The sequence below is a fragment of the Cricetulus griseus genome (genome assembly GCF_003668045.3).
Source record: "Cricetulus griseus strain 17A/GY chromosome 1 unlocalized genomic scaffold, alternate assembly CriGri-PICRH-1.0 chr1_1, whole genome shotgun sequence".
NCBI lineage: Eukaryota > Metazoa > Chordata > Mammalia > Rodentia > Cricetidae > Cricetulus > Cricetulus griseus.
The window spans coordinates 104,528,019-104,670,095 of record NW_023276807.1 but is presented as its reverse complement, the minus strand read 5'-3'; the positions used below and the strand labels follow the sequence as shown (position 1 = coordinate 104,670,095).

General features: G+C 48.8%; 3 protein-coding genes across 10 annotated transcripts in view; 2 read left to right on the top strand and 1 right to left on the bottom strand.

The window, feature by feature from the left end:
• Positions 1-37,332: 37,332 nt before the first annotated feature.
• Positions 37,333-71,461, bottom strand: Acox3 (acyl-CoA oxidase 3, pristanoyl). 6 transcript variants are annotated; one of them, XM_027387117.1, is made up of 19 exons: positions 71,222-71,414; positions 70,391-70,529; positions 63,929-64,061; positions 63,314-63,547; positions 62,932-63,006; positions 62,428-62,517; positions 60,633-60,776; positions 58,174-58,262; positions 54,255-54,351; positions 52,295-52,477; positions 50,559-50,681; positions 49,259-49,379; positions 47,293-47,415; positions 46,575-46,688; positions 44,431-44,546; positions 42,998-43,172; positions 42,329-42,396; positions 41,581-41,667; positions 37,333-39,190 (listed from the first exon to the last, which is right to left on the bottom strand). In XM_027387117.1, the coding sequence occupies exons 1-19, from the start codon at positions 71,397-71,399 to the stop codon at positions 39,071-39,073; spliced, it is 2,409 nt and encodes an 802-aa protein (XP_027242918.1). In that variant the 5' UTR covers positions 71,400-71,414; the 3' UTR covers positions 37,333-39,070. The 6 variants fall into 6 exon arrangements, with proteins under 6 accessions (XP_027242918.1, XP_027242920.1, XP_027242921.1 ...); XM_027387119.2 differs by lacking the exon at positions 71,222-71,414 and adding an exon at positions 70,653-71,206 and having other exon boundaries at positions 63,906-64,061; XM_027387120.2 differs by lacking the exon at positions 71,222-71,414 and adding an exon at positions 70,672-71,206 and having other exon boundaries at positions 63,906-64,061.
• On the top strand, positions 71,449-103,750 carry Trmt44 (tRNA methyltransferase 44 homolog). 3 transcript variants are annotated; one of them, XM_027387116.2, is made up of 11 exons: positions 71,449-71,583; positions 82,513-82,627; positions 83,284-83,474; positions 85,092-85,160; positions 86,190-86,297; positions 86,994-87,065; positions 90,238-90,344; positions 95,355-95,538; positions 96,432-96,861; positions 98,777-98,893; positions 103,020-103,750. In XM_027387116.2, the coding sequence occupies exons 2-11, from the start codon at positions 82,588-82,590 to the stop codon at positions 103,247-103,249; spliced, it is 1,548 nt and encodes a 515-aa protein (XP_027242917.1). In that variant the 5' UTR covers positions 71,449-71,583; positions 82,513-82,587; the 3' UTR covers positions 103,250-103,750. The 3 variants fall into 3 exon arrangements, with proteins under 3 accessions (XP_027242917.1, XP_027242915.1, XP_027242916.1); XM_027387114.2 differs by lacking the exon at positions 71,449-71,583 and adding an exon at positions 77,866-78,400 and having other exon boundaries at positions 83,255-83,474; XM_027387115.1 differs by lacking the exon at positions 71,449-71,583 and adding an exon at positions 78,264-78,400.
• Positions 103,751-126,689: 22,939 nt separating this feature from the next.
• Positions 126,690-142,077, top strand: part of Cpz (carboxypeptidase Z) — a 19,706-nt gene continuing 4,318 nt past the window's right edge. Inside the window, exons 1-9 of the mRNA XM_027387122.2 lie at positions 126,690-126,777; positions 130,291-130,323; positions 131,893-132,267; positions 133,311-133,523; positions 135,608-135,804; positions 136,387-136,548; positions 137,112-137,270; positions 140,233-140,368; positions 141,722-141,861. Coding sequence (XP_027242923.1) covers positions 126,690-126,777; positions 130,291-130,323; positions 131,893-132,267; positions 133,311-133,523; positions 135,608-135,804; positions 136,387-136,548; positions 137,112-137,270; positions 140,233-140,368; positions 141,722-141,861 — 1,503 coding nt within the window. The remainder of the gene's footprint in view (positions 126,778-130,290; positions 130,324-131,892; positions 132,268-133,310; positions 133,524-135,607; positions 135,805-136,386; positions 136,549-137,111; positions 137,271-140,232; positions 140,369-141,721; positions 141,862-142,077) is intronic.

Sequence of the window (142,077 nt, the reverse complement as noted above, 5' to 3'; positions counted from 1 at the left end):
CCTTTGAGGAACATTTAAGGTGCAAATCATAACATGTTTGAATTTGAATTCTGAGCGAATTGCCTTCACAGCTATAAAATGGGCAATGATGCTGAGGGAAGGGGGAGGTAGACAAATCTCTCACACAGGGGACAGGTGTTAAGTCATTGGAGGCTATTAGAACTGTCATGCTAAGGTGGTCCAGAGATCCCGAAAGACCCTCATTCAACAGTTGATGGCTACTAACTTAGTGATGATGCAGATCCAAGTTTCTGAAGCAAACTCACTTCAGCAAGTAGAACCTACCCATCCCCACCCCTGGCTTCCCTGCCCACTCCCCTGGCACTATGATCACACTAGTGGGAAGTGGCCATTTCACAAGCTGAATGGTCACACTGTTTCTGTGCATTTTTATACTGGATGTAGACGAGGCCTTGATGCTTCCAATTCACCCAAGGGCTGGGCTGGGATCTGGCCTCCAACCACTGGAAGCCAAGGCTTTTGCCAGAAGTCCTTGTCACCACAACACAGACCCACAGAGAGGCTTGTTCGTGGGTGGGATCTAAGATGGTCATGATCTTGACAATGTGTTTGCTTTCATTGCTGAACTTGACCTATAAATAGGCTTGTTTGAGGCAGCTGCCAAGGCCACAGTCCTGCCTGGCCAGTGGTGTGTCTGGGAGCTTGAAGAGCCTGGGTGAGGGCTTGAGAGCAGCAGGTGTGTACATAGCCCCACCCATTGGCTACTTAAAGCATACAGCCATGCTTTAAATGTGGATCTTTTCTCCTCAGGACTATGCATTACCTTTGAACCCTTGGCTGGATGACTTCCCTGTCTCTCCCTGGTCATGCAATGAGTTCATCTCCCCAGCAGGCCAGTCATACATACACACTGATGGACCAACTCCACCAGACTCAGTTTTGCATCCTCCACACTTGGCCTGTGTGTTCATGAATGCTCTGAGTTTGAACCTACCCGAGTCCTGCCTGGTCTCTGCTGATCTCAGGCAAGCTGTTCAATCTCTCTAGATCTGGGCTTAGGCCAGGAAAGCAGATAGCACCCCTCCCCATGGGAGTGAGGGTGAGATTATATAGGTGCCCTCTCCTTTCTGCCCCTGAACCCCAACTCCCACATGATCTGCTCTCTACCTGGAATCACTTGGACATGATGAGCTCATGTAGGGAGCCATAAAAGTGCACAACTTAGAGGTTTTTCTAAGGATTAAATGGGTTAATTCAGGTGAAATTAAACTAAGCTGCCTGGTTCTTGGTGTTCCCAAATGTTAGCAATTATCATTACTACCATAACTATTACCATCACCATTGTTACTATCACCATCAACACCGGTATCATCAGTACCATCAGGAGCAGCAACACTATCATCATCACCACCAAATGCCAGGAACAGATGCACCTTTCAAAGTCGTGTTCCCATTGACCTATTTCATTCAACTAGCCTCCATCTCTTCATGGCCTAGTTCATTAGTGCCTCCATCAACGATCAGCATTCTCATTATCCAGCTGCCATTCAGTAGCACCACAAGGTAGGGTCTAAGCCTTCAGCACATGACCCTAGTGGGGATATTCATAACTAAACTACTACGGCAGCATTGCAGCAAATGGCCTAAAAGACCCCAGAGCTCCAAAGCAGGGTACAGTCCCCACAGGAACCTCACTGGAAGACCATCTTATCCACCAATTACCTCACCTTTTGACTCCCACTGTTTCAAGTCACAATGTGTCCCTAATCCTGTCTTGCAGCAAATTTCTCTTCTGAGTAGCGTAGGGTCCATCGCAGATAGCCACAGATGCCTTTCCTGGCCCCCATGTGTCAAGGTGTCTCCAAGAAAACAGGACCACTTATGGCACCCTGTTAACTTACACCTTGATGAACTCTGGGTGTATAATATCTCACTCTATGTTTCTGGAAGGAGCTAAGGCTTGGAGATGTCACACTCATCCTGTGACTGGGTCCTTAAGTGGTAGCCATGGGAAACGAGACACCCCAACTTCTCATTCTGATCTTCTAGTAAGTGGCCTGGACCTGACTATGCGACCCTGGATGGTCTCCTACTGAGCCCTTAGGGTGGCAGTTGTGATGGCTGTCCTGAAGCTTTAAAGACTGTATACCAGGCAGGTCCATAACATTCCTCTGAGGAAAGCAGCCTGCAGGGTCTTCTGTGAAAGTCCTGTGTTTGTCAGAGAATGGTGAGGTAGGTGTAGACCCAGATAGCTCAGTGGATGTCACACATGAGAGGGACTCCCGCTCAACCTAAGCCACCTTTTGTGTACAGTTTACTGCCCCAGAGAAGCTACACTTGATGTAAAGTACTCATGCTGTCCCAGCTGGTTGTCTTCAGTGTCTCACTATGTAGCCCTACCTGGGTCTGGACCTTGCTATGTAGACTATGCTGTTCTAGAACTCCCAGAGACCCACCAGCCTGTTTCCCAGGTTCTAGGATTAAAAGTGTGTGACACCACTCCTGGCCCCTCTTATTGTCTTTAAAACAGAAACAGTCAAATTCAAGTGGAGCTGTTTTAAGAAAGAACATTCAGGGTGATGCCCACCAGACACAGGTTGTATGTATCTTTCCAGTGCCAGGTTCTTCAACATTCAGTGGGCAGCTTAGAATTGACAGTAGCAGGAACATTTACACCATAGAAATGGGCAGAGGTGGTTGTTAAATTGCACTCTGCACCTTCTCCCATTCTGTTGCCTCTAGCTTCCATTAACCTAAGGTGGGAACATCTTCCCTCCACCAGGTGCAGATACCCTGAGTAGCCAGACAATCAGATTGGGCCAGCAGGGACTCCAAAGAAGGAGTACCTACTACTGTGTTCCCATTCCTGGGCCTCAGTTTCCCCATCTACAAGGCAAAAGGCGTGAGGTCTCAGTTTCAGAGCTTGGAAACTAAAATGTTCCAACACTTTAGTGGGTCTGTGGGCCCATGGGACACTCTCCCCTCCCTATTTGGAGTACCCCATTTGCCTTGTAGGTTTCTGCACCTGTTCCTTTGGATTTAGTGGTCCTGTTTCTTGAATCTGTCCTAGACACATTCATGGAAGCACAGAGAACCATGCCAGTGGGAGCCCCATGTCCCCAGTTGCTAACCAGGCCCTTGCCCAGATAGACTCAGTTCTGTGGAGGGAAGGGTGACTTTAAGTAAGTTGGTTGTTCACTCTGGCTCCTGCTTGGGGAACCACACCCTACACATGCTTTCTCCACAGCCACCTTGCTAGAGCAGGCTGTATCCACTGTGGAGATCTGGACAGGTACCTGGTCCCACTGTGCTCTGCAAGGACCACCTCATGCCTGCAGCCTCAACTAGGCAGAGGGTGATTATGGCTGAGACTGCACCTGGTGTTGCAGCTGCCTTATCCTCTCCTCCCAACTGGGAAGGAAACAGTCAGCTGCCAGCCAGCTGTGCCCAAGCATCCCCACTCAAGCATAACAGCTATGTTTACCTCAGCAGTAGGTAGAAGCCAAGGCTGACACATACAGGACACACTAGACACTTTTAATGACGCCTCTGAGGCATTCTGGCTGCTTCCTTCAGCATGGTGATCTACCACTCTTTGCTTTGGTACACCAATTCTGGGCACAAGGAGCCCATCTAACCACCATTACCATGGCAATGCCTGTGTTGACCACTCACATGTGGAAGGCATTGTACTGAACACTGATGTCCATGATATCATCAAATCCTCAAGTGACCCTGGAACCGTATTTGTCTCCTAGTTTTACAAGGCAGAAGACATGCTTAGGCAAAGGTACTTCCTAAGTGTGTAGCACGAAGATGGCAGAGCTGAAATATGAGCCTCATTCTATAGGATTCCAAAGCTGGAGTTGTGTTGGCCACACATGTCCTCAGCCCTGGCCTTCTGTCCCATGAGAGCTGGGGCTTCTGTACCGTTGCCAGCTTCAGGCTGACTTTGCTTGGGGACGATCACAGTGTGCAGATGACAATAAATATGTGTTGAATAAATGAATTCATGCTTTTGCCATCTCCAGGACTGGGAGGAGCTGACACAGATATCCTGACTCCACACTGTTTTTCAAACTTCCCCAAGTACCTTCTCTGGGCCCAAAGAGATTAGCTGGGTGACCTCACATACCTAGCTGGGCTTCTCTGCACAGGCCATTCATCAAATATTGCTTTTTGATAAGATGTTGGGTACATACAGCTTAGTGTTCCTGAGGGGGTCAGAGGACACAGGAGCAAGACTTAGCCTGGAGTACGTTTTGTGATAAGGAAGCAGTACCCTTAGTGGCTTTCTGTTACAGGTGGACAATGGTGTATGGGTGACACCAACTTCCTTCTGTCTCCTGTGGTCACTAGAGGCCGGTCCCACACTGTCCAGAGAGACCCAGGTGCATTATTTATGACTGGGCCTTCCACATTTCCCTGAGTCACTTCTCTCCCCAATCAGGACTTCCTGAGATCATCTTGTCCCTGGTCAACTTTTGGAGTTTTAGAGTCTACTCTAAGCCTTTCCCAGATCCAGAAAGCAAAAGAAAAGCCACTTGGTCTAATGTTCAGCTCACTCCCCTTCCTTTACAGGACCCCTGCTGGGGAAAAAGAGCCCAGGGACCCAAGTAGAGATAGGTGGAAGGTTTGTGAGGGAGCAAGCTTTGTGGGTTCAGTAATGCAGAGGCAGTTTCCCAGGGGATGTGGCACTTGACAGCCAGGCATTGAGGGCTGAGCAGTGTGAGAGGAGCTCCAGCACTCCCTGGGCCTCCTCAGGGCCTTCCTACTGCGGGCTCTGCAGACAGAGGGCCACGACTCTGAGACACTGCAGTTGAATTTCTTAATCTCTGTTCCATCATTCATCTTACGAGCATTTAAAAATAAAGGACCCCAGCTGGAGAAATAATCCCCCCAACCCATCTAGGCCATGGAAAATGGGAAGCTGCCAAGGCCTTCCATCTCCACAGATGAGAATCACAGAGGGGCCTGGACCCCAGGATACCTCCCTGTCAGAACTCTGGACAGGAGGGGCTGCCAGACTCCAGAAAGGAGATGTGTGGCAGCCGCCTTAGTGACACTCCTGGGCCCCATCCAGGCCACTCTGAAAAGATTCGGCTGCTAAACTCATCTGCCTGGCCCCTCCTGGGCCTGCTTTCTGCTATTTCTGCATATTTTTTCCTTAAAAAAATTTACTGCTCTTCTCAAATGTTAAAAGTAACACATGTTCATGGCATAAAAGTCATATAAGCACAGAGGAAAAACTTAGGATTGTTCATAACAGCACAAGTGACAGGATGTGCTGTCACACAGTGCGCACAGCCATCTGAGTGCAGGCCTGCTTTGGCTGTTCTTGTGATACAGGTACATAATAACTTGTGGGGGGTTGGCTGGGTTGGCCTTGAGTCTATAGGTACAGGTGACCAGGTTGATGTTCTGATGACACTGAGACTCTCTGTCCATGAACATGGGATGCCTGGCCTCTTCCTTTACCTAGCATCTTGATTTCTCAGCGTGTGGTCTACATACACATCTTGTTGCACTGAGAATACTATCCAAGCAAACATCACCTGTTTTCTGTCACAACACTATGTGACATATGATTTTTCCTTAAACATTGTTAGCTATGCCCAGATTTCCATTACATGCAGACATTACAGCAACACAGATAAATGTCCTCCAGTGTCATATCACCCAGGCTTATCCTGAATAATGGGAACAGTGAAAGCATTCCCATCTGTTTCCTTAAACTTCAAAAGCTGTGCAGTTAATATGGAAACAGTAAGATGTCTCATGGAGTAAAGGTGCTTGCTGTCAAGCCTGACCACCTGGGTTTGATTCCCCAGGTCCATTGTGAAAGGAGAGAACTGATTCTTGCAAGTTGTCCTGTGACCTCCATACATGTGCTGTTGGAGGTTATGTACACATGTGTGCAAACACTCAAACACACACAATAGGTTTTTTTTAAAGCTCAGATAATGGCTAGTGAATGCTCAACAAGCCACCATCTCACATGTGCTTGGCACTTACTCAGTGTCATGGCTCAGCCCTTATGGGTGCCAGGAACTAAGAGACTTGAGTCCCAAGAGTCATCTGAATGTATGAGATCATAGGTGCTGCCCCTTGTACCTATGCAACACCAGCCTAAGGACACAGAGCCATCTTCCTCCTGGGGCAGGTCTGTTTTATCATCATGGTCCACAGAGGTTTCCTTGGGGCTTTTTTGTATTGTTTTCCCTGCTGGCACCCTCAGAGCTCTGTTGGTAGATGCCCTGACACCTTAGTGATAGCTATTTCATCTTTGTTTGTTGTTGTGATGGCTGTTCTTGGTTGTCAACTTGACTACATCTGGCATTAACTAAAACCCAAATGACCAGGAATACCTGTGAAGGATATTTTTCTTCTCTTCTTTTTGAGACAGTGTTTCTCTGTGTAACCTTGGCTGTCCCAGAACTTACTCTGTAGACAAGGCTGGCCTTGAACTCCTAGAGAACCACCTGCCTCTGCCTCCACACTGCTGGGATTAAAGGCATGCACCAGCACTGCCAAGCGAGGGATTTTTTTCTCAAGTCATTTTCGGTGAGAGGATCCACTTCTAATCTGGATCTTTTGTGCTAGGAAGATCCACCTCTAATTCAGATCTTAAGTCTGGACCACCCCTTCTGCTGGCAGCCTATATATAGAACATGGAAGAAGGAAGCTGCCTCTCTGCCTGCTTGCTCTCATCCTCAGTAGCAAGTCTGTTCCTTCACTGGCCTATTTCTTTGGGATCCCAGCATATATTGAAGAGTATCTGAGACATCCAACCTTGAGGATTAAACAACTTCTGGACTCTTGGACTTTCTGTACACAGCCAGCCATTGTTGGATTAGCTGGACTGCAGCCCGTAAGTCATTCTAATAAATCCCCTTACTATATACAATAGAGATTCATTCTATAAATTCTGTAACTCTAGAGAAGCCTAACTAATACAGCTATGATTCTTTTAATAAGACATTGCTGTCTGCAACACACCCAGACACCCAGAGATGAGCACCAATCCCCGAGTGCTGCTTGGCAAATTCTTGACATGTGTGTGATCCAGAACAGATCACAAACAAGAAAAAGCAGCCAGTGCCCAAGAACCTCATGAAGATTCCTCAGTAGCAGCAATGTCCCCCAGGGAAAGCTTGGAGACATCCAGAATCGAATCTGGTTGTCACACAATGATGCTGTTGGCAGCCTGTGAGAAGAGTCAAGTTCAACATCCTGCAGCCCACAGAGTGGTCCTTCCCCAGGTTGGGAAGCCAGCAGCTCAGACACCTGGGTCTGGTTGAACCTTGGAGTCTCAGGACACTTCTGGAGGTGGAAAGCCCTGAGGTGGCGATCTCCTGGTCCTAACCGGCCCACACTTCTTTTCTTTTTTGTTGGGGTCCAGTTGAATGGGATGGTGGGGTGGGAGGGATGATCTGGGAAATGGGGCCTGCCTAGCCATTGAGGCCTCCCACCTCCGAGGCCAAAGCCCTGCAGGGTACTACTCTGCACTGAATTGATGTTCCTGTGAGCCAGAAAACCTCATGACAGAACCACCTAGGCCAGTGAGGTCCAGTCCCTTTGTAGCCAGAAGGTAGCAGATGGCCTAGCAACCTGGGTGGGAGCAGAGTAGAGGGCAGGGTAGATTTCCTGGAATCCTTAGAATCCAGGGTCATGAGGTCTTAGAATTTTAAAAAGAATTTCCAACTGGGACCCTCTTCCTGCAGCCTAGCAGTAGTCTCTCCTCAGGGGACACTTAAAGGACCAGGCCACAGGTCACATGGTGACTGCCTCAGTAGAATAGCCTCTCACTGTCTTTATTTTTTAAATTCTCTCTGGTAACATGGAGCAATCTCTCAAATACACGTGTTATATGACATGGGCTTTACATGCATCGGCGTCCACTTGTTCAGCTGTATAAGATGAAAAGGGTTAGCACAAAAAGACCAACCTGCCAATGAAACTTAGAAGCACAGGTCAGCATAGGTCTGACTCTGGAATGTGGATGCTAGAGTAACCCTTGGAGTGATGGCTCACTCCTCCATCTTAAAAAGGGCCTTGGTCTTCCATACCTCAGCCCACTCAGACACATAGTCATCCTCCATCTTCAAAATAGAGTCAAAAGCTGCCTGTAAAATGGAGTTTCTTGGGGCAGGGCATAGTCTGAGAAACTCCTGTTTTACACAATATGGGGTAACTCGGGGCATAGCCTGATCCAAGCAGTCTCCAAAGCCACCTGGAGCAGGTGCCACACATGTCTGCACACAGCAAGGCAGGGCTGCATTGTCCTTTAAGTGTCCCCTGAGGAGAGACTACTGCTAGGCTGCAGGAGGAGGGTCCCAGTTGGAAATTCTTTTTAAAATTCTAAGACCTCATGACCCTGGATTCTAAGGATTCCAGGAAATCCACCCTGCCCTCTACTCTGCTCCCACCCAGGTTGCTGGCCATCTGCTACCTACTTTCCCCTCTGCTCTGTCCATGGTGAACTCCACAGGTAAATCACAAAAAAGGCTGCCCACAGCCCTGCACTCTCCTGGTGTTCTGGAATATGGCCATCAGATAGGAGCTCTGCATAGACCAGTCAGCTGGACATTGCCAAGGTCCCTAGAGTAAATGAGGTAGTGGCTGGTGCTCTGTGTCAAGGTACAGGTGCAGAACCTGGCAATGCACAGGCAGCCTTAGGGGGAGAACCAGCACCCCAGACAGGAACATAGATAAGGCCCTACGAGACTCTATCTAGTTCCTTCCTCTTGGCTGTGCTGTGAGAGAGTATGTAGGTAGAAGATCCCAAGACCCCATCGGCACACCTGGTATCCTGTCAGCTAGATAGTCCAAGGAAGCTACAGTACGTAAAAATCATGTCATGGGCACAGTAAAAGTCACTTGGTCACAGCAAAATACTCCTAGCCTGAGGTGTTATGATGAGTGTCAGGCAGTGTCATGGACACTCAGACTCAAAACAAGGCTAGACATGCCTATGGGGAGAGGATGGCCCAATGAAGTATGGGTCTAGGATCAGAGAGGGAGAAAGCCTAATGGCCAGCCAGAGTATTTACCCAAGGCTTCGGGCAGCAATGGCTGTGGCACAGACTCACTCCTGCAAGGAGACACAAGCAGTTCAAGGCTTGTGTCTCATGGCCTCAGACTCCGTGTGGCCAGTTGAGGTCAAAGCCTGTGAGTAAGGGACACAGTAGTGTCAGCTCTGCAGCTGAACACTGCCTGAGACACCCCAGACCACAGGCAAGTAGACTTCAGAGCTGCAGCAGCAGAACCAGACACCATGGGCTGCCACATCCCTGTGGATACCAGAAGACACAAAACCAAGAAGGCTGTAGAATGAAGGCCCATAGAAAGAACCACCAACCCATATGGGGCATGAAGGTATCTGCAGGGGCACCCTATGGCCTGGGTTCATCTTGCAGTCCTGGCAGAGGCCATGAAAGAAGGCTGTCCCATATCGTGGTACACATGTTCACATACACATGCTGCTCTCCCATGTGCATAGCCACATTGTTCACCTCTCCAGTAGCTGCACAGGCCCTGTCCAGCTGCCAACTGACATGTTTCCTCCTCCCTGTCTCTGAGCCTCTGATGTCCAGAATAAGGAATGAGAACTCTGTGTCCCTTTCGGCAGAACACTGGAACCCATCCTGGTGGTTCAGGACTTTCAAACCCACCTTCTATCAAAAAACCACAGAAGCTTTCTGCAGAGGTCTCCAAGACCTGAGCCATGGCCAGCAAAATGTTGTCAGGACACAGTGGGCCAGCTCACGCATGGAAAGGTCAAGGACTGCATTCTCCAGGGTGTTGTCCCAGTGATGGCCACTGTGAGGGCCCTGGGAACCAAATCTCTTCCCCACTGCCAACTAGATGTGTCGAGAGACAGGGAGGGCTGGTGTCTGCCACTCTTGCAGCTGGGCTGATGCTGATGGGGTAACTGAAAAGGGTGGATCCAGCCATGCCTGGGTTAGGATCAACGTGCCCCCAGACACTCGCTTACAAAATCAATTCATTGTCCTTCTGGCCTAAGCTCCTTTGAGTTGAGTTTCTGCACCATGGGATCAAGAGTCCAGATAAACCCAGTAGATGTCACAGTGTTCTTATCTGAGAGCCACCATGGGAGGACTTGCATCAAAGGACCACCATGGTATGGCAGAAGTTTCTGCATTGTGGAAATAGTTGTGGGTTAATGAACCTTGTGGCCTGGAATCCCCTGTAGCCCACTCTCCTCCCTTTCCTGCTAGCCCAGGGCCATGGATGACCTCACAGGCACAGGTGCTTTAGTTTCAATGGGCCTCTTCCTGCTTGTATTGAAACAAATTTAATTGTAGTTTTCAGGTGTATTGGCACAAAGATGAGCATGGTCCTCTATTGCACAGACACTATTATTTATTTTTTAAAATATAATTTCTTTATTGATTCTTTGGAAATTTCACATCATGCACCTCAGTTCCATTCACCTTCTGGTCCCCCCACATCCTCCTCACACTCCTTCAGTGCCCCCTAAAAGAAAATTGAAAAGCAAAATAAAACAAAACAAAACAAGCAAACAAAAAACAAGAATGAAACAAACCTCAAAAAAACAAGAACAAAAACAAAACAAAAACCTTTCACTTCACCTTCTTTACTGCCTCTCCAACACCTCTTCACTAGTCCCAGTAGTACTGGGAACAGTGTGTCACACAGTACACTATTCTGTCCAATCAGCTTTACTAGCAAATGTTCATTGCAAAGAGTCACTGGTCTGGTCCAAGGCCCCTGGTTTCTGGCACACCATCATCAATGGATCTTCTCCAATACTTCTCTGGGTTATCTCTAGGCCACCCTGAGTCATGGAGACCCTAAGGGTATCTTTCCACAGGACCAGTCCCTTCTTAAGCTCCAGTAGGTCCTAGATGGGATAGATGTTAGGGTGGGCCAACCCAAGGTCTGGCTGTGGGCCTGGGTGGTAGCTGAGCTGGTCAGTCTGGGCCACTGGGACCATCCACCTCAGGCAATGGGGTAGAGCCAGCTCTGCAATGCTCATGTCATCAGGATTGGTTTTCCCTTTCCTGTGCTGAAGGGTGGAATAAGCTCTCCCAAGTGCAGGGGCCAGCTCTCCAGTGAGGGTTGGGGCTAGCTCTTTTGTTGCAGTGCCCAGATAGAGGCAGGGCCAGCTTCCCATGGGCTAGTGAAAGGCAGGGTGGGCTCAGCATGGCCCTCTGATTTCATCAAACATGGTTCTTACAGTCCCCTGAGGTGACACAGGCCACAGACATCAACACAGACCCCAGCTGCAACTGGACCACGTACCTAGACATGGCCCTTAGCAACAGCCTGGGCCTGGATAACACCATGGCCTCAGATGGCAGCACAGACCACCCAGATCTGTATGGTCCCAGCTGCAGCATAGCTCCCAAACACCAAAGAGGCCACAGGTTGTGGCCCAGACTTCAGGCTTCCATGTGGCCTTTGGTGGCAACATGGGCCATGAACTTCAACACAGACCCTGGCGGTGGTAGGACCAGGGACTCAGACATGGCTCTTGGCAGCAGCCCAGCCCCGACATCACTATGGTTCCAGGTGGCAAGCCGGCCTCCAATATCAGCCTTTTGTTTATTCTTCCCCTGACTCAACCTTTCTGCTCCTTCATGACCTCTGCATCCCTCCTCTTCTTCCCTTCTCATTCTCGTAGCTCCCTCCCCGCCTCTTCCCATGCTCTCAATTTGCTCAGGGGATCTTGACCCTTTCCCCTTCTCCAGAGTACCATGTATGTCTCTCTTAGGGCCCTCCTTGTTTACTAGCTTCTCTGGCAGTGTGGATTGTAGGCTAGCAATCCTTTACTCTATGTCTAAAATCCACATATGAGTGAGTACATACCATGTTTGTCTTTTTGTGATTGGGTTACCTCACTCAGAAAGGTTTCTTCTAGTTCCATCCATTTTCCTGCAAATTTCAAGATTCCATTGTTTTTTTCTGCTGAGTAGTACTCCATTGTGTAAATGTACCACAATTTCTCTATCCATTCTTCAGCTGACCAACATCTAGGCTGCTTCCAGTTTCTGGTTATTACAAATAGTGCTGCTATGAACATTGCTGAACAACATTGCTGTTGTATGAATGTGCTTCTTTTGGGTATATGCCTAGGAGTGGAATTGCTGGATCTTGTGGTAGACTGATTCCCACTTTCCTGAGGAGTTGCCACACTGATTTCCAGAGTCAGCCTACTCTTTACTGCCTTCATTTCTTCCTTTCTGCCTCTTTCCACAGCATACAATCCATCTTTGCTCATCATAATGGGGCACACCTGCTCAGCACCAAACAGTGCCAAGTGGGCCCATGGATGTCTTCTCTTCCTGGCCTGTGGCTGACCCACATGAGCAGAACTGCATGGGGGAGTGTGGATTTCTTTGACACTATTATTATAGATGATTTTTTCTTTTCTTTTGTTTTTGTGGGGGGCGGGGGAGAGAGGCTAACATTCCCATGGGCATCTTTTGCATGATGTGCCTTCTAGTTGCATCTCTTATGCCTGAGGGCATTTCTCTGGGACAGACAGTGTCCCCCGAGTTCAAATGCCACTATAGATAAAGAATCTATGTTCCTCTAGAGTTTTACGTTGCATCATTTCTGAATTGGATGGTGCTAGGAGGTGGGGCATCTAGAGGGGATGCCCTAGTTTGCTTTTAGTTGCAATGATTAAAAAACAAAAACAAAAAAAAGAAACATTGTTTCCATCAGTTACTAGATGAAGGTTCTATGATGACAATTAGGGTAGTCTGTAATCTGATACAGGGGAAGGCTAGTTCAGGTATCCTCTCCAGTATTGCTCGGAGTCTTAGCTGGGGTCATCCTTGTGGATTCCTGGGAGTTTCCCTAGCACCAGATTTCTCCCCAACCCTCTATCAAGATTTCTCTTTCCTTGCTCTCCCTCTCTGTCCCTCCCCCAACTCAACCATCTGGTTTCCTCGTATTCTCCTCCCCTTCTTCTCACCCCTCCCTCCGCCTCCCAGTTTACCCAGGAGATCTTAACTACTTCCCCTTTTTGGTGTCCTACATGTATATCACTCTTAGGGTCCTCCTTGTTTCCTAGCTTCTCTGGGCTTGTGGATTGTAGCCTGGTTATCCTTTGCTTTACATCTAATATCTACTTATGAGTGACTACATACTGTGTTTGCCTTTCTGGGTCTGGGTTACCTCACTCAGGATGTTTTTTTCTAGTTCCATCCATTTGCCTGCAAATTTCAAGATGTCATTGTTTTTTTACCACTGAGTAAGACTCCATTTTGTAAATGTACCACTTTTCCTTTATCCATTCTTCAGGTGAGGGGCATCTAGGTTGTTTCCAAATTCTGGCTATTACAAATTTTACTGCTATGAACAGAGTTGAGCAAATGTCCTTGTGGTATAAATGTGCATCCTTTGGGTATATGCCCAAGAGTGGTATTGCTGGATGTTGAGGTAGATTGATTTGCAACTTTCTAAGAAACTGCCATACTGATTGGCAAAGCAGCTGTACAAGTTGGCACTCCCACCAGCAGTGGAGGCATGTTCCCCTTATTCCACATCCTCTCCAGCATAAGCTGTCACCAGTGGTTTTGATCTTAGCCATTCTGACAGGTGTAAGATGCACTTGGCTGAGCTCCCAGAGTCAAAGAAAAGGAGGAAGGATTATATGAGCAAAGGGGTCAAGATCATGATGGGGAAATCCACAAAGACAGTTGATCGGAGGTGGTGGGAGCTCACTGACACTGGACTGACAGCTGGGGAACCTGCATAGGACCATACTAGGCCCTCTGAAGGAGAGTGACAGTTCTGGGGCTTGAGCAGTCTGTGGGGCCACTACCTGTGGTACCAGGATTTATCCCTTAGTGCATGAAGAGACTTTTTGGAGCCCATTTCCTGTGGAGGGATACCTCCTTGCTTAGCCTCAATACAGGCAGGAGGTGGGGCTTGGGCCTGCCTTAACTTGATCTTTGTTGACTCCCCATGGGAGGCCTTACCCTTACTGAGGAGTAGATAGGGGGTTGGTGCGGGGGAGGGGGAACTGTGGCTGGTATTAAAATAAAAAGAAACATTCTTTTCTTTTCTTTTCATTCATTTAAAAGCAACTTGGGGAGGAAAGGGTTTGTTTGGCGTATTCTTCTGGTCACAATCCATCACTGAGGAAAGAAGAAAGGCAAGGCAGGAAATCAAGACTGGGGCCTGGAAGCAGGAACCATGGAAGAATGATGCTTAAAGGATTGTTCACTGGCTCATGCTTAGCCAGTTTTTGTATACAATCCAAGGACCATCTGCCTAGGGATGGTCCTGCCGAGGCGGGCTGGGCCCTCCTGTATCAATCATGAGTCTCTCATAAATATGGTCACAGGCCAATCTTCAATTGAAGCTCTCTTCACACCTGACTCTAGATGATGTCAAATTGACAATAAAAACAGGAGGTGATGAAGTCATGAGGGTGGATCCATATGATGCGAAAAACATCTGTGTTGGTGGCCTGTTTTCCCTCATTATAGTGAAATACCCAAGGCTGAAGACTTATTTACAAAAGAGATTTATTTGGTTTTTTGGTTTTCAGTCCTGGCTCAAGGTCAAAGGCAACATCTGGTGATGGCCTTCTTGTTGGGAAAGTCTAGAAGTAGCTTACGATATTATGGCAGTGTGTGTGTGTGTGTGTGTGTGTGTGTGTGTGTGTGTGTGTGTGTGATCTTCTTACAAAGCCACCAAAATGAAATCATGAAGCTCCACTCTAGTGTCCTATCCAATCCCTATCGAATTATTATTATTATTATTATTATTATTATTATTATTATTATTATTAATTGAATTGTGTGTGTGTGTGTGTGTGTGTGTGTGTGTGTGTGTGTGTGTGTAGGCACATACATGATACACAACATGTATGGAGGCCAAATATGGGAGTCAGTTTTTCTCCCACCTTGTAGAAGCAGTAGGATCTCTCTTGTATCTGCTACACTGTGTTCTCCTCCTAGCTGGCTTGACAGTTTCCAGGTGATTCTCTTGTCTCCATTTGACAGCGGGAGTGCTGGGACTGCTTATGCAAACCACCACACTCAGCTTTTTGTGTGGGTTCAGGGAATCAAATTCAGGTGATCAGGCTTCTGTGACATACTTTTACCCACTAAGCCATCTCGCTAGCCCCGCTGTGCACTATGGAAGAAGACCCCAGTGTATTTTTGCCCTGGTTCCACCCATGAGGAAAAGACTAGAATGCAGCCAGCCACCTGCCAGCCAGGAAGAAAGGCCCCTGCAGCTGCTTGCAGCTGCCTCCTTTTTTCTCCAGGCCTGTGAGGATGAACAGCTGTAGAATCACCTGGTCTCTGGCTCTCAGCACAGCTCATACAGATCCAGCATGCACCTAGAAGCACCCAAAAAATGCAGGACCAGGCTGGTCATTGGCACATGGTGCAGGGGCCCTGCATGTGGTGAGGCGAAGCTAGAACATACTCAGGAAGGGACATTCAGGGCAAAGCCTAAGAGGAGAGGTGAAGGGAGCAATCTTGGTGTCCCAGGCAGCCTTTGGGAGCACAGATGGGACCCATCTAAGACCTCACTAGGTACCAAATGACCTGCTAGCATTCTTCATCCATTAACCCCCTTCAAGCCAGCCAGAAATCATCAGGATTCTTCCTTGGCTCCCCCAGCCACACATCTAGTAAATCAGTACCATCCAGCACTGACTCTGGGAAAAGGGCTGCCTCCTTCCCCAGGAATCCTGGCACACCAGCTGCACCCCTCATCCCTACCCATGAACAGGGGCCCACAGGAGAGGGCATTTCCCCATTGATTCTACCTGTGTGTGCATGGTCCAGGCTACCTAGTATGTTCACATGGTCCAGGCTACCTAGCTCCATTGCTGAAAGCATCCAAGTTCATGTCTGTTCTGAAAGCCAGAATACACAAGCTGGGCTTCTCACCACCCCCTCTCTGGAAGGCATGGACTCCTTTGCTTGACTCTGGCAAGCACACTGGTCTTGGCTATGAGGTCCCCAGGGGACAGTGAGAAGTGAGACACTTCCCGACAGGGTCATGGCAAGGGAGGTGATGCATCCTAATGAGAAACAGAGTTGGCTGGCAGGCTCTCTCCGACATCCCATAGTGTGTTGGTGCCAGACTAGAGTCACAGGACCTGCAGCCTGCAGAAGGCTCTGGCTTCTTAGAGAAAAGGCTGGAGCCTGTCCCAAGCAGAGGTTCAAGGGATTTGTGTGTTGTGTCCAGGTCACCATGGGCCTAGATTCTTTTGCAGACAACTTGACAACTAGTGATACAAGTGACAACAAATATGAGGATTCCAGGAACCACTAAGTGTTCATCAAGCCATATTTCATTTCAATTCTCACAGTCACTTCTTCCTCTACAGATGAGGTGACCAAGGCCCTAGGTGACAAAGCCCCCGAGGGTAGTCTCCAGTGTGCTTCTGTTAACATTATAACCTGAGCCCTTAACCTAGACCATCCCACTTAAAACCCAAAGTAGATGGGAGGGAAGGTGTCTATGTCCCCTTAGGGGTGACCTGCAGCATTGAGGCCTCTGAGGCTCCAGGTCCCCTGGCAGCTTCCTCCTGTGCTCCTGGTCTCTAAGAGAAAGGCACAGGATCTGGGGTGAATTTAGCCTCAAGATTCAACTGGGATGAGGCCATTCCTCTCTTTTGCTTTGGACTTCCCCTCATCCACAGTCCAATACAAGAGGAGACTGTGCTTAGGACAACTCTCTCCAGTCACTGGAGATTGTAAGGAGCGAAGAGACTCAACTCCTGCCCTAAAGGAGCCCAGCTTCTTCTTCACCATATTTTAACACTGAGGTTCATAGCAGGTGGTCCCAGATCCCAGAAGAACCTACTAATGAGCTGGGTACTCAAGTAGGTGCTCTTTAGTAAGAGGATCTCCCCACCCCACAGTGAGGTGCTGCTCCATAGCAGCTCAACCTGCCAAGGAAGGGAAGTACTTTCCCCAACTCCCAGCTCTCAGCTTACAGAAGCCCTTGGGTACTGCAGGGTGGGCTCTCCCTCTCCCTGTCCCTCTGATGCCTGTACTGAAAGACCAGGAATCCTGTCTTGGATGTACCACAGCCCATAATCCCCTACAGCCTCCAGCTACCAGCACCTGCACAGTCCTGGTTTCTGTTCTCTGTTGTTTCAGAAGTCGTGTTCTATGCTTCAGTGTGCTATGCAGGGGAATGCTTAGTGAATAGCTCTGGGTGGGGACAGCAAAGGCCTGGGAAGAGATGCTCCCAGCTGGCTCTTCCTGTGTGGTTCAGGAGCTGGTTCAGCATACCATTAGCCAGAGGATTGGGTACTGAGGGTGCTGGTGCAGAGAGGGCTAGGGGTTGGTGTACTTAGAAGATCACCAGCTCTAGGTGGGTGGGCAGAATAAGGGGCTGTGCTGTAGAAGTCAACCAGCTGGGCTCCCACTGACTGCCAGACATGTGGCTTAGCACCCATAGCTCACCCAAGTCTCACAGCAAACACAGGTGTAATGTGACAGTAAGAAATGGTGTAATCACCCCCCCCTCCACAGTGACACACCATCAACCTTTCACTAAGGTAAACTACTTAGTCCTTGGATCATTCCAGGACTCTGTAGTCCTGTTGGTGACCACATGTAAAACCATGACTGCTCTTTTCTCATGCAGAGAATGAAGAAATGAGCATGAAATAAGACCTTTCAAGACACTGTTTACTTTAATTAAAAAAATTATTGGGTTGGAGAGAAGAGACAGTACATAAGAACACATGGCTGCTGCAGAGGACCAGAATCCAGTTTCCAGCTCCCATGATAGGCAGCTCATAACCATCTACGTAACTTCAGCTCTAGGGAGATCTAATGCCCTCTTCTGATCTTTTCAGGAATCTGCACTCATGCACACACACACACACACACACACACACACACATACACACACACACACACACACACACACACACACACGTGCATGCACACACACAATTTAAAAATAAAATACTAAAAATTTTCTATTCATTACGTGTGTGTGTGTGTGTGTGTGTGTGTGTGTGTGTGTGTGTGTGTGCGCTACAGCACACATGTAGAAGTCAACAGATAACTTTCAGGAGTCTATTGTGTGTTCTAGGGATTAAATTTAGGTTGTCAGGCTTGCATGGTAAGAACTTTTACTAACCGAGCCAACTTGCTAGTCCAAGAATAGTAACAGGAGAGGGAGGGGCCATGCATGTATAAAGATTTGAGTGGCTTTTGAGTTGCTACACTAGTTATGGTCATTAGAAGGTGATGGATAAAACCTTGCACAACGGGCCTTTCCTACCCTTTCCTGCACACAATGATTTCTAAATGAGAGTTTTGTACCCAACCCAACTGTTCATTGAGCCTGAAACTAGGATGTGCATATTGTCAGGTTGCAGCTATTTCACCTCCCCTGACTTTACTAGAGTAGGTACAGTCTAAGGTCCTTCAAAACAGGAGAGTCATCAAAGCCAAGGAAGATCTAGAGCACACCCTGTGTCCACAGGGGGTTCAGGCAACAGACAAGTCAGGAGTAGAATTGGCATTAAACATGCACATATAATAAAGTAATAAAGATCATTGATATCTGTAGAGGGATTGGAATATAGCTCACTGGTAGAGTACTTGGCTAGCATGCACAAAGCCCTAAGCTAAGTCCCCAGTAGCAGCACCATAAAATAATTATAAGCATTAAACTAATTAATAATTAAGTAAAAGTAAAAATCTTCATGCAGTTTTAAAGAAAGGAGAAGGATCCACAGTGCATTGTGTTGGTTTGCTGCAGATGACAGCATCAGCCTGTCCTTGTATGTGTGGGTGAAGTGGTAGGGAACAGTGTGGAAGGACCGGATGCTATGGTTGCCATGGTCACCATATGGAAATAACTGACATGCTAAGCTACAAACTTGATGAACAGCAATGCAGGGATGTTATTAGGATATGAAAGTAAATTCCTAAATAATTCAATTTTAAAGGGGAGGGTTGTCCCCAAGATGGAGAATAAGAGGGTGGGTGGGGGACAGTCTAGCCAGGGGATTGCATAAGAGATCACATATAAAGAATTAGGACTCGGGCTAGATGGCTTTAATGCACTCTTCTGGCCCCCATGAGCACTGAGCACACAATTGGTACACATATGCATGCAGTCAAACACGCATACGTATAAAACAAAATTAAAAATCTAAAAGACAAAAGAATTAGGGCTCAGAATGGCTGCACAGCAACTAGGAGTTTAAAACAAGCTAAAAGAAAACATGTGTGTGTGTGTGTGTGTTGGGGTGGGGGTAATGCCGGAGCCAAGGGACAGGCCCCAGTGTGTAGGGGTGTCCTGGGTAAGGGATGGGGCCTCTTCTCTACACAGAGTGCACGACCTGTTTCTGGCCTCTTGGACTGGCCTCCACCGACAGATCCTAAGGGAGCCCCCAGGATGGGGCCATGTGTTTCTGACTTTGCACAGCTGCACTGGCTGGATATACTGGCCATCCTGCCTTCTGCAGGGGACTTGGTCCTGCTTTCAACCAGATGTGAAGCCAGTGCTGATGTTTTTCTGCTTGAAGCTTGCAAGAATTAGGGCCAAGACCCATTTGTACTCCGAGAACAAGATAACATTTTGGTGCCCCCTGTCCCTGGGTGGGAACAAACATCTCTGAGTGTGGGGGAGGGGCAGAGTTCTGTCTCAGCCCAGCATCCTTTGACTTTATCACTCGCTCCATATTTCTGGCAGATTCTCCTGTTCAGACAACAGCTGACAGCTTGCTTTCTCCTTGAGTCCCAGCAGACCCAATTTCTTTGCTAAGCTCCACATCTGCCCAGATACTTCTTCATGCAAGCACCAGCTCTGCTCCCTAACACACTGGTGGTAGGAGTAGATGATCCCTTCAATACAGAGCTTTATGACAGGCCGCAGGCTCAAGCAGGCTGAAGGAAGCAGCAGGTGAAGGAAGGGGGCATGGCAGGTTGTCTGCAGGGACTAACAAAACGGATATCAACATTTTCACAAGTATCTGCGGACACAGACCCAAGACCTGATTGTGAACTAACTTTTAGCAAATTTTGGTGATCTCAGGGCTCTTTCCTGGCTGGTCCTATTCTTCATCCTATTTGTGTCCCCTCACTCAGTCAATCAGGGTCCAGCTAGCACTCTATAAATCTGGCCTTTGGAGCACAGTGCCCATTAGAATTCAATGATAACCCCAGCTAAGACTCCTAGCAACAGTGAAGAGGGTGCCTGAACTGGCCTTCCCCTTTAATCAGATTGGTGACTACCCTAATTGTCATCATAGAGCCTTCACCCAGCAACTGATGGAAGCAGATGCAGAGATCCACAGCCAAGCACTGGGCTGAGCCCGGGGAGTCCTGTTGAAGAGAGAGGGGAGGGATTATATGAGTAGGGGGGTGTCAAGATCATGATGGGGAACCCACAGAGACACAGAGAACCTGAGCTTGTGGGAGCTCACGGACTCTGGATGGACAGTAAGAGAGCCAGTATGGGATTGACCTAGGCCCTCTGTACCTGGGTGACAATTGTGTAGCTTGGTCTTTTGTGGGGCCACTAGCAGTGGGACTGTCCCTGATGCATGAGCTGGCTCTTTGGAACATATTTCCTGTAGTAGGAGGCCTTGTTCAGCCTTGATGCAGGGGGAAAAGCTTGGCCCTGCCTCAAATTGATGTGCCATGCTTTGTTGATTTCCATGGGAGGAGTTACCCCATCTGAATGGAGAAAGAGGAGGAGGTGAGGGGGTAGACGGGAGGTGGGGGGAAGGAACAGGAGGAGAGGAGGGAGGGGAAACTGTAGTTGGTATGTAACATAAAAAAAAGTGATTTAAAAAGAATTCAATGGAGGAGGAAGAGATGAGGGTCACCAGGGACGACCCCCAACCTCCCTTCAGTACCTAAGGCTTCTGCTAGCCTCCAGGTCTGGATGTGACTTCAAGCTGAGGGGACTCATTGCGGCCTCAGCCTCTGTGACTACACATTTGGGCTATGGAGGGGAATTTGTTCCAGCCTCCAGATCTGGAGATCACCCACCACTTCAGAGACCTGCTATTTACAAGGGCTGCGGCTCTTCCAGCATGGCAGGGACAGCTCTTGGTTGGCACTCAAGGCCTTCTGAGTTCGAGAGTTCAAACTTGTTTCACTTAACTCCACTTGGCAGTCGGTTTTAAGTTGGTTTATACCACTTAAGGTTCTTAATCCTGAATGGACAACAAAGCACCTACCACCTTGCTGTCTATCCACTCCATCCTTGGAGGAAGGTGGGACAAAAATCTAGTTGGTGCAAAATTAGTCTCCATTGACTGCCTCAGTAGCTCAAGGGTCAGGGATATAGCTCATGACCCCTTGGGCCTGTGCTGGGTGTTTCTTGGACCATCCTTGCTTCCCAGGGTGGAACCCAAGGTTTGGCAGCTTTGTGTCACCTTAAAGCTCACTGGAAAGGAGACTCTCAGGCCACACCCTCAGATCTCCCAAGTTTGACCCTGCATTAGAACGGAGGCCTGGTGATGTTATGGTTTGGGCTCACTGCCTTCAAGGGCTTAATTCTTACCTGGATCTTCTTGCAAAGCTGAAAGCTACTAGCAAGGGTTGGTGATGGCCTCACACCAGCCAGGAACCAAGTGAGAGCTGCAGCCAGGACTTGATTTGGTGTGTGCAAGCTGCAGGCTGGACTAGGCCTTCAGTAACAGGCAGGGGCCATGCATACTGCCTGTGCCTCCCTGTACATCAGAGAGGAATCTTGCATTTCATACACCATTCTCCTTTGGTCCAGGCAGACAGAGCCCCACAGAGACAGGCACTGCTGGCAAGGGCTGCCATCTTAAGGCCATGAGATTCAGGAGCCAGGTTATCTGTCTGGGCTGACTCCAGACACCTAGACTGGAGATCCAGAGAGGGTTCTCTGTCTTCTCTGTACTTCTGGTGGCAGTGAGGAAGTCCCTGGGGAAGTAAGGATAAGTCCTTCTTGGTGGCACTCACAGAGGAACCTGGCCAGGACTATGACTTGAGACACTTGTTAAATTGAGTATCACAGAAAGAGACATGTGATCCACTGCCCACTTGAAAGAAAGATCAGGGCATATTGGGTGTGGGGGATAGTCAAGGAAGCCTCCTTAGAGGAGGAGACCTCTAAGCTGGAATCACCGGGAGAAGGGGTAGGGAGAGGGGAGCCTGGGCATGGAGACAGGAGACACAAATTTCCCTGTCTTGGGTGGTATGCTGGGTTGTTTTATGTTAACTTGACACAAGTTAAAATCACCTGATAGGAGAAAACCTCAGGACAATGTCTCTGTGAGATCTTGAGTTGTAGGGAAGCTGGTAGGGCATTTTCTTAGTGATTGACATGAGAGGGCCCAGACCATTATGGGTGGTACCTTCCCTGGCTGGTGGTCCTGGGCTCTATTAGAAAGTAGGCTGAGGGGCTGGAGAGATTGCTCAGAGGTTAAGAGCACTGGCTGCTCTCCCAGAGGTCCTGAATTTAACTCCCAGAACCCACATGGTGGCTCACAACCATCTATAACGGGATCTGATGACCTCTTCTGGCATGGAGTTATACATGCAGAGGACTCACACATAAAACATAAATTACATTTAAAAGAAAAGAAAAAAGAAATCAGGCTGAGCAAGCCATGCAGAGCAAGTCTGTAAGCAGCACCCCTCCATGGCCTCTGCATCAGCTTCTGCCTCCAGGTTCCTGCCCTGTGTGAGTTCCTGTCCCGACTTCTTTCAATGATGAATAGTGATATGGAAGTGTCAGCCAAATAAACCCTTCCCTCCCCAACTTGCTTTGGTCATAGTGTTTCATCACTGTGAAATAAGACAGGTGGCAACTGGATGCAACTGGATCCCTGTGAACAAACTCTGTGGCAGGGGAAGAGATGGGGAGGGCCGGGCTGCTGCCCAGTTCTGGCTGGTGGACAAGGTACATACCAGGCCTTCACATCCTGACATTCTGGTGCCCTTTAGTGAGTCACCCACTGGAACACTATTACCCAGAAGGAGGGGAGATGTTGACAAGAAACAAAAACTTGGGCTTGGGCAGGGTGGGGTGGGAGGCCTCTGGGTAGGAAGGGCTGGGAGAAGGGTTTCATCCCATTATCTGGGACCTGCTGTGGGAAGCCATCTATTCCTGATCTGAAGGACCTGAAAGGTGTTTCCAGATGCCTTCTGGATCCTACACAGGAGAGCAGCAGCCTGGGAGTATTCTCATCAAGGACTGCCACTCCATCCCTACAACTGTTCCAGCTGAACATGTTGGGTGACTCTTTTACCTTATGGTCTCAAAGTCCTGAGGCCTGAACCTGTAGAAGATCTAGAACCTTGTCGCCGTGTCTGTGTCCCTGAGCCAACATGCAGGTCTGGTGGACTGCCCATTGGCTGCATCAGCTGCTTCAGCTCTCTGTTCCACTCAAAGTCCCAGGTCCATATGTTTACTCACTCACTGTTGTTTGTTTTGTTTTATCTTAAATCTCACTGCTGCCCACTGGCCCACAGCCTCCACGAGTACAGGACTCATCATCAGTCTGATTTGTGGCATTCATATTAGACCAGACCAGGCAGGGGCCTACAGAGCCTGTGTGCATTGGTCAGGATTCTCCAGAATGGGACCGACAGAATAAATGCATATCATAGGAGAATTTATTAGATTGACATACATGATGTAGGCTGCGTAGTCCAACAATGGCTGCATGGTGGAGGGGCTAAGAACCCAGCATTTGCTTAGTACACCAGGCTGCATACATCATGGTCCTAATCTGGTGCTGATGGTATAGAAGATTCCTAGAGAATTGCTTGTTAGTGCACAATGGAAAGCCAAACTGGTGAAGAAATGGGGTTCTGATGTCAGCAAGGGATACAGCAGTGGTAGCAACAAGGCAGATGAACACCCCAACAAGGCAGGAATGTCAGCATTCTTACATCTGAGCCACTGGCAGAAGGTGCCACCCTCCCCGGAAGGTGTTTTCCTAGCATCCAGGCATGCCATTGTGTCTGAGTGTGTGTGACAAATGAGGTCTGCCCCCAAATCTTCTCAGACTAAGATCATGGTTCTGTCTTCTGTTTGCAAATCCATAGCAGCTCGTTTCTCCAAGCTAGAATGTGTCCACAGGATCTGTGTCTGAAGAGGTGATAGTTGGCAAGTGGCCCAGCCATCATTACCTGTCTCACCCCAGCTGACATGGGCACTGTGGCATCAGGGAGACAGGTCATCAGGGACAGTAAAAAGAGGCCAGCAGCCTGTCCCAAAGGCCTGGACATATCCCAGCTTGGTACATTTGGAGGGGTCCCTGGGCACCATTGCTAGGCAGGTGGGCAGTGACCCACACCAAGGCAGCTGTATGGCTAAGCAGGCCCAAGCAGCCAAGTAAAGTGTATAATTCATTTCCCCTGCCACACCATGTCTGGAGTCTTTCTTGTGAGTTCACTGTGGAGAGGAGGTGACAAGTGCAGGGTCACTGTGCCACTCCATAGTCAGTGGTAACTGGCCTACACCCTAAGTCCTCTTAGTCAAGTAAGATAACCTTCAAAGGCAATTAAATAGCCTAATTGGAAAACACAAAAGCCAACTTTCCTTCTGAGGATTTCCCTAAGAATCTGTAGGCACTGACTGAGGAAGGAGGTCAATGCAAACTGTGTGGAGTTGCATTTTTTTCTCTGATGGCACACCTCTTGTGTTCAGTTCTATTACCCAAGAACAAAGACCAAAGAAGGCCAATCTCTCATTTGACTGTTTTGACACTTGCCGTCTGTAGTAACCACTTGCTATGAGGCTCCATCTTGACAGTCCAAGGGATTGTATCAGTGATTAGTGTCCTGTGGTCTTCTGCTTTTTTTTTTTTTTAAAGATTTTATTTATTTATTATGTATACAACATTCTGCTTCCATGTATATCTGCACACCAGAAGAGGGCACCAGATCTCATAACGGATAGTTGCAAGCCACCATGTGGTTGCAGGGAATTGAACTCAGGACCTCTGGAAGAGCAGTCAGTGCTCTTAACCTCTGAGCCATCTCTCTAGCCCAAGAGAGTTATAGATGACAAGGGTTGCATCTTTTTTTTTTTTTTTTTTTTGGTTTTTTTCAAGACAGGGTTTCTCTGTATAGCTTTGGAGCCTATCCTGGCATTCGCTCTGGAGACCAGGTTGGTCTCGAACTCACAGAGATCCACCTGCCTCTGCCTCCCAAGTGCTGGGATTAAAGGCGTGCGCCACCAACGCCCGGCTGGTCTTCTAAGAAACCAAGACAGTGTGAGTTATTGCTCAGCAATAATCCTGTCACTAGGAGTTAGCAACATGTCTCATTTCCTGATAGCATTATGATGTTTTGTATTCTGTTCACTGTATGTTATGTGTGGTTTCATTTGGTATTCTTTGTGTTTTGAGGTCTTGTGATGTTTCTTTTCTGCTGTTAATAAAGTTTGAAAGACTGTAGAATGTGGGAGAAAGAAAGAAAGGAAGAAAGAAAGAAAGAAAGAAAGAAAGAAAGAAAGAAAGAAAGAAAGAAAGAAAGAAAATTTCTCTTAGGTATGCCCTAATGCTTTTCTCATGGATGATTCTAGATCTTAAGTTGGCAGTCAGTATTAACCATCATGACATGAGGGTTGGGCTGCTGGTGATGGACATTCAAGCTACCAGAACTGGGAGGGTCTTGAACTGGTGGCCACATAGGGAAGGCCAGAGAAAGAGAGGATACCCTAGTGATGCTCTGACCAGGATGTAGGAGGGCCCCATGACTAGCTCTGGAGGGTTTCCTGGAGGAAGAGGACAGGAACTGCCAACTCATTACCAAGCCCCAAGAACCATTGCAAACGCTGGTTAAAGAGATATGGAGAGGTAGCCCATGGGTTGGACTGGGAACAGTTTAGGATGGGGAGGAAGGGAGCGAACAGAGGCAAAAGCCACGATGGAAGTAAGGAACACCCTGTGCAAAGGTTCTGAACAGGCCCAGCTGCCGCTCTGTTTGGGAAGGACCTTATGAAATTCAGGACAGACATGGCCTCACCCTTTGCACAGTGAAGTCAAGCCAAGGGGGAGGCAGGGCTCTGGCTGAGGCATTCCAGGGCAGCTGTTGTCAAGTGTATGCCGGGGTGGGGCAACTGGAGGCGTCTAAGTCCTGGCCCTTTGTTTTGGTTTGGTGTGTGTGTGTGTGTGTGTGTGTGTGTGTGTGTGTGTACACCCACATGTGTGTATTAAAGAAAAACAGCTGTGAGGCAGAGAGAAGGGATGTTCTGAGAAACTTCCGATATCACAGTCCAATTTGCAAACTTTGGATGAGGCCTATAAACATTCCAACAAGCAGAGCCAACCACCATTATGGGATATTTGTACACTGTGTGAAAATGTATTGCTGTGATTGGTTTAACAAAGAAATGGCCAATAGCTAGGCATGAAGTACAGGCAGGACTTCAGTGCAGAGAGAGAGGAAGTAGGGGATAAATCTAGGGGCACATGAGACTCCAACAAGACACAGAAGGAGTAGGACATACAGAATGAACAAAAGATAGAAAGCCACAAGTCAAACCGTAAATTAATATAAATGGGTTAATTTAAGTTATAAGAGCTAGTTAGAAACAAGCCTAAGCTGTAGGCTGAGCTTTCATAATAAGAAGTCACCATGTCATTATATGGGAGCTGGCTGGCCAGACACAGATTTGTTACAAACCACAGAATTCTACATAGGCTGGTACAAGCTGTCTTGCCTCTGGGCCACAAACAGAACCCCAACTTGAATAATGCCAGTGGCTTCTGCAGGCTCAGGCAAGCCAGGAAGCCTGATCCCTGCAGGTATCAAGCCCACAAGCTGGCTCTGCAGGGCCTGTAGGCCTGGAGGTACTGTGCCCATAGACATGGCAGTAGTTGGCAGGCAGGCTTGGCTGAACTGGGAAGATAGACACAATTCTACAGAGCCTGTATACTAAGCCATAATCAACAAGAATACATGGTTGTATAAGGATCCCAGGTGTACCAGGTCTACAAACCCAGCTGCATTAGACAGGAAGCTCTAGCTGGACTGGAAGGTACACTAAGCCACCCTGGCCAGCTGTATTAGTTGATCTCACCAGGTCTGTAGGCCCAGCTTTATTAGGCAGACAGACTTGGCCATACTGGCCCAGAAGTTCCAGCCATATTGGACCTACAGAGCTGGCCCTAGCTGTGCTAGGCAGGAAGACCTAGTAGTACTGGAGAGACAGACCTGGCCATACTTGTCAGGCAAACCCAGACTTACTGGACCCATACACCTGGCCATATGAGACAGGCAAACCTGGAGGCACTAGGAACTACAGGGCCCATAGGCTCTGCAATATGAAGTAGAAAGATCTATCCTTACTAGGAGGCACATTTAACACCTCTGGGCCCACAGACCTGGTCATATTAGGCAGGCAGACATAGCCATATTGGGAGGAAGACCCAGCAATGTATCTGACCTGCTGACCCAGCTGTACTTGGCCTGCAGGCCTGGTTATACTAGGTAAGCAGACCTGGCTGTACTGGGTCCACAGACCCTGCTGTCCCTCCTAGAATTTCTACCACCCTGAGCTTATGCCAAGAGTGAGGTTTGCCTTGTGGCTTTTTATCTTGAGTCCCCTCCCTGTACTTGTCTGTCTACATATAGTCCCCACATGGTAGTTGCAACAGCTACAGTTTACTGAGCACATAGTATGAGCTTGGCATTTTCTCATGAGTCCTGTTATCAAGTGATATGATCCTATGATTCTCAACCTCTAACTGAAACAAACAGTGGTGGTGGAGGAGATGGTTTATTCAAATCTGGTTTTGGGAAACAAAGGTAGAGACAGTCTGCCTCACATTCCCTGCTTTCAAAGGGGAGGTAGCTGGGATTTTATGCAGTGGTGGGTAGAAGACCCTTTACCCTTGGAGAAGCTCTTTGTATTTCAAGGAAGATTGATTGCACAAGTCCATGCCCTATCAAGAGCTTCTGCAAGAGTAGGGAATTTTCCTGGGAAAAACCTGGAGTAAAACGTCCACAAAGAATTGTCTGGAGTGAGAAGCTGTGGAGATTGTTTGCCTTGACTTTGGCATTTTACATGAAGCACTTATTTTAAGATTTGAAAAAGAAGCCTTTGCTGAAATGGCTGCAGCTAGATAGCTGATCCCAGTGTTGTGACTGCAAATACCTTATTTGGAACATGGGGAAATTGGGTCACATTGGGGGTAGGGGAGAATGTTTCCTGAAGCTGTGAAGGGAAAGCACTTGGGGTTTCAGAGGTGCTGGCAGGGAGTTGACTGGTGTGGAAGGGTACCAGGAAAGGTTTGCTGGTGTATGAATGGGACACTGGGGCCCAGACAACAGGTACAGGGAGACCAAGTGCTGACTGATTTGATAGGCCCCACAGTATAGTATGGGAGCTAGGCCTGACACCCACCAGCAGAAGAAGGTTCTATGGGTACAGTGAGACAGTACAGCCAGAGAACAAGAGTTCTGCCACCTAGTATCACATGATAACCAGGGCGAAGGAGCAAGACAAGACCACACACAATATCAACACATTGCTGACAGTAATGCCAGCCTGTATAGACCAATCCCCAGGGCCAGGCACTGACTAGAGGTGCCAAGAAGACAGTCTTTCACTATAGGGTATGCTCAACTCTGGAGACTGTGAGCTGAGTGGCTCTGTGCATCCTTCTGTATAAGTATCAGACATTGAATAGGGTGAGAGAGGGGGTTGGAGGTTGGGGGTTGGGGTAGGCTGAGGGGATAGGAACTTTGTGGCAGGGGCTGAGGGAGGGGAAACTAGGGTTTTAGCCCCTGTGGCCTTCTCATGGGGTCACTCAGGGAGAATAGCATGTAGGCTAGGGATAGGGTCTGTGGAAAAAACAGCATTTGGAGCAGGGCAAGGAAGGAAACTCTTCCCACAGTAGGGGGTCTGAAAGCATCTCTTTGGCCTGGCATGACAGGAGGAAGTTACATAAATACAGACCAGACACATCAGAAGCCAACAGCTGGCAGGAGGCTACTGGGTTCCTGCTTCAGACAAAGGACCCTTGTCCCCAGGGCTGAGTTTGGTGTCACAGCTTTGTGAACAGTTCTGTCTTAGCTGTCCATTGGTAAGCCGACCAGACAAGCTGTAGAGGCTGCCTGTATGTGGCGTGTGACATTACTTATGAAAGTGTGACTATCATTGTCATCATTGTAATTGAAGATAGATACTGAGATCCAGTAAGATAGCCAGGACTCCTGGGTTTCAGTTTGCCAGTGTGGTTGTGTTACCCATGAGCAGGGGGTTGGGCACTGAAAAGAAGGGCTCACAGATTTGCAAAAGAAGCCAAGTGACTATTCAGGAGAAGTAGAAGCACAGATCCAAGAGGGACCCACCAAAGAGGGACAAGCAGGCCAGAAGTGAGGGCATTCAAAGGTATGTTATTTCTGTGCCTTCTGTTTATGACCTTCAAGGGTAGAATCTGGTTCCTGAGGGGCATGACTTGGGTGGTTCTCTGCTTTGACTGATAGACTGGGTCATATATTCATTTTTCCCTCTGCTCAATCCTTTCCCATAATATATCTGATTTTAATCATAGGTATGCCCAATTATGCAGAGGTATATGATGGTAAATAGGGCATTCTCCCTAACAGTTCACTTGGAGACAGTTTGCCTTATGCACATGTACCTCAAACCATTTCAGACTGGATGGACCTTTCCTTTCTACACCCACATACATTGAGAATATTGGATAAAATATGCCTAGATTTGACTGTTGTTAGGGGAAGAGACACATCTCACTTTCCAGAGAGGGGTGTACATGTAGCCTGATGCAGTTAGAATCTGAGGATGCTAGGTGCATTGTACAGAGAATGGTATGTGTACAGTGTGTGCAGGTGATGGAGCTAAACTGTGTTATTAAGAGAGGTGGGTGCATAGCCCAAACCAAAGTGGAGTTTCAGGCTGCTAAGGTATTCCAATGCTTGCTGTCTCTCTTGTAGCAAAGAGCCTCAGGCTGGTAGTGCAAACATCAAGAATTATCAGTTTACAACCTGGAGTCTGGAAGTTTAAGAGTGAGGGGTAGGTGGGCTGGTTTCTGCTAAAGCCTCTCTCCTGTCTTGCAGAGATCCACCTTCTCAGTGTCTGCACTGGGCCTGCCCTCTGTGTTTGTCTTGAATGTCCTCTTCTTATGAGGACTCCAGTGGAGTTAGATCAGGGCTTAACTTAGTGAACTCATTCAGACTCAGCAAAGCCTGTGGCCACTCAGGTAGGGGCCTTGGCATAGGACTTTTGAGTGTGAATTTGAGATATAACTCAGCTTCTCTAATAGCCTCCATGGTCCTTGATCTGGGAAGGACATGGGTCAGGGCCCCATAGTACTATGTACACAGAGGACCCAGGACCCTAGAAACCTTTGCCCCCAGTTTATCTTCTTTTGGGATGGTCTGTCCATGACACTGTAAGCATTGCAGTTCTGATGAAAAGGTATCACGGCAGTTGGGTGCCAGTGAGTACTCCAGTCACTGTAAGCATAGCAGCTTACAGCTCTGCTCTGGGGAAAAGTTTCCAAAAGCAAGTGTAACAACTCTGCTCTGGCAGGGGAAAGCTTCCCCAGCAAAAGTGTTACAACTCAGCTCCACTCTGCTCCAGCTCTGGTGAAAGTCATTACAGCTGGGCAAGCTTGGGTGAAAGTGTCACACCACAAAACAAACCTCACTCAAGAGATTTATTGGAAAGGAAGAATCCAGGGGGGTATCTGTCTTTAGGGTGAGAAGCAGCAACAATGTGAGCAGGGTACAGAGCTTGTGGGGAAGAGCTTTCCAGGTCCTTGGGATTGGTGGATTTTTGTGTTGGATTCTAGGGCAAGGTCAGGAATTGTTGGGATTTGGTGCTCAGAGACTGATGGCATTTCAAGTTCAGGGACCTCAGGGACTGGTAATATTCTGCATCGTGACTATGGGGCAAGCTCAGGGATTGGTTGGATTTCAAGTCCTGGTCCTGGTATCATCAGGGTCAGGGTGTTTTTTCCTAGATCTTGGGTCTAGTCAGGGGAAGGGTACTTTTTCCTTGGCACTTTTCACCCTACATTCCCCCCTTTTCTTGTCAGTTTCCTGACTCAGATGAACCTTCCATGATAGTCACTTGTCACTGTGACAAACTTGTGAGAGACGTGAAGGAGGAGGGTTTGTCTCAGCTCAGGCTTTCAGAAGGCTCAGGGCATGCTTGGCTCATTCTGTTGTTCCTGTGATGAGGCGAGCATCATGGAGGAAGGGCATGGTATTGCCTAGCTGCTCATCCAGTGTTAGTTAGGAAGCAGACAGATGAGGAGAGAAGAGGCCAGGAACAGGATCCATACTTCAAAAGCATGCTTCTGTGACCTATTCCTTTCAACTGGGTCCCACCTCCTAATGCTTCCCCCACCTCCCATTATGACATCATCAGGGGGATCCTTTAGAAGGGAGCGCACTTGCTGCTGTATCAGGGGCCTATCCTTCAGTGTGGTAGCTTTCAGGATACAAGTCACATTCCAACAGTAATACCATGCCTCTACATATCCCCAAAGGCTAGCATTGCTGTTCCCAGTGACAAAGGTGAGGACATTGAGCAAGCCTCCTGCAGCATTTCAGGGTCCTCTCCAGGGCCATCACACTATACAGATTCTATGGAACAGAGATGCCTTTAAAGCCCTCTGGAAATGACATTGTTCATGTAATAGGTCTGGAAAGGAACAGTGACTTTTGGCTTTTCATTTCTTACAATGGTTTTTACAGAATTTGAATTCCAACAATAACAGGATGAAAAACACATCTTCCTCTGGCCAAATACTCCATCGGGTCATATCTAATTCCAGCATTATTCTGTAGCCATCTACACCTCCTGCCCACTGCAGATCTGGTTCCATCCCTCCTTGAGGCAATAGGATCTACCCTTTGCTTACCACTAAACACCCTTATCCATGGTCATAAGGGGCAGCACAGGCAGCTCTACCCAAGGGTAGAGACTACATACAACCCCTGCCCTACTGTAAAAGAGCCAACCAGCAAGGGAGGAGGAAAGTATGGTCAAAGCAGTCATATACATGTGCATGCATGTGTGAGAGCACACATACACACACACACACACACACACAGAGAGAGAGAGAGAGAGAGAGAGAGAGAGAGAGAGAGAGAGAGAGAGAGAGAGAGAGAGAGAGAGAGAGAGAGAGAGAGAGAGAGAGAGAGAGGACTCAGGTCTCCCATGTGGAGTGGGGGTGTGTATTCCCTGCACTCTCCATGATGAGACCACAGTATACCTAGGGTGTAGTGCCAAAGTGGTCCACCTTTCTCTCCAATATCTGGACCACTCATATCACTCCTCTACTAATTATTTGTTCTATCATTTGTTCATTTATTTACTCACCCATTCATTCACTCATCACCTAGCTACCTACCCATAAATCCTTCATCAGTCCATTTACCCATCAACCCAAGTGTCTACTCATCTTCCTATCTATCTGTCCACCTACCCAGTCATACATCATTGGCTCATTTGCCCATCCTATCCAACCACACATCCACTTACCTACCTACCCTTCATCTGTCCATTCATTCATTCACCCATCCATCCAGTTTCTCCTTATTTACATGCACTGCCCATGCTCTGATGTGAGGTGAGCAGCCAGTCCTCCTTGTAACCCGACCACCATGGCCACTCAATGCTGTTGAGTGGGGAGTAGAGAGGTAGAGATAAGTGTGAAGGGCGGGGAGGGAGGTGTCTGGCCCTTAGGTGCCAGCCTAGGCTGGAAAGGCTGTTCCCCCAAAGATCAGTATAGAAATGTCAGTCAGTCACAGACAGAGTGGGAGACCAGGGCCACTGCGCAGGGCAGGCCTCAAGACACATAGCCTTCTTAATGGGAACTATGCAGAGCCATCCAATGGCAATTCTGGTCCTGGGGAGGCTCAGCCCCATGGTAGGCATGGGGGAAGCTGAGGCCAGAGCTATGTGTACTAGGAAAGAAGAAAAACAGCACAAGTCAGGTCCACTAATCTCCCTTTACTTTGGATCTCCATCAGATCCAGGGATAGGCCCTCAGCTCTTCCTGTCACAGAACCATTGTCTGCTGACTTCCTCCCCAGATTCAGGTCTGGAAGCCAAAACTGCCCAATGATGTGGAAAGAATGGGCATTCCTCTGGCTCAAGATAGTTCAGTGCGCCATAGATCTTCCCTGTGTCCCAGATTGTGTTGGGGATGCTGATACAGACTGTCTCAATCAGTTCTCACAAGCCAGTGGGCAGGACTTGGAAGCTTTAAATAGAGGAAGTGCAGAAAGGTTAACATGCCCATAGCAAGGTACCAAGCTTGGATTTGGTCCTGGGCCTCCTGCCCAAGCCACTAGCCCCCTCTTTCTTTAGCTACTTCTCTCTCAGAGGCTGAAAGGAAAGATGCCTACCTGGCCAATGTCCTGTCATCAGAGGATCAGCTAAGTTTTAAATTTTAAATAAACATTAGGGCTTTTTGCAAACTGATTTAAAAGTTCTACCAAGTAAAATGGCCAGGGAGGAGGTGGTGAGCAGGGCTCATTCTGGGATTTTGTTTTCATACCCTGAAGCACCCAGCCTTGTAAGTCTATCCATGGTCTCCTCCTGCAAAGCAAACAGTGCACTGGTCCCTGCTTGACTGTATTAAAATACCCTTGTGAACCTCATCAGAAGATACGCCAAGCCCAGCACCAGTGGCTCAGGACCAAGCCACCCAGGAAGGAGGGCTGCCTTCAGTGTCATGAGCCCAAGCTTAAGCAGAGGGGCCATCTCATGCTTCAACTTCCCTTCATGCATGCATGCCTTTCCTGGTGACCTTCCCTTGACCACTGTACTGGAAACTGCTCTGAGCATCACATGGCAAACTGAGTCACTTTCCCAGCAGTTGCTAGGGTGAGGGCGAGGGGTGGTGGAGGAGGTGGTGATATAGAAACTTGCTCTAGTCAGTGTTTGCACTTGCCTGGGAACAGGGCAGCTGAGCGTTCCTGGGAAGCCACGGGGGACTCTGGATGGGCTCTCCCACAGAGCCGCCCTGACCTTTTGGATTTAAGATCTAAGCCCTGAGCCTGAGGGAAATGCCCTGATGTAAGTTTCCGTGACAGAAAGCGGCTGCAATGTAGTATCAGGACAAAGCAGAGACTGCCCCAGGGTCACTGGGCAGCTGGGGTGACTGAGAGTCACCAAGGAGCAGAGGCACCCCTGTGAGTGCCTGTGCTGGACTCACCTTCTGAGCAGCTTAGGTGCTGGTAGCCAGAAGGTAGCTGCAGAGGAACTGGGTCCAGTGAGACACAACACTCACAACAGGCAGAGAAGTTTTTCTACTCATTGAAGGCAGCGAGCATAACAGGAGGCAGGGCACTAGGGCACTGGTGCCCAAGGCTCAGTAAGGCAGCCAGGGGAGATGGGTTCTCTCTCAGACATGACCTTGGATTACACAGAGGCTCTGCAGGTGCTTGCTCTGGTGCCATGTAGCTTACTGAGTTTAAGAGTTGCAGAATAATATCTGGTGGAAGGACTACACTGCCTGGGGACTCTAGATTATCTCATCTTAGAACACTGTACTCTCTCTACCCTCCACCTGAGACCAGGAGGCAAAGGTGGACAGCTAGGCCACTGAGGTCTTCCAGGACCTACTGCTTGGAGCCTCAGTCTGCAGCTGTCCTACTCCCTCTGCTCTGTAACACTCCCAGGCTACGTTCAGTCTTTGCTCTCTGACATCCCACAGACAGGCTTAAGTCTTGGGTTCATAGAGGCAACACAGATGAGACAAGGAGCTCCTCAGAAGAAATGAGACCACTTCCATGCCAGCATTGGAGTCAGTCTTTAAGGCTATCCAGAAGCGCTTATCTCAGAGCCCTCAGAGTGCCCTGAAATTGTTATCTTATTTCTCACAATGTCACACAAACCTACCAAATGGTGAAAAAACAAGTTTTCCACCACTAAATACTGAAGTTAGTTTATACACGTGCCCCTACCAAAGGCCAAAGAGCATTCCAATGTCACATGGTAACATTGAAATTCCTGAGCACAACACAGAGAAACAGAGGCTGGAGACATGGCTCAGAAGTTAAAAGCACTATATACTCCTTGTAAAGGACCTGGGTTTGATTCCCAGTACCAACATGGCAGCTCACAACTGATTGCAACTTCAGTTCCAGGCATCTGACACCCTCTTTTGACTTCTGTGGGCACCATATAGGCCTGTGGTGCACAGATATGTATGCAGACAAAACACCCACATACATAAAACAAAATAAAGTAAAACAAAGTAAGACAGCCTGAAGAACCAGCCTTGGATGGGTAGACAACCTTCCTATAAGGACAGCTTTTCTCCTGGTGTTGGCCTGTCAGCTAAACAGAACCTCCAAATAAATCCCAAAGAACCCCTTGGATATGTGGGCCGGAGGAGTCAAGTTCAATTGCCTAAGAGATTTCTGAATGAGATGAGAGTTGAGCATTTCCTTGCCACACTGAAAACAGAAAATTGAGAACCAGAATACTAGAAGCAAGAGATGCTGACATCAAGGCAGGCAGATCTCTGAGTTTCAGGCCAGCCTGGTCTACAATGAGTTCCAGGACAGCCAGGGATACACAGAGAAACCCTGTCTCAAACAAAACAAAACAAAAAAACCCAAATCAACAACAGAATAGAGGGGACTGCTAATGTGAATGGGACAATCCAACACAGAAGCACAGAAAAAAAAAAAGAGAGTCTCACCTTCAACAAAGTGAGAATTCAGGCCTGTGCATGACTCAACAAGCTAGCCAGCTAAGTCTATCTGATCCCTACCTCATACCACGACCCTGTCAATAAATCCCAAAATGTAGCCAAAGGCAAATTCATGCAAATGCAAATGATCCTGGCCTGAGATGCATTCCTAAGTGTGATTTCCAAGGCTAGAGCACACAAGCTTCTTGGGCTTTAAAGTTAGAAATAATTCTGATTTTTAAAGGTTAAGCTATTTTAAGTCAAAATCAGAAAGCTAATACATTACAAGGCAAATGAGGATATCCAAGGCTTTCTACTTTCAATATGTAAAAATGTTTTACAGATAGGCAGGTGTGGTGGTTCATGCCTTTAATCTCAGCATTTGGGCAGAGGTGGGCAGATCTCTGTCAGTTTGAAGCCAGCCTGTTTTACACAGAAAGTTCCAGAATAGCCAGGGCTATGTAGACAGACCCTTTCTGGAAACAAACCAAACTAAAACAAACAAAAAAATTTTACAGATACAATATTTGAGTTTAACTGCTCCATTAGGCAAAGAACAAAACTGGGGGATAGGGGAATTGCTCAGTGGGAAAAGGGCTGTCCACACCAGCATGGAGATCTGGGTTCATATCCCCAGAGCCCACATCAAGCTGTGTGTGGTAGTGTGTGTCTACAGTCACAATGCTTCTTCAGCAGGTGGCAGGGATAGATAGATTTATTTGCCTGCTGTGCACAGCAGCTCTAATAGGATGGAAAACCAGGACAGACCCCAGAGGTCATCCTCTGACCTCTACATGCTCACTGGTGCACACATACCTGAATACACACACACACACACACACACACACACACACACACACACACACACACACACACACACACACACACACCCCTAAACATTTTTAAAATAATCTAAGGACAGGTGCCACCCCAGGACAGCAAGAACAAATGAAGATGGGTTGTGAGGTGTGAGAGGACATAGAGGTGACCCACTCAGGCAATATCAAAGAAAGATGGGACGGTATGTCAGCTGCTGTGAAATGCTTCCACCCTGAGGACATGAAGTTTCCTACCTTCCTGGGGAAGCAGCTGGGGAGGAGACTAACCAAGTGCATCTCTTTCCAGCCTCTGATTTATGTGCTCTCACAGATCTGCTGATGTTTGTGCTTACATAATACATGCACCAAGGTGCCTTTCTGTGAGACTGCTGTATAGCTGGTAGGCTCAGCTGGCCACTGCCTATCCCGTCTACTCTTCTATGGCAATTTGGTATCAAAGTCCTACAGTAGAGCGAATCAGAGTGAGTCCCAGCAATCCCCTTCTGAGAGCTAGCCCACATGCAGGACATACAGGTGCATATGTGCCACAATGAGACCGGAGTGCAAGCCTCTAGACTGGAGTCTCTCAGGAAGAGGCTGATAACCTTGGAGGTCCATGTGGTTTAGTGAGGGAAACAGCCACACCATCATTTCAAGTGGGAAAAGATGCCCACCCCCCCCACACACACAAAGAAAAGCATTCAATAGGATGCATGCCAACATGACACCTGGTGATGCAAAGCCAGGTGATGATGGATATCCTTGGGAGAGGCGAGATGACCACGCAACACAGGTCACTACCACTGCCCAAACTTCTGGGTGGAGGCAACTTGGCAGGAGCCAAAAAACACAATGAACAGGCTCTGTGTTTGTGACCAAAGTAAATGAGTAAAAGGTGTGAGGTCACCAGAAACATTTGTTTTCTTTTTTTTTTTTTTTTTGAACTCTGCTGTTGCTCAATAGTATCCATACACAACAGGAGAAAGCAGGGCTTCAATTTCAACACTTTATTGCAATTTTTCAAGTTTTTACTGCTGTTTACAAATGTTTCATTTTTAAGGGCCCTTTACAAGTTTGTCTTAATAATGTGGCCCCTGCCCAGAGGCCTGTTTCACATGCCACCAGCCTCACCCTCGGGACTGAGGAGTGGAGTGCATGCACACAAGCAGAGACTTGGGATACAGGCTTCATCCCCTGCAGTCTGACAGAACAGCCATCAAATGGGGTGTCCAAAGAGTGGGTGGATATGAAAACACACACACCTATCTTTTAAAATCTCCATCAAGACCACTTTGTGACTGCACATAAGCTCTTGCGTGTGTGAGCATGCAGTGGAGCATGGTCAACCCACCAGTGGCCACTCTTAAGAGAAAACTGACTCCCCCTCCCTCAGAAGCTGTAGCTGCTGATACAGTTTTCTATCGTTTCAAATCTGTCTGCACCAGCCACCAAAGAAAGCTCTGTAGTCAGACTGCCTGACCCTGGGAACCACATGACTTAACTTAATGCAACACTCTACTGACCTTGGCCACTTCTATGATTCGCTGGTCAGTCTCCAATCAGACACGATAGCACATCAAGCTCCCACACAAAAATATGGTCAGGTGAACAGGTGGCTGAGATGACCATTGTGTGGCAGGAGCCAAGAAGATCTGAGACTTAGTCTTCATTGTTGGGAAAAGCCACAGATCCAGGTGGAGAGGACCATCTGTGAACACATGGTCCCCATGTTCCACAAGGACTCCAGTTGGTGGTCCCTAGAGTCAACCCATGCCATTGTGCTGGGGTGGAACTCTGGGGAGGGGGGGTTAAGCCAGGATGGGGCGGTGGTTGACTAAGAGCAAGGTGGTGAAGAAAGAGGCTCTTGGGCTCAGCAAGCACCCGGGGCTCAGAACACCCCATCAGAAAGGCTATAGGAACCTTCCTACAGCTGGAAGGGATGGCAGCATGGCCCCCGTACCTTTCAGAAGTACAAGGGTCTCACGCTGTGACCAGTGTAGCAGGGTCATGCCATGTGTGAATTCGCTGAGGGATACTTGGTGGGGACAGATAGCACCGGGCATTTCTCCTGTTTTAGAAATAAAAAGGACCGAAACCACTGCCAACCAGTTAGTCACTGACACAGTGGGGATGTCATGGTGAGTAGGCTAGATGTCTCCACCACCATGCACTTCCTCTGTGGGAGCACTTCCTCAGTGGAAACTTCTGGTGCCACCAAAAGAAATAATAAAGCATTTTCCCCAAGAAAATCTTCAAATTATGTCATTCTGATGGTCCATGGTATAGAGCCATAAGTGGCTAGTAAAACCAAGGTATGGCATACCACAGAAGAGTTAAAGAATCAGAGAAGAAAGCTTTGCAAAAATCTCCCATGGACTCCAAAATTCACCTGAGCAGAAGCCTTCATTGTGAGCTCTGACTTCACCTTCCTAACTGTATTCCCAAGAGGGCATGGTTAAAATCCCAAGAGCTTCGGGGCGACATACAGAGCAAACGCCCTGACCCTGCATGTGAGACATTTGAGGATGGGTATGTATGACAGGTTGACTAGGGGCAAGGAAAATATTTGCTGTGTGTGGTTTTCAGCGTGGGTATCTTGGTGTCTCCTGGGTCCAGGCCACTGGATCGGCTGCTTCTGCTGTGGCCACCTCTCCCACCACGTCTACAGCTGGGACTTCAGCCTGTTGGCCACAGGTTTGTTGGCAGTGAACTCAGGCCACCAGGTGGCACGCTCCAGCACACCGTCCTGCTGCAGGATAGCTGACCACAGGTTTTTATAGAGCTGCAGGTAGAAGTAGAGGCTGTAATTAGCAGAGGATAAATGGCCACTGTGACAGTGTGATAGCCTCTGGTTTGTGAGAACAGGAAATTCTTCACTGTCTCTTTTTTTGGAGATGTTAAGATGATATGTGTTTGAATTATATAAGCCTTTTATTTTTTAGTAGGAAGTAATTAAGGAAATTTAATTATGAAGTACCATAAAAGTGTTTCTGATGGGAACCATCCCCTTGTGAAATGTTCCTTCCCTGGGAAGTCTCTGCCTACGGTGGCCACCCCTACATCCACATAGGCTCCTTGCCCCTACTCCTACCCTCACCTCCCACATTTGCCAGGACATGTTGTCTTCTCTGAGACCTGTCCCCACTACCTTACAGCTCAGGATGCACAAGCCAGGAGATCGGAGCAGGGTCGGGGGCTTGGGTCCCCAATGGCCCCACTAGAGTCTTAGCTATTCTTAGCCACAGTTCCTCAGTGGAAAACAGGTAAAGTGGGTGCTATCTGGAGGGAAGGTACAGACCTGGGGTATCCTACACCTGCTGCAGACATGGACACCTTGGGCAGAGTCAGCTAGGGCAGAGCCGTAACACAGCAGATGGCTTAGAGGGACCCAGGGCTGCGAGCTACTCTCTCACACTGCAGACCCGGCCTGCTCCCCCATGGAGTGTGAACTCGGCCACATTTCACAGTGCTGCCCTCTGTGATCTCTCAGATCCCCACCTGAGTTTGCATATCAGAACCTGTGTCTACCTATGAGAGCTGGGTCAGAGCACCACTTACTTATGCTGCCCAGTGTGTGCAGTTAGTCACCCTGCCAGGCAGTGCCTGGGGGCCATGGACTGAGCTGCAGCACTCAGACCAGAAGTCCCTTTCCATCCAGGGACAGCTGCTCTCCACCTTCAGCAGGTCCTGATCACAGGGCACATGCCACAGTTCCTTCTTCAGGTGCCATGTAGTGTCCTATCATGCAAGTCCTTCTTACAAATGCCTGAGAGGCCTGTCTGCCTGAGGGGATTCAAGTGAGGCAAGCCCTACTCCTCAGTGCTCTGTCCATCAACCGGGCCCAGATCTCTGCCCATGATAGACTGTGCTGTGCATGGACCACCTGGCAGGCTTCTCTGCACCTTGGGCTCTTATAAATATGATGTGGTAACACAGCGAGCCATTGGCCCTGCCTGCAGATGCTCCTGATGCATCTGGGAATGCTTTGCTCAGCCCTGGTTCATATCTGCTCCCTGGATGCCCATCCCAATGCACATGCGGCCTGAGTATGCCGATCTTGGGGTTCAGACTGCCCCAGACAGGCTTTTCCCAGGCTTATGAAGCACTGAATCCAATGGTGCTTGAAGACAGTGGGCTCCATTCCCTCACTATTGTTCTCCATCTCACAGATGGCCACCTGTGGTCCTGGGATGAACTGGGTCCCATCCCATAGCTCACAACCATCAGACCTCAAGCACGTGACTGGAACACCTTGCAATGTCATGTTGCCAGAATAATGGAGGCTTAGCCCCGTGGGTAGCAAGGTACTGTGGAAATGCCAGGCTATAAGTGTCTCCCTACATGAGCATCACCTTGTGGTAGGGTGTCACACAGGAAGTTACTTCTGAGCTATCAGGACCACCTGACAGAAGAACGGGTGTTTGTGTGAGGGGGACAGAGCTGGTGGGGCTCAAGCTAGGTTGAGCGAACAGAAGGGTACTCCAGACAGTGGCATAGCATATGCAGGGACCTTGTGGTAGGAACCAGCCCAGCACACTAGAACAGAGGGTAGAATGGGGGGCTGGGTTTGGAGGGTCAGAGAAGCACAGTATAAAAGGACAGAAGCAACAGAGGTAGGCATGGCAGGGCAGGGCAGGAGGGTGCAGCAGGGGCAGAGAGTTCAGGTGCTTCTTGGATGCCTGGTTGCTGTCGGATGGGACATCCTGTGGATGGAGAGGTCTAGCCCACTAACTGCTTCTGAAGAAACCATTATAGAATTTGGTAGCGAGTGGGCTAAGGAAGTTAAGTGAGGGTTGTGGGGGCTGTTCAGGTAGGTACAGAGGGACAGCGGCCCCCTCAGTTGGGATGGCCAGGGTGGGTAATGGTATCTGTGACTGAGTTGCAGGGCCCCATGTAGAAAGCAGGCAGGGAGGAGCAAGGAGGCTGAGACCTCAATCCTCACAGAGGAACTATATGTCACCCCGGGGCAGCAGTGCAATTTCCTTGTTCCATAGGGTAAAGGGCCATCAGGAATGGGTACAAGAGCTGTGACACCACTGGTTTTTCTTGTCACCAGAAAGCCTCCCCAACATGTAAGACAATTTCCAGGAAGGTACCCAACTCTGTTCACTACCTTAGGACACACACAGACTCCAGTCAAGCCTCAATGGCCACAGGGGGCATTCCCCTTACCTCACCATCAGCTTTGCCAATTGGGGAGCCCAGAACAAAGTCAGAAGGGGCGATCACGTCCACCAAGGCCACCGCATCATCTTTCAGCTGTTGGGAAACAAAGTCCGTCCACTTGGCAACGCCCTACAGTCTCCAGGGCAACCGCAGAGTAACAGAGCCACTCAGCTGGTTGCTACAGAGCACTGGAAACCTGAGCAGGCGCACAGTGCTCCGAGGCCTCACAGGTCTGGGTTATAGACTCCCTGGGTGTGTGTTTGCATTTTTCTACCATGTCGCCACTCACTCAGGACAGCCAGCGTTTTGCTATTGCAGCAAGGCTGCGGAGCTGGCAGAGGTGACGGTGCAGCTTGTTAGTGTGTCCCCTGACGCTCATCCCCAGCCTATGGCCAATCTGGCGACTGCTGTTCTAAAGCAGGAAAGGAAGTCCAGAAGCCACAAGGGCAAAAAGTGCTCCTGCGCTCCTGTGAAAGCTATCATACACTTGCAGCTGAGGCGGCAGTTCCCTGACCCCTGCTTCCTCACACAGACTATTATTAAGCCCCACAGAGCAATATGCTGTGGAGACACCCAAGGATTTTCTTGAAATGAAAACAATCTTTTTTTCTTCAAATAACTCCTGCCAAGCACACTGAAATTTAAGTTAACGTTTGGGTGATGGCAGAATGCAAGCAAGCAGATAACTCTAAGATAACGGTGGGGGCTACACAGTGTGGACAGAGAGGATCCCGAAAAAGGTGATCTGACTCACCTGCATACACAGTGCCAAGATGGCATCCTCCATCGCTCTTCCTGCTTGTTCACCAGAAATGTAGCCACCTGCAAGCATAACCTTGTCACACATCCCTCAGCCCTGTGGCCACAGCCCATCAGAAGTGGCTTTTCCACTCAGCCTCATTCAGCCTTTTGGACAGAGGTGTCAGGGTATCACAGGACTGACTAGCCTACTGTGTCACACAAGAAATGTGCTCGTTCAGGGCCAGTTCTGAGGTTCCTTGTCCCTGGGCATGTGTCAGTCCTGGCTAAGAAGCTGTGAGGGAGACCAGGACCTGAGGCTTGGGGCTGGGTGGAATCCTATCATAGGAGGGACACGGAGTACACAGGTAGGCAGGTGTCAGGATCAGACTGCACAGGTGCCCAGATGCACTGCAGGTGGATATGAGGAGCTGGCAGCCAAGAGGGGTCATGGGGCTGTGGTGTGTGGGGCACACAGGCCTCTGAAGCCACCAGGGGACAGAGTAAGAGACCCAGCCCCTCAGTGTCACTTCAAGCCCACAGCAGCCTTCCTGTAGAACTTCTACAGTGATTTGTGCAGCTGGGAATGTACTGGTGGCAGGAGCTTCTCTGTGATGACTTTCACTAAAGAGAAAGGTACCTGGTCACTAGACTTTCTCAGCTGAGGTCTAAGTTCCAGTCTCACCTTGGTAGAGCAGGGCTGTATGCTGGCTCAGGGACCACAGGCCATAGAGTGTGCTGAGCCGCTTAAGCACAGCCTGCAGAGATGGAGGCACGCTGGAGCTGTGTGTGTGCACGTGGAATCGCTGCACCACAGTGAGCTCCAAGAAGACCAGGGCCAGGGGCCGACAGTAGTACACCTGCAAATGGAACAAAGGCCTGGTGTGTGCCGGAGGTAGCCAATCACTATGACTGTACAACTGGGTCTCATATGAGAAGGGACTACAGGGAACTGTAGACTGAAGTCCATGTTCAAACAGTCATCCTAGGTCAGTATGTGAGGCTAAGCAGCATGGACACAGTAACACACACACACACACACACACACACACACACACACACACACACACACACACAATATTGGAGTGAAGCTAAGCCCGGTGAAGGGAAGGCTATAACATTTACACACTCCAAGACAGCCCACTTTTACTTGGCCCCATGCCCAACTCTCAAGAGAATAGAGGCCCAACAGGCTGTCACAACAGCACTGTGACACCAACAAGTAGTCCAGGGCACAGGATCTGTCCTCCTGTGTGGCTAGGGGTGGCAGAGGAGCACAGGTTCTACTGGACAGGGCTAATGCTGCACTGTTCTCCAGGGCTTCTGAAATGCAGTCCCCTGTTTCTAAACTGTGTGTGAGATTGATGAGCGGCTGCAGGCCCTCTCCAGCCACAGACTGATCACCTCTCTAGGGAGTCTAGCCAATAAAGACCCCTTGGGGGCTGTCAGCACATCTTTCCCTGCCCCTAATGCACTGCCTCGCCTGAACTTTTAAATCCACAGAGGAAGCCAGGCGGTAGTGGCACACGCCTTTAATCCCAGCACTTGGGAGGCAGAGGCAGGCAAATCTCTGTGAGTTCAAGACCAGCCTAGTCTACAAGAGCTAGTTCCAGGGCAGCCTCTAAAGTCACAGAGAAACCCTGTCTTGAAAACAAAACAAAACAAAAACAACAAAATCCACAGAGGATTTAAATCCACGCATGTGCTGCTTGATTGTGAACCCAAGCACAGGCTGCTTCAGGGGTGGGGGTGGGGATACGAAGCCAGGTGGCCAGAGAGTAGGAGGTACTGTGACCTTTCCCAACTGAAGATGGTGGCTGAGAAGTATTGGACAGTGAGGGGTGAGAAGGGGTGGGGACAGGCTGTGGAGGCACTGCCTCATTGACAGCCCTTACTGTGGGTCCAGGTTCTAACACCTCACACTCCACTCCAGCTGTTGCTGTTCTGGTTTCCAGCAGCCACCACTTGGCACTGTATCTTCATCTCTCCCACAGGCAGCAAGACTGGGTGTTAATACTTTACAGGGTGTAAGGGTCCAGCCTGCAACTGCCAGGACGTTGACTTCCCACAACAGACACCAGAGCAATAGAACAGATGCAAACTGTAAAACAAACCTACCTGGCTGTGGTTTCTTGCTTCAAAGTCACTGCCTCTAGACTTTTTCTCTTGACAGAATTTCTGATGACTTCCTTGGAGCAGGTAGCAGACAAGCCAGTGGTATGCTGCCAGGAGAGCTTTGGAGGGGACACAAGAAACAACTGAGGGCACTTGTCACCACACCTGTAACCCTGGGCATACAACACTGATGGCCATATATACCCAGGTGGTCTTCATGAGGACAGTAGAGGATGGGCAGTTTTGCAGAGAGAGAAATCCAGTCACTGAGGGTAGCTGCCCGAGGCCCTCTACCAGACAGAGTTGACAGGGTGGTTGTGACTGACAACATTCTCACACTGTCATTGCAGCTTTGAGACCGCAGATCACAGAGCCACTCAGCCAGCTAAGACACAGTGACTGCTCTTTCAGGGGCACTGAGGCCAGCATGGGCATCAGGGTGCCTAGTTGCTAAGAATGGCCAGGGGCTAAGGGGATAGACACCTGTATTCCCCATCCATAGCCTTACTGGTCAGCTAGAGGGCTATAGGTTGGCACTTGCCCTGCTAAGGTCTCATCCTGGCATGCTGTTATCTACAAGCTCCCCACTGGCAGCAGAGAGCTAATTACAGAGGAAAGAGCCAGGGCTGGTTGCTGGGACCTGGCCAGGGAAATGGCAGAGAGGCAGAAGGAGGGCTCATCCTTCCTGCCATACCTGAGCTGACTTCCCACACTACTCAGGACATAGGGCACTGGTGAGTGAGGACACACAGCCTTGAAGGGGAAATAGGTTCTGACGAGCTACATGGTGGAGTCCATGCTCTCCATACCCTACATCCCAGGGTAAAAAGGCTCAGCACCTGATCCAAAGGACCTGCGGGTTTCATGGACCAAGGAGCAAGGGTACTTCTGGTAGGTAGCTGGTCATGGTCAGAGCCCGTGGCGAGGAAATAGGGGTCTGGCCACATCAGGTTGGGTCTATTTCCTCTGGTGTCACAGAGCCTGTTCCCAGGAAAATGATGATCACATCTGTTTGTGATAGCCTCATAGAGGTCTAGTGTAGGGGAAGCTGTAGCCACGCCTTCTTAGGGGCTGGCTACAGGTGTGCCTGACCAGGCTTGTGAGGGCGTGATCAGAGTGACGTAGTGTGACTGCGTTCGCGGTTTCGGTCTCTCTTTGGTACTTGCTGTACAGGCTGCTGACCCACCGGCTGGCTAGGTCGCTCTGTAAGTTAAGGCTTTTCCCTATTAAATACCCTTATATTTCTACCTGACTCTGTATTGGTAATTTCCCACTATAGTCTAGCAGCTCACTCATGGCCACACAGCAATCATGAGGGAAGCTGCAGTGGAAAGGCAGGCTGCTGTAACTTCAGTCTTAGGTGTTCTAAGGAGCAGGTGAGGCTGGGCTAGGGTCTGGGGTGGTATTCCCTTCTCAGGGTCCTTCCAGGTGCAGTGCAAACATGTGGTCCCCAAATGTCTTTCAAGTTTTTGACCTCTAGAATCTGTTACTGGCTTTATTAAAAGGGTCTTTGCAGGTGGGAAGAAGTATCTAATAAAGTGAGGTCACCCTGGACTAGGCCAGGCCTCACCTCCAATAACAGGGGTCCTTATGCAGAGACAAAGGATATCCTGTGACAACAGACGCAGAGGGTGAAGTGTCACAGCCACAAACCAAGAGTGCCCCCAGGATCAGGGAAAGGCAAGGAAGGATAACTTGATTTTGGATGTCTACTTTTAAACTGTGAGACAGTGGATGTCTGATCCTCTCAGTACGCAGATAACCTCAGGACAGGATCCAGGGCTGCCTGATAGCCATCCTTGAACCTTAAATGTCATCCTTAGAATGCCAAAAATCGGCATCAACTTCTGGGGGCCACAGCCAAGGCTGGGGTGATGTCCATTCATTCTTAGTTCATGTGACACACTGTTTCCCAGCTCCTCCCAAAGGATCAAGTCATGGGCAGGAGGAAGGTGGGTGCCACAGAGAAATCTTTCCAAGATTTACAGACAGCAACAAAACCAAGGAAATACTGCAAGCCAGAAAAGCACCCCCTGCCACCATCAATGGCCACCCCAGTGTAAGTGCTACCACCCTTCCCTGTGGCCAGGCTCATTCCTGGGGCAATGACAGGAAAAGCAGGGCACTGGAGGGGAGAATGCTAGTACCTGCGGAGTCCAGCCAGTCTGCTTTGCTGGAGCCCATGAACTTCTGGCCCAAGATTCCAGGATACGCTTCCAGAAAGTCCACTGTCTTGAGAGGGCTTGTGAAGGCAGCTCCATCTAGGGCACACACTTCTGTGACTCAGGAGAAAGGCAGGGAGCCCCTATCCACAGAGCCTAACCTGCTAGCTCATCCATCTCTGGCTAAGCATCCCCATTCTGCCTGCACCTAGGAAGCTCCTCCACTACCAGATGACTTTATTCACCCTGCAGATGGCCCATCTTTGCTTTAGCTTTTTATTTTTGAGATAGCATCCCTCCTTCTTTCTTTCTTTCTTTCCTTCCTTCCTTCCTTCCTTCCTTCCTTCCTTCCTTCTTTGTTGTTGTTTTTGGTTTTTGGAGGCAAGGTTTCTCTGTGTAGCCTTGGCTGTCCTGGAACTTGTTCTATAGTTCTATAGTCCAGGTTGGCTTCAAACTCACAGAGATCCACCTGCCTCTGCCTCCTAAGTGCTGGGATTAAAAGCACGTACCACCACTGCCTGGTGAGACAATGTTTTGACTTTAACTTGAGATGTTCCCCCTTCCCTGGCCCCCTGAGAACTCAGATTATGGGACTGCACCACCATGCCTGGCTTGAGGACATATATTGACACAAACTTGGAATCCCCAGAGCCTGAGAGAGTCCTGTGCCCTGTTGAGCTCAGCCTCCCACAGAAATGCCTACCTTGGAGCCGGTGCTCCAGGAGGCTCAACAGGTAGTTGCTGGTCTGCTGTAGTAGGACGTTGTTGTCACCCTCATAGGTGCAGTTTGGATCATTGTCATTTCTGAGGTCACCAAGCCGATTTACTGCAAAAACACCACAGGGTCATCCAAGGTGCTCTGAGAGGTGCCCCCACACACACAGGCCCACCCATCCAGGGGCAGGAAGTGCTGGCCTCCCTGCCCCTTGGCCCACATCTGCTGGCTGTGTCCTGGCTGTTCCCCATCCTTAAGTAAGAAAAGTCACCTCCAGGAAGGCTATGGGATGGCACAAGAACAATTAGTACAGGGTTTGGCGGCAGTAAGGACCTAGGACTGTCACCTTTCTGCTTGTTGGTATTACCTGAAGAATCACCTAGCAGAGCTTCCCCAGAGTGTGGGGACCACTCCAGAGACAGGACATGGGGCTACTCTTTTATAGCAATTTGAAACCTTAAAAATCTTATTTCTGACCAAAGATTTTTCACACAATCTCCTGCTATGTGAACAGCTAAGGCCTGCATGCACTTCATGAGATGCACTTTGCCCAGGGTCTGCCTCAGGCAAGCCATCCAGAACCGGCATTGCAGCCCTTCCTCTCTGATGGAAAATATTCCCTTTGAGGCAGATGGAGAAGCCAGTCCAGCCCCTCCATGCTATAGCTAACCCTCTAGGTAAAGGCCTGGGGTTAGACCTCCTGGGGAATCAGACAGCTGACATGTAACCTTGATATAGCTCTTTATATTCCTGTTGACTTTGGTCCATGCATCCTGACTGGTAAGTCATGAGCTGTGAGTCAGTCATGGTTGCGTCTGTAGTACTTCAAGATGTAATTTCCTTATTCTATTTAAAACCGGACCAAAGCTAAACTTTATGTGTTTTTGTGAGTTATAACAACAAATAAAAGCCCTACCAAGAACACTGTAGAAAGGACAAAAACAGGCAAATAAATAACTCAGACATGGTCATTGTGAGGTAGTGCTAGGAAGAAACATCGTGGAGGAGTGGAGGCCACACCAGAATAAGCTGAGTGGCAGGGGCAGGCTACTGGGAGTATCAAATCCAGAGTATCACAGGAACATCCACAGCTCCACAGCAGCCCGAATCATCTCTCTGGCCACTGAAGGGCTGGCAGTTCTGCACTGTGTGCAGCAGCAGTGGCCAGCTTTGAGCAGTCAGTTATTGTTAGTCATTTCTGATGTGAACAGCAGAAGTCTGCAGGTGAGTGGCAGAGCGTGGAGGTCAGAGTAACCATTCTAAATTAATGCTAAAGAAGTTATTACCTGGCCATTGTATACTAGTACTGTATACTAACTATAGTGCTATAGGCGCAGTCCTCTAGTCAGTTATATGCACTGACTCCTTGGAAGAACCTACATGCTGTGTGTATAATTCTATCATCTTCTAACAAGAAAACTGAGGCATAGTGAAGGTAACCTGTCCAGTTACCATGGAGACCACACCAAGCTCTGACTGGGCCAGCTGGTTGCTCACCAGCAGTCATGTACCAGCTGCTTGTGTGATGTGTAGTTTCAGAACTACATTAAAACCAATGCTGGCTTCCAACAAGTCACCAGCCAAATGTCACACTGAAGTAACCTGCTAATTCTGCTCAGGGGCATGCTGGGATTACACATATTTCACATTTCCTCATTATCCCAACTTTTGACCAGGAAGCATGAAGCACCAGAAAGTGGTATCTGGGTAGGACAGGGGTTGGTGAACTTGCCCTGTGACAGGCCAGAGGGTAAATATTTCAGGTCTCTGCTGTGAGGACTTAGCACTGCTGCTTCAATGTGGAAACAGCCAGAGAAAGTGTGTGCCTGAGTGGGTATGGCTGTATCCCAATACAATCTTATCAGAAAAACAGGCTGCCCTTTGTGGAACCCTAATCTCATAAGCAATGGGAGAACCAAGGACAGAAAACTGCTCCAAACTAACCCAAACTTACTGTGCAGATAGCCGTGTCCCCCGCATGCTTCACGGCACTCCTGGATTCCTCGTTGAGCTGTCCACGAGGCTAGGGGCTTGCCAGCCGATGCCAGTGCATGGATCTCACGTCCAAGCTCTGCCTGTGGGAGACATCCCAGTGAGAAGAGGTGAAGACAGACTCTGACCATGCATGTCAGGCCCTAGCTTCAGCGCTGGTGAAAAGGAAATCCAGCATTGCACAGGTTCACAGCATGAGAATAAGTGCATCACAGCTCTGTATGGAAAATACATCTCAAGGGCAGCATATCCATTACAGACCATTAGACTCGGCTCCTGCTAAGTTCATGGATGTGTAGTGAACATGACCATCTGCAGAGAAGGCCACAAGATTAGCACAACACCAAGCCAGTGCAGCCTTCTAAAGAGAGGGAAGTCTAGGACCATAGTCATGCAGATGTTTGATGATGGCTTAGCAGCATGGGCACCCCTGGGCTTTCTTCCTGAAGCACAAACACATCCTCATTTCTACTTCCTTGAATGCAATGCCTGCTACACAATATGACTCCTTTAGCCAACTGTGTCTGCTAAGGAGAGTTTCAGTTACCACTGTGCCTGGCTAGGTTCAACCACAGGGTTTCAGAAAGAAAAAAAACAGAAGAGTGTCAGCAGGCAGGTTACAGACTCACTAGAGAAAGCATGTAGACTGTTCCTATCCAGGGAACCATGCCAGCATGTGCAATGCTCCAACCTCTCACTCCAGATCAGTGCTGGGCATCCCAGTGCAACTCATCTGACAAGCTGTTTAGGACAGAGTACATAGCCACAGTCTGCAGCACTTCTAATCTGCTTCTAGACCCGTGTCTTTTGATTGACATCTGATTTCCACTAAGGGAGCAGCACAAGGAGGGGCCAAGCACCAACCCCATAGGCTACTAACAGAGAAGCCAGCAACAGACTTCACTGTGCAGAACAGCTGACTCAGTGGGGCTGCATGCTCACTTTTGGCACAAATCCTGGGCTGTCAGCTCAGAGGGAGTGGATTCAGACCTCTGTGCAGCTGTTTATGAAAAGACAAGAGCTGAGACATCATCCTCTGGGCGTGGCAACACAGTGTGAAAACCATTGTGCTCTAAAGCTGTGAGTTCTGCTCTACCAGTGCATCCCTAAGAAATGGGGTGATGGATGTAGTCCAAACTGCAAGTCTCTGGGCAGCTGAAGGAATTCACACAGGCTCTGCTCCCATAGCCAGCTGCTTTTGTTTGGCCACAATGCTGAAATGGGGCTTCTCAACCTCGGCTACAGTAAAGCAGATGTCTCACCTGCCTGACACTGTGGTCTCCCTGGATCAGGCCACTCTGTAGCTCTACCAGGTCCAAGAAGAGTGTCTTGGAGAAGTGGTCCAAGGCATAGGCAGCTGCCAGGTATGGAAGTAGGCGCCATTGCTGAGGGAAACAAGACACATGACAGGTACTCAGAGGGACTGGCCCAGTTAGTCAGTCTACCACTTACCTTGAGTCAGCTTCCTTGGGAATGAAGGAAACCCATTGCTGGTGCCAATTCAGTCCAAGACAGGCACCAATTTTTTATGCTTATCTTATGAGTATGCATGTTTTCCTTGTGTGTGCTACATATACACACTTCATGTGTACCTGGTACCCAAGGCCAGAAGAAGGTATCAGATTCCCCAGGAGCTGAAGTTACTGGTGGTTTCGAACCACCATATGGGTGCTGACAATCAAACCCAGGTCCTTTCAAAGAGCTGCAAGTGCTTTAAACGATCAAGCTTTCTCTTCAGCCCCAGCACTGTACTTCTTGAATCTATGAAAGGTGATCAATCACCTGGGGTCAGGGGGGCTCACGTACTAGCACTTGATACACAAAGCATACACCCACTGTTGGATGGACAAATGGATGAGGAGATGAAAGGATTGGAAGGGATAGGTGGGGCCTCAAAGGGACCCAGTGAACTGCCACCATGGCTGTTCCACATGTGCAAAGTGTCAGACTTTATGTCAGTTGTTTCCATTCTGTAAGCCAATTCTGTAAGCCTTTTGCAGCCCCAGGAAGTGGCAGCAACAATGAGGACCTGGGTTAGAGCTCCTTAGACACTGGGCTCCCCTTGGCACCCAGAATGGTCAATATGTCATTGCCATAGATACAAGGATGATAGCACAGTAGGGCACGTGGGCCACCGAGGCATGGTAGGACTTTTTTTTTTTTTTTTTTTTAACATTCACTTCCTAAACAGCTCATTGCCAACATAAGAGGAAAGTGAAGGGAAAGGGCAATGCTGTCTCATTTCCTTAGACTGTCACTCAAACACCTACTTTTTTTTTTGTTTTGTTTTTGGTTTTTCGAGACAGGGTTTCTCTGTGGGTTTGGAGGCTGTCCTGGAACTAGCTCTTGTAGACCAGGCTGGTCTCGAATTCACAGAGATCCTCCTGCCTCTGCCTCCAGAGGGCTGGGATTAAAGGTGTGCACCACCACTTTAGCACTCGGCATAAGACCTAAGCCAGATTTAGCAACCAGGTCACCTACCTGACCCTTATCCCCATAAAGTAGGGTCATGACTGCCCCTCTGGCTACAAAGGGCACCTGAACAGAACACGCAGTGGGGATGACAGGAGGTGGCTGTGATGCGCCCCTTTCCACTCATGGCCTCTGAGGATGCAAGGCTGGGTACCATTTCTACTGCTTTAAACGCCACAGTGTTTAAAGGGCTGGGCTCACCTGCTGCTTTCAGAAATGACTTCCTTAGGGTCATTTCTTAGGGATGGGACAGATGAGTCAAAGAATGTAGCTTGACCCAGAACAGCATCACCTGCCAAAGCAGAGTGACCTCATCTCCACATTCAGCAGGCTTGTACCTGCCACCTGAGTCCCTGGCTCTCCTCCACCCCAGTTTGCTTCCTTTTGACCATACATATGCTTTTAATTAAAAAAGTCACCCCAAGGCCCTGGTGCCTGGCAGGTGCAATTGGTCCCATTGTCCTCGGTCAGGGCATTCCCTGAGAACTCTCACCAACTCCCAGGAGCCAAGAAGAACAAGCAGTACCTGCAGTGGATATTCAAGGACAGGAATTTCTTCCTCATCTGTGGGTCCAAACTGACACCGTGTGGCTGAGAATCGGAGTGCTATGGACACTGCCAGCTTCAGGTTGACCACAGAGAAGCCAATAATGGAAATACGTCCTATGGACAGGCTGCCCAAGGATGCTCCCAAACGCTGCCGGACATCCTGGGAAGAAAAGCAGGGTCACAAATCAGTCAGATGTTATGCAGCCTCAGAGAATGCCCCAAAGACGAAGGTGTACCCCAGATGCTTCCAGCTGCCCAAGGAGGGAGCTCTGAGTAGAGAAATACAGTGACTGAGCTGTGTGAGGCTCCTTTTCTTTGGTGACCTGTGAACTGTCCACTTGAGGGCACTGTGCCCTGCCTTTTCCTGGATGGGCACCAAAATGCAGGGTGGTCCAGCATGGGGCTCCACATCCACCAGACACTCTGCTGGCACATGGCTCCTTGGACCCCAGCTGCCCAGCTCCTGTGTGCTCAGTGTTCCAGTCTCACTGTGAACTCCACTGCTCTTTACTATGTTTGGCACTAGCTGTGCTCAGGCCCCTCAGTGGTGTTGTGGATAGCCTCGTGTCCTTGATCCTCGACCCCTCCTGCTGCTGCTCTGGGTTACTTGTTTGGGTCCTTCTTCCAAATTAGTACAGTGTGTATATGATAATCTTCAGACAGGGGACATTTGTCACACTCTCATGTGGAGAACACAGTTTTGTTGGCATTAAAAATGTTTAAATTTGATGGGCAATGGTGGCATGTGCCTTTAATCCCAGCACTTGGGAGGCAGAGGCAGGCAGGTAACAGTGGTGATTATTCACCTGTCTCCGGCAGCATGATTTCTGAACCTCCTCTGTAACGAACCTATTTTTCCCTGTGTGTCAGTAGATAGCTTTTCCTTGATTCTCTTCCCTAGAACAACACAGATCCTTTTCAGCAGTCTTTCTTTCTCTAGCTGGGACATTGGTCCGTCACTTCTCTGAACCCTGCTGTGGTAGGCAGGGACTCACCTTGCCAGGACCTTCCACTGCATTCCTTCTTCCAAGTCCTTCACATGATGATAAATTTTACTTGGTTGTTTTCATATTATTCTGTGGCTTCTTGGCTCCCAGGGCTAATTTCTCTCAAGTAACTTTGCTGCATTTATTCTTGCTTTCCCACCAGGCAAAGGGTGAAGGCTGTCTGAGGAGTGTCCTTCCTGGGAGTATCCTCCTGGGACATCTCTTCCTGGAGCTCTATTCTCAGAGTCAGACACCTGCCCATGTATGCACCACTCTCTAGAGCTGTGGGCTGCCCCATGGTTCATCTCCACCCACAGCCTGACCACTCTCAGGTATCGCCATGTCTGGTTACCCTATCTGTACACAGCTTTCCAAGTGACCCTCCTGTGGTGCTATTAGTGAAAATGGCTCCCATAGGCTCATACATTTGAATACTGCCAGTGGAACTGTTTGGGAAGGATGGCCTTGTTAGAAGAGGTATGTCACTGAGGGGGCAGGCTTTGGGATTTCAAAACACTCACACCATTTCTGGTGTGCCTCTCTCTGTCTTGTGAATCAAGATGTAAGCTCTCAGCTGTTCCTGTTGTCATGCCTTTGCTCTGCCACCACAGACTCTAACCTTTTGAAACCACATGTTCCAGATTAAATACTTTTAAAAGTTGCCTTGGTCATAGTGTCTTACCACAGCAATAGTAACCAAGACAGCGAGATGCTCTGGGAGAGCAGCCCCTACCTAAGAAGACATAGATACCTAGCCAGAAAATGCTGCCAGATTCAGGCCACCCCTGCCCACCAACACTGTGGTGAAGTTCCTTCTCTGCTGACAGCACCACACCCAACCAAGACTGGTATGTGTTATAACTAGGGCCAGCTGCTCCTGGGGTAATCTCCAACACACAGTGACAGACACTTGGGAAGTTCTGTCCACAGATACCCACAGTTCACTGGTACCTTAAAGGGGGTTCTGTAAGTGCCCTCAGAGGTAACATTTCCAGTCCGGTCCAGGAGGTTCTGGCGAGGAATTCGAACTTTGTGGAACATGGCAAATCTGTGCAGGAGAAAAGGTGGGCATCCATCATGCAAGTCCCACAAGAGCCTGTCACATGGTTCCTGGGCTTCCTCCTCTCCCCAAGAGCAGCTGAAGGTAACATCAACCCCAAAGACAAGGTGCATGTGTGATGGGGCCATGTGTGGACCATTATGGTCCAGCTCTTTATTCCCCAGGATGGAGGTGCTCCCATGTTACTGGCAAAGAGAAGCGTCACACCTGAAGAGCCTGCAGTCCAGTCTACTGCTTGGGAACAATGATCTGCTTCCCCTGAGCAGCTAGGAAAAGGGTTTAACAGTTGTCGCTAGGGATACTGGGCACTGAAAATCTGAGACATTTTGCAATGGCTTAAGAAAGAAGCTTGTACAAAGTTACAAATCTATGTCAACTGCAAAATAAAACACACTTGAAAATCTCAGTGGTTCCTATAGCAGTGTGTCTGGTGGCTAAGATGCTATGCAAACACAGAGGACCTCATCAGTCCCCAACTACCATCTGTGAAGATGGTAGGACATCCTGCTGTTCCTCACCCACATCCAACCTCCTTGTCCCTGGTTGGAAGCAGCCTCACTCCACCTGAGTTGCCCTCATTAAACAGCAGGCAAAAGCAATGTTTTTCAAAAAGGACACACCCTATTCAAAACTACCATGCTGTGACACTTCCACCTGGCCAGGCTCTCTGCTGACCTGTCTCTTCCCTGGGTTTCCCTGCGAGTGAAGCAAGCTGTCATCTCCACTAGGATGTCTACATGATTTCCACCCTAGATGCAAAGATCACAAGGCACACCCCTCTCCAGGATACCAGTGGGTAGTCCTATTCAGTGCAATCACTTGGTTGTCCCTGTCCCCCAGTGAGCCATTGTCCTGCCAGCAGATTTTTGGAGCTGTTGTGGGTTTTTTTTTTTTTTTTTTTTTTTTTTTTTTGCAAGTCTACAGTACCTGGCCCCTACCAGGCACTCAGTGAGAAGGAGCAGAGGTGTTGGAATAGGAGGGAATCCTTCAAGGTGAAGGAGTCATCTCCCCAAAACCCTGACCCAGGAAGACACAGCAGCCCTTCCCAGTGCCCACATGACAGAGCTAAGAAGAGGCCTGGGGTGGCAGACTTTAACACAGTACACCCAGCTAACAGTGTGTCTGGCAGCCACCTGGCCTGCACCCAGCCTGTAGGCCACACACAATGCCCCATTTTTTTAAGAAACCCAGCTTCAGTGCCAAGCCGAGGTGCTTCAACTGTTTACTTGAAAGCCAAGGAATGCTTTTCAAGTACAATGTTGTTAACAGAAAGCACTTTTTAAGGAGTGGAAAATCTTCACTCTTTTTGCCACAGAGGTAGAATGAGTCTGAACACACTTGTACTTGTGAAGTTTCCACTCTAGTTTAAGAGAGTAAATCTCACAAATGCTCTTTGGGTCACTTTTATATCCACAGAAATGGTCAGATGGGTCATGGTGTGTGTGTGTGTGTGTGTGTGTGTGTGTGTGTGTGTGTGTGTGTGTGTGAATAATAGGACGGTAACATGGGGTATCTTTGTGATATAAGGCATGTGGCATGGGGAAAGATGGAGTATGGGGCAAAGGATGTGTGGATGACACAGGGCAGTGACACGGGGCATGCGTATAACATGGGGCACCTGGTGTGAGTATGGCAGGCATGTTGGAAGGGTGTAGACTGTGTGTGTGTGCCACATAACTTCCACCCCCGGGTGTCCTGCTGCAAATTCCAGCAACTTCTCTGAAGGCCCCTTGAGAACCACCAGTGCAGCCCCACCTGGGGCAGATCCTCGTCCTGGGCCCCTTCTCAGCCTCTTCAGGGAGGACTCCTCAGGCCCAAAGGACTGCCCTCATCATGAAAAATACAGTGGGCACCTTGAGGGTTTGGCTCAGTGTCCCTGGAAAGATCCTTGGCTTTAGAATGTTTGATTGAAAGTGCTCCAGGCAGCTGACTGCTCTGGATTCCCAGATAGTCCTGACAGGCTGGGGGAATCTTACAGAAGGACAAAGGGTAACTTAGAAATGGAGCCCAGTTTAAAAGCAGCACTAACTTACAGTGCTGCTCTTTGAGTTGAGACCTAACACCATCAGAGCAGCCACTCAGTTCTAGAGCTCTAGAGTCCTCTGCTGGTGGCCTGTGGTCACTGCAGGCAGGAAGCTTAGTTTATTAGTTTCTTCCAAGGACCCTGTGGCCAATCGCGACAGAGAGGGCACAACAGGCCACTGGACTGGCCTTTGCTTTCCTGGAACAGCTGCTCAGGCTGCCCCACAGTGTGTCCATGGTGACTCTCAGCCCAGCCTTTGCCACACCTATATTCTGAAGCTCCTGTAAACATCTGATTTGGTGCCTGTGAGATGCGTCCCAGGAGACTACCCATTCTCTAAAAACAGGAGCTGCTATGATGGGGTCAAGTACAATCTCTCTGTTATGCTCCAAAGTTTGTAGACCAGAAAGAGAAGCAGACAGAGGCACTGGGACCACTGGCTACATGTTACAATGCACCACCAACACAAGCCAAGGTTAGCCAGGCTGCACACAGAGCCCTTAACGGAGGGGGTGACACCACTGTGACTTTTGAGTCCTGATCTTTCTCCTTAAGCTTATATTGCTAGGCATTGGTGCTTCTGGGCCCCTCCACACTGTCTGCATCTGACCTGCAGACGTAGGAAGCCTGAGCCCTTCCCTGGCCCTGCCCCGGCCTTCTGGTGATGGACAGACAGTGGAGTGTCTAGAAGAGCCTTGGGAAGCACCTGGTCCAGGTCAGGATTCTTTCTGGAGGGGCTAGCCTCAGTAGCCAGCCACAGCAGCTGCTTGAGGCGACTCTGAGAGCCCAAACACACACAGAATTGAGGTAAACAAACACACTTAATAAAGCATAGAACACAATAGTTGGGGATATCCTATTTTGGCCTCTTCCAGAGTCATGAGTTATCTTGTGGGCAGAGAGAGGTCTAAGTGCATTGAGCCAGGCATCCTGGAGCTAGGTAGAACCTGTACACACTGACCAGGGGAAGGCAGGAAGGTAACCTAGACTTCTCAGTAGGGCTACTGAGGGCTAGGCATAGAAGCTGGACTAGGAATGGTAGATATAACAGTGAGCCCTACCATGTTGGATGCCACTCAGCTGCTGCCAACCTGGTCTCAAAGACAGATGCTCAGAGTCACAGAGAACCCTCAGGAGCTGGCTTCACCACTGTTCCTCCACCTGGGACACTATAAACCTCAAGCCATCCAGCTGTCCTACTGACCATGGACTCGGCCTGGTTAAGGAGTTAGTGAAGGTCCTTCCAGGCTCAGTCCAGTCCATGGTATTTAAGTGCTCAGTGCACATTGCTACAGATCAACTCCATTTCTGAGCAACCCTAGGCTGGGAGTCAAAAGCACCTCACTGATCATCATATGCCCAGCAGTTAGCCAATTACTGCCTCAGAGACTTGAAGCAAATATTCATGGCAGACTCCACAGTGGACAGATAAGGCCAACCACCAAGAGACCTCACAGAGAAAGGAAGGTCCTATGTAGTTGGGTACCCCCAGCCTGGGGTTTCCCCAGGCAACCGGGTAGCCCTAGACTGATCTGAGAGCTTGGAGAGTCACAGTCTGAGAAGCTGACCCATAGGGTGCTAGGACAAGGTGGACCTCTGGGAATTGAGACTATTCAGGCCATGGCTGCTACTCAAAGAAGTGCAGGTTGGTGCCTACTCTAGCCAAGCCAGGCCCTGAGAAGCCTCCACTCTTGAGTGTGGCACTGGCAGCAGCTCCAGTCATGGCTTAGAACAACCCAGAAGCCCCAGGGAGGCAGCGTTTGTCTGATGAGGCCAGTGGCACTCACCCATTATCCAGGCCATTCTGCCCCAGCTTCTTCCCCATGTCACCGACCATCACCCCTGGCATGGGAAGCAGGGTCTTCGTGTCCCGAATCTGTACAAAGCCATGAGGAATAATGGCCAGTTAGTCTTTCAGAAGACAAGGCAGCATGCCCAGACAAGCTGGCCACTGTCAGGGGTGACCCTGAAGAGTTCTGGGTCATACTGGATTCCCTGGAGTGATATGTCCAGGTCTGGGGATGAAGCCTTCTGTGGAAAATGGACCTCTGCAGTTGCAATAAGGGAGAGTCCTCAACACCTGGATTCCTAGATGGGACCTAAATCCATGGTAAGTGTCCTTACAAAGGGAACAGATTCACAGAAAGGCAGTGTGGCGATGAGTCAGAAGTTGGAATGACCAGTGAAGCCAGAAGCTGGGGAAGGTAGGAGAGAGCTTCCTGAGCCATCAAGGAATACAATGGTTCTTGACTCCAGCTCTAGAGCCCAGTGGCTCTCCTGGCTTAGTCCTGGCTGTGATGTGTCACTTCACCAGCCACAGGCTGGGTTAGGGGCCCACATTGTTTAGCGGATGTAGAGAGATCCCATTCATGCCTCAGACAGAAGACCTGCAGTGGGATTCCAGCATAATGTCAAAATGGCTATGCACATATGTGCTGTGGAAAGGAAACCAGGACAGCTATGTTGATCTCATCTCCCCAATGGGTGTCCACTGAACATTCCCTACAGGAATGTAGGCATGGCTGGCTATAGACTCCTGACCTAGGGGCTCCTGAAAAAGACAGGTTTCATTCCACATGAAGCAGAATTGCCAACCATGAAGCAGAGGCCCTACTGCCTCCCTTCCCCTCAAAGGGATGGGGGCAATGTCTAGAGGCAATGTTGTTCTAGATAACAGACACTGGCGGCACACACTAGTGAGGACCAACCACAGCTGCTGCTTGCCCACCCAGAAAACACAGCACTGGGATGGGGACACCTGGTCTAAAGACATTTGGAGACTGAGAACATAGTTCAGGGTACAGTATGGGCTTAGCATGTGGGAGACCTTGGATCCAAACTCCAGAACCAAGGGAAGAAAATAGTAAGAGAGGGAGGGAGGGTTGGTTAAATATAGGCATTTAGAACTTAGCTATTTGTAAGTCACTAGCTTTTTATTTTGTGGATCTGATTTTATTTAAACTTTAATAAAGAAGTGTCAAGGTTTGGATCCTGGTCCTCAGAGGTAAATGTTTTGGGCTTCTGCCCATGGTGTTGTGGGAAGGCAGGACATGGTGAAAGAAAATCAGGCTATTGGGAGGTTACTGAGACCCTGGCCACTTCCTGTTTCTTTTCATTTTGTCCCCAGACACAGCTTATTCAGCCCACATACTCCTGCCAGGATAGCTGGGCTCCCACAGGCCCACAGGAGCATCAGTGTGCCAGGAGACCATGGGCTGGTACTTCAAACACTGAGCCAGGATAATCCTTTCCTCCTGTGAAGTTATTGTGGTAGGGAATTTTGTTACAGCAGCAAAAAGCTAACATAGGAGGAGCAACTAACAGGGCAAAAATAGTTGGTGTTTTCCAAATAATCAAAAATACCTCTAGTGGGAGCTGGAGGGATGGTTTAGTAGATCTCGAAGAGAACACAGGTTTGGTTCCTAGCACCCACATCAGGCAGCTCACAAACAACTGTAATTCCAGTTCAAGGGCATCTAATGCCCTCTTCCACAGGGACTGCTTGTACATGGTGCACAGCACCCACACATACACATAAAATAAAAATACATAAACCTCTAAAAACTACACGACTACTGCCAGTTTCAAGTTCCATCTGGAAAGAGTTCCAAAGTGAAAAGCAAAAGTAGCTAAGGCCATGCTTAACTCATAAATATTAACTGTGCAGATTCACCTTCCATTTCCCATGATATGTACAAGACTGTCAACCCTGCAGGGCAGCATGGGCTATGCCCACTATACAGGTGCTCTGCTGGAGGGGATGGTGAGATGTCACTGAGGTGCCCTGAGTACAGGTGTCCTGCTGGAGGGGAGGGTGAGATGTCACTGAGGTGCCCTGAGTACAGGTGCTCTGCTGGAGGGGAGGATGAGATGTCACTGAGGTGCCCTGAGTACAGGCACCTTGCTGGAGGGGAGGGTGAAGTACCACTGAGCTTCTCTTACAGCAGTTATTGATTTTGATTTTTGAGACAGAATCTACTACACAGGCCAAGATTTGCCTCAAAATCACAATCCTGCCTCAACCTCCTGAGTGCAGGGATTACAGATGTGTGCTGGGATGGCAGGCCTGCTGTGCACTCACAGACTCCAGAAACACTGCAGCACTGTGGTCTGAAAGTGAGGCATGATGCAGGAAGCCTGGTACCAGCATAGTGTCTTCCATGGCAGTGCACATCTGTGCTTGACAACACCATGCCTGTGGCTGCAGGTGACTGTCTACCTGGGGACAATCCCACCCAGGTCTTACCTGCACCAGGAAGGAATGCAGCCCGTGGCACTTGCCATCTGGCATGTACAGCTGAGCAAACACCACCGCATGCGTTGCTGTCTTGCCCATGTTGCCCACCCAAAACTTGGCAGCCTCAAAATCCGGGGAGTGTATGATGAACTCCTGTGAAGGGAGATGACAGCCTTGTAATTGGCAACTGAGAGCAGAGAACGTCTTGTCCTCTGCACCAGGTTGACACCTATGCTCAAGCTTCTGAGCCAACAGTGAGAAGGGCCTGAATGCTTTATTTCCTGTGTGGGCCAAGCTGACTTTATTCTTGTCCCAGGGTCACTTACAGAGGAAATGGAAAATGAGGCTCAGTCTCTTACACAGTGGACTGCTGGCTGGCACTCGCCCACAGAGACTGACACTGACCACACTCTGTCAGCAGAGGTGTGCTTTCCTTCTTGCCACAACCCCTCCGGACTGTTAATGAAGGGGCGCTTTCCTTCTGTTGCTTTGACTATATTGGCACCAGTAGAGAGCATCAGCCCTTGGAAAGGAACAAGGGACTTTGGGAATGAACAAGTGAGGCATAAACTGGTATGTGAGCTGGAGCCACACGTCACTGGCAGGGATATCTTGGGCAAGCTCTGGTTCTGTTGAGTCAGCAATTGCCCCACGACCTAAGGTATGGCCTTGGGGCCCTTTGCTACCAGTCAGCACCAGCCTCCCACCCATAGAAGTCTCAGGCCCCAGAGTAGAGTGGGAGCAGACAGGGCCAAGGAATCAGAAAGACCAAGAGGAAGATCTTGGTCAAGAAGCAGGCAAGAAAGAATGGGGGCCTATGTGCTGGCAGGTATGACAGCCTGCATGGTGGTCCCTCCCTCACTTGTCCCTGCCCTTGCAGGGCTGCACATGGCATGATTTGTTCTCTTTCCACCATACAGCAGTTCAGGTCAGAGTTCACAGTCAGCCACATGGATGGATGGACAGTGAACAAGTGCTGTACCCCGAGTTTCATTTTCTGCACACAGACCCTCTCTATCACATCGAAGATAATGGGGAGGGTGGGGCTCCCAACAGCACATGAAGGAAGGTGGCAGCGGAGCACAATCCTTAGACAAGTGGAGAAAGGGGGCTTCCACACCCCACTCAGCACTGACCACCCCCGACATTTGAAAGCCATGTCCCTCTCACTCTGCATACTAGGAGCTCCTAGAGAACCAATAGTGGACTCTCCCCACAGTGTCTCCCTGCAGAAGTCAGAGTCCTCACAGAACAGGGCCCAGCAATGCCCCAACAGTAGACAGCAACAAGGGTATCACAAGGATGCCAGAAACGTGGCAAGGAGCAGAGATCTAGTAGGCTGCTCAGCCACGAAAAGCCCCGTAAGCATATAGGCAAGGCGGGCCCCAGGGCTGAGGTTGGGAAGAAGTACCCTCCTTTGGAACACTTCATGTAGCATGAGGATCTGATCCTCCATGTGTCCCCAAACCATCTGCTCAGCATGGAAGGTGAAGACTTCATGCCTCAGCATAAGGCATGATCTCAAAGGCATCTGACAGTGACCTCTAATGAGAGTTGTAAGGGGACAACAATCTTTTTGTTTTGTTTTGTTTTTCAAGACAGGGTTTCTGTTTCTCTGTATTGTTTTGGAGGCTGTCCTGACCAGGCTGTCCTGGAACTCACAGAGATCCGCCCGCCTCTAAACCTCTTGAGAGCTGGAATTAAAGGCCACCAACGCCCAGCCTGGGGACAACAATCTTGATTAATTATTGTTCATTCACAACATTTCATGCGCTGCACCCTGGGTCCAGAATCCAGAACCTACCTGGGTGGCAGGATCGTAATGAGCTGTTGTTCGCATGGCCTTGGTGTTACTCCCATGACTCAGTTCAGTCAGAGCAAAACAGCCAAAAATCTAAACATCAAAGTACAAAGTGATGCCAGGGGTATGATACGTTCCTGTGTGTATTCCTGCAGCCACTATTCCACCAAGAAATCCAGATGACTAAAGCCAGGAGCCCAGGCACACCTTTCCATGCCTATGTAACCAGACTACCGCATGACTGAGTCACCCTGCTGCACTGGATACCACTCCCACCTGCTGGCAGCATCCTATGTTGAATATAGGCTGCAAAGACTTTTACAGTCAGAGGAAGCCATGGAGCATTCAGTCAGACAGGAAAGCAAAGTCCACAGCCAAATAGAGTGGGCAAGGAAGAGTGCCAGCCTGAGAGCACTTAGAAAAGCAGAGCCTGGCCTCCCAGGCTTTTTCTGTGGCCTGCCTGTCCACTGCTAAGTATGGTCTCACAGCTCACCATGGATGACTCACCTCCAAGCTATAGATCTTTTCAAGGTACTTGAGACGCTGCTCAGAACCAGAATTGAAAATTGCAGATCCAAAAACCTGAAATGTAACACAGATGGGGGTGTGGGTGTGGTTGGGTGCTGCCACTCCTGGATCAGGGCAGGCACACCTCACACCTACCCCACATACTCTTCACCTTACCTCTTCCTCCTGGATTGTACTACATTTTGAATGAATATATTTCATCCAAGAACCCATGGATGCAAATTTGTACTGAAAGCTGAAAATCTAGCCTTGTCACTTAATCTTAAATCCTGAATATTTTAAGAGCCGTGGGGCTGTGGTTTGTGTCTGATGTGTGTGGCCCAGTGTGGACATGGGTTCCAGCTCTCTACCTCACACTCACCAAAATGTGGAGGGCACATTTGTAAGCCAGGGACCAGTCGTACATGCCCAGGCAGTGAATCAGTGCTGGGATCTTCAGGGGTTCCTTCAACAGTTCTTCCAGGTGGAAGAAGTCATACTCCAAGACCCGCTTGCAGCGAAGGAAGTTCAGCTCCCGCTGCTTCTCTAGAGGCAGATCGGTCCCATATGAGCGAGCAAAGAGAGGGTCATTCTCCAAAGTCTTGAAGATGGTTTTCTGTAAACACAGGGCACAGGGTGCTAACTTGAAAGCCAAGAGGGGGGCGGTCACGTGCTCTTATGCATTTGGTTTCTCTTAGGGTCATGGCTGCCTGGGACCTAGTCTGACCTAGAATCCCCCAAATGAAAACACCCATCTCAGCTGAGAGAAGGACATAGGAATTCCAAAATCTTGTCCATTCCTTCCTTCTAGCATCCTGAGACTCATCTTGGGGTAAGAGGAGACAGACTCACACTGTCCCAAGAACTACCCATCCTACCGAGCTATTAGGGCCAGGAAAGTCGCTGGGCTTCAAAACCTCAAAGTCACTTCTGATGGGGAATAAAGACACAAGCAGACTCCATGCGGACCTCACCTTGAAGTGGAGCACATCCTTACCATCCCAGAAGAGCAGCAGCTCCTTGGAGCTGAAGGAAGCTCTTGCTCGGTAGGCACTAAGGGGGCCCTTAGGGGTGTCTGGCCATAAAGCACTGTCTCTTCCTTCTGGTGTAGATCCCATGGTATTGTCAACCTGCACAGAGAAGCAAACCTGCTGCGTGACACCACTGTGAACAACCACACCATATTAGAAGAAGAGCAAAGCCAGTGTCTCCCAAGCAACAGCAGCAGAGGCAGCAAAGCATCAGTATGGAGGCAATGATGTCCAAAAGGGAGGGTGAGGCAGCACTCCCCTCCTGGACTGCACTCCTGTACAGGCATGAGGACACAAGTCAGAGATGTGCCATCTGTGAAAGGAGTGAGAAGGAGGGCCAAGGTAAACAGGCTGTGATAAACCAGGTAGCAGTGAAGAGTCCATCCTGAAGAAACTGGTCTTTCAGTTGTCAGGAAGTTCAGGTCCCTTATGGATCACTAGGCCTAGAGCTAGGGAGCTTCCCCTCTGGAATCTTTTGTTTTGTTTTGTTTTTTGAGACAGGGTTTCTGTGTAGCTTTGGAGCCTATCCTGGCACTCTCTCTGGAGACCAGGCTGGCCTTGAACTCACAGAGATCCGCCTGCCTCTGCCTCCCGAGTGCTGGGATTAAAGGTGTGCACCACCAATGCCCGGCCCCCTCTGGAATCTTGCTGCTTACAACGCATGATGTCCCTGCTCACCCAGACACCAGCCACTGAACACAGAAGCTGTGACTACTGTTAGTCTGTACTGTTGGTCTGTACTCAACACTCAAGACTTCCCACTCACAGTGCAGGTAGATGCTTTTCACTAAAGGACTGTTCCGGAATTCCCTGTATAAACTGGGTCCTTTCAAGCAATCTAATACATCATAGCATAAAGGCCAAGGACCTATGCTCTGTCCAACAAGAATCTGAGAGCCAAATCCAGGCAAGGAGACCTAAACACCTTTGGGAGCCACTGAGGTAACTATTCAAATGGTCTAGGGCTGGACTCCAGGTTGTGGTCACAGTGCAGATAGTATTTTCCCATGTGACAGGGAAAGCAGGGGCATAGCATGGCTGAGCACCTGCCCTCACAGATCAAGTCCTACAAGACCTTCTCCAACTCTGAGCCAAGAAGGTTGTCCCCAGAGAAACATGAGCCACTAAATCCAAGGTCAGACAGAGGAAACGCAGTCAAAGATGAGAGCAAGGGCCCAAAGGAGAGGCAAGGGAAGGACAACAGAATAAGTTCCAAAAACTATGTCCTTGTAAAGACTGACAGGACTGGAAAACTTCCACCATCTGCTCCCAGGAAAGAGAAAGCTCAGATTTGATCGGGGACATCAAGACTCATCACAAACCAGAGGTAATTTAGGACTATATAAGTGGGAGTTAGCTCACAGAGGCAGTAAGGGAAAGAGGCCACGGAGAAAACTATGTTATCCACATATGCTACAGTGGAAAAGGACACAAGGTAAAAAGGGAAGGTAAAGGTTAAAACAATGAAGCCAGGGCTGGAGAAATGGCTCAGTGTTCAAAAGCGCTTACTATTCTTGCAGAGGACATGGATTTGGTTTCAGAACCTACATACTGGCTTACAAATGTCTCCAGTTCCAGGGCATCTAACACATCTCTGACCTCCTTGGGCACACATGTGGTTCATAGACAGATATGCAGGCACATACACATACACAAAATTAATGAATAAAACAAACAGTGAAGCTTGAAATACCAAGGATAGAGACACTACTGGGTACGAGACAGCCACATGACTGGTAAGAGGTATGAAGGCTCCAAGAAACAAGGGAAATGACAGGGACCAGCGGCTAGTTTCCACGAGACTTTTCCCTGCTAGGGGAACACATGCTGGGCATTGCTGCTTGCTACATATTCTTGCTTTTAACACACCGCTTCTAATGCAGACAATTATAACTGACTACAATGCAGGTAAGGATGGCTTCTAACAATCCTGCTCCAGTTTAGGAATGACACTCAAGGCCATCCTGTAGACCAGCATTTCTCAACCTATGGATCATGACCCCTTTTTTTTGGGGGGGTGTCAAATGATTCTTTCACAGCGATCACATAAGACTATCAGAAAACACAGGTATTTGCATTATGATTCATAACAGCAGTAAGATTACAGTTATGGAGTAGCAATGAAAATCATTTTATGGTGGGGGGGTCACCACAGCAAGAGGAAGTGTATTAAAGGGTCACAGCATTAGGAAGGTTTGAGGACCACTGCTGTAGACAGATAATCAAGATTTTGGCAGCTGTGAGGAGAGTGATTGATTAAATTAATAGCACTTGGAAAACCTCCAAGATCCAAATGAGCGACTTGAGCTAATCAGCCTTCTAGCAAAACCAGTCAGTAACTAAAATGGCTAGCAGTTAAGGTCGGCAACTAAGTCATCATTAGAGATAAACAATGGGGGCTGTGGCCACCTATGTGGGGCAGCATACAAACAGCCACAGGCAATTCTAGTTTGACAAGTCCAGTCCACATAAGTAGTCTTGTGGTAATATTTTGTTTATGATCTAACAAATAAAACTTGCTTGAAAATCAGAGAAGCAAAGCAGCCAGCCACTAGAGAGTTCTCACCTCTACCAATGCTCAGATCAAGGGGCGATCCTATCCTCAGGCTGCACTGCTCCTCAGACTGCATCTCTCTCATCTCCTCCTGCCTTATATTCCTCTCTCTGCCCAGCCATATCACTCCTGTCTCCACCTCCTTAGTTCTGGGACTAAAGGCATGTCAACAAGCCCCAGCAATACCACTTTTGGGCATATGCCCAAAGGATTGCACACTCACACTGCATGGACATTTGCACAATTATGTTCATGGCTGCATTATTGATAATAGCCAGAACCTGTAAACAACCCCTCAACCAAAGAATAGATAAAGAAAATGTGGTACATATGCACAATGGGGTACTACTCAGAGGTAAAAAACAATGACATCTTGAAATCTGCAGGCAAATGGGACAGAACTAGAGTGAGGTAACCCAGACCCAGAAAGACAAATGTAACATGTACTCACTCACAAGTGGATATTAGACATAAACAAAAGGATAACCAGCCTACAGTCCACAACCCCAGAGAACCTAGGTAACAAAGAGGACCTTAAGAGAGACATACATGGATTTGCCTATGAAGGGGAAAAAGACACGATCTCCTGAGTCAATTGGGAGCATGGGGGATATGGAGGAGGGTGGAAGGGGAGAGGGGGAAAATGTATAGCTGAATAAAAACAAGGTTAAAAAATTAAGGACTAATTTAACAAATGAATATTCAAAAGTCCAAATGAAACGTAAATGACTGTGACAACATATTAATTCAAAAAGGCATGTCACTCCAAATGCTGGGATTACCTTATGTAAGCTTCATTTCTCTTTTAGACTGGATCAATTTTCTGTAGCCCAATGTGGCCTTGAACTAACAGAGATCCATCTGCCTAGGTCTCCTGAGTTCTGGGATTAAAGGTGTGTGCCACTGCCTGACCTCTGTGACTAACTAGTGTAGCTAGCTTTGCACTTTGATCTTCTGGCAAGCGTTATTTGTTAAATCGTAAACAAAATATCACTACCTAGTCTCCTCTGTCTTTACTTTCTGTGGTGGTCAAACCGTATTGTCAACTTGACTGGATCTGGAATCTCATAGAAAACTTATCTCTGGGTGTACCTGAGGTTGTTTCTAGAAAGCTTTGACTGAGGGAAGACCCAAGATAAACACGGAAACATCATCCCATGGGCTGGAGTTCCAGACTTAAAAAGGGGGGGAGGCGCTGGCAAGACAGCTCAGCCATAAAGGCATTTGCTGTCAAGCCTAGAAGTCTGAGTTCAGTCCTGGAGGCCCACATGGTAGAGGGCAAGAACCAATTCTCCTAGTTTGTTCTATGACGCTCCACCCCCCACCTCCACCTGTATGCATGTTATGGTATGCACATCAGCCTCTGCCCCACAGGAATAAATAAAATGAATAAATGAATAAAACAAAATTTTAAAAAACTTTAAGGGATGAAGGTGCAAGATGGTTCAGTAGGTAAAAGTGCTGGCCATGAAGGCTGATGGATGGAGTTTGATCTACATACACATAAAATATGTGTGTGTGCCGTTGTTGGTTTTTTTACTCTTTATTTTTGTTCTTTTGGCTCTTTACTCGTTGGGGGCTTGCCACCCAGGACCCAAATAAAATACACACAGAGGCTTAATACTTACTTAGAAATACCCAGGCCTTAGTTTGTTTCTAGCCATCTTTTCTTATCTTAAAATAACCCATCTATCTTTTCCTCTGGGCTTTTATCTTTCTTTATTTCTGCATATCTTTATTTACTTCTTTCTCCACAGCTTGCTGTATAGCTGGGTAGCTGGTTCCTGATGTCCTTCTCTCCTTGTTCTGTCTTGCTCCTTCTCTTCTCTTTCCAGATTTCTCCTATTTATTCTCTCTGCCTGCCAGCCCCACCTATCCTTTCTCCTGCCTAGCTATTGGCCATTCAGCTCTTTATTAGATAATCAGGTGTTTTAGACAGGCAAAGAATCACAGCTTCACAGAGTTAAACAAATGTTCCACAGCATAAACAAATGTAACACACCTTAAAATAATATTCCAAAGCATATGTGATATGTATTATATATACAGACACACATACATATCTCCCATACCTGTCATGGGCTATACACCTGTAATCCCAGCACTTCTGAGACAGAAGCAGGAAGATTTGGTGTTAAAGGTCAGCATTGGTTACCTAGTGAGTCCAAGGCCAGTCCAAGCTACATGAGACCCTGACCAAAAACATACAAACAAAAACCCCTTGCACTTGTTGCCACTTTAGCATGCCACAATAATTCGGTGAGAAGAAGCAGTCTTTTCAACAACTGTGGACAGCTCCATATGAAAGGACAAGGCTCTCACATACACAAAAATTACCTTCCCATGGCACAGATCTACACATACAATCTAGACCTATCAAATTCTTAGAAGATCATAGAGAAGCCAATCTGTGATCTTATATTTGCAAGATATTCTTGGATAAGGTATGCAATGGCTAATCCTGAGGACCAGCTTGCCTGCACCTACAATCAACTAAAACACAAGTTTCTGGTCGTTCCTGTGAGGGATGTTCTTGTTCAGATTCTCTGAAGTAGGAAAACCCTTTCTGGAGGCACCTCCCAGATAGATGAACACGGAAGGAAACTTTTCTTTTTGCCTGCTTGCTCTCACACCGGGAAGTTCATCTATCCTACTGCTGAGGCATTCCTTCTCCGGTATTAGAACCAGCTCCTTCAGGATTCCAACAAAGGCTAAAGACCAAGAGCTGCCCAGAAATCACCCAGGACTACAACCCCCAAACTGGGACTACTGAGCTATCCAGCCTTGTGGACAGAGAAGCTACCAGATTCTTGAACTCTCGGAGTGAGGCAGCCATTGTTATATTATCCAGGCCATATATATATATATATATATATATATATATATATATATATATATATATATATTATATTATATCCAAGTGAGCATTGGTGGCACATGCCTTTAATCCCTGCACTCGGAAAGCAGAGGCAGGTGGATCTCTTGTGAGTTCGAAGCCAGCCTGGTCTACAGAGTAAGTTCCAGGACATGCTCCAAAGCAATACAGAGAAACCCTGTCTCGAAAAACAAATATATATAACCTATATATGTGAATATATATTGAAAGGACTAGAGTCAGCACAGGACACATCAAGACTAAGTTCTCAGCACAAAGGAGATTTATTTGTTCCATAGGGACAAACACAGAGATAGGAGACAAGGGGGAAGGGAGAAAAGGGCCAAGGGAGAGGGGAAAGGGATTTTTGCCACAGAGGGATAAAGGACTGCCTCTGGATAGAGAGGAGACAGATGTGGCCCATAGGCAAATGGCAGCTTATAAAAGGAAAAGGGGAAACCCCTTGTGAGGATGAGGTGTTTAATTTTAATTGGACAAGTTAACTAGCATAATCAAAAGGGGACTTTTGATTGCTGGACTTTGATACTTTGAGAGCTGTACCTTGGTGGTCAGCCTCAGGAGGAAGAAGTGGCTAAATAAGGAAATAGACTTTGGTGGCTAGCTTTAGGAATGTGAAATGATTTTTTAGCAACAGGGAGAAGGGTAAAAGGTAAAACCTGTTGACATCATGTTTGCCATGCTTGGGCCTGCAAAAGCCCTTCCTTTATATCGCTCTATCAGTTATTTTCCTTTAGAGAACCCTAATACAGGCCATCATAGACAACAAGAGAAAGTGGATTTCATCCTAACTAAAAACATCTGTGGCAAAGAAGCAGCCTGCTTTGCTCTAGATCCCAGGTCCTCACCAACTCCCAAAGGTCCCATGCCACCTGAGTTCACCAACACAGCTACACTGTGTTACAGCTGTCACAAACACAGCCCTCACAGCCATGTTGCCTTGGCTCCAATCCCAATAGTTTAACAGTCCAGTAGCCTTACCGAATTGTTTTGCCACCCTGTTTCTCAGAAGCAAGGTTGTGAGCACACAGGGCAATGTGTGCATAGAAAGTTCCTGGGACACAAATCAGGCCTTTGTTATGCTTCGTTATCGTTCTGACGTTTCTTCCAGTCTTTCTCTCTATTTAAAATAAAACATGAGGCCTTAGTTTTGGTGAAGTCCTGTATCTACAGCCCCAACAGACCAGACCCAACAAACACTAACACTACACATTGCATTAACAGACTGTAACTTTCAGGCCACCTGGGAGATTCCAGTCCACCTGGTCTTATGGGTAGATTTCCTCTCTTCTTCAGTCTCCAACAAAGTAGCTGGTGACTCCACCTTCACCAGTCTGTTCCTTGTCTCTATCCCTCTTGTTTCCACTTTAAAAATTCAGTTTCATGCTGGGCATAATGGACTAGCCTACTGTCCCGATTACTGCCAAGACTCATGAGCCAGGAGGATAGGGTTCAATGCAACTGCGATCATTAGGGAGAATTAAGGTCTTGGGTGTAGATCAGCGGCAGCCTTCTTGCTAAGAATTTCCTGTCCAGAGTTCAGCGCACCTGAGAAGCATGAATAGTACCGTGCCTAGACCCACTGGGGAGCAGCCCGTAAACACTACAAACGAATTCAATCTACAGCTAACTTTGCTCAAATTCTGTCTTAGGGTAACTCTCTGCGGAGGGGCAGCCTCTAAAAGCTGCGGCCAGCTTTCTCTGAGTAGAGAGCCAGCTTTCTCTCAGTAGAGAGCATGACCTCGGGGCAGAGTGCAAACTCCAGCAGGCCCCTGTCCTGTCCTGAATCTCCCGGGCACCGCATGTCCTCACTGCTCGGATCCAGCGTGGGGTCCGCGGTACTAGTCTCGCCGGTGTCCTGCGCACACTGCTGATCAAGTGTGTCCTGGTGTATGAGGATGGGGCAGGCTGGAGAAGTCTGACTGACACCCACCCGCCCATCCTGGAGTGTGACGTCGTCCCTCCGAGACGTTCTCTGCCTCCCCCTCATTGCCCCAAGTAGCGGCTGGTTGCTTGCGTCATCATTCCGTGCCGACCCGTAACCAAGGAAATACAGATGCTTCCAAAGACTCAGCTCAGATGCGGTTCCGGGTTTGGAGTTACAGGATTTCGTCCCGGTCGCCCTCGGCCTGGTTAGAGCCCTGGGGCTTACTCAGAAACTGCCCTCGGCCCAGGTTAGAGCTGTCTTGTTTTGGTCCAGGCCTCTTGAGGGCACTTTCAGGGGGAGTGGGACCGCGGCTCCTTTAAGATGCAATTTACCCAGAATTGCTCCTAATTTCCCAGAGGGACCTCCTTATCAGGAACTCGTAGAATGTGCTCCTGAAAGAGTTCCTCCAACCTCCAGGAGCATCCTCTGGTACATTCGTGCCTGCACATAGTAATAATAATAATAATAATAATAATAATAATAATAATAATAATAATAATAATAATAATGGCTGTGGCAGTGGATTTGGATGGATGGGTGGGGGAAAGAGAGCTGCTGGCTATCAGTTCTGTGGAGGAGAGGTGTCATTGCCGTAGGTAAGCATATAGAGGAAACTTACAAAGCATATTCCATCTCCCCTCCCCAGGGTGCACATCATTGTCCCCCTACCCCCATTCTCCAATTCTGTGCCTCTGCCCAGCCCTTCTCAGGGCTCACTCAACATGTTTAGATGCCATCATTTCAGTCTTTCTGTGATGGTTGGGTTAAAGACTTGCCCAATCCAGTGCAATGGTAAACTTTTCTTGCAATCCTGGCACCAGGGAAACTGAGATAGGAGCATCATGAGTTTCAAGCCAGGCTGGCTGACAAACCAAGATCCTATCAAGTAAACAAATCAATCTGTCATTCTCAGCTCTGACATGGTTTACTTCAAGACTTCTTGGTAGCATTCACCCACCTGTCCTTCAGCGCCCAACTCTATGGTCCCCTCCTGGTCTTAGGACACTGCCTAGCCTGTGTGTGACAGAGAACTCATTGGATGCCTCTGTGTTGAACCCAGGGGACAATGATACTACAGGATGGTAAGAGAAAGAACTGGAGCATGGCTTCCTCAGGCACAGACAACACTAAGGTCATCAGAAGGGTCTTATACTGCAGGAAATAAAGGGTTTTGCCCTTGCCTCATTAGCTACTTCCTTTTTTAGTCACTTGTTCTGTTGGCTGTCACTGGTACCCGCAAGTATTTGCACATTTTTGTTTGTTCTTGGGGTGGTATTTGAGACAGTCTCGTGTAGCCTGGACTGACACCAAATTTGCCGTGTAGCTCAGGATGGCCTTGAACTCCTGATCCTCTGTCTTTGTCTTCCAAGTGTTGATAATACAGGTATGTGTCAACACACTTGACTGTACATTGTTTGGGAGTTTGTTTTTTTTTTTTTTCGAGACAGTACTTTTCTATATAGTTCTGTAGATCAGGCTGGCCTCAAACTCATAGAGATCCGCCTGCCTCTGCTTCCCAAGTGCTGGGATTAAAAGCATGCACCACCACCCAGCTTTGACTGTACATTGTTAAAGTTTATTCCCACACTCTGGTCCCTTGTCTCTTGCCATATCTTCCCTATCACCACCACACCTCCATAAGTTCAAGACTCACAGGAAAGTGGTGAGGGAACATTAACCACAACACTCAGCAGAGAACATGGCTAGTGACAACTCTGCCAGGACCATCCACACCAGCTCCCTTCTAGTTGTAAACTCCTGTACAGTAGTGGGCATCTGAAATGGGTGCTGGGTTGTAAGATGAACACATAAATGTTGAAGTTTATCATTGTGAATGTTCCCAGTGTGAGCCAATGGAGAAATCCCACTGTAAACCCAGCCATTCAATCCTATGGTTGTTATCCTGAAAAGAAAAGCAGGCTCATGCTCTCAAGAGTCAAAGAACTTCTGTGGGACTAGGAGAGCATTGCAACCCGGCCATGCATGGTGTGACTGGTCACAGCATATCTGATGATAGAAAGACCAAAGGGAAGTTCACACAAACCATCTGTTAACAAGGGCTTGCTGCAGGCCTTGGCATTAGCTCACTTGTGAAGACATACATATGTGTTTGTACAGGCTGTGTAACTGGATTGCTGCAATCTCAGGCAATCTTCTAAAAATCCAGGCCTAGGAAAGAGGAAGAGCCATCAATTGATATAGGCTGAGGTCCTGGGAGGGGTTCTTATGTGTAGGCTGAGTTTTCCCATCCTAGTTACCGCTTCCAAATAACCAACACAGAGGCTTATATTTTTGTAAATGCTCAGCCAATAGCTAGGGTTACTACTAACTAGTTCTTACATTTTAAGTTAACCCATGTTTCTTATTTACTCTCTGCCATGTTGGGGTACCTTTATTAGCATGGCATGTTCATCTCCTGCTCCCTCTGTGTCTGCCTGCGACTGTTCTCATTCCATCCTTCCTTATCCCCTCATTCTCAGTTTGGCTTTCCCTCCTAATTATATCCTATTCAGCTATTGGCCAGTCAGCTTATTTATTAAACCAATCACAGTGACATATATTTACACAGTGTAAAGGAATATTCCACAGCACTTGTGGGAAACTATCCCACTGAACTAAGTCTCTGTTTATACTGCCCTGTGTACTCTCACCCTGAAGGGACCAGCCCCCCATTTTGGCAGCCATGACAGGCTAACATGTGCTCACCTGACCTTGCTGGGCCTGTCCTGGTCACTTGGAGGTCATATGCCCTCCTCGTGGCAAGGGACCAATCAGAAGTTAGCTGGTGGGGCTGTGCTTTACGGCTCTGGGTGTGTTTTACGGACAAGTGCACAACAGTGATGTGCAGGGCATAGCAACTGCCCTGGGAGGGCCTATGGGCCATAAAAACCAGTTGACCAATTAACACAGGGCAGGTAGTCCAAGGCTGGAGGCTCACCAATCCTGAGACTGTGCATACCCCTAGACACTACCCTTACACTGCCCTGTCTGATGGTTTCTTGGGGTCTTTCTCCAACCATTTGCCATGGTGGATGGATGAAGGGCCTGAGCTAATGGGGTTAGCTTGTTAAACAACTGCAATAAAAGACTCTCTGCTTTTGCATCAAAATGGGCCTCTTGGTGATTTTGGGGTTCAGAATTTGGGCACAACAACCCCCAGCACCACACTTTGCTTTACTGTGAGGCATATATTATATAGTCTCTGCCCCATTTCCCCAAGCCCTGACTTGAGCATTCACCAATTTTGGTCTCTTTTTGTTTTGGTAGAGGTGGTAGGACATCCAGGCCCTAGTAACATGGCCTGTTTGGGCTACTAGGGCCCAGGAAACTTTGCTAACAGAAAGACCTTGCCTCAAAAACAGACAAACAAAACCCCCAAATAGCAAATAACCACTTTATATTTTAATAGCAACCAAAATGAGGAGTAATGGCCAGGTTTATACCAGCAGTCCCAAGCCAGTGAAGCCTTCCTGTTAAACATTCATTCCCTCTGGAAAACTTTGCCCTTTACTTTTGGCAACACCAGCAAATATGGGCATGAGCTTGTGTTCCCCATTGTGAAAGCTGTGGTGACCTGGGGAAGCATTTTTGTTGGGTTCTGGCCCCTATTTTGGACAGTTGGATATTCCAGAGTCCAGATTTTGGGTAAAGGCACAGATCAGTTCTCTTTCAATCACTTGTCACTGAATTTCCTTCTTAGCACCTTTAAGATTAGAGGAGCCACATTGAGTCACTAGCTTCTCTCTATGTCTCTGCATCTCCTTACACACACACACACACACACACACACTCACGCACGCACGCAGCGCGCGCGCGCGCACACCTCTTACTTTCCAAGATCAGTGGATAATGACTTGTTGGTCAGCCTCCTGAATAGGTTGGTACTGCCATTCAGCAGGCTGAAGCCCTTTGCTCTAATTGTATAGACATTGTGAGGAGGCAAAAGGAAAGTTCTTCAAGGACTATCAGGTTTTGATGGCCTTTGTATCCCTTGGCTTATGCTAACATTGAGTTTATGGCAGCACACAGCATGAGCAGCAACAAGTTGCGCCCTCTACTGTTACATCTGTGTAGGACTGGCTCTGAGTCCTACAGTGACAAGTGTTATAGCTCTTATATATAGGTCTAGAGTGTCAGCATTCTACAGCCTTTCACAGCATTAGTGTTACAGCTCTTGGATGTAAGGTGTCTGAGACCCTTGGCTCTCAAGTCCCAACAGCTCTCTGGAATTCTTCAAGCAGCCTATAGCTTTTCTCTGGCACTTTACAGCCTTTCATCCTTCACCTCAGCTCTGCACACTCTTTCTTCCTGATGTTATGATTTCTGACCTGGTTGCCCTCTGACTTTTCAGCTGCTTCTTTTGCCATGACTACTGTCATGGTTGCTGCCACTGCAATGTTTTGCTGTTTCTTATGCTGTCCTCACTGATGTTTCAGCTGCTACCATAATCAATTCTCTGCTACCACCCACTGCCAGCTCCTGCCACCCTTCTGTTGCTGCTCCCACAGCTCCACCATGCCACTCCCGCAGCTCCCCTGATGCTGTCATTGCTGCTTCTCCACTGTCACTTTCAGGAGATGCAATTTTCTTCAGCAGCAAGCAGTTATAATTGTTGTGTAGCTGCATCAAAGTGTCATGGATCAACCTGGCTCTCTGAGAGTCATAGTTGTGTAAGCATTTGATGGATCAGATAAGATGGATGGGGATTCTGGCACTCAGGAGCCAAAGAATACTGAGTGTTACACCTCGGATGGGAAGCTATTCTGGCAGTTGGGAGCCAAGGAATACCACAGGTCACAGTAAGCATAGCCCCTTACAGCCCTGCTTCAGGGAAAGGCTTCCTGAGTGTATCAGCTCTGCTCCAGCAGGAGAGGGTTTCCCCGGAGAAGTTGTTACAGCAACTTTGCTTTGCCAGGGAAGGTTTCCCCAGAGAAAAGTGTTACAGCCTTGCTCTACTCCGCCTAGGGTCATATCTGCTCGAGGGAAAGAAGGTCTCACTCAAATCTCATTCAAGAGTTTTTTGGGGGAGGGAAGAATCCATGAGAGTAGCTACCCTCTGCCAAGGTGGCAGAGAACAGCCGGGCAGCCAGAAGCTGAACAGGCACAGGGTTTATATAGGGCTTCCTAGGGGCGGCGTTTTTCCAGGGAGATTTCCAGGGTGGGGATTGGTCAAATTTTAGTCCCTGAGCTCAGAATGGCTAGGTCTCCTGCTCAGGGATTGGTTGATTTTCTGCACAGCCTTAGGGTCAGAAATTGCTCTGGTTTCAGGGCCAAAGTGTGTTTCTTTCACTGGTCCTTTTTAGCCTTTTGGCTCTAGTTTTAGGGGCAAGGTGTATTTCTTTCACTGACTCTGATTCCAGGGACAAAGTGTGTTTCTTTGGCACTGGTTTCAGGGTCAGGGTGCATTTCTTTGGTTCTGATTGCAGGACCAAAGTGTGTTTCTTTGGCTCTGCTGAGAGTGTGTTTCTTTAGCTGGACCTTTTTCCTTACAATAGTGAAGCCCAGGAGCAGTATCAAGGTGAAACTTTTGCCTACACGGATATTGCCAGCAGGTTGGGAGGTGAAGTTGAGGAGTGAGCGCTTAGCTCTTCAGCTGAATGTGCTGAAACAAAAACAAAAGCCCTCATCTTAAAGGGAATAAGAGATAGCTTTGTCTGGAGTCAAATATGAGTGACTATGGTTTAAATACCATGTTCCAACATGGTGAGTTTCATGACGTTTTTATAGTAACAGAAACCATAAAGTTTTTAAAATACTCTTGTGGGTACCATTAGGTAGCTGAGTTAGAGCAATGTGAGGAAATTGCTGATGACATTCTTAATCTTCATGTCGGTGGAAACTAATAGTTTGTACATTCCTAAAGGATTTAACAAATACTTTGTTGGGGACCTCAGGTAGTCAAGTTATAGCAAAGTAGGGACGTCTCTGTTGTAAGTTTCAGATGACAGCCTTAGCTTTTGGGTTGGCAGACGCTAATGTTCTGCCAAGCTAATATATTTCAGAGGTTTTACTTTAGTCATAAGGATTTTGAATCAGACACAGAAATAAGCAATGCATAGCTATGAAAGGTTCAAATAACCACTCTAGGTAATGCTGGCTTTGGATCTGCATTCCAACTCTAAACAATCGTGAAGTTCTAATCAATCAGTCCTGTACAATACATAAGTATGGCTCTCTGCTGGGACTATCAATTACATCTTGTTTACTAAAGTAACAACGCCCTCCCCATTCTTCTCTACATGTTATTAGCTTTGCTCTGGGAGAGGTAGAAACTATGGGGCCAGATTTCATTTGGGGGGTGAAAGATGAATATACTGCTCGTAGGAAACTATTATTCCCACGCAAGAAAGCAAGTCAGAGAGAAAGAGAAGAGTGCCAGTGCTGCACATTCAACCGAACGGGATCACTGGAGATTCTATCCATGGAGGCCCACGCTCCGCTCCGCCCTCGTCACGGACCCACACCGGAGCCTCAACTGCCCACTATACAAAACAGAGGGCGGGCTTCCGGTTCTAGCTCCGTGACGTCACCGCGCTCCCGGGGCGCGTCATCCCAGCGCGCCGAGCGTGCAGACATGGTGGAGCTGGGCAGAGTGTCGTTGAGCGACCCCGGTGCTGTTCTACCCACGGGCTTCTGGGCCGCCGTGGCCGTGTGGCTGGAGAGGCCGCAAGTAGCCAACAAGCGGCTATGTGGCGCCCGCACGGAGGCCCGCGGCAGCGCTTTCATGCCCCGCGCCCAGACTGAGAAAGGACCGCGGCGGAGACAGGGACCCGGGCTGGAGGGGCATGACGCGGGAGAACCCGGCCAAGCTTCTCCCGAGGCAGAGCCAGGATTAGGATCTAGGGCAGGCCTCGGAGGCTTCGCGGCTGACCTGGACTCTCTGTGGGACCGCGTCTCCCAAAGCCTCGTCCACGACAATCCGGAAATGCTGGCCTTCCTCTCTGGCCCCGCGTTGGGTTCTCAACCGGAAGTCCCGCAGCTCGACCTGATTCTCAGAACCGTCATCCCGAAAGCGAAGTGTCACTACCCTCTTACGGAGCCGAAGAAAGAACTGGTTGTGCAAGGTGGGAACGTAGTGGGATGAACGCGAATAGATTGGAAAGCGTTTGCTTTTTGAGACACAGTGACATATGGCCTGGAATTTGCTATGTAGACCAGGCCTGCCCTGAACTCACGGAGATCTGCTTGCCTCTGCCTCCCTAGTACTTGCATTAAAGACGTGTGCCAACGTGTCCGGTCTGGAATGCATTTATTCACAAGGCTCTAACATTGCTGAAGGGCCTGTGTCTGCAATGTGCAGAGGTCGTGGACACTGAGTGGCTTTGCGAGATATGTGAGAATGTGTGTGTCTTCAGTAGAGGATGGAATTGTTGAGCAGATGCTGGAGGTCTGGAAGGCTTCAGGGAGAGGTGAAGAATGGGCTGGGTGTTGGAGGATACTTTAGTATCTGTAGAGGTAGCTGATGGGGAAGCTGTGCCTGGACAGATGACCTGTGACAGTCTAGTGAATACCACATATTCCTGAGTATTAAACCTGGATGGATGACAGCCTGTTTGTCATCAGTGGTGGTTGTACTTCACCATGAACTTTGAGTATTTCTAGCCTTGAGATTTCAGGAGATCCCTGCCTTGAACTTAACTCTCACAACGTGTTGACTTCCCAGTTGCCACTGTAGCAGATTATTGCCAATGTAATGGCTGGTCAGACAAATTGGTCCTTGCTCAAATCCCTGTGGATCAGAATCCTGGTGGGCTTTGCTGGTTTCCAAGCACTGGACTCTTGCAAGGCCCAAATCCACAAACTGGCTGACTGGGCTCTTCCCAGGAGTCTCTGGGAAAGACTGTGCCTCAGAGCTCACCTGGGATGTTAGGATGCAGTGTTTAGGATTGTAGAATTGGGGCCATTTTTTGCTCCTAGAAGTCTCTTTGATTTCTTTATTTTTTTTTGGGGGGGGGGCGGTTCGAGACAGGGTTTCTCTGTGTAGCTTTGGAGCCTGACCTGGAACTTGCTTTGTAGACCAGGCTGGCCTCGAATCACAGAGATCCACTTGCCTCTGCCTCCCGAGTGCTGGGACTAAAGGTGTGCTCCACCACCACCCAGCGCCTCTTTGATTCTTTTGTCCTGCCCCCTACATCTTTATGCCTGCAGCAGTGCCTGGTCCTTTGCATGCTTTGAATGGATCTCCCTGATGCCTACCTACCCTGTATCCACCTGGAGAAAGTTCTCTGCCAGTTGGTGCTGATGGGATTGGTTGAGTTTGGCCACTTGATAGCCCAGCGTACTTTCTCTTGTAAGGTCTGTAAAGTTCCTCCTGCCACATAATACCACATATTCCTGAGTACTAGCCTTAGGTTGTGGACATCTTTGGGAAACCACTGTGGGTCTTTTGGGCTATAGTCACTGTAGATGCATGCTACTTCCTACATACTATTGATTGTCTCTCTCTGTCTTCCCAAGACATTCCAAGTACTGTGCTCTGGGTAATGAACCCTCTGGTAGTTCTTCCACCTGTTGTCATCAATGTCAGAACATTAATTCTTTCCATCACCCAGCTGTCTTTACAGAGTGAGCTTAAGTGGGGGGGGGGGGTGTCTAGAAGGGAAGGATGCTGGCTGGCTGCTGGGAAGAAGGAGGCCAGACAGAATTCTCCTTCCTTTCTTTCAGAGAGGCACTACCCCTCCATCAGCAGTGCTAGTATTAGGATCGCTTTCTCCTCAGGCTTCTGCAGGGAGACTCTTCACAGTATTCACCTCTATGGAACCCCCATGTCATGGGTTTAAACTCAACTGTGCCCATTTTTAGCTGTATGACACTGCCTCAGTTTCTTCATTTGCAAAACTGGATACTATAGTTTAGTGAAATTGCTCACTGTAAGGTGCTTAAAACAGTAGTTGGTGGTACATGATACATATTTCTCAATATGGACCTGGAACACAAGCCTGTCATTCCAACCCTGGGAGGTGAAGGCACAAAGATCAGGAGTTCAAAGCCAGGCTCAGCCACATAGCAAGTTTGACGCCAGTCTGGAATACATGAACCTCCATCTAAAACAAAACAAAAAACAAAAGAAACAAATCACTGGATGTAGTGGTTCATGCCTTTAACTTCAGTACCCAGGCAGTAGATCTCTGAGTTTTAGACCAGCCATAGCTATAGCTACATGGTGAGGCCTTGTCAAAACAAGAAAGACATTTTAATGTAGACAGCCAGCTAAGGTTGGTGAAGACAGCCAATTGGTGAAGCATGAAGCCTCTGGCATTGACTAGCCCTCCAGGTTCTTCATCTTCAGCAGAGGGTCTCCACCAGGGACAGTTTTGCTCTCCATAGTTTTGTCACTGTCAGATTGCTTGTGGACAGTTTAACCTTTTACTTACTACTATTGCATGTATATGTTCTCCTTGGCATGCATATGGAGGTCAGAGGACAACTCTGTGGAGTCACTCCTCTCTCTCCACCATTATGTGGGTTCCGAGGATTGAACTCAGGTTCTCAGGCTTGTGCAGCAAACACCTTTACCTGCTGAGCCATCTCACTCACTGGTTCTGTTGCAGGCATTTTTTAATCACATGTGGGGATAGTGGAGCCTGGGATAATGCTGGGCATCCTGCAGAGAAGTAGTCAGCTCCATAACAGATCTGTCCAGCTCCAAACGACAGGGGTGCCAAGGCTGCAGAGTACCAATCTGGACCGTGGCAAAGTGATTCTAGATCACAAAGTTGCTATGCGTTCTGAATAAGATAGTTCATGTTCAAAGCATTAGCCTGTTTGCTTCTCGTCTCTCCTCTCATGGTGGAGCGGCATTTGTGTCAGCTGTGAGGACCCTTGTGGCCTGCACCTGGTCCTGGTGCCCTTTGATTTCTCTCGCACTCTTCACCATTCACCTGTTCTTCACACACTTGAGGCCTTGGCAGGTGTTCCACGGTCTGAACTCTGTTTCAGGGACCCCATCACTTACTCTGACCTTTGGCTCTGCTCAGAAACAATATTCCTGGGGAGGACTTCTGACCTCCCTCAGTGTGTAGCACCCCAGGGTGTCAGTTTCCTGCCCCTCAGCCTGCTGGACTTCTTTGGACCCAGTAGGCCCCTCAGTTCCCACTCATTTTGGCAGATCCTTCTAATGAAGGTGGCTTTCAAGTTGCATTCTTTAATATTAATTTTCACCCCCCCATTTTGATTTGCTGGTTTTTGTTTGTTTGTTTTTAAATCTCAAAGGTAGGCACAATTGATTTTAAAGAAGGGACTGTATACCCTCAGGCTTCTGATTTCTACATATATAATGCAAGTGACTCTAGTTTAGGGATATGTTGTTCTGCTTGTGTTTTAGTGGGAAGATTCATAGAATGCCCTTTCATGTGGGCGGGCCCTGGAACAATGTTTGCTGTCCAGAAGCAGCCTGTAATGGTTGATGTTCTGTGCCACTTATGTAAGAAGGTCAAGATTATGTGTGGCAGACACTCAAAGCAGGGGCCTCCTTCACTGATCATGAGGGCAGGCCTTTCCTCCAGGCTCACTCTTCCTAGCCCTTGGCTGCCGAGAGTGGTTGTCATGAACCTTGAGCTTTATTCTTTTTTCTTTCTCTTCATTAAATGTATTTATTGTGTGTTTGAGCATGAGCATATGCATGTGTGTCCCACATCACCCTTGTAGAGGTCAAATGACAACTTACAAGAGTCTCTTCCTTCCTTCCATTATGTGAGTCCCAATGATAGAATTCAGGTCTTCAGGCTTGGCAGCAAACACCTTACCTGCTGAGCCATCTTTGGCCCTGACCGTCTCTGTCCGTCTGTCCTTCCTTCCTGTTTTTTTGGTTTGGTTTGGTTTGGTTTTTTTTTTTTTTTGGTTTTTCAAGACAGGATTTCTCTATGTAACAACCTAGCTGCCCTGGAACTCACTCTGTAGACCAGGCTGGCCTTGAACTCATAAACATCCACTTGCCTCTGCCTCCCAGGTGCTGGTATTAAAGGAGTATACCACTACCACCTGACTCAGGTCTTGTACTTTCTAAGTGCTGGCTGTAATAGTACAAAGTGCAGAGCCCTTCTTCCCAGAGCTGGACTGGAAAGCGTCCCACTGAGGGTTGGAAAGCGTCCTCCTCATATTCATTGCTACTCTGTTCTACTTCCAAGGGAGCTGTTTAGAGCAGCTGTGACCTGTTGGCTTTGTCTTTTTCCACCAGATGTCACCAATGGGAGTGTCACCTTTTTACCCTTGGAAGAAGATGATGAGGGGAATTTGGTGGTTAAGATGAGCAATGTGTATCAGCTCCAGCTCCATCACAGTGAAGGAGAATGGTAAGAGCTGGATACTGTTCTGTTACACTGCTATGTGATATTCTATCCCTGGGCAGCTGGAAGGTTCTTGGGTGCAGAAGATCCAAGGCCTTGTGTTGGTGGGATGGTCTCCTTTGTATACTATAGTCACCACTCTGCTGGTTTCCTGGTACTGGTCCTAGATTGGGGCTTGCAAGGTGGCTGGAATCCCCAGTCTCTACATTCCACATGGCCTTCATGGTCTGCAGCAACTAGTTGGGGTACTCTACTAGTCAGCTCTCTGTTGTTGCAAAATACAAAGGAAGTCATCTTCAGGAGGTTTCAAGGCCAGTGAGATAACTCCACTCACAAAGGTGCTTGCTTCAGATCTTACAACCTAAGTTTGATCCCAAGGACCAACTCATGTTGGAAGGAGAGAACCAACATGTTCTGTGGGTTGTCCTCTATCTTCTGCACACATGTGCACATGTAAACACATGTAAACACACACACACACACACACACACACACACACACACACACACACACACACTCACTCACTCAGAGAAAGGATGTTTTAGTTACTGCTCTCTTCTGGGAAATAAGCATGTAACTTAAGAATAAGAATGAAGCCAGCTTTTCTTACTGGTATTTCTCTTATTTTTGAAGGTTCATATCTGTTTTAATTTTCTGTCCAGAGAGGTGGCATTCAGATGGCATTGTTTATCCCAAACCATCCTGGCTTGGAGAGGAACTGCTGTCCAAGCTGGCCAGGTGGGCTGTGGAGAACAGGAAGAGTGAATTTAAAAGCACACTTTCCCTGGTGTCTATCCTGCGCTACAGCAAGATGTACCAGGAGCTCAAAGAGAAATACAGAGACATGGTTAAGGTAATGTTAGAGGAGCATCAGAGGTCCCCTCATTTAACAAGTGTCATGGTCAGTGCCTTCCAGGGAGACTCTTTTCTGTGGGCTTCCTATCAAGTTCAGGTACCACACTGAAAATCCACTGTGGGTGCAGACAATGTAAACCAAGTGAATATTTCAGTACATTTTTAAACCCAGAAGGAGTAAATTTTTTTACATTTTTCAGGAATTCAAAAGGGAATTTTTAATCTAAAAATATTAAGCATTGTTTTACCGTATTATAAATTTACATTTGTTTAAATTTTATTTTTGTTTTTTGAGATGGGGTCGCTCAGCCCAGGTTAGCCTGAAACTCATGGTTCTCCTGCCTTATCCTCCCAAGTGCTAAAGTTATAAGCATATGGCACCACATGGGGCTGGCTTGTTAAATTTTTTAAAATTATTTATATGTGTGTCTGTCTGTGTGGTGATATGTTCACAGGCATGCAATTGCACACAGAGACAATAGGGTGTCAGGTTCCCTGGAGTCACATGCAGTGGTGGTGAGCTGCCTGACTTGGGCACTAAGAACCAAACTCTGGTTCTTTGCAAGAGCAGTGAACTCTCCTAACCATTGAGCTGTCTCTGCAGCCCTGGCCTCATTAACTGAAAGGTATTTCTAAGACAAGTGCTCCAAAAAAATAGCATGCTTCATGACATCATGACCTTGAATTAGTCCTTGTGCTTATAAGGCAAAGTAGCCCACAGTGATTCTTTACAGAGATGTTTCAGGTCTGTCTACACAGCTGGGCTCCCTTTTCCTGAAGACCCTGACAGGGGTGGGGGGGTCTTCTGTCCTCCTGTGGACTCTCCATACCTTTAAGAAGGTACTCCTATTTTTCAGATTTTAAATTGTTGCCAGGACATGGTTATCCATTCTATCACTCACTGGACCTGTCAGTTCAGTAAATGGTTAACTCTCAAGGTGCCTTGATTATCCTGCCTGTCAGTCAGAGCCTGGCCCTAGGCAGTTGACCCAGTCTCCTGAGTCCCAGTCTGTGTCTATCTGCACCCTCTCATTGTTTCTTTGTATGAGTACATGCATGTATATGAGTGATGATACATGCACCTATGTATATACATGGAGAGTCCAAGGAGAATGTCATGTGACTTGCTTCATCACTAGGGTTTTACATGAGTAAACTTGGAGCTAGGCTGACAGTCAGCAAGCCCCAATGATCCTATTTCCAATGTCCCAGGGCTGGGGCTATAGGGGCCCATATGGCCATACATGGCTTTTTATGTGGGTGCTGAGGACTTGAACTCTTATCCTCATGCAAGGGAAGCACTTTCCTACTGAGCTTCCTCCCTAGCCCTGTCCTCCTCCCTCATTTCATTAGTATTGTGTTTATCCAGATGAGCTGACTTTTTTCTGTGTCAGACATCTTTAACTATATTGTTGATGCTTTGGATCACTTTGTACAGGACACTCTCTGTCCTATACACACAGTTGTGTAAAGCACTAAACTGTAAGAAATCAGCTGTGAGTTCATGCCTTTGAAATGAAATTGTGTATTTACTATATAGTTAGTTTGGTTTGACTTAGGCTGTTTAGAGAAGGTTATTTTCACAGCTATTTACATATTCCCTAAAACATTTTAGGTTTGGCCTGAAGTAACAGATCCTGAGAAGTTTGTCTATGAAGATGTGGCCATCGCTACATACCTGCTGGTAAGAACACTAGCAGTGTTCACACTCATATGGAATGTGTGAAGCTTGCCTCTGGCAGATGCTACTAGCTGGGGGTGGAGTAGTCACCAAGTCAGGACTTGAGGTTTTCCCTGCTATGAAACGATTTCACATCCTGCATGAGCACAGAGCATGTGTGAATCAGGAAGGTGGGGTACAAGAGGGCAGAGGGGGCAGGAGTCAGTGAGACACAGTTGTCACTGTGGAGGCACTGACAATCCAGTGCCATCCAGCTGTGGGCTGGTCCTCTTTCCCCTAGTTTGTCCTTTACTTGCTGGTTAACTAGCTCAACTGTACACTTCTTTAACTCAATACTCTGAATTTTCTTATCTATAAAGTATTTAAACTTAGAGCTTCTCAGTTTCCCTTTAGCTTGTAGTTCTTTTAGTTTAGAAAACAGGGTTATTTTGGTTTTTAAGGCATGCAGATGTTAAAAGATGAGGAAAAAATGTAGAGAAACGTCATCTTGGTGTGCTGATGTCTAGAGATGACCACTGGATGTTGATGCCATTTTTCTGGTGCTGGGATGGAACCCAGGGGAGAGCCTCATGTGCTGGGCTCTCTCTATCATGAGTACCACTGAGCTATATCCTAGCCCTGAATTAATGCAGCATCAGGAGAGAAGACTGGGACAGGGGTCCCAGTATCCTCAGGCCAAAGACCCCATCTGTTCTGCTCATTGTGTCCCCTGCCTGAGCCCTGGGGTCTTGGGAGAAGTTTCTCCATCCTTCCTCTCCCCCAGTGGCATTAGTGTTTGGGTCCTTCTTTTTGTTTATAATACTTGGACTGGAACCCAGGGCCTCACACATGCTAGGCAAGTGCTCTACCATTGAGCCATTCATCACCAACTGCTTTTCTAAAATCTTGAGACAGGATCCCACTAGCCTTGAGCTTGCAGTCCTCCTGCCTCATCTTCCCAAGATTACAGGTGTGTGCCTTTGCTCCAATAGGTTTGTTCTGGAACAGAATTAGTCAACATGTGGGTTGTTTTTACTTTGTCTCTTTCCTCAGATCCTGTGGGAAGAGGAGAGGGTCGAGAGGGGAGTCACCACCAAGCAATCCTTCGTGGACTTGGGGTGTGGAAATGGCCTCCTGGTCCACATCTTGAGCAACGAGGGGGTGAGCATAGCTCTATTGTCTTTTCTTAAGGTTCTAGGTTGGACAAAGGGGCCCCCATGTTTCTTGTTTTTAACTTTGAGGCAAGGTTTCACTGTGTAACTTGACTAGCCTAGAACTTGCTGTGTAGTCCAGGTAGTCTCACACTCACAGAGAACCACCTATCTCTGATTCCAGAGTATGCAGCCACACCTAGCTCCAACATTTATTGATGCTACAGCCTGGACTTGGAGTCAGCCTGGCTCAAAGTGGTGTCCACAACTTCAAGCTAGAGCTTTACCGGGTGTTAATAAGGGAGACATTTGCAGTAGTGTCCCTGTGAAAACTTGGAAGCTGTGTGTAGAGGTGACAGGAAGGTTCTGTAGCCCTCTACCCAAGTTGGGGAATGAATAACGGTTGCAGCCAGGGACCTTGGTGCAGCTGATCACAAGGTTGCCTTCCCCTATGTGTTCTCTGGACACAGCCTGGGATGCAGGCTGCTGTGGTCCCTTTTGAATATCTGTGGTGATCACTGGTAGGTTCTCACTAGCCATGCAGGTGTGTAGTCTTGCCAAGAGTTGAGAGATGTGCCTCACACAGATGCCAGACATATCCTGCTCTTCCTATGTTGCAGTAGCAGTCCTTGCAGCTTTGTTATTTTTTTCTGACTTACTGCAGTTGCTCACACTTAACCCATGATTTTAAAACTACTCATTTCAGCATCCAGGCAGAGGGATCGATGTCCGAAGAAGAAAGATCTGGGACATGTATGGACCCCAAACTCAGCTGGAGGTACTGCTCTCCCCCCACCCCAACACATTCTCTGTAGCTCTATCAAGATTGTCTCCTAGAGTCAGCTGTTGGCAGGAGTGCCTGTGAATTTAGTCAGCTCTCACTGCAAGTGTTCACTTCAGTTGGAGTGCTCTGACATAGGAAGGAGGGAGACAGGGGACATTTTCAGCTCTGCACAGCCTCTGGTTACAGTGACCTTGTCTGGAGATCACTTCCCTGAGCTGTGTTGTGCGCGCGCCAGTGGTGTGTGTGTGTGTGTGTGTGTGTGTGTGTGTGTGTGTGTGTGTGTGTGTGTGTGTGTAGAGAGAGAGAGAGAGAGAGAGAGAGAGAGAGAGAGAGAGAGAGAGAGAGAGAGAGGGAGAGAGAGAGAGAGAGGGAGGTGCTCCATGCTGTCTGCAGAGTGGAGATGTCTTTTTCCCTCTCTCAAGGCCTGCTTCAGGATCCTGTTCAGATACCCACTCTGAGTGATGACATGCAGCTGTTAAACCTCTCTGGAAATAACCTCATAGACCCAGAAGTGTGTTTCCTAGTGACTCTAAACTCTGTCAGGTTGGCAATCAAGATTAACCATCTCAGCATGATGAGCCCCAAGTATTCACTAGCAGCTCCCACTGTGCCTGTCTGCTCCCACTGCTCCAGACACTGCTCACAGCTGCCACCTTGACTGCCTGCCCACTCCCTGCCCCAAACACTGCCCACAGCTGCTGCAGTATTGACTGCCCCTGCTGCTGCTGTAACTGTCTTCTCCCACTGTCCGCAGCTGCCACAGTGACCGTCTGCCACTGCTGCCCAGACACTGTCCACAGCTATTACTGTTTCATCTGTAGCAAAAAGTACAACTTTAGAGACTTGGAATTTCTGCCATCTTGTCTCTGTTTCAAGTTGGGATAATGATGGGGAATGTCCTTCTGTATGCTCTGAATATGTGTTTCTCTTATTGGTTGATGACTAAAGCTCTTTCAGTCAGTGGACAGGCAGGATTTAGCCAGGTGGGAAATCCAAGCAGGGATAGAGCAAGGTAGCAGGCAGAGTCAAGGAGATGCTGTGTAGTTGCCAAGGAAGCAAGAGGCCCTGGTATCATCAGTAAGCCAAGACAATGTGGAGATACGCAGATTAATAGAATTGGGTTAATAATTAAGGGAGAGCTAGCCAATAAGAAGCCTGAGCCATTGGCCAAACAATTTATAATTAATATAAGCCTCTGTGTGTTTATTTGGGACTAAATGGCTCCAGGACCGAGTGGGGCAGAAATTATTAAAATGATAATATGACAAAGGCTTGGGGGATAGGGAGCTCACTGCCAGCCCCTCACCTTATTCTTCCTTCTGTATTCATGGTTGCTTTCCCAGGGATTCTTATTGCTTGTAGATTCATATTATAGAAAATTTAGACAAGCAAGAAGGTGAACTTTTGGGAGGTAGATGCAGGAGGATCAGCTATATAATGAGTTTAAAGCCAACCTAGGTTACATGAAACCCTGCCCTTAAAAAAAGGAAAGAAAATTGAGAAATGTTGTTAGGAATGGGAATGGTAACATATATCTTTAATCTTAGCTCTTGGGAGGCAGAGGCAGGCAGACTCTGAGTTCTAGACCAGTTAGTGCTAAATAGTAAGACCTTATGTCCAAAAAGAAAGAGAAATGCTTCTAGTGTCTTGAGCGTGAGGACTGTTGGGAAGTTAGCAGGTTCATAGAGAGCCCTGCAGATAGATGCGAGTCCATAGATCCTCATGCTCGGTGCCTAACACTCTGAATTGTGTGTGAGACTGACAATCAGCATGAGTAATTTAGCAGATGCCAGCTTCCCTGTGTCCCCGGGTCTTAACCCTCTACTTGGAATGAACTTCAAACTACCCCACTAGTAAGTTCTGACTGAAGGAAGGGCTGGTTGGTGTGAGGGGCATTTAGGAAATGTATAGAGGTTTGAGCTGTTTTTCAGGGGTCCCCAGCACCTGCCTCAGACCTGTCAATGAGTCACCGGACTCAGGAACCTCTTCTAGTCTCAGTGCCAGCACCACTGGTTCTAGTGTTAAGTATTCCAGGAAGAAGCTGACAGTGTTTCTTTTGACTTTCTGCCTGAGCCTGTGACCGTGAAGCTTCACTGGAAGCTGCATGCTGCTAGTGTATTTCCTAGTAAAAAGTTTGTTTTTAGCTGCAATTGTGTGATGTCTGTGATAGCTCTGCCTAGAAATCCCATCCATCTTGGCTTAAGCTTCTTTCTAATCTGTGTTCAGTGCAAGTGTGTTTGGAATCCTTTGTTAATATGGTGTTGTGATGATCTCAGATCATCTTAAGTTTGTGCATCAAACAGGATAGTTGCAGTTTTCTATATTCAGAAGCCCTTTTGTGAAGCAAATCTGACTTTCCAGGATGGTGTTGTCTAGTAATGGCAATCCAAGGTATAAATAAGTCTTGATTCATGAGGAGACAAGTGGGCAGATTTAAATTCAGAGTTAGTGCAATGATAATAAATGTTGCTGAAGGTTTGTTCTCCTATGAGGCTATGCACTTGGCAGTTGGCCAATGTATGTTCAGTATCTTAGCATCTGTGTAAACAGCACCACAGTTGCTGTGATGCTTCTTCTGTGAGGGCTGTTGTAGGGAGCTAACAGTCCTATGCTAAGGACTGGGGTAGAGAGCAGGGCTGGAGAGGCAGGCATGGTCAGAGTGACTCTCCATCCCCTGGGGTCTGTTCTTCACTGTCTCAGGTTGTGATGCACCTTCTTCCTCTCTTTCTCCAGTCAGTTCTCTAAGATGTCACTGACCACAAGGAAGGGTTATGTGCAGAGAAACTCAGAAGGGCAGGATGGGTGAGGTGTCACTGCTGAGAGTTCACTGACCAATGTGACAGAATAGCCCAGAACTGAGTAGACTTTACTTCCCCTCCTCAGAGGAGACAATTCAGCAGCTGTCTCTCGGTTGGTTGCTTTCTGTATTTATGCAGAAAGTAAGTTTTAGTTATCACCCAGAAAAGTACTCTTTTGTGGAGCCCCAAAAGCCCCAGTGATTTGTGTCCTTGAAGACCAACTAGGCAGGACAGTTATCTCCTTCTTAGTAAGTTGGGCATGGTCGAGGCATAGGAGGATCATGTGGTAGGTGAACTGTGGCTATGAGTCATGGCTCAGAACTTTTGGTGCATGTACTGACTGGTTCATCTTGTGTGTCATTCTTAAGGAAGGTTCCATTACCCCGAGTGACAAGACCCTGTTCCCTGATGTTGATTGGCTGATTGGTAATCACTCTGATGAGCTCACTCCCTGGATCCCTGTCATTGCAGCCAGGTGAGTAGGAAAGGCAGGCGGCTGTTTCTTCCTGAGCACACAATATCCACAGAGGCAGCCCCTAGCCACTGTGGTAGTAGGGCATTTGACATGGTAACTCAGGGTATTGAAATGGCAGTAGCATAGATATATTGAGTAAATTTAAATACCCCTGCTTTTTTTTTCTGAAATTGTGGCTACTAGAAAACCTCCGTCACACATGTGTTTCCTCTCATGTTCTGTCAGCCAACACTGATCCCAATTACATCTCTGTCATTTCTTTTTTTTTTTATTATTTTATTTTTTATTGAGCTATACATTTTTTCCTCACTCCCCTTCCCTATTCGTCTCTCTCCTTCCACCCTGCTTTCTGTCCCCCAGGCTCCCAATTTACTCAATAGGTTTTGTCTTTTTCTCCTTCCTAGGCGGATCCGTGTATGTCTCTCTTAGGGTTCTCTTTGTTAACTAGGTTCTCTGGGGTTGTGGCCTGTAGTCTGGTTGTTGGTTGTCCTTTGCTGTATGTCTGATATCCACTTATGAGTGAGTTCATATTGTATTTGTCTTTCTGGAGTACCTCACTTAGGATGGCTTTTTGTAGGCCCATCCATTTGCCTGTAAATCTCAAGATTACATTGTTGTTGGTTTTTTTTTTTTTTTTTTTTTTTTTTTAACCTCTAGTAGTACTCCATTGTGTAAATGCACCACATTTTCCTTATACATTCTTCAGTTGAGGGGCATCTAGGTTGTTTCCAGGTTCTGGCTATTACAAATAATGCTGCTGTGAACATAGTTGAACAGATATCCTTGTTGTATGAATGTGCAACCCTTTGGATATATGCCCAAAAGTGGTATTGCTGGGTCTTGAGGTAGGTTGATTCCCAATTTTCTGAGGAACCATTATACTGATTTTCAGAGTGGCTGTACAAGTTTGCACTTCCACCAGCAATGGAGGAGTATTTCCCTTACTCCCATAAGATGGTATCTCAGAATCGTTTTAATTTGCATTTTCCTGATGGCTAAGGATGTTGAGCATTTTCTTAAGTGTCTTTCGGCCATTTGAGATTCCTCTGTTGTGAATTCTCTTTTTAGATCAGTACCCCATTTTTTTTTTAATTGGATTATTTGATCTCCTGATGTCAAGTTTCTTTAGTTCTTTGTATATTTTGGAGATCAGACCTCTGTCAGATGTGGGATTGGTAAAGATCTTTTCTCATTCTGTAGGCTGCCATTTTGTCTTGTTAACAGTTTTCTTTGCTTTACAAAAGCTTCCCACTTTCAGAAGGTTCCATTTATTCATTGTTGCTCTCAGTGTCTGTGCTACTGGTATTCTATTTAGGAAGTGGTCTCCTGTGCCTGTGCATTCAGGGTTATTTCCCACTTTCTCTTCTATGAGGTTTAGTGTGGCTGGGTTTAATTGAAGTCTTTGATCCATTTGGACTTGAGTTTTGTGCATGGTGATAGATATTGATCTATCTGCAGTCTTCTACATGTCAGCATCCAGTTATGTCAATACCATTTGTTGAAAATGCTTTCTTTTTTTCCATTTTATAATTTTAGCTTCTTTGTCAAAATCAGGTGTTTATAGGTATGTGGATTAATATCAGGGTCTTCAATTTGATTCCATTGGTCCACCTGTCTGTTTTTATGCTAATACCAAGCTGTTTTCGTTACTGTAGTTCTATAATAGAGTTTGAAGTCAGGTACCGTGATGCCTCCAGAAGTTCCTTTATTGTACAGGATTGTCTGGGCTATCATGTGTTTGTTTTTCCATATGAAGCTGAGTATTGCTCTTTCCAGGTCTGTAAAGAATTGTGCTGGGATTTTGATGGGTATTGCATTGAATCTGTAGATTGCTTTTGGTAGGATTGCCATTTTTACTATATTGATCCTACCTATCCAAGAGCATGGGAGGTCGTTCCATTTTCTGATGTCTTCAGTTTCTTTCTTCAAAGATTTAAAGTTCTTATCATACAAGTCTTTCACTGTTTGGTTAGAGTTACCCCAAGATATTTTATGTTATTTGTAGCTATTGTAAAGGGTGATTTTTCTCTGACTTCTTTCTCAGCCTGGTTATCACCTGTATAAAGGAGGACTACTGATTTTTTGTTGTTGTTGTTGTTGTTAATCTTGTATCCTGCTGCATTACTGAAGGTATTCATCAGTTGTAGTTCCCTGGTAGAATTTTTGGGGTTACTTAAGTATACTATCATATCTTCAGCAAATAGTGAAAGTTTGACTTCTTCTTTTTCAATTTGTATCCCCTTGATCTTGTCTTTATTGCTCTAGCTAGAACTTTGAGTACAATATCGAATAGATATGGGGAGAGTGGACAGCCTTACCTTGTTCCTGATTTCAGTGGGATTGCTTTGAGTTTCTCTCCATTTAGTTTGATGTTGATTGCTGGCTTGCTGCATATTGCCTTTATTATGTTTAAATATATTCCTTGTATCCCTGATCTCTCCAAGACCTTTATCATGAAGGGATGTTGAATTTTGTTGAAGCATCTAATGAGATATCTGATCATGTGGTTTTTTTTTTTTCCCCCTTCCAGTTTGTTTATATAGTGGATTACATTGATGGATTTTCATATGTTGAACCATTCCTGCATCTCCAGGATGAAGCTTACCTACTTGGTCATGGTGGATGATTTTTTTTGATGTGTTCTTGGAATCAGTTTGCTAGTATTTTATTGAGTATTTTTGCATCAATGTTCATGAGGGAAATTGGTCTGTAATTCTCTTTCTTAGTAGTGTCTTTGTGTGGTTTGGGTATCAGGGTAACTGTAGCCTCATAAAAAGTTTGGCAATGTTCCTTCTGTTTCTGTTATGTGGAACAATTTCAGGAGTATTTGTATTAGTTCTTCTTTGAAATTCTGGTAGAATCCTGAGCTGAAATCATCTGGGCCCGGGCTTTTTTTGGTTGGGAGACTTTTGATAACTGTTTCTATTTCCATAGGGGTTATAGGTCTATTTAATTTGTGTATCTGGTCTTGATTTAATTTTCATATGTGGTACTTATCCAGAAAATTGTCCAGTTCCTTTAAATTTTCCAATGTTGTGGAATACCGGTTTTTGAAATATGATCTGATGATTGATTCTCTGGATATCCTCAGTGTCTGTAGTTATGTCCCCTTTTCATTTCTGATTTTGTTAATGTGGATATCCTCTCTCTGCCTTTTGGTTAGTTTAGATAAAGGTTTGTTTATCATATTGATTTTTCTCTAAAAGCTAACTCTTTGTCTCATTGATTCTTTGTATTGTTTTCTTTATTTTTATTTTATTGATTTCAACCCTCGATTTGATTATTTCCAGCCTTCTACTTCTCCTGGGTGAGTTTGCTTCTTTTTGTTGTAGAGCTTTCAGTTGTTCTGTTAATTCATTAGTGTGGGGTTTCTCTAGCTTCTTCATGTAGGCATTTAGTGCTGTGAACTTTCCTCTTACCACTGCTTTCATTGTGTCCCATAGGTTTGGGTATATTGTGCTGTCTTTCTCATTGAATTTTAGGAATTCTTTAATTTCTTTCTTGATTTCTTCCTTGACCCAGTGGTGATTCAGTTGAGTATTGTTCAATTTCCATGAGTTTATTGGCTTTCTGCAATTAGTGTTGCTGTTGAATTCTAACTTCAAGCCAGGATGGTTTGATAAGATACAGGGGGGTATTTCAATTTTTTTTTAATCTGTTGAGGTTTGCTTTGTTACCAAAGTAAAGTTGGTCAGTACTTGGTCAGTTTTTGAGAGGGTTCCATGTGGTGCTGAGAAGAAGGTATATTCTTTTGTGTTTGGGTGGAAGTCCTATAGAAGTCTGTTAGGCCCATTTGAGTCATAACATCTGTTAGTTCTTTTGTTTCTCTGTTAAGTTTCTGCCTAACAGAACTGTCCAGTGTTGAGAGTGGGGTGTTGAAGTCTCCCACTGTTAATGTGTGGTGCTTCGTGTGTGATTTAGGTTTTAGTAATGTTTCTTTTACAAATGAGGGTACCCCTTGTATTTAGGGCATAGATGTTCAGGCTGGGGTCCGTGGCTCACATTGGCATTGACTTCTTCTGTGTCTCCATATCTGGCATTTCTATCCCATATTGAAAGATGTGTGATTTTGGGGGGAAGATTCTGATTTTAGAGGGTTTATTTTCAAGGGGAAAGTCTTTCCTTAGATCTATTGCAGCAGTCTGCAATTTAGACAGCACTTTGAAGAGTCTGGGACACTCCCTGTGCCTTCAACCTACCTCCCTTAGTCTTTTATGGGGGTCTCTCCTACCACCAGGACTCTGAGCTGTTTGTGTTACTCCAGGTCAAGTCTGAACTTATTTTTGCTGTGCCTGTCTTGGTTTCTGATTCCTACCTGAAGTTCCAGCACCAGAAAACTGAAGTCACAGTGGGCCAGAGTAACTGCACAGGAAAATTATTTTTTATTGATTCAATTTCTATTTTGTTGAAAGATACAATGGTTTTTAGACATCCATGGGAAACAATACCAGTTTGGTAACTAAGCCTGTAACCCCAATACATCTGGGCCACATGAGAACCTGTGGCCTCAAAAAAGTAAACAAGAAAGACCCATTGCTTTAGCTGTCAGAATATCCAGGAGCAGCTTACGTGTACTCGGCCTTGGGCTACTTGTGCATACTGTGTTGCACTTGCCTATCTGGATCTGTGCTGGGCTCCCTGGGTCTGTGCTGGGCTCCCTGGGTCTTCCTGGGTCTGTGTTGAGCTCCTTGGGTCTTCCTGGATTTCTGTACTGGGCTCCTCAGGTTTTCCTGGGTCTATGCTAGGTTCCCTGGTTCTTCCTGGATCTGTGCTGTGTTCCTGGGGTCTTCCTGGGTCTGTGATGGGCTCCTCCAGTCTTCCTGGGTCTATGCTGGGCTCCCTGAGTCTGTGCTGGGCTCCTTGGGTCTTCCTGGGTCTGTGCCGGGTTCCCTGGGTCTTCCAGATCTGTGCTGGGCTCCCTGGATCTTCCTGGATCTGTGCTGGGTTCCTGGGGTCTTCCTGGGTCTGTGCTGGGCGCCTGAGGATTTCCTGGGTCTCTTTCTCCTCCAGGTCCTCCTACACCTGCCGGTTCTTCATCCTTCCCTGCTGCTTCTTTGACTTTGTGGGGCGATACTGCAGGCGGCAGAGCAGGAAGACACAATACCGGGAGTACCTGGACTTCGTGCTGGAGGTGGGGCTTTCCTGTGGCTTCCACATGCAGGAGGACTGCCTCAGGATTCCTTCTACCAAGCGGGTATGTGCCAAGCAGGCTTAGGGCCAGGGAGTATGTGCTGCTTTGGTCTCCTTCAAGAAGTTTCCTTCAGAGCTCATTTTCAGGCTGGCAGCCTTCTTCCAAATGGCATCATGTTGGCAAGTCTTGCTCCTCTGGGTTGGAAAACAAGGTTCAGTCTGGAGTGTCAGAGACCTGTATTTTGCACCTGCTATTCCATGCAATCTCTGACCCAGTTGGGTGGTATGGGCGGTGCCCAGTAAGTGCCAGACAAGCCACCCAGCTGGTGGGGACACATCAGATACCACTCTGCTCCAAACCCAGAACACCTGACAGGGCTAGGTTACCTTAATGGAATTCCATTGACTCCCTTTGCTGGTATGCACTCTGGAGTTAATGATCAGAGGGAAAGTGTTCAGGAAGTTCCGTAGATGCATTGGGCACCCATATTGTTCTGAGTATCATGCTAGCAGGTTTATATACAGCCTCGTTCTCTTACAGATCTAAAAGAACTTTGAGAAGTAAATGGTGTCACCTTTGGGGCAAAGGCAGGCCTAGTAAAGACCATCCAGAGTAAAGCCCTTAGAACCCTCAGCTGACTTGCACATTCCATAGATCTGCACCCACATTCCTCACTGGCCTTTATTGCTAGCTTTTTTATTTTTTAAATCATTTCTGTTGGTATCTGTTTTTAAGAAAACAAAACAGAACAGGATTTCAGGGCTTAAGGTAGACCTCAGAGGGGAATGTTTTCCAGCATACGCGAGGCCTTGGATTCCATCCTGAATACAATCAAAAGGCTAAAGTAAGGATTTCTCTCTTCTTATGACATAGTTCTAAAACTTTGGTGTAAATTGTTCTTTAGCATAAGAGTGCTCCATGAAGAATGTTGTAATATAGTGTCTCTTCAAACTCAGGTCTGCCTCATTGGGAAATCCAGAACATATCTGCCTTCTGCAGAGGTCTGGATGGATGAGCAGAGGACACGGTACCTCCACAGCAGACAGAGCCACCCCGAGAGCCCACCTGGTGAGGGACATGCACCTTCTGCAACCCAGGCTGCTGCCCACGATGCTGGTCACCAGGACAGTCACAGGACCTTCGATACTGGGGCTGAGTGCATGCCTGACAACCTGGCTACTGAGGGCAGAGCAGTACCAGCCACAGGGCTCTGGATACCTGGGTTCTGCCCTAGAGAAAAGGCCGAGCGTGTGAGGAATTGCGCTGCCCTTCCTCGAGACTTCATTGACCAAGTGGTTTTACAAGTGGCAAATTTGTTGTTAGATAGGAAGAAGTTAAATATGAAGAGTTCTGAGGACAGGAGTCTGAAGACCTGGAATGAAGGAGGTAGGCCTCATCCTCCAGGGAAGGCTTACTAGCCTGCATGGACTGTGGGTCTTTGTAGCTCAGCATACCCAGAGGCTGGGCGTTGCTGTTCAGGGGAGGACGGTGGAAGCCATGGCTGCTGGTGTTTGTGCCTTAGAAATGATACACCCAGAGAACAGGTTTCCGAGTGTCAAAAAGCCCCACTTCCTTGAATGTAAATTTAATACTTTCATTCCCTGCAATCCCTAAATACAGGACTGTTGCCATGGAAGAGACAGTTGCATCTGATTGCTCATTGATTGGAACCTACACATTAGAGAAAAACAAGCAAAGTAGGGTTGCTCTTACATGCAAAGTTGAGGTTGTCAAAGCTTTCAACTGCACCCCTTCCTTCCTCCTGTGACCGCCAGAGGGCACTATGGGCCAGGGTTACACCTGAAGCTGTGAATGTTGCTTAGTTCTTACCCTGCAAGTGGCCTCAGCATAGCTTTGAGCAAAGTGGCAACACTCATCCTCCATGCCACATCCTCATCTGTCACTTTTGGGTTCAGGTTTCTTCCCTTTACCCTTTCATCTCCCACATGTGACATGGCAGGACCTTCTTATATGTTCCCCTTTAGAACTAACTAATCCTGGGAGGCCCTCTGGGACACTGGCCAGATTGGCCTTGGTTCAGGTGGCCATGTAACTTCAAGACCCATCACTGTGGTTTGGGGCTAGCATCACTGTTTAGATGCTAATATGGGGTCTTTGCAGAGGGAGGCAGGCAAGGTTTCCCAACAAGGCTGGAAGAACACAGGGCGGCACTGGGATGATGCTCTGGGTGTGAAAGTTCCTGAGTGTGCTGTGCAACAGGATTCGTAGTTTAACCAAGGAAGTGATGGGAATTGGGGGGCTGCTGGGCTGTGTCTAGTGTGAGCTAGCTGGACCCTCCTTCAGACCTAGGTCCAGAGACAGCTCTGGGGCCTGGGTCTCATCCTGCCTGCTACCTGGTGGAGCACCAGAGTACCAAACCTTCACTGACAGGTGTCCGGATGCCTGGGCTCATTGGAGGCTCCCAGGTGCCCCTGGATGAGAATCATCTCTGTGAGGAAGGAGTGGTCCTGGACTTCTGAGCTCACAGACAGCCTCTCTCCACTCTTATCTGATAGAGGCCTGGGCATTTTCCTCAGGATGTCATTGCTGGATCCTGGGAAGGAGGCCCTCAGGTCTGGATCAGGTAGTGTTGCTACTGCCTGACTGATAAGGCTGTGGAGACTGGGCTGTCTTTAGCCTCCAGCTCTAATGGGAGACACGGGTGTGCTGCAAGGTACAGGGAGATGATTCTTGACAAAAAGCCCCAGAGAGACGACCCATTGTCATCTTAGTCGAAATAGACTTCATTGTTATGGGTGTCTGACAGAGTGTTTTTAAGTATGATCGAGGTCTTGAGCAGCATTGTGAATGGGAGAGGCCTCACTGTGATATCTGTGATTCTGTGTCAAACCTCCCACTCCAGCCCACCTGAGTGCCTGGCCCACGTGGCCAGTACCCTGCAAAGCTCCAATGGCAGCTTGGCCAAGAGACACAGTGAAAGGCTTGCCTGTTGGCCCTGCCTCCTCAACTCTGGGTTGTATCTCATTTGTATGGTTCCAAGAATGTGGGGGGTGGGCCACCCTACCAGTTGTTGGTAGATTTACTTGATGCTCAACCTGCACAATGGAAGCACAATGTGGTCCTATGCTGGAACATTGTGTCACTGTGGCTGGGGTGACTGCTGCCCCCATGTCCTGTGGTTATAAGGTGTGGATTCATTAAAGTGTATGCACAGAATCCTGCAGCTGAAGCACACATGGGACTTGAAGCTGCAGGATTGGATTTGGCTTTGGGACATGACAGTCTATGCTGGGTAAAGGCTTGTAATCTGTGCTGTTTGTGAACACCTGCTTTTCCATAGGGAGCCTTTCTCTGGCAGAAGTGGCTGCAGAACTGAACCCAGAGACCCTGCAGCAGCTGAAGCGGGAGTGTGGAGGCCTACAGACCCTACTCAGGAATAACCATCAGGTGTTTGAAGGTAAAATCTATGAGGTCACCATACATTGTCCATCCCGCTTATTCCCAGCAGTTCCTCCCTGTGCATTCTGGAGAACTCTGCTTTCTGTCCCCAATGGCTGTGATACTTAAGGGGCTACCTAGATGTTCAGAAGAACCAAGTGGACAGTGTGGTGGCCCTGTGCACACCCAGGCCACCATCAGCTTGTATCTTAGGGTGAGGCCATTGCTATCCTTCTCTCTAGGCACACTCCAGTCTCGTCTCAGGCTCCCTGTGCCTTGGTCCAGGTGGCTCCTGTCTAGGATGTGTCCCTGAACCTCCATTGCTTCTGTGATGCCTGTTTCTCACACAGGACTGGTGGTCAGTTCTGGCTGCATCTGTCACTACAAGACCATTTGTTCCCCTTTGTCTCCTGCAACAAGAAGAGTGTGGTGCTGTAGAGCCAATCAGGCAGTTTGGGGACATGAGCCTTCTCTTTGTCTTTGCTTGATGCCTCCACCTTACAGTCCTGGCACAGGGACTCGGGACTCTTGAGTAGCCCTCCTGCTAGACTGAGGCTTGGCTCTGCTCCAACACTGGATTCCATAGCTCCAGAGATAAAAGGGCTCATTCTCCATGGATCATTGCTCCGTCCCTGCCCTGTGGGAACGTTCAGTCTAAGGATGTGGAGTGGAGTATGATAGTGTCTACCCAGAGGCCTGAGGTGTAGACACTGCCATTGAGGTCATAAGTGTATAGGACTAGCACAAGGCAGGAAGAGCTGCAGGGCCTGATTCCTCTCACCAGCCCTCCCCATGGGCCACTCCTGCTTCATGAAATGTGTGTCTCCCTTTAAAGTACACTCTATGTCTTAGTGTTGCTATTGCTATGATAAACACCATGACCAAAACCAACTTGCACAGGGAAGGGTTTATTTGCCTTACATATCACAGTCCATTGGGAAAAACCAATGCAAGAACTCAAACTAGGCAGGACCCCTGGAGGCAGCAGTTGATGCAAAGGCTGTGGATGATTGCTGCTTACTCTCTTGTTCAGCCTGTTTTCTTATATAGAAGCCAGGACCACCAGCCTAGGGGTGGCCCTACCCACAATGGACTGGGCGCTCCCACATCAATCACTAGTTAAGAAAATACCCTGCAGGCTTGCCTGCAGCCCAGTCTTCTGGAGGCATTTTCTCAGTTGAGGTTGCCTCCTCTCAGATGACTATAGCTTGTATCAGGTTGACATAAAGCTAGCCAGCACACCCCACCTGGAGTACATTCACCCAAGGTACAGCATTAAATACAACAGGTATTATCTTTTCTTGCTTGCCAGTATGCCTTCAGCACAGGTATCCTCTTGGGCTTAGTTACTTAGAAAGGCTTTCCTTAGGGGGTGTTCATATTGTTGGGACTAGGAGAAGAGGAGTCTGGGAAGTGAGGAGGACCAGGAGGTGAGGACTCTGGGAAGTAAAGAGATCCAGGAGAGTTTTAGTCAGTGGGATGGTATATGTGAGGGTCTGGGTTGGGTAGCAAGCTGCTGTTGCAGTGGCCAGAGTACTCTGGCTTCTATGACTAGCATAAAGGGTTGATCCCCAAGTGGCCTGGGAAGGAGCAGCCTGGCTTCTATGTCTCTGCTTCTGGGATCTGTGGCAAATTGGTACTCAGACTGCAGCCGAGAGGCCAGCACTGTGCACCTCATCCTAACTGTGGGACTTGAGGCAGGTTGGGGTCCATGAAGGGCCACTGACTGATGGTGATGGGAACGGGGCTTTGATGGGGACACAGGCGTTAGAAACAGTTGTTCCCACCTCAGCCCACGAATCTTAGACATAAGGATTAGGGGTCCCATGTTCCACTTTGACAGATGAATGCTGTCAGTCCCAAGCATGTGAAAAAATACATGATAACATGGGTGTCTGGTACTCCTGAATATTGTATTTGAACATGTTTGTGTACTTGCTGCCTATGTGTGTATGCCTGGGAATATGGGTGTCAAGTACTCTCCCGTGTGAGGGCATGGCTGTGTAGTTCTGCACACCTGCCCTTGGGTGGCCCAGTTGTCCTTGTGAAGTGGAATATGGTTCTCTGTCACTAACTGACCTGCACTTGGGTGAGTTTTGTTCGTGGGTAGGTGCAAGAATGGCCTGACATAGCCCCTGGAGGTGTTGCTGAAACCAAGAGCTCTACACGCAGATCTCCAGATGAGCTGCCCTTGCCTGGAATCTGTGATTCTTACAAAACTTTAATCAGTTAAAATGCTACAGCCTGAGGGGCCTCTCTGTCTCCCACATGTTTTCTTTGATTTCATGAAGGACTATCACTCCTGTCCCCATGTGTGCATGGGGTTAACTGCTTCTCTGTGCAGTTCTCTTGGGGAGGGGCAGTTAGTTTTGGAATCATTTCTGAGTAGAAGACTTGGGGATCCAGAGCCACGTGAGCTTTCTCTTTGTAGTCATGCAGAAAGTATGTGCTGAAGCTGGGCTTATCTCTGGATGGGGTTTTGTTTTGTTTTGTTTTAAACTGATGTGACTCTCTAGGTCATCTGGAGGAGTGTGTGCTCCCGAGGAAACCAGTTTTCTGATGGCTTAGGTCAGCTCATGTGAACACTGTGTGTCCATGCCATGTCAAGACTGACTACACCTTGACTCGGCCCCTTCCCAGGGCCTGCATGCTTGTCTCTTCCTGTCTGCTGGTGAAGCAGCCTCCTCATCTAGAGGACTTGGACATAGCTCAGAGGAGTTGGTGACTTACATCCAGGCTAGTCAAGTCCCTGGCACTGATGCTCCTGAAGACAGTGCTCTTCCTGTTCCCTGGATCTCAGCAGGTTCTAGCCAGAGGCTGCTGTTGTCTAGCAGCTGATGAGTGGAAAGGTCTCTGTTTCTCTGCAGTCCCATAAGCCCCCAGCAGGAGGCAGGAGTTAGGGGGTTGGGAAGACAGATTTGTTCCTGTGATTCCATTTCAGATTAGTAGCACATTTCCCAGAGGAGAGCTGTTGGTGGTCTGACTTGAATAGCTGGCATGTGCCCTGGAGGGCTGCCCTTCTGGTGCCTGACGCCATCTTTCCCAGGGTGTCTGCTGTGGGGCAGATGGGGAGCTGGTATAAACTGGGCACAGTGGCACACTGTGCATACTAGATGCCTGGCTACTGCCTTCTCCAGGCTCCTTGTGTTTTTAGTGCTCCCTTTTGGTCTTTATACCTATGACTGGGCCTGATTACATAATCTTGCAAATAGTAACCAAAAGTGTGGCTAGGCATGCTATTAGCTCATAGCCATCTTAGGAGGTTCCCCTGCTGACCACTGTATCCATAGAGAAGGCCTAAGCCAGCATCGAGGGCAGGCTTCATGACATGTTTAAACATGTCAAAACTTCCAACAGGGACAGGGAATCCTGGCCACTGACAGTCAGATGGCCTGCTTCTGGAAGATGCCCCTGAGGTTCCTTTGAGCACAGTTCAGAGAGTTCTGGGCCCACAGTGACTTGTGTTGTGTCCTGTGCTGCACTGGGAATCTCTGCCCTGGGAAACATCTCTGAGTGTCCTGAAGTGACCTTAACCTGGGCTTTCGTTCAGGGAAGACCAACCTCAGCCCAAGTGAGGTGGTTGCATGTGGTATCACTTGACCCTGGGGGCTTCAAGCCATCCCTGAAGAAGAAATCCTCACTGTGTCCTAGGTGCCATAGGGTCCTCTCAGGACTCATTACTCAGGTTTCCAAGGGAAATATTTACTCCCAAGCTGCTGATGGCAGCAGCCAAGCTCACTGAGCCATACCACAGGGGATCCCAGAGCCGACAGGAAGTTGCATTCACTCACACACACTCAGTTCAGTTCAGTTCTGGAAGTCAGTGAGCCAGACTCCCTCAATGAGGCACTTTTCTTCCTCCCGCCATGCTGGCTGCCCATAGTTTTACAGTACTGGGGAGGCCAGAAAGTTTGGTTGCTTTGGCTGAGTTTCACATAGAGCTGTTGGCTCCTCAAAATGAAGTGGCAGAGGGCAGCAGGCCACCCTGGCCATTTCCTGATTAACATATAGATCCTGTCCAGCAGGACCCATGGCTGGAAATCCTCACCTTGACCCTGCACCCCTCTGTCAGGGACTCCCCACAAGGTGGTGCTTTTCAGTCTCTATACACTAATGACATTCAGGCCCTTTGTTCCTCACCTCAGTTCTGAATGGGCGAGTTCACATCCGTGACTGGCGGCAAGAACTGCAGAAGGAAAAGCCACCAGAAGTCAAGCGGAGCCTGTCTGCAGACGTGTTCAAGACGCGAATCTGCTGGTTCTTCACTCACCATCCTGATGGCTGTGCGCTGCCTGCTGCCTGTTGCCCCTTTGCCCATGGGCCTGAGGAGCTACGCTTGACCCAGACCTCAAAGAAGCAGAGACAGGCTCCCTGAGTCACTTCCTCAGTGATCTCTAGCTGGTGGCTCTGTGACTCTCCTGCCTGTCTCTCCTGTCCTGATGACACCCTGTTGGGGCTAGCTTGGCTTCAGTGTGACCTGTCGGTATGCATAGCCACTGTCAGTTACTGGCACACATCTCCAGGCTGCAGAGCCTGCTCAGCCCCTCTCAGACTGCCCTGACGTCAGAGCCATCATGTCAGCTTCTACACACATGGCCTTCTCCTCCTCAGGGCTGCGAACCCCAGGTTCCCTCTACCTGGGAGCTGGCTGCAGGGTGATCACAGTCTCCTGCAAGCAGAGACACAAGGCTTCCTATGAGGCTATTATCAGAGTCCTAGAAAGAGCGGTTTCCAGAGTCAAACCCTGCCACCCTGTATTCCAAGGCATGAATCAGAGTGAGCACTGCCCCAGCCTCACCCTTCTCTTTGGAACCCTATCCCCAGAAGTGTTAGACAGTTTTTCCTTTCAGAAAAAAATTATTTCCATTTAAATTTATTTTTGGTCTTACAAAAAGGTGCCACTCACTGCATCTCTGCTGAGTGTCTTGGGAACCAACCTCTGAGGTGTCATCTGAGTGAAGGGAATGAAGTCTATTTATTCTGAGAGCTGAGGGCTCTGCAGCATCTTGGGGCAGGGCAGCCGCCATGGGGTCTTGGTCCCAGCTGATGAGAACCCACAGAGCTTACTTCCACCTCTTTCCTTGCCAGTTTGGCAGACACCACTCCCAGAGCAGTGACAGTGATCTGCACTCAGGCAATATTGCCACTGCTCTTGGATGGACTAGGCTGTGTATCCTCAGGAACCCAGGGCTCCCTCAAAGCGGGCAGTCTCTGTCCTCATTGGCCTGGCCCTGCCTGTAATTGCCTTTTTCTCCCAGGTCCATGGGGGCCCAGCAGCTGTGGAGCTCTCTCCCAACCTGGCTTCCTGTCTGAGGAGGCAGCATTTGGTCACAGACCCTGCAGGTGCCTGGAAATCTAAGCATGGTCCTCAAGGACAGAGTGAGGCAAGGCCCCCATTGGCAGTGGGTGTGGCCCTCCCTCAGATTTTCCTGGTGCCCCATGTTAAGACAGCTAGACTGAGGTGGGACTACAGTCTTAGATTTCCACCTTTTCTAGTTCACAAAGCCTCATGCTGAAGTCTGGCTTCTAGAAGATACCACAGAAGCTCATTCAGAATGAGCTGTGAGCTCACTTTCTCCCCATGGCTGCATTCAGTGAGGACAACATCCAGAAGCTCCCTGCATGGGAAGAATGTGAGCAGGGTTAGGGAAGTGTGTGTGGAGGAGGTGGGCCGTGCCGGTGTCCCTTAACAATCCTGCTGCATTGTGCTTTCTGGACCAGGGAAGGAAGGATCTGTGTCCATGTTCTCATGGCTCTCCACAGGCCAGCTGACTGCAGCAGCAGCAGGCCAGTTCCCACCTGTGTCACATCACACAAGTGATGGCCTGTGAGAGGCAGGCCAGGCCCTGCCCACATTCAGAACAGGCTGGTCAAACACATGAGCACCAATGAGTAAGGATCTCAGCCCTGTGTCTGTCAGCCACAACCCATGTTCACACTGTTCCATATCTTCCCAAACACCATCACCAGCTGGTGACCAAGTGTCAAACACAAGCCTTGGGGGGACATTGCACATTTACACGTAACATTCTCCTTTTGACTCCACCTCACTCCCAAGTGGGTCAGTCAGGTTGCTCCAAAGCTCACATGCCATAACTTCAAATACAGCCAGGTTTGGAAATGGAGCCTTCATGAATATGATGGGTTATGAAGGGTTAGAGTGGATCCTAAAAAAGTGTCAGTGTCCCTGGGGATGAATACAAACAGTGATGAGTGATGGCCACAAGCCAGAGATCCCCAAGAACTGGAGGAGGCGGGAGGACACCCTAGAACCTGAAACAGCCTGAGATCATTTTGGATCAGATGCTGGCTTTGAGCTAGCACAGGTAGGTCACATGAGACTTGTGTGGGAGACTAAGGTCATTCCAGTACCAAGGACTATAGCCTGGTGATCTACCTTCCCAGCATGAACAAGCATAGCCTCAGAGACCCCCAGTCCAGGAATATCCAATGTAAAGGTCCTGGATAGCCAGCAGTGTCAGTAGACCTGGGTCTTAGGCACAGGCTCCTTGGTCCTGAGAGGGAGGTGGGAAACAGACCTACTCTTGCCATTCCAGACTCAATCCTGAACCAGCTAGATGGCCTAAAAGATAGTATCTTTGCTGTTACCCTTCCATCTGATGAGACGCAGAAGGCAAGTCATTTGCTCGAGGCCACACAGTAGCCTACATCACCAGAGCTAGAGCCCATGCCTGCCTGGCCCATGTGCTCTGAGACTTGCAGGTGCAGGGCTTATGAATCCCTCTGTGAGCAACCCCAATACCACAGCAGGTACTGGGTGCAGGGATGGTTTCAGAACTGGCTTTAACCAGAGATGTTCCTTAGGACATTCTGTTTGATTAGCTAACATCTTGGCCAGGCCTTGGGTCAGCTAAAACCAAAGTACAAGCCAGAGTCGTTCCCCACCCCAGGCCAAGCAAGACTTGTGCTCAGAGCACACACTATGGCCAGGACTCTGCACTACTCAGTGCCCACTGACCCAACTTGCCTTCCATTCTGGGCTCTGCCAGATCCCAGGTCCTTATGTGACCTAGCCAGTCCCTTGGACTCTCTCAGCCAGGGCCAGGGACACAGCAGTTCTAAGTGCTGAGTGTGCACTTCTGCCGAGTAGTGGAGAGGGCTGCAGGCCTGGTTCTTGGCCTCTCCAACAGGGAGGCTCCAACGGGCCCACGTCTGCAGACCTCAAGCCAATTTTTGTATGAGTGAAGCAGTTGGAACTGCAAATGGAGAAGCTGCTAGTCTGCTTGGGTGGGGCTTGGCTACTGGCTCAACCCCTTGAGACTCCCCTGCAGAGGGCATCTGGAAGGAACAGGAAAGCTCACTGGCCTGGGATGGAGCTTCCACATCATGGCCCAAATGGCAACCAGTCAAGGAGTCAGCCTGTGGCCTGGCAGGACCATAAGCCTGTGACATACCAGCTTCTCCTTGTCTGGCCTGCGGGACCAGCAATCACCCACCTACCCTGGTGATACCTCTAGCACTGAGCCTGCCAGGAGCCAGAGACAAGCTGTACCTTCCCATGTGTGAGGCTGGCTTCTACAGTGCACTGTGATCTTCCATCCTACCTGAGCCCGAAGGAGTCCCTGACCAGCAGCCAGGCAGCATCTCCAGTGGGAAAGTGAATAAGGAAGGACGTTTCCTCTAGCTGCTTGGCTCTCCAGAAATCCTGAGCCATGTGGCAGTGATTTGTTCTGCTGTGGACCACTCCAGAGCAAACAAGGCAAAGCCCAAGAAGGCGTGTCAGAGGAGGAGGCCCAGAGGCAGAGAGCAACCCAGAGCCTCCCACTGAGTTCTGAAGCCATCTCCTACTCCATATCTCCTCCCCTCCTTTTCTCTTCTGTTCCTCCCTCCCTCCTTCCCCTTCTACTTGCAGAGTTGAAAGGGTATTAGAATGGACCCACTCACAGCCCACAGGCTGTGCTCTGGTAACGGCTGGGATCAGTTCTGTGTCCGTAAGGGTGCTGCCTTGACCCTGCCCTCTTAGTTGGATGAGCTGAAGCTCCAGACAGGACATGGAAACAGGCCTGGCTGGCAGGGACTTCTAAGAATGTGAGCTGGGATTGCCATCATGGAGTGGGGAGCCTGAGGCTGTGTCCCAGGCTCAAATACATCTCTAGCTACAGGGAAGGGAGACAGGCTGGTGTCACTCTAGATTGTCTGAGACCTCACTACTGGAGTATTCCTTCCTGCCTCCTGTGAGGTACTAAGTATTACTAATTGTGCTGACTAGTTTTATATCAACTTGACACAAGCAAAAATTATCTGAAAAGAGGGAACTCAATTGAGAAACTGCCTCCATAAGATCAGGCTGTAGGACATTTTCCTGATGAGTGATTGATGGGGGAGGACCCAGCCCTTTGTGGGTGTCGATATTCCAGGGCTGGTGGACCTGGGTTCTACAAGAAATGTTGAGCAAGCCAGTAAACAGCATCTTTCCATGGCCTCTGCGTCAGCTCCTGATTCCAGTCCTGTTTGAGTTCCTGCCTTGACTTCCCTCAGTGATGAACTGTCACCTGGAAGTGTAAATTGAAATAAACCCTTTCCTTCCCAAGTTTGGTCTTGGTCGTAGTGTTTCATCACAGCAATAGAAAATCTAAAAAGGGGGGAAAGGGGCAAGATCTGAGCAAATTGGGAGCACGGGCGGGGGGGGGGCGACGGACGACGACTGGTGAGGAAGGTAAGAGAAAGATAAGGGGAGACAGGAGGGGAGGAGAACATGAGGGATCAGGAAGATCAAGTTGGGGGAAGAACAGAGAAGGAGAGCCAGGAAAGAGATACCTTAATAGAGGGAGCCATTATAGGTTTAAAGAGAAATCTGGCACCAGGGAATGTCTGGGGATCTATAAGGATGACCCCAACTAAGAATTTAAGCAATAGTGGAGAGGCTACCTTTAATGCCCTTCCCCTATAATGAGATCGATGACTATCTTAAATGTCACCTTACAGCCTTCATCCAGTAGCTGATGGAAGCAGAAGCAGACTCACAGCCAAGCACTGAGCCGAACTCCTGGAACCCAGTTGTAGAGAGGGAGGAGTGATGAGCAAAGGGCTCAAGACCATGCTGGAGAAACTCACAGGAACAGCTGACCTGAGCAAGTGGAAGCTCAGGGACCCCAGCTGGGGAACCAGCATAGGACCCAACTATGCCCCCGAATGTGGATGTCAGTTGGGAGGCCTGGGCAATCTATGGGGCCTCTGGCAGTGGAACCAGTATTTGGGGAGGGTTACTCTCTCAGCCTAGTGGGGAGGGCCTAGGTCCTGCCCCAAATGACATGTCAGATTGTGATGATCCCTCCAGGGAGGCCGCACCCTCCCTGGGGAGTGTTTGGCGGGGTGGGATGGGATGTTGTTGGGGGACATGGGAGGACTGTGGGGGACTGGGATTGGTATGTAAAATGCAATTGTTTTTAATTTACATAAAATTGATTAAAAAAAAAAAAGAAACCCTAACTAAGACAAGTTGGTACCAGGATAGTGCGGTATTGCTGTGTCAGGCCAGACTATGTTGTTTTAGGGAGATTGTGAAAGGACTTTGGAACTTTGAGCTAGAAAAGCCACTGAGTGTTGAGAGCTCAGTGGGATGTTCTGTGGGAGCCTGGGAGATAAGAATGTTGAGAGCACTGCAGAGGGGGTGCGGGGTGGGGGGCTGGTTTGTGAAGCTTTAGAGGGAAACTTCTAAAGCAAAGACTACATTGTGTAAAGTATCTGTGGTGTCTGGTCACCTGGGGCTGAAGAGTCAGCCATGGGTAATAAAAGACTGGCTCTATTGAAGTAAATCCTCTGAGTTACTGGGACAATGGATGCTGGTAAGCTGGAGCTGAGAAATTAGCAGTGATTAAGAAGAGACTGGCTTCACTGAGATGGAATCTTCTGGGCAGTGTTCTTGAGAGTTAGCACCCAAAACTGCATTCTAGAATCAGCTAACTGGCCATTATAGCTCACACTGGCAGCCGAACTCGGTAGTGTGAGTGTCACCCACGTGAAGGCATGAGGAGCAGCTGAGGCTTGGCACTGTGTGGCAGGGTTGGAATCCCTGAAGAGAACCCAGGAAAGGCCATTGGTGAAAGTGCAGCCCGGTTGCAGCAGTTTTGGAGATTCTGCTACCATAGGATGACCATCAAGAACAGCAGCAGCGGTGGAGGAGTAGAGCCAGCTGGAGCCTGGAGGATAAGCTGTGTGTGTTTCAAAGGGCAGAACCAGAAAAAAGTGACCCTTGACGCCCTTAGAGGAACCCAGACATTAGACATTGAGTTACTTATACTGTTGTTCGGGTTTGCTTTTATTTTTTCGTGACTGTGCCCTGGTTCTTCCCTCTTGAACAAAGTATTTAATATTTTTGACTTTATAGGACCTCACAGTTGAAAGACTTTGAACTTAAAAGACTTTGGATTTTTTAAAAAAGATTTATTTATTTATTTATTCATTTATTTATTTATTATGTAGACCGTGTTCTGCCTACAGGCCAGAAGAAGGCACCAGATCTCATAGATGGTTGTGAGTCACCATGTGGTTTCTGGAAATTGAACTTAGGACCTCTGGAAGAGCAGTCAGTGCTCTTACCTCTGAGCCATCTCTCCAGCCCAAAGACTTTGGATTTTAAAGAGATTGCATTTTTAAAGGCTGTGGGACTTTTAAAATTTGGAATATTTATATTATAATGTTGATATTAATGTGTAATCTTGGGGAAGAACAAGAAAGGAAAGGTTATGGCTTAACAATGACGTGTTTGTGTGGCAAACTGACAAGGGGGTCAATTGTGCTGGCTAGCTTTATGTCAACTTGATACAAGCTAGAGTTATCTGAAAAGAAGGAACTTCAATTGAGAAAATGTCTCCATAAGATCTGGCTGTAGGACTTTTTCCTAATTAGTGAGTGATGGGAGAAGCCCCAGCCCACTGTGGGTGTTTGCTCTCCCTGAGCTGGTGGCCCTGGGTTCTATAAGAAAGCAGGCTAATCAATCCAATAAGCAGCACCCCTCCATGGTCTCTGCACCAGCTCCTGCCTCCAGGTTCCTGCTTTGTTTGATTTCCTTCAGTGGCGAACAATAATATTGGAATAAATAAACCCTTTCCTCCACAACCTTCGTTTGGTTTTAGGGTTTCAGCACAGCAATAGTAATCCTAACTAAAACACTACTTCATATAGTTGTCAAGGCAACCATCTGCCACAAGCACTGCTGACCCAATTTTCAGATGGATCAGTTGAGTCCAAGGAAGACAAACGTCATACCAGAACTCAAGCCCAGTGACCTCTACTTATGCTTGTATGTACCCATCATATACATCACACACAGTAATAATAAATAATTTTAATTAAAAATTGATGTAATTTGCTATATTAATACATTAAGGGGAAAATTCACAAACATCACCTTAATAAACATGAAAAAAGCTTTGACAAAAATCTGATACACACGTTTGCACACACTTGTAGTTCAGACAGGATCTCATTGTAAGGCCCTGATTTGCCTTGAGCTCAAAATTCTCCTGCCTCTTAATATTGACATATGTTTTTTGTTTGTTTGTTTAGCTTTTTGTTTTTTGAAATGAAGTTTTGCTATGTAGGTCAGGCTGGCCTGAGTGAACATGCTTCCTGTCTCAGTCTCCCACTGGTCTGCAGTACCATACCCAACTCTGCCCCTAATGAAGCTCCCATTCACTAGGAGCTGAAGAGAGCTTCCTCTTTTCCAGAGTCCCTAGAGATGGGGGTGAGTGGAGGGTGTGAGCACCCAGCACTTCACATCTGGTGGTGCAATAAAACACAGAAACCAAGAAGATGCAAAGAAGAAAAACTGTCTTTATGAACAGAGACTCACAGACACAGAGGATTCTATCTGCTATCACAGATCAGGGAATTTGGAATTTGAAACGCCTTTTGGATTCACATCTAAACTGCAGCTCCTAGGAATGGACTTGACAGAAGAGGAGCAGGGGCTGGTCTACTGAGAACAGTAAGCCCATCTGGACAACCTGTGAAGTCAGTTCTCTCTGGGGATAGAACTCAGGTCTTCATGCTTGGAACCAAGCACTTTTTCTTGTTGAGCTATGCCACCAGCCCACAGAGGCTACTCAGCTCTGCTTGCATGGAGTGGAGTTGGCAGAGACTGCTGGAAGAACCTTCCTCTTCTGGACTGGGGTTCCTAGTGAGAGATTACCTAACCCTTCCCCAGCCCTGCCCCTGCCTGCCCTTTGGGAGGGGATTATTATCTGCCAGATGACAATGTAGCTTCACTTGTTTTTTTAAAGATTTATTTTTTGTGCATATAGGTATTTTGCATACATGTATGTCTGAGTACCACATACATGCAGTGCCCACAGAGATCAGAAGACAGCATTGGATCCCCTGGGACTAGAGTTACAGATAGTATGAGCTGACATTGGGTGTTAGGAACCAAGCCTGTATTCTCTGCAAGAGCTTTTAAGCCATCTCTCCACCTCTCAGCTTTATTCATTTCTCCTCCTTCATTGCAGCTAGTGCACCCTGAGTCTAGTGTGGCCACTTAAGCCCAGGGCCAAGTTCTTGGGCATTCCCTGTGGGCAGCCATGGCAGCCAGAACTGCCTTGATCTAGCTTGACAGCCAGCATTGGGAATATATAAGTGCTACATCTGAGCTGTTTCCAAAACCTGACAATAAAAAATAAGGCTGATATAGTAGTCCCTGCTTATCCATGGGAGCATGTGCCAAGACTCTAACGGGTACCTGAAGCCACAAATACTGTCCAGTCCTATATGTGAGCATGGACATGGGATATGGAAACGATGAAAACAAGTGAATGACTGATAGGAAAGTAGTCCACACACCTTGATACTCTGGACAAAGGCATGGTCCAGGCAGTTGACTGTGGGTGGTCAAGCCTGAGGAGGATGGGCATGGATGGGTTTTCCTCTTACATTTGTCTGCCTATCTTCTGAGTCTCAATCTTATCAGGTCAAAAAGCGTGATTAATTTCAACTCTCTCACAGCACAGTCCATTCAGCAATGCCGTGGAGTGGGCACTGCTTACCTTACAGATGGGGAACCCAAGGCACAGATGATACAAACAAATGAAGATGAATGTGTTGCAACAAAGCTGGACTCTTTGCTGAGGCTTCACCTCTGGCTGAAGAGCTGTGTGACAAAGGGATGGGATGGGACAGGAGGACTGTTCCTGGGTGTGAGTGTGCTGAGTGAGCCCAAGGGAACCAGATCCCTTTGGGCTGAGAGCTTTCAGCCTGTGACCAGCTTCTCTTGGCAAGAAGGCTGTGGCCAAGGACTTGGGCCAGCACCCACAGTGGAAGGCAGGATGGAGGTTCCTAAGCCACCCTATACTCTGTTCCTGTTCCAGGACTGGACCTAGGAAGGACCCAAAGGAGTCCCAGAAAGCTGATGGCCACAATATCAAAACTTTGCTGATGTGACTCTAAGTCACAACCTGGGGTCCTATGCTGAGCCTGCCCAGCGTGATTGGACACCAGGACACCAGGACAGCCTTGCAGGGAGGTCTCTGTAGCCTGTGCTGAGTCTCCTGCTCCCAGACTCAGGGCTGCTGTAGTGAGTTAAGTCTGGGAAGGTGGAGAACTCCCTTCTGGTTCACCATAACCATATGCCTCCTACAGGGAGGGAACTTCAGCTTACTTCCCACTGTGAACAGGAAGCTGTGAAGGGACAGAGGTAGCCACTGCGTGATAGGAGTCTGGTGTCCCTGTCGGCCCCAGGATGCTCCTATAGAAACTATCCTCGCTCCATCTTGTGGGTGCTCAGGTTAGAAAACACCCAGCACCCATACCCAGGGAGTGGACAAAACAATGAGGAAAGTTGACAAGGACATTACATGAGCCATGATTGCTCATGAGACCTTCCCACAGGCCCAGAACAATGCACAGATGGCTCCTTAACATGTGCAATGAACTTTAACATATGTGCCGTTGCCTGTGATTGATTCCTTTATGGACAAGGAAGGTGAGCAAAGAAGTTAATGGTGGACTGAAGTTCTCAGAATGCCCCTATGATGTTGAGTGACTCATTAGATCTTCTGTGGCTGTCAAAACATGGAATGATGCAAGTCTAGGGCTGTATCTTAGGCTATCACTAGCCCATTTAATAGCCATCCATTGCCCACCTCTGTGTGTGATCTAACAACCCTGTGACTATAAGGCAAGCTCTTGTGGAATGTATAAGCAGACCCTTAGCTTCCACCAACCCAAAGACGACGGCATCTGAGACCTGAACCAGACTTTCCCACTGGTGCTCCCAGCAGTATATTTGAAGCATCTTCCTTCATTGATAAAGATTTTTGTTCTGTTTCTGTAAAGACTTCATGAAGCTGTTACTACATAGGGATACAGTGTTGCAGAGCAACCTTAATTCATGTCCTTGGGCCACAGTCATTCACATTTGAATAAATTATCTCTTACCTTTGAAGTAAGAGCTGGGCTTTTTGTCCAAGGTCTCATATAGTTATGAGGGAAGTGGCATTCAAGTTCTGCTGACTGGCCCCACTTTGTCTGTGGTTTTGTATCTGGTGTGGACAGAGGGCAATGGGGAGGCAGTGGGAGACCATGAGCACCAGTCATGGGCCTCCCTAGGAGTTAAGAGCAGACAGCAAGATTTTGAGGGATGAATAGATGTTAGTTCAGGAGAGGAGGGGGGAAGGACATTCCAGGCTTCTAGTGAAATGACTAAGGTAATGACATCCCATTCTGACTCCATTGTGTGTTTGCTTAGACAGTTGTCTTTACACTACCCCAAATGTCACATCTGACTTCACAACACATTTGAAATTTCCATGGCCTTGACTATGGCCCAGTTGTATTATCCAAAACAGTTGCCAAGTTATGTCCTAAAATACTACCGTACTCTGTCAGAAATGAACATTTCAGGGTGACTCTAATACTCTTCTAACTTTGATATATCTGTGATTATTTTGCCTTTAAAAGTACTATGTCCTGGACTGGAGAGATGGCTCAGTGGTTAAGAGCATTGGCTGCTCTTCCAGAGGTCCTGAGTTCAATTCCCAGCAATCACATGGTGGCTCACAACCATCTGTAATGAGAATTGATGCCCTCTTCTGGACTGCAGGCATATACACAGCCAGAACACTGTATACATAATAAATAAATACAATTTTTAAAATGCTATATCCCTGAACTTAGACACCAGAAGACTTTTCAGATGCTCAAGTCCACTCTTGGTCTGGCCATCAATTGCAGCATTTCCCCACACTGTGGTGAATCCTCCAAGCCAAGTGCCCGGGCAGACCTGGAGTAAAGAAGGCCTGCCACAGGCATAGCTGGGGACAGGCCCTAGCACAGAGCTACAGCGCACCTGTAGAGAGCCAGAGAATGTGCACTCCCCTCCCATGCCATGCTCCTCAGCAGCCTCCTTGCTGCAGAAATCTGCCCTTAGGGAGATCAGGGTGGAGAAAGGCATGACTCTGACACCCAGCAAGTGAGGTATCCTGTCAGTGTGAATCCAGCTCACCCACAGGTCTGTCTGTGCAATGTCTGTTACAGGACCAGAATAGAGGCAGAATCCATCCAGTCACTTATAGGTCTCACCTTGTTGCATGTTAGTTACTGGAAATCTTGTTGTAACTCCTGCACACATCCGTTTGTGTGGAACAACAAATTAGCATGCCTGTGTCCTAAGGAAACTTTAGTCACAAAGACACAGCTGGCCTTGGCTTGCCGTGTGCTTACTGCAGAGGAGCCCTGTGCTAAGAAACAGTCACAAGCACACTTGCTTTGTTAAGAGAGAATGTGTTAGACTCAGAGAGTGCCAAGGATGGGTATGGGGAGGGGGTATAGAAGGGGTGAGGAGGACGTTGACCCAGGCCAGCTTGCTGGGATGGAGGTTCCAAGGAGGGATATTTCTAGGAGACATGCTTTAAGGTCCTTCCTCATGAGCCTCTCCCACCTCCAGCATCCCTGGAATAGAGGAAGGGAAACCACCCCAGGGGCCCAGTTTGGAGGCCCTCCAGTGCAGAGAACTCAAGACAGTGGGAAAGATGCATTTCAAAGGAGGCTCAAGAATTTGCTGGGTAGGAAGTTATTTCTGTGAAGTTCAAGGGTGCCTGGTGGAATCCAAAACATTCCAGTGTGAGGAATGTGGACTTGGCCTTCTGAAGCAGCAGCTGGAAGCCTCTGAGATGGCTAGTCTGAACTGAATTTCTACCAGGTTCAGGATAAAAGGCAGTGGGGCAGACTGCAGCATCAGGCTGAATCAGGCAAGCAGGCCAGGGATGTGGAACACCACATGGAAAATATCACTGAGAGTGGCTGATGCACTTGGGTCTGCTGGCCCTGTACTCGCTCCAGCCCCCAGAGCTACATGCTAGGCACAGCTGTCCCACCAGAGGCTCTTAGACAGCTGGGAACTGTTCATTCCTCTCTGACCTTGGGCCAGCACAATCTTGGGGAAATCTCTACTTTGAGAATAGCCTTGAACTCCATCCCTCTCAGATGCTTCCTCATTTCCACACCACAGGGGCAGAAAAACTGCTGCCGAAGTCACTTCGACCGTGTGTGTGTCCCCTGCTTTCTGAGCCACATCACAGTCTTGCCAAACGCATTGCATTTTATTTTATTTAAACATTTATTTATTTATTTATTTATTTATTTATCTGTGTGAATTTTAGCACACACACTATGTGTGCTTAAATACCACAGTACATGTGTGAAAGTCAGAGGACAGCTTCCAGGATTTCATTTCCCCCTTCTACTGTGAGTCCTGGGGATCTAACTCATGTCGTTAGGCTTGGTAGCAAACACATTTACCCACTGAGCTCTCTCACTGCCCACCAAAGGTGTTCCAAATGACCACGAGTCATCCTGTCTTGGCTGCTGATGGTGAATAGAACTCAGCAGTGTGAGTGAGGCAGACAGAAGAAAGACATGAGAAATTAGGGGGCCAGGAGAAAGAAGGGAGCCCCTCATCCCTGAGTCTTGCTGAAGTCTGTCAAAGGCTGAGCATCAAGAAAGACAACAGCGGCACCATTTGATGTCAAGGCTGCCAACACAGGGCCGATGTCTGTTTTCTAAGAATATAAAACAGTAATGGCCCAGGCTTACAGCCCAAGCTGTGTGGCCTTGCTCCATCCCAACTGCCCTTGTAGATGAATCACACCGGAAACTCCATTTATGGAAAAAAGATGAGTCTGAAGTCCCATGCAGGTTCTGGTGGCCCATGGCATCCTCTTACCAGAGCCATTTGGTGATCTCAAAATTCTTAGCGACTTTTTGAGATGTAACTTGAGAGCCACCATCATGGTACACATGGTTAATGCTGAGCCACTTAAACAGGACTGGCCTGAGAGAGGCTGATGCAGCTCATGTTCCCTCCAAGTGTCTTTCCTTCTATTAAGCCCTGTGCCAAAAACTTGGTTTTAAAATGTCTTTTTTATATTCAGTCATTCATTTATCCATCCATTGTGGGTGAATATGTGTGTGTGCTCACAAGCAAGTGCACACATGCATGTGTGTGTGTGTGTGTGTGTGTGTGTGTGTGTGTGTGTGTCATATCATACATGTGTAGGTCACAGGAAGTTGGTTCTTTTCTTCTATCACAAGGACAGATCTGGGTGGAGTATTGTAACACGTGGATGATACCTCAGCACTGGGGAGGCAGAGACAGGCAAACCTGTGGGGCTCACTGGTCACTTAACCTAGTCATCTTGGAAAAATCCAGACCAATGAGCCCCGGACTCAAAAGAACAGGGTCTGTGTAGCTCCTGAGGAATGGCTCCTGAGGTTGTCTCTGACTTCCACTGGCCACTCACACACATGTGCATCTATACCCACAAAGATACAAACACCCGTTCACATCACAAACACTGAAAAAGCAAGCACGCAGGTATGGTTGGGTAGCACCCCTTCTCTTTGGGCATCTACATGGGAAAATGCATGAGGGATCAGAAATGCTGAGACTCCAATTTTCCCTGTTTGTAGATTGAGCTGTGGGCCCTGGGTGTAGTTTAACTCTGGGCTGCAGAGCAGGGGTGTGGAGTTTGGTAGAAAGACTGAGCCACTACCTGGAGTCTGGGCCAGGCTGCCTATGTGGCACGGACTGCCACCTCAGCTGTGCCCAGCATGGCTGAGTCTCCAGAATAGCTGCTTCCTGTGCTGACTGCTACCCTCCCTCCCCTGGGAGAGCATCCAGCTCCTGAAGTAGGAGGCAGTTCCAGGCTGGCCCAGCAGCCATTGTGGCCATGGGCTGCCCATGGTGGGAAGTGAGGCTCAGGTAAGTCCTCGTGGAGTGGTTTGGCCTCCCCTTGACTCCCTGGATTCCTGGGTCCCCACTGCATGACATTGGCAGGCCTGGGAAGGCTCAGCACTGCCAGCAATTAGATCTTGGCAGGATGGAACTTTGTGGGCAGCCGTGCAGCCGTGCAGCAGTGCAGCACCTGGGACCAGCTAAGGGAGATTCGAGAGTCCTGGCCACAGCCCTGCAAGTCAGGACAATGTGGCAGCAAACCCAGACTGGTCTCAGAGTCAGGGTGCTAAGTGCTGTGGGTGGCACTTGACAGGGATTGAGAGCGGTGCTAGTGAGATATGAATGTAGTAGGAAGAATTGTCCTCTAGTGTGTGCCTGGGACTGCCAACTCCCTTGGACTGTGGATAGGACAATGCACCTGGTGGGATTCACCTCCTGTGCTACAAAATGACTTTAAGAAAGGCAAGGGTTCCCCTGAACAAGGAGGTCAATTTGGAGGCCTCGGCAATCTATGGGGCCTCTGGTAGTGGACCAATATTTTTCCTCAGCACACGAATGGACTTTGGGAGCCCACTCCACATAGAGGGACACTCTCTCAGCCTAGACACATGGGGGAGGACCTAGGCCCTGCTCCAAATGATATAACAGACTTTGAAGATCCCCATGGAAGGCCTCACCCTCCCTGGGGAGCAGAAAGGAGTTGGAATAGGGAGTCAGTGGTGGGCAGGGGAGGAGGAAAGGGAGAGGGAAGTGGGATTGAAATGTAAAAGAAGCTTGTTTCTAATTTAAATTAAAAATTAAAAAAAGAAAGGCAAGAGTTCATTCTGAGTGGGACTGGCCTAATCATTCGAGCCAGCCATTAAAGTGCCCAGGATCCTAGCCCAACAGGGATGTACTGAGGGGTATTATCTGCACCACACTCTGAGGATGGAAGGGGCCCATGGCCAGGATCTGGAAATGGATTTTGCTGTCAAGGGCAAGATCTGGGCAACAAGCTTGAGAAACCAAAACCTACCCATAGCGCTGGGAACCTGGAAGAGAACCAGACCACAGCTGTTCCTCCCTGACCTGGAGTCCTGAGCCGGGAACTGGCTGAGTCCCACCCATACTTTGACCCAAGATCCAAGAGGATGGAGCTGACCCAGTAGGCACTGGCTGTGGTTGACCATGAGCTTCTCAGCTTGGAGAATGCTTCAGTCAGCCTAGGCTCTGACATCTGCCAAGCTGAAGCTCAGAGGTGAGGATTCTCTAGACAACTGTGTCATCTTGTGGGCTCTTGGCATGCTGGTCATGGTGGTCTGTGGGCCATTTTCTTTCAGAGATAAGGGCACTGAGAGTCTCTTGGCCACAGAGCCCTGCCAAAAACTAGTCATCTGTACCTTGTGCTGGTCCAGGTCCTGAACCTCTGTGAATGTGTGCAAGACACCAGGGGGTAGCTCACTGTAGCTCTCAAGCAATGGGCAGAGCCACACCTGGCCTGGGGGTCAGACTGCATTGGTGAGCCTTGGTGAAGGACAGGAGTATAGATGCTGCAGGCACTCAGGGCCCTCAGTCTGTAGGGTGATGGGCTTAGGGTTAGTCAAGCCAGAGTCCTCAGTCCTTGCTGGATGCCGGTGCTCAGCTATGTGCCTTGGCATCTCCTTATGTCCTGGAAAAAAGGGAAGGACAGGTGGTAGACAGCCAGATGGATATCACACTTGTCCTGTAAAATGTCAGTAACACCATCATCACTGGCTGAGCGTGGTGGTGGCTGTGATGGTGGCTTTTCTGTATCATTGTCGGCAGGCACTGGTCTTCCAGCAGGGTACTTTTGGCTGCATTACATATGTCCATGCACAGGTATGTTTAGGGCCTACAAATATCTGGCTTTAAGTAAAGGAGGTCACTCTAGGCCATTTGGGGAGAGGCCTATGGAGAGGCCTCAAGGATGTGAAATAGTCTGAAGTCAGCTGCTTTAGCTGCTCATGTTACAGACTTCTTCAAGTTAGCTCCAAGGATGCTTCCCATAGGCCAGTTCTGGAGACGCCAATTGCCCTGCATTCTAGTTGCCAGCTGGCACTAGACCCCTCAAATAACCTCAGGTCTGTGTCTCTAGCTGAACTTCAACTATGGTGCCAGCCCCTCATCTCAGGTGAGGGGAGGATGGGTGCAGAGTCACAGTTGTCAGAACCTAGTGGTGAGAACACCTTAAAAATACTCTTTTGTTGAGTTTTTATACTGTGTAGACTCTGAAAGGGCCCTCTGAATTCAACAGAGGTCAGAGTTCATGGTCTTCATGGGCACTTCAGGGGACAGTCTACAATTAAGCAAGCCAGCAGTCATTGTGTGGAGGATAGGCAAGAGTCACTGTGTTGTTTGGGGGCTGAGATGAACTCTGAGTACATGTTGGGAGCCACCTAGGAGCCAGGCATCAGGCCATAGCTATGCAGTCCTGTATATTTTTTATTTGTCTCATGGCTATGATAAGGTACCTGGCAAAAGCAGTTTAAGGAAGGGAGGGATTGTTTGGCTCACAGTCTGAGGGTGGCCTGTCATGGCAGGGAAGACATGGCTGTAGGAGCCCAGGGCAGCTTGTCACACTGCATTCATGGTCAGAAAGCAGCAGTTTCTATCTAGTCTCACCTCACTTCCAGGTCTCTCTTTCTGACTCCTGTGTGCAATTACCTGGCTTCCAGATCCTGCTGTCATGTCTTCCTTGCCGGTTGCCATATCTGTCCTGCCAGAGGGATTCTACCACTCTGGAACTGTAAGCTTATATAAATAATATAATACCAAATAAATATAATACTTAAATAAATAATACCAAAAACTTTCTTCCCTAAGGTGCTTTTTGTCAGGGTTTTTTTTTTTATCACAGACACAGAAAGCCACTAATTCACCCACCTTACATGAACTCCAGGAAGGGCTGGCCTGTGCTTTTACTTTTAGAACAACTGTCAACAGGAGTCAGAAGCAGGGGAATCCCTTACCTAGGGTGCCTGAATACTTTCTGCTGAAGGGGGCTCTGCTTGTATTGGGCTGCTCATTCTGGCTCAGGCAGGCAAGGTACTTCAGGGCATGGGGCATAGTCCCTGTGTGCAGCCTGTCTCAGTGTTCCCTGGCCTGCTGGCTTTCCTTCTTGTCCTCAGCCCTCTAACTATGTTCCTCAAATGCAGACTTGAGTTGGTAAGAGGACAAAGGGATTATGGGTTTAAAGTTGTACTTCTAGGGGAACTGGGCTGGGGAAAGGGTCTAAGAAATCCCATCCCACTAACCCTGATGTCTTCTTCCTCCACAGTGATGCTCTGTGGAGTCTTTCTCCAAAGGGCTGTGCCCAGGTGGGAGGAAGTAACAAGACAGTGTAGAGGAACAAGGCAGTGGAGGTGCCTGCTCCGTATCTGCTCCCTCCATGAACTCATTTCCATGGAAACAGATCTGCTTTCTGACATAGGACCAGGTTATGTCACCATCAGACTCACACCCATTTTCTATCTGTGTTCAGGTTCTGCCACATAATCCCAGGCCATCATCAAGGCAGTCATCTTGGCAGTATCCAATGAAAGATATGTTGAACTTCCTGCCAGCCTGGCCACTGCAGGGGATAGACATCAGTGTTCCATCCTTGAAGAGCCCTTTAGGACATGCGACCAGGTCCAAGTTACTTCTAGCATTTGCAGCATGTGTTCCCATAGGGCCTCTCCCCACAGCTGCAATGCTGCCTCCCTTCCTGGCAGGCAGAAAGGGGGTGATGGCTGTCCTCACACACTGGCATCCATAGATGCTGCCACTGCAGAGGTTCAACAGGCAATTACTCAATCAGATCCATGACATCCACATTTTTCTCAGTGGATCCTCTACCTTCCTCCTGACCCTCTAGATTACCTCTGTCCCCAGGGCATCAGACTTCTCCAGTCTTCCACCATCCTGGAAGCAGATGCTTATTGAAAAGGGAAGAGTCTCCTTTTTTTTCTGTGACCTCACTGCCCATGGGTGACCATGTTGAGACAGACACTGATACTCACGACCTCATATAATCCTCCTGCCAATCTTATAGAGAAGATGGTTCCACTTAACAGAAGATGGTAAGGCTCAGAAAGGCAAAGCCTACACAGCAAGCAGGAAAGAGCTATAAACTTCAAGCACTCTCTCCTATCAGCCCCTCCTGACTGAAGGGCCAGTCCCAAGGGTCTCCCACCCAGTGTCTCCTGCCCAACTGAGGCTTCTAAATCTCCCCCAACCTCTTACTCCAGAGGCAACCTCTGGGGATATATCTGAAGATGGAGGATCCACTACACTAGGATACATATACCACCCTTGCTGGCCTGACAGACCCCTATGACATCCCAAACCTCCTGGGACCTGATATAGTTCCTGGTGTCTCATAGCTGGCATATGCTATGGCCTTCCCCCAGCAAGCCACATCCTAGAAATCTGTTCCATCCACCTCCATCTTATTTAATTACCTCTTCTAGCCTCATTGGATCTAACTCTTCTTCCATAATCCCTTGCTCCTGGGAGACTGGGATGGATCAGATGCCACCGTGGTCTCCCCTACCTCCACCCTCAAGATTCTCAAAGCCACACAACTAGGAATGGGGAAGAGACACACTTTCCCACAGTCAAGGGCATCAAGAGCCATGAATTGAAGGGCTGTTTCCTGAGGTTGTCCCCATGAGATATCCTTTTAAGAGTGTCCCTCCCAAGCTTCCCCTTTCATTCTTCTCCAACCACTGAGCAGCTAACCACTGGGTCACCGAGGTTTGGTGCCCACTGCCATTCCTACTAGTTTACATCTTACCAGCTTACATTTCAACTCCATATGGTTCAGAACCCAGCAAGCTCAATGGTGAGGAAGGAGTGACTACTTCACGGCTCCAGCCTGATTGACAGTAGAAGGACACAGAGTTATTTTCCCTGGGCTGTGAGAGGGGTCAAAAAGGCAGGTGGTAGCAAAGAGACTCTCTAGCAGCCGTTCCTTTTATCCTTCCACTAGTTTGCACTTTGGAATAATGCCTCAGGCAAAGGGATGGGCAACCACATTCAGCACCCAGGACAGCACCAGTACCTGTGTGCGTTCATAGCAGTGCCCTAACCCAACACCACACTCTGTCTGGGTGCCTAGACCCCAAGCTTGTTTAACATGAGCTGTTCTGGACTCTGCCAGGTTCTGAATCTCTGGGAAGATGCAGTTCTGCTCCACGGCAGAGTTCTTCTTGGACAGCGCCTGGATTCCAGCTGGAAGCACAGTCCTGCTACCACCTGTGGGGCTCCTGGCAACCTGTGTTGCCACTGTCCACTACACTAGTGCTGCTCTGTTGGGTCCACAGTGCAGAGCTTCAGGAAATGCTGCCTCTGAGTCACTTGCTGCTGGCTGCATTGGACATTCCCTTCATGATACAGGGTGGGCTGTGTTCATTGCCCCTCATGACAGACCACTGACTTTTTGGACACTTGACTGGCATCCAATGATGTGCTGGGCACTGGGGAGCTGACTGTGGCCTTCTCACTGTGCTCATGGTTGTCTATTGCCGGACTATGCATGGGGACAGTCTGCCCTTTGCAGCCTCCCACTCACCTGCTCCTGTCCTGCTTGCTGTGCATGCTGTTGGAGCTGAGCCCTGTGCCTTGCTGTCATCAATGCTGTGCTTATCGTCACCTGATATGTGTCACCACAAGTCATGCTCTACTTCATGTCACTCAAGGTATGATGGGTGGGGCCCAGCTACTGCCAGACACATCAGTGTTGCCACTGTGAAGGTGTTGATAGTACTCATGGACCAGTACCCAAGGTAGCATATGACCTGTCACTAGAGACTGTGCCTGTGCACCAAAACCTCTGGATGCCAGCTTGCAGGAGTTGGTGGGCATTGTTCTGACAGTGTCACCGACTCCAGTCATTCAGCCACTCTGAATTTCCAATACCGACTCTTTCCTGATCTCTGCTTGTGGCCATATACCAGAAGAGCAAGTGCTTCTCAATATCTGTATTGCCTCTTGTAATATATGACACAGGGAGCTTTAGCAGGAGCAGAGGCGTGGGTCAGTGGGAGTCCTCCAGGGACTCAGGCACTCAGCCACTCCTTTCCTGGTAAATTTAGGTATGGGTCTGTACACCCATCATTGCTGCCTGCTCCTCACACACTGCCATTGCGAACCTAAGGTTACAAGCTGTGAGAAGGTCTGTGTGTGAGGTCTGCTCACACTTGGCATGCCTGGTCTACAGACTCTCTAGCAGGTGTTACTGTTGTTCCCGGTAGTCTCCCTGGGTGTGTGCTGTTGGTTGTCCTGCCCTAGGGAGTGATCTGAGATGGTTTCTCCCTCCCAGGAGATGGCAGCTCAGCATGTTTCTCTGCATAAAGCAAAGGGAGAAGTAAGAAGTTAGAGGTGGATCATAGAGAATGAGCAGAGAGAGTTGGCCAGCATGACAAAGGTTGGGAAGGGTGGCCAGCACAGAGAAGAGGGGGAGCTGGCCTTCCCCGTGTTGTACCTGTAACAAGAGAGTTAGTGCTTCCTTCCCACGGTGCCTCCTCTTATCCTGGCCTCTGCCATCCTCAAACTCAGCCTGGGCATCTCCTCTAACCTCTCATATGCCTGTCTCTGGGCTCCAAGCTCAGGTTTTGCCTAAACCCTTCCCATCACACTGACCACTGCCTCCTGTCCCTGCTGCCTCCATGGATACTCAGCTAATATAGGCTGATCCCCCGGATACCTTCAAGCTCCTAGTTCTGTCCCCACTTCATTGCCCAGCCTGAAAGCCCTTCCTCTCTACCCAGTGAACTAAAGTTCCCAGGGGAAAAAGGCACATCTGTGTTAAAGATTAAAGGTTAGAGGACGATATACTGATGAACATTTAGTGATTTTTGGAGAGTTGGACTGTTGCAGGTACTGAGCCAAATTATAATGGCTATCTTTGGCTCCCTTAATGGTTATTCATTGCCTGATTGTGTCTGATCTAGCAACTTTGTGACTACCAGTGAAACCTTCTAGAATATATTAACAGACTGCTAGTTTCCACCAGCCCACAAGCTAAATGGTTAATAATGTCAACAGACAGCATCTGAGACCCACAGCAGAGACTTCCCCACCTACTACCAAGACATGTGGCAAGTGCCTTGGTTGATGACTTTCCGTAATTACAAAAACATCATGGAACTGTTTCTAAATGTGTTGTCTGGGCCATGGTCACTCATGTTTGGTGCAAGTGTAGTCTCCCTCTTGTTGCTTTTTGGGAGAGAGCAGTGTTGTGTGTGGACACTCACCACACACACACACACACACACACACACACACACACACACACACACACACTCCTGTCCCCCTGGTCCTTCTCTAAAGCTTTTGTAGTCAGGGTTTCTGGCCCTCCCTAGGGCCTCTGACTCTGGCCTTCTTTGAAGGATCCACCTCCTTCTTCCTGTGTATACCAAGTCCTTTCCCAGTTGGCCATACTCAGAGCCCCCAACCTAGGTATCAAGCAATTCTCATGGGCTCCTGTACCCAAGCACCCTCCCTCACTGACTGGTGGCTGTTGTTTAAGGGCTTTCTGCCACCCCTCCAGGGCTTTGTTTGGTACCTGCCCTGATATGGGCACTTTGGAGGCCACATCAGCATCACTGGGGGCCAGGTAGTGAGATGCCCCACCTGTGTATTCCTACTGGCTGCTATGCTCATCACTTTAAGTCATAGAAGGCCACTGGTGCCATTGTCAGTCCCCAGGCTGGCTAAGGAAGACTGGGAGTCACTTCACTGGGGATGTGGCTAAGCTGGGAGATAAGTGGCAATGTTCTTTGTTGGACCCTGTGGGATATAACTCCCTGCTCCAGGCTTTCAGTCTTGTATAGCATCTGACTACTCAGCTCAAGCCTGGTGTTGCAGCTGTGTGCCTTGAGGACTGTTGTGACTGCTTGGTCTGGTCCAGGGCTTCTGGCAGATGGAGGGGATGCAGTCTCTTCCCCATTGGGAAGGTGTAGCCCTGTCTGTGACTTCCCCATGAAGAATCACCTGGTGGAGGATTGAGCTGTCTCTGCAGATGAGCCAAGGTTGGATTAGAGAGGAGAGCCTAGCCCCAGGACAGCTGGGGTCGGAAGAGTGGTGGTAGCTCAATGGAGCTTATTTCATCAAGTCTGAAGGGCTGCGAACTCTAAGCTTCGTGGGTTCCTATGCATGGCTGAGGATGAAGAATAAGCCCCAAGCCCCCACTGAGGCCTGCACAGCCATGCTTTGTGTGCATGAAAATCAAACCTGCTGGCAGAAGAAGACAGAAGCAGACCCACAGTTCCCACTGCAATTAGCCTGCATGCTGCCAGCTGGATTCAGAGATGAGCCCTGAGCCAGGAGTCTCCAAAGGGAAGGTCTAAGGTAGGGTTTCAGGAGTCTTGTGGGCAGACTCAAGTGCCCTTGGAGGGCAAAGCTGAGCTTAGGTGGACATAGGTTCTGCCTTGCAGGGCTCTGATTTGGACAGCTGTGGAAGTGGTTCATGCTTCCTGGGGGTGGGACTGCTTCATAAAGGGACTGTAACCTCTCACCCAAGGCTAAGTGGCTTGTCCACAGCTTCCAGCAGCTCAGGATAGTTGATAGAGGAAGCCCACAAAGGCATATGGTCCCTAAGTCATCTGAGCCAAGTACTTTAGCTGGGGACAGAGCTAAGTGCTACCTTAGTGTCTCATATGTGCTGTCCCCAAGCTTGTGACATGGGCACACTGACTGGACCACAGCAGTGGAGCAGTGAGAAGTGTCTGGCAGGCAGATGTGCATATAGATACAGCTGTGTCAGGGTCTGTCCTGCACCAAATGGTGAGGTCAGAAGGAGAGCATATGGGACTCCAGGCCATCTTTTTTTACTTGGGTGTTGGCAGCCCTGGGGATATACCTAGGAAGCTACAGGTGGGGAAGGCAAGGGGCAGGGGACCAGGTGTAAAGGAAAGAAGCTGCAGTTGCCTCGAATATAACCTGGAGTTTGGTCACCAATGAGCTGCCTCCTCACTTCATGACATTGCTTTCAGGTTACCTTCAGGGGCTAGATACACAATACTTCAGGAGGGTTCTGTGAGTTAGGTCCTTGCTGGGCCCTGCAAGTGATGGAGTCAAAGTCAGGGAAATTGTCTGGACCACAGCCCCACACAGAGGATGGGAGCGGTGCCAGCGCTCAGGCAGGGCCTGCCACAGTACCACCACCTTTGCTCTACAAACAGCTTCCCTGGGGGAGAATCTGCACGGGATTGGCACGCGAGGCCTGACCGACATCATTTCGCTGGCTCTGACCAAGGCCTGGCTCACTTCCAGCTGGGGTCAGCTCTGGGCCAGGACCCGTCTCCATTTCTGGTGCAGGCTCCACCCACCCACAAATCAAGGTTTTTAGGCCAAATCAGAAGGGGTTTGATGATCAGCTCCCCAGAGCCTCCCCCAGGAGGGCGAGTCCCTTTCTGGAGGAGGCGGGGCTCCTGAAGGGGTAGGAGGCAGGTTGGCTTTTATCTGTCTTTCCTCCTCCTCCCCAGCATCCCTTCTCCAGTGTCTGGCGAGGCTGGTTGTAACCCGACTCCAGAGCCCACGGCTCCTCGCCCCCCCCCCCCAGCCACCCGGCCCAGCAGCGCCACCCGCGCGCCCCAAGTGCCACATCACTGCACCCTTCAGCGCATCTGCGCTGCCCACCATGCCTACACCACCGCTGCTCTTGGCCGTGCTGGCCACACTGGCCGCTGCGGCTCACCCCAGCTGCTCTCCTGGACCTGACCCCTCCGGTAAGGTCCCAGCTGCCCCTCTGGATAGATTTAGACAAGCCCCCTTAAACCACCTGGGATCTTTTCTTTCACCGTTGGTCGCGAAATTACCTCCTTTGTAGAATGCTGTAAGGGTGCCACCTTGTGACCCTTAGGCAATAGAGAGAACTTTGCTGGGGCACTGGAATTTCTCAGCAGCTGAGCCAGAGACCCCCAGGGAGACAGCAGAGGTGGGAGAGACACAGCATCAGCCAGTGCAGAGCAGGCACCTGGACTGGTGGGATCTGAAATGAGTCAGGAGTGATCAGTGCTAGGACTGCAGGACAAGGAGGTCTGAGTCCCCTGTCCTTCCAGGAATGGGGAGGAGCTGGTTACAGCAGATTCCTGACTTCCTTCGAAACTCCTGCTGCAATGTGTATAACTTGTCTTTGGAAGTGGCCCAGCGAAGGGTTTCTGAGGGATAGGGCAGGGAGAAGGGAGGGACCACGGACACCCAAGAGTCTCAAGGAAGAGTCCCGAGGATGGGTTTGGAGTCCTGAACTCCATTCTGGTGCCACTGCCCCTCCAGAAGCTGGGCTCCAGTTTCTTACTTGGGTGGGAGTGCATCTAGTTTACATTCTTGTTTTGTTTTTTGTTTTTTTTTTTTTTATCAACAGCAACCACCCGAGTCTAGCTGGAGCCCTCAGGATCTTCAGAGCCCATAGTATCAGATGTAGAATTTTAAGAGCTAGGATCTGTAGTCACCTGAGCCAAGAGCCTACGTGCTCTGGCCAGGTGGATGTTGGAAACACAATGCCCCTTTTCTTTGCTCTCAGCCTGGGATTTTCTTCCCACCCTGGCCTCCCCTGGCCCTTGATCCATCCTGCTGCAGAATGGACAGTGCCGGCCAAGTAGGCAAGTGTATATGTGTGCAAGTCTGCGTGGACATGTGTGCACCCCGTGCTTGTCTAGCACTGCTAAAACTTGCATAGAAGGGCCTTCTCCAAACTCCTGCTGTCTCAGAAAATGTGTGGAGTAAAAAGCTTGTTTGGGACTCGTGCTACAGGAAGCCTTTCATAACCCTATGCCGAGAGCACCACCCCCCAGACCCCAGACCAAAGCTGCTTCACAGACACCTGCCTCCTCACTGGGGCAGGGCATGCAGGTGAGCTCTGTCCCTGGCTGGGCAGAGCACCATCACAGCACATCTGGAGCACTTCAAGAGGAAAGGAATAACTTCTTCAGGTCCAGTCTCCCTCCCTACGGACAGGCATGGTAGTTTAGTGGGCTTTCAGATCATAGACGCTTCTGGGTCAGCCTGACGGTTTCAGTCCAGCCTTCATATCTAAGGATGGTGACAACTCCACAGCCCTACTCCTACCCTGCCCCCATGTCCCCAGGGGCTTGGAGCAAGCCTGACATACATCTCTCTACCTAGTCTTTTCATTGATAGAGGACTCCAGTTCTCTAAGCCTGAGTTTGGGGGTCTTACTCTGACTCCTTTACCTGGTTGTGTGACTGGGGGCAGCTGCTGTGCTCTACCCCAGGACATTTTGACTTCTCTGTTAGAGGGGCTCTACCCAAGAGCCGGATGGGCAGTTGAAGAGGGAAGGTGGGACTGAGAGCAGCTTCCAAAGCTTCCTGCCTTGAAATGCTGCCACCTTGTGGCTGATATAGGCTAGCTCTGTGGACTGCGAGGACAGAAAGAAAAGGGTGAGACTGATTTTAAATAATGCAAAAACTTAATCCAAAAATCTGGAATATTACTTCAATATTTCTTCATTGTCATAAAATATGAGTGAAGTATGTTCTAGCTTGCTTCCTATTGTTGTGATAAACACCATGACCAAAAGCAACTTGGGGTTTATTTGGCTTATACCTCCTGAGGAAAGTCAGGACAGAAACTCAAGGCAACCTAGAACCCGGAAGCAGGAGCTGTTGCAGAGACCACGGAGGGGGTCTGCTTGCTGCTGGCTTGATCCCATGGCTTTCTTAGCTTGTTTCTTACACATCCTAGGCCCACCTGCCCAACAGTAAAGGGAGACTTGTCTAGGCTCCCACTGTGTGAGCAGGGAACCCAGAGCCATCCAGGCCAGGGGCTGGGTCCTTTCTTTGTTCTCACTGCCCTGGCTCATGTTCAGGGTTCCCTACAGCATGATTATTGTGAGGAGGAGGGTGTGTCCTGGGGTGCCAGGGGCTTCTGGTGGCTTGGGCACACACCCAGATCCACATCTTTTGAGTCTGTGAGTATCTCCCTGTTGGTTAAGAGGGAGAAAATCCGGCATGATGTGCACTCCTGTCATCTCAGCGTGTGTGAGGAAGGCAGGAGAGTCAAGAGTTCAAGATCATCTACAGCTACATGGAGAGAATAGGGTCACTTGGGCAACATGAGACCCTGCTTTAGACCACCAAGAACAACCCCCAAACTCAAAGATGGTGAAAACCTGAGCTACCCTATGAATGCCGGGCAGAAGTATGGTGTCTCAAATGCTGCCTGTGTTTCATGGCAGCCTGGGAGTAGGATTGGAATTGAGGCAGCCTGATTCACAGTAGGTACACTGAGTTTGGTGAGTTCTGGCAACCACGGTGGAGCTGAGCCCCTTGCTTTCTTTATAGGTGGCAGGCACAGTTGGCATGACTCTAGATCCTGTGAGAAGTCTAAAGGTGCTGTGCCCCTTCCAGACTCCTTGTCATGCCAAGTTCCACCTAATGGGACAGAGTACAGGCATTTTCCATAGTTCTTATGCTAGCAGAGTCCTTCTCCTCTTCCGTGCATGCACACCTGCTCCTGAGAGACTCCTCTTGGCCATTGCCATTCTACTATACTTCTGGCTTTTCCCAGCACAAGCCATCAAAGTCCTTCCTGGCCCTACCTCAGGGTCAGTCCAATTTAAACCTGATGCAAAGTTTCCTTCTTGGTACCTTCTCCTTGTACACAGGGTGCCCAACAGACCCTTGGCTGAACATGGATGTTCAAAGGGGTTTTATGGCCCTTCCTGGATCTTACTACAGGAGTTCACGAGGCCTGGCTCTTAGGAGGCCCTTGAAACCTCATAGTTGCAAGGATAGTTTTGTATGTTGATGATTTTTTTCTGGAAAGGGGGTCCTCAACTCACACAGCTCTGAAACCCCCATACTCTTTCAGTGTCCTTGGAACTGGGGGGTCTGTTTGGATGGCTCTTTGAATATTGTTCAATGTGAGTATGGTGGGGGGGCATGGGCATAGTCTGAGGCTGATGCTCAGGACATTGTGGGAGCTGGTGCATGGCTAGTGATGGGGATGTGGCCACAGGGTTGGTTCCAGGCTGGGCCAGGGCAATGTCAATGTACCCACATTCTTAGGCGAGTTGTATAGTTTGTCAGACTCAGGCTCCCAACCTTAGAGACAGGTGCCACTGCTGCTTCAAGCTCAGATGTCAACAGTACAGACTAATGAGGTGAAGGTGACAGAGGATGGACCAGGGCTGGTGCCCAGTGAGTACTCCACAAAGGTTGTGAAGGGAGAGATGTGTGCCTGTGCCTGCTGCTAACTCAGGGTTGTCTCTCTCTTTCCAGGTAAATGTCAGAGGCTGGCCTCTACACACAGTGGTAGGTACTACCCCACCCCTGGTTTGTTTTGTAGGAACTCTATAGTCCTCTGATCTCCATGCTGTCAAAGCAGAGATGCTGGCTTCAATGTGGGTAGCAGGACAGGCTCAGCAGATCCAGTGAAATTAGACCAAAAAGGAGGCAGCCTGACCTGCCCGCCCAGCTCTGCCATGGGGCATGCTAGGGGTACCTCCAAGGCTAGCGCTCCTTTTCTCTCTTGTTATAAGATTTTTTCTTTTCTTTAGGGGGATATGTCATTCTGGATGGAGCCTAGGGCCTCCTGCATGTTAAGAACAGGCTGTTCTGATCCACATCCCAGCACAGAGATGCCATCCTTGGCATCTGGCTCTGCAGGCTCAGATGGGCTTATGAACTTGGACATGTCCTTTGCCACAACCCCCAGGTCCTGGTTTCACCTTCCCCTATATGAGGATGGATAGAGCACCTCCTATAATGACTTTAAAGTTATATATTTAAAACACTCAGGACAGGCCTAAGGACACAGCTGTTTCTCTGGAAGAGGCAAACCTCTCTACGCCAGGTGTGTACATCTGGTGTTTTCTTTGTGGAGAAGATTTGCAAAACCAGGGATCATTTCTCCCATTGAACAACCAGTGCCATATCTGATATTGGTGGCTCATGTCTGTCATCTCAGCATTTAGGAGGCTAAGGCAGGAGAATTACCACAAATTTGGAGCCAACTTGTGCTACATAGAAGTTCTGGGTCAGCATGGGCTATAGAGTGAAGGCTATCTCAAAAAAATCAAGAAACTGGGCTAACAATATGGCTCAGTGGGTGCTTGCTGCCAAGACTGACTATCTGGGTTAAATCTCCAAGCTACACATGATAGGATGAAAGAACTGACTTCTATGACTTGTCCTATGACTTCCACATTCCTGCTGTGGTGTGAGCCACCTAGAAATAAATGAATTTTAAAATCCTAAGGTCATAAGAGAAGACAAAAAATCTAAAATGCTTTGAACAGAAAGAAGCAGTTTCCTGGGCTCCTGGAGAAGTTTAGAAGGCCCTGCCCGGCAAATGATGGCTGCAGGAGGAAGAACAGTTGGAGCTATCCATGCTGGTCCAGCACAAATTGTCCAATATCATAGGAGCTAGCACCCTTTAGCCTGAACTTATAATGTCTTTGTAAGGGGAGGAACAGAACCAGGCCTACCAGGTGCATTTCTGAGGGGACTTAACCTTCTCCCTAGAGGGTGGGACATTCCATGTATGATGTGTTCTCATGGACATCTCTCCTTTGGGGCTTTCTTGAGTCTTGTTTCTGCTTCTGCCAATCTCCTGGCCTCATCAAGCATCCAGGCAGGTCAGGCTGCCTGCTCCTATTTTGCTGGTGTCCTTGCCATCCTGGTCCATTTGCTAGTAGATGACTGGGTGCAGTTAGTTCAGGAGCCTTCCCTGTGCTCTCCCATAGACCCTGCTTCCTCCATAGTAGCCCTGTCCTTGCCTCTCCCCAACAGACTGGGTGCTCCATCATTGCAGGCCCTGGTCTTAGGTAGTATCTATTTGGGCATGGGTCATCTTATGACTTGCTGACTCTCCTTTTCCAGACACCTGTGTGGACCTGCATCTCAGGACCTGTGCGGATGCAGCCTACAACCAGACATCATTCCCCACGCCTCTAGAGCACCGGTCATGGGAGGCAGTGGAGTCCAGCCCTGAGTACATTCTTCTGGGTGTGCTGCACTTTCTCTTAGAGGGCCAGTGCAACCCTGACCTGCGACTGCTGGGGTGCTCTGTGCTGGTCCCCCGATGTGAGGGAGGTCATACCCAAAGGCCCTGCCGGCATGTCTGTGAGGGTCTTCGGGAGGCCTGCCAGCCGGCCTTTGATGCCATCGACATGGCCTGGCCCTACTTCCTAGACTGTGCCAGATACTTCACACCAGAGGAGGAAGGTTGCTATGATCCTCTGGAACAGCTTCGGGGTAAGGCAAGGCTTTGGGGTGCTCCAGGCTGCTCTGGGGGTTCAAGTGCAGGTGCAACAGGTGGTATAAAGTGCTATGGTAGCAGGCAGGACTGTGCCCATGGTGGGTTCAGGCATGAAAGTAGCAAGCAAGGTTGGTGAGCAGAAAGGAAGCCAACCCACTCTGGCTGAGCCTGTTGCTCCAAGAGATCCCAGGCACTGCCTGCTGTAAAGGGATTATTTTGGGCATGTCTGCCATCAAATTGCCAGTTTCAACTGTTCTTTCTCCTCAACAATCATTTTGAGCAAAAGAAAACCACAAGTGGGACACTAAGGGAATGGCATTAACTCTTGGTGGCCCTGGGTGGTCTCAAGTTTCTGCAGCCAACAAGGCTGAGGCAAGTCCCCAGAGCTGCTAGCCACTAGGCTTCTACTCTGGAGAGGAACGGGGAAATGGGGCAGGGAGGGGCAGGTGTGGTGGGGGTCACACTATGACCTGTCATTGACCCAGCCACACCTTCTTTCTGGTGGTATTCTCCCTGTTGAAGAAGCATTTGAGAGCAATGTCAGCAGACTGCAGTTTGAGGAACCACTCTAAGTCATGCTCCCTGGCTCCTGTGTGTGTTAACACAGTGTAGGCCATGGCACCAGTACAGACAGATGCAGAGCTGTGTCAGGGCCCCCATTATGTCAAGGTTATGACAGACAACCAAGTTTTAAAGGCAGATGACAGCCCCTCGTGATTTCTGTAGGTTGACGATTCCTAAATGCACCGTCTCTTGAGATCTCCTTTTCATGTTTGAAAGCTCCCAGGCAGGCACCTACAGCTTGCTGTCGTTTATACACTGGGAGTGAAGACATGCTCCATATGCGTTTTCTGGGCACATCACTGGCTGTCTTGTGGTGGGGCCATCAGGAGGCCTATTTGTCACCTCCACACCCCCACTTAAATAGCAGTGGGGGATGAGGGTTGGGGATGAGGATGCTGGGAGAGGCTAGTGAACCATCTGAGCCATGAGCAAATATGAAGCACACATCCTAGCCCCAATTCCCTTCCTTCCCCAGGAGATCTGGATGCTGAGGAAGCCCTGCCTTCAGGCCTGCCACCTACCTTCATTCACTTTGCCCACCACTCCTATGCTCAGATGGCCAGGGTCCTGAAGAGGACAGCAGCTCGCTGTTCCCAGGTGGCCAAGACCTACAGCATTGGGCGCAGCTTTGAAGGCAAGGACCTGCTAGTCATCGAGTTCTCAAGCCGCCCAGGCCAGCATGAGCTGAGTGAGTGACCATGTGTGGCTTGGGTGTGATTCTGCCCTTGCAAGCTGGGTGCAGACCCACTTAGCCTTGGGGTGCACAATCTGGGAGTGAACATCGGGTGTCTCCATCTACTTGCCCACAACCACCTGGGCAGGTGATGCTTTGGGGGCTGTGATTGGTGCACGACCACAGCCCAGCAGGACAGTATTAAAAAGGATTTCTCTAAGCTGGGCCTGGTCATGCACACCTTTAATCCCAGCACTCAGGAAGCAGAGACAGGAGGATCTCTGTGAGTTGAAGGCCAGCCTGGTCTACATAGTGAGTTTCAGGAGCAATGGATTTCTTCAGGCAACCCATATAACTTGTGAATTTGGGAGCATGGGAATGGAAATGAGTTGGTTTCATCCCAACAGAGACACTGGTCTGAGGACTGAGACTGAGTAATAGTGATAATAAGTCACCCACACAGTTGACAGTATGAATACTCCGTCTTCAGGGAGAGTGAAAGTCTTCTGAGAGGTTGAAAGCTGCAGGGACTAGGGCAGGTCCTGGACGGGACACTGGGTCAGACAGGGTCAGTGGGTAATGGTTGCCAGAGCTTCAATCCTAGACCCTTAATGTGAAGTGTGTCACTGTCACCACCACCCTGCAGTCTATTGAGTCCTGGGTCTGTGTAGGTCTGGGTCCTGGTTACTTTCTCTTTGTGCTACTCCACATATGAAGCACATTTTGCTGATGGTGTGGACACAGTGGGTTTTCCATTTCCAAATCAAGGTCCAGTGACACTGGGTGTGTAGCCTGTTCTGAGATATGGAAAATGCTAGATGGCTTGGGCTCTTTGATGCTTCCTTCCTGTGTTGCAAATTAGGAAATTAAACTCTGTTACAATGCTTACTAGAGGCTATGAGCTGGAGCAGACACCAAGCTGACTGTATCTGGAGCTCTAGAATGTTCTAACAAAGATTTGGCTTGGGCCTCCATCTCCTTGTGAATAGGTAGGTCATGGCGATCTTAAACGTGCCTACTGACAGCACCATTGCCTATCCAAGTTGTCCTGTAGCCATGTTGGGGTAAGCAGGTCCATCCTTCCCCCCAGTTCCAGAAGTCTCTGAGTCTGTGGACTTAGGACTCTGCTGTGCTGTCCACCCCCACCCAGCTTCACCTTGTTGGGCTGGGCAGTGTGGACATTATAAGCTCAAGGGCTCTGTCTCCCATAAGGGCCAGAGGTCACATCTGGCCTCTAAGACCAAACCTAACCTCCACTCCTACAGACATGGAAAGTTTCTTGTCATTTTATACCCTGTGAAGGGCATGAACATTCACACCTACAGCTGAATGATGCTGGGCCCAACAGCATCGCATTTTCCATAAGAGCAAGGCTAGTTTCAACAAGTAGGAGTGACTTTCCCACAGCCCCACTGAAAAAGGCTGCCAGGCTTATTCTACTGTTTCTACAACACAGCTATCACCCACCCTTTCACTCATTTATCCATCCATACATCCACCCGCTCACCCACATCTGCCCTTTCCTCTACCCATCATTCATTATTTTATTCATTTATCCATCCATCCATTCACTCATCCATTTTCCATCCATCCATCCACCAACCCATCTATCCAACCACCCATTCACTTATCTCTTTATTCATTTGTTCTTCAAACTGTCCATTTAACTACTAACCCATCTATCCACCCATCTATCCATTCATCCATCCACCTATCCACTCATCCATCCATCTATCCACACATCCATCTGTCTGGTCACTCATCTGCTCATCCATGCATCTATTTATCCTTCCCTCCCAGGACTAGCTGTTTTACCTATTAAGCACTGATGTGTTTGACTTGTTGCACAAATATGGACAAAGGATGCCAATAAAAGTCACACAAATCAATGACACCATATATGATTATAACATTCTTTACTTATGCTAATAATTGTAGCTAAACGTAAGAGATGAGTTCAAGAAATGACTGCCTAGATGCCTCAATATGCCCAGAGACTCTTGAGTCAAAACAAGTAGGAATCAGTCCTGGTACCCATGGCTACCCTTGCTGATCCCAGTCTGTGAGACATCACCCCACGTCACAGTTTCTTCCTGCAGTGGAGCCCGAAGTGAAGCTCATTGGCAACATTCATGGCAACGAAGTGGCAGGACGGGAGATGCTCATCTACCTGGCCCAGTATCTGTGCTCTGAGTACCTTCTGGGCAACCCCCGCATCCAGCGCCTGCTCAACACCACCCGCATCCACCTGCTGCCATCCATGAACCCCGATGGCTACGAGGTGGCAGCTGCAGAGGTGCGAGCTGCCGTTGCCTGGAGATAGGCTGCTTCCTTCAACACTCTTAACCTTTGGCTTTATTCATCCATGTTGAGGGCCTATTTGCAGCCACCTCTCCAAGTGACCAGGACTAAGCAAGCAGCAATACTGCAACATTCTGCTTGATAGGTGGGCAGGATGGGTACTGACAGAGCAGAGCTGTGGTCTATTGTTTTAGGACAAGGCTGAGGATGTAGCTCAGTGGTAGTATTCTTGCCAAACATGCAAGATAAGGAAAAGGGTTGCAACAAGAAAGTGTGTTGTTGGGGGGTTAGGGAAGCTCATGAGGAGGGACAGAAGGACACGGATGAGAGCCAAGGGAGGCAAGGGGTCAGTGGCATGGGCTGCTATGGGGGTCCCAGACATGGGAGAATAGTGTAGGACCGTGATGCTGAGGAGTGGGGGAAAGGCTGTGGGGGGTGGAGGTAGGAGATGGGAGGGAGGGCTCATCACACAAAGCCGCAGAAGCCACAGACCTACTTGACCCTCAGTCCAGCTGAAGTCTGGGATGGAAAATGTGGGGAGGGAGTTGCTGATCTTTGGCTGGGCCCATGTGTTCAGGGTGCTGGCTACAACGGCTGGATCAGCGGGAGGCAGAATGCGCAGAACCTGGATCTAAACCGCAACTTCCCTGACCTGACATCGGAGTACTACCGGCTGGCCTCCACTCGTGGTGTGCGCACAGACCACATCCCCATCTCACAATACTACTGGTGGGGTAAGGTAGGAGCTGTGTGGCCAGGGCTCACTCTCTGAGCTAGGGACTTCAGGTGTCCCTCCCTAGGGCACCGACCCCTCTGAGCCTCAATATTTAGCCTGTGAGGTAGGCTTATGCCTCACTGGCCCAGGGAACAATGTATTGAAAGCCCCCAGTCTCCAGCAGGGCTGACACCGGTCTGCATCCTGTTGAAGCACTCATGGCACAGGCACTTTCCCAGAGTCCCTGAGTTCTCCCTCAAGTGTAAGCTGAGCTTGACAGGAGCTCTCTCCTCTGTAGCTAGTATAACCTGCTTAATGTGGGAACAACTTCTGAAGTTACTGGGGCCTACTTAATGCAGAAATGGGGCAGTCAGGAGCTGAATGGGTGGGATACTCCTCAGATGCCTGGAGAGGTGACCTGACCAAGAAGGGTGATGTAACTTCCAAGCTGAAAGACCAGCATGACCTCCATGGTGACTGGGGGGAGCTGAAGTGGCTGGGCAGGAGTCTGGGGTTGGTGGGAAAGGCATGGATGTTGGGTGGCCAGTGGAGCAGGCAGAATCCTGAGCAGTCCTCCATCCTGGCAGGTGGCCCCTGAGACCAAGGCCATCATGAAGTGGATACAGACCATTCCCTTCGTCCTCTCAGCCAGCCTGCATGGGGGTGACCTGGTGGTGTCCTACCCCTTCGACTTTTCCAAGCACCCCCATGAGGAAAAGATGTTTTCTCCCACACCTGATGAGAAGGTGAGAGATGGACACAGTGACAAGCCTGAACGGGTGTTCTCTGCAAGCACAGTCACAGTTCTAGCTCATGAAGACTAAGGTGTCTTGAACCCTTAGCAGCCTCTTTGCTTGATGTCCCCCTCCAGGGAGTGCCCTGTCAAGAAGCAGAGAGCAGCTCTTCCTTCTCATTGTCCCCAACCCCAGGGAGAAGCTGCAGCCTCTCCATGTGTTAATGGGTCGCTTGTTGTTCCCAGCCACACCAGCAGGGGACAGTGCTACCACATGCATTGTGCCCAGTGGGCTCTAAATGGAGTGTAGAGGTTAGGGGTGGGGCTCTGGCCCTGCTGCTACTCACAGGGGTCCTTGGGTAAAGACCCTGATTTCTTAGCCGGTTTTCCTCGCTGTGGGTGAGACTAAGTGACATTGGGACCCTTCCAGGCACTCTCCCCCTTAAAGCCACCTTGCTGTGCTACCCAGCCCTGTGTTTGCAAAGGGACAGGTAACTAATTGCTGTCTAGTGTGGATGAGAAAGCATCTGGGTTGGAGGTGAGGTTCATCTGTTCCTGGTGTCCCCCAGGTCTGGGGCCAGTCCTCCATTCCCTCCTGTATCACTGGAAGCTGCAGGGTCCTGCCCCAGGTGGGGCCTGTGCAGGTTTGAACTTGGTCTCTAGTCAGGCCTCCGGGGAGTCAGATAGGTGCAGGGAGCCTGGCCTGCCCTCCAGAGCAGTTTTCATGACAAACTTAGGAGAAGGGACCTGGAGGTAGGGACCATCCTGGACAGATGAGGGCCAGACACCAGGCTTCCTGATCTCTGAGCTGCCTGGCCAGGGGAACAGCTGCTCTTATCCCCGTTAGACACTAGTACATCAAACTGGTCTTATCCAGTCCCTCCTTCCCTCTTCCCGGGTCGTAATGACAGAGGTGACTGCTCCTTCTTTCTATGAGGGTCGGTCCTCTGTCCATGGAGGAAGACAAAATCCAAAACAACCCCCCCCCCAAAAAAAACCCAAACCAAGCAAGGACAGGACATCCCAGCCTCCATGAAGGGTCTCAGAGGTTGGGGCACAGTGTATGTAGACATGTAAATACAGGTGCATTCCTGTTTGTGTTTGCATGCCATTGGGAGCATGTGTATGTACTTGTGTTTACATGTGTGTCAGGGGAGAAACCCCAGTCTGGCCTAGACTTAGAGAGTGCTTCCCTGAAGTTGGGGCTTCTCTTAGTGGAGCACAGGGGCAAGGGTGAGGTGGAAATGTCCAGGTTTGGAAGGCTACTTCAAACACAGGCTGTTAGAGATCTCTATGCAACCAGACCAGGCTCAGTGCACTCATGCGTGTGTTGGCTACAAGGGCTGTGACAGTAACCTCTGGATTCTTGGTCCTGCTTCTGCCCATCAGCTCGGTCACTCACTCACCCACTCACTCACTCACCCACCCACTCACTCACCACTCACCCACCCACCCACCCACCACTCACCCACCCACTCACCCACTCACTCACCACTCACTCACCCACCCACTCACTCACCCACCCACCCACTCACTCACCACTCACTCACTCATCCACCCCACTCACCCACTCACTCACTCACCCACCCACTCACTCACCCACTCTCTCACTCACTCACTCACCCACCCACTCACTCACTCACCCATCCACTCACTCACCCACCCACCCACTCACTCACTCACCCACCCTCTCACTCACCCACTCACCCACCCTCACTCACCCACCCACTCACCCACCCACCCACTCACTCACCCACCCTCTCATTCACCCACCACCCACTCACCCACCCACCCACCCACCCACCCACTCACTCACTCACCCACTCACTCACTCATTCCCTCCCTCTCTCCTTCACTTACTAATTTACTCATCCACTCCTTCACTCCTTCACTCACTCATTCATTTGCTTACTCATTTAACCTCACTCATTCATTTGCACACTCATTCAGTGTGGAGTCTCAGATCTTGTGCCTTCGTAGAGCAGGTGTACCCTCTGGGTGGGCAGGAGTGCTCTGAGCAGAGCAGCAGGAGCCCCTCCATGTCAGGCCAGCCCCTCAGCCTCAGCGTCTGGGAATGTCCGTAGGGGGAAGGTTCACCTCAATGGGTCCCACTAGAGTCAGAAGAAATGAGCCTGCTCCCCAGCCATCAATCCTCAATCAATAACTATGTAGCCTGCAGCCTGCAGCCGGCAGCCAGCTCTGTGGAAACCACAGTCTCAGGAGAGGTGGGGGAGTGTGAGGAAAGGCGCTGGCTGGGTGTCCCTAGGTACACCTTTGCCATGTTCCATCCTGCCAGAGAGAGCCAGTCCTGGGAGCCATGCTCATACCCTCAGCCCTTCCTACTTACCATAGCCCTAAGAGTTGGCATAGCTGCAGCTCACCATGGCACTCGCTCAGGCAGCTCTTGGGAGGACAGGTTGTTGTGCCCAGTGACCTGCATCCCTGGGTCTCTGTAGCTGCCCTGGCCAGCATGTGGCTGCCTTGTTTCTTTCTTCCCTTTTGGTTTTTTTTGGGACACAGTTTCTCTGTGTGTCCCTGGCTGTCCTTAATTGCTATGTAGACCAGGCTGAACTCGAATTCAGAGATCTGCCTGCCTCTGTCTCCTGATTGCCGGGATTAAAGGCATGTGACACCACACCTGTCATGGCTACCTTGTTTCATGTGCAGTTGTCATGTCTGTGCCCTGCCTGCCCACATGACCTGAAGATAGGCCACTCCTCTGCACCACATCCTTGTTCTAAGGCTGGCCTGAGGCTCATGTGTCCAGGATTTGGGGGGTGATGGGTACAGTTTCCTTCTAGACCTCCACCCACAGGATAGTGGAGAAGAGGAGCATAGGATGGTGGCCCCAAGGCAAGGATATGGATGAAGAGTGGGAGGGGGTCAGATAGTCCAGGTACTGGGCCTGTCCCAAGAGTCAAATCCATGTTTAGGTAGATGGTGGAGGGACTTTCCTTCTCAATCTCCATCTCCAGATGTTCAAGCTGCTGGCAAGAGCCTATGCTGATGTCCACCCCATGATGATGGACAGGTCGGAGAACAGGTGTGGGGGCAACTTCTTGAAGCACGGGAGCATCATCAACGGGGCAGACTGGTACAGCTTCACTGGAGGTACGGCCTGCACAGGCGGGTGGGTGGGGCCTCCCTCAGCAGAGTCCTGGCATTCCGGCAGGGTCTGGTTGAGTTTTATTCACCGTTTTTTTTTCAGGAGAGGCAAGGCGGGACTGGGGTGAACTGGACCTGTGACTTTGGCAGCTACTGTTAAGTTTATTTTATAACCACTCATGTGGTGACCAAGCCCTTGCTGCTTGTTTAAGTGTCAAATAGGGCTGGTAGGTGCAGTGGTAAGAACCCCCAGAGAAGCTGACATTTCAGGGACAATGGAGATTTGGTTCTGTGTAACGGGTCCTAATGGTTGGGATTATTTACTGTGTAAGATCATGGGGCACTTGTACTCTAAGGCTTCCTGGTTTTCCCAAGCTCAGCACTCACTGGGCCCCTGAGTCCTCACTGGCCACTGTGTCCTGGGGGAAGGCATCACAGGTGCACTGTAGGGCACAAACACTATGCATATCCTGAGCATCCACTGAAGGGCTCACATGCACTGGTACAGCCATCCTTCATCTGATTCCTTCTGTACCCTGAACACCTCCCACCTGGACCATTCTGCAGATGAAGGCAAGAGACACATTCACAAGGCCTTTGTTAGCACAGCTGGGGCTCACCTTGCCACTCACCTCCCGCCAATCCTACTCAGGTGGTGGAGAGCTACCCTTCTCATACGTTCCAAAGCTATTACTGGCTCTTCCGTGCTGCCAGAGACTGACACATGACATCTTTTGGAATATGACAGCATCTCTTCCTCCAAGGCTTCAGATACATTGGTTCCCCAGATGCCAGACAAGGTCCTACTGTTGAGGCTTACAGCTGTCCTATAAGTGCCTAACTGGAGAGGCCAGCAGGCTTCCTTCCTGCAGCTGGCAGGGCAATGGGGCAGATGGACACACAGATGGACAGTGGCAGCCGTGAGGACTCTGGGCAGTGATGGCTGCAACAGCAGGGCTCAGAAACTCAAAAGTCCTTAGATCAGAGAGCAGGGGAGAGGACATTGTAGCCCTCCTGAAATGGAAATGATCAGGTTTCCCTGGGCAGCTGAATGCTGTGGACATTGTTAGACCCCTTGGGGCTGCAGGCTCAATAGCTGGGACACAGACACTCATGTGGCACCCTGGCTGGCTTCTCTGGGAGAACAAGATTCTAATCCCATGGACTCTGCTATGAACTTGTCTGGAATCAAAATTTGCCTCTGTGGCCTTACCCAGGCCTCTTACTCCTGTGCTCAGGGCCGTGCGTGGGGAAGGAGTGGCAGAGTAAGTCTTCTCTATGTGCAAAGCAGTGTTGGGCCCGGTGGCTTGTGCCTGTTCCAGGGTCTCTGCCCTTGACACCCAGCTGCCTATCCCACAGGGATGTCTGACTTCAACTACCTACACACCAACTGCTTTGAGATCACAGTGGAACTAGGCTGTGTGAAGTTCCCGCCAGAGGAGGCACTCTACGGCCTGTGGCAGCACAACAAGGAGCCCCTGTTGAACTTCCTAGAGATGGTGAGCCCTGCCCACTGGAAGCTTCCCATGGTGGGGATGGGGTTAAGCTCCACCTTTAGTCTCCCTTGTCTCCAGGCTTTGTATGGGGCTCTGTGGAAGTGACTGTTCATGACTTCTCTGACCATCCATTCAGGACAGGCATGTGGGAGTCGGGGTAGGGTAGGGAGGTGGGGAGGTTGAGAGGCAGGGCTTCCCAACCACTTCTCCCACACATCC

Coding starts and splice junctions, on each gene's coding strand:
- Acox3 (XM_027387117.1), bottom strand. CDS start 71,399: ATGAGGGGGAGGCAGAGAACGTCTCGGAGGGACGACGTCACACTCCAG. Junction 63,548..63,928: donor GCTGCTGCTCTTCTGGGATG/GTAAGGATGTGC, acceptor CTGTGTTTACAG/AAAACCATCTTCAAGACTTT. Junction 58,263..60,632: donor TGCATTCCTTCCTGGTGCAG/GTAAGACCTGGG, acceptor GGCTTTGTACAG/ATTCGGGACACGAAGACCCT.
- Trmt44 (XM_027387114.2), top strand. CDS start 77,911: ATGGTGGAGCTGGGCAGAGTGTCGTTGAGCGACCCCGGTGCTGTTCTA. Junction 85,161..86,189: donor CCATCGCTACATACCTGCTG/GTAAGAACACTA, acceptor CTCTTTCCTCAG/ATCCTGTGGGAAGAGGAGAG. Junction 86,298..86,993: donor ACATCTTGAGCAACGAGGGG/GTGAGCATAGCT, acceptor TACTCATTTCAG/CATCCAGGCAGAGGGATCGA.